At 43.5% G+C, this 144179-nt stretch overlaps 3 protein-coding genes across 3 annotated transcripts; 1 reads left to right on the top strand and 2 right to left on the bottom strand.

Moving 5' to 3' along the window:
• Positions 1–17432: 17432 nt before the first annotated feature.
• On the bottom strand, positions 17433–43239 carry LOC132406195 (extracellular calcium-sensing receptor-like). Its single transcript, XM_059991519.1, has 6 exons — positions 42952–43239; positions 31182–31473; positions 26405–27241; positions 25517–25744; positions 18805–18928; positions 17433–18706 (listed from the first exon to the last, which is right to left on the bottom strand). The coding sequence occupies exons 1-6, from the start codon at positions 43164–43166 to the stop codon at positions 17799–17801; spliced, it is 2604 nt and encodes an 867-aa protein (XP_059847502.1). The 5' UTR covers positions 43167–43239; the 3' UTR covers positions 17433–17798.
• Positions 43240–57599: 14360 nt separating this feature from the next.
• Positions 57600–82937, top strand: LOC132402883 (probable cationic amino acid transporter). The gene is made up of 4 exons (XM_059985940.1): positions 57600–57632; positions 76040–76248; positions 77997–78874; positions 82624–82937. The coding sequence occupies exons 1-4, from the start codon at positions 57600–57602 to the stop codon at positions 82935–82937; spliced, it is 1434 nt and encodes a 477-aa protein (XP_059841923.1).
• Positions 82938–104758: 21821 nt separating this feature from the next.
• LOC132406228 (claudin-11-like) lies at positions 104759–128655 on the bottom strand. The gene is made up of 3 exons (XM_059991579.1): positions 128255–128655; positions 110708–110872; positions 104759–106278 (listed from the first exon to the last, which is right to left on the bottom strand). The coding sequence occupies exons 1-3, from the start codon at positions 128478–128480 to the stop codon at positions 106034–106036; spliced, it is 636 nt and encodes a 211-aa protein (XP_059847562.1). The 5' UTR covers positions 128481–128655; the 3' UTR covers positions 104759–106033.
• Between the last annotated feature and the right edge of the window lie 15524 nt (positions 128656–144179).

Here is a 144179-nt window from a genome sequence, read left to right as displayed (position 1 = left end):
CCACTGCAGGTTAGATAAGATTTCCCGAACCTGGGCACCAGGCAGGCTGTTGCCTTGGAGACGCGCTCTTTAACTTGTTCTTTTTTTTTGTAATTTTTTTTTAATTGAAGTTCATCATCAAACAAACATTTCCATAAGATGTATTTCAGACATTGTACATATATATCATATATATCACAAATCTCCACAAAGTATTTATCTGAGGTATACGCTTATAGAAGAGTGGAAAGAAAAAAAACAAGCAAAAGGAAAAAAAATGTACAAATCGGGAGTGATCTTTTTTTTCACAACATATTCATTGATTCAGCATTGGAGACACTCTATCCTTGCAACAGAGAACTCTGTCTATTCACCTGACTGTACCATCCCCAATTACTACAACATTTCTCTTCCCCCACCTCTTGAAAGGCTCCATGAACTATGGTGCCACAGTGCTCATCCTTCCTATAGCCCCCATTCTCATTCACACAGGGAGCAAAGATTGCAGATCTGTTTGTCAAGTTCAAAGGCTCTTCCAGCACTGTCTCTTGGATCCCACTACCCGCCTCACTCACAGTCACACCCTCTTGTCCTTGACCACAGACTGAATTTGAGGCAGCCAAGCTAATAGGTGTGACTACTTTCTGCAACAGAGAATCCAGGTAACTCCCCCCCTCCCTGATGTGCCACAGTGTTTGAAGCTCAAATTCCAGGTCATCAACTTTGAGCCTGAGTTCCTTGAGCCACCAACAGTTGCTGCAGATGTGGTCGGCAGGAACCACAATGGAGCCCACCAGCTCCCACTGCACATCACCTGATCCTGCATCATCCACACTTTATTTAGTTAACTGCTACTTACTTCTCCCTCCTTGCCAAAACCTCGTTCCCACTCCTACACTGCTCCACTCACACAGTGGCCACCCCGCTTTGACCCTGCTTTACTTTTATTTGTTCCTGATAATGAATTGCGAAATGATTGGTCTGCTGCTAATGCACTGAATCCCACACAATGCTCCTTTTAAAAACTCCTTTCCTTGACATATGCAAAGCTCTCTCTCTCCTTGAATCAATTGGTCTGCTGCTAATGTGCTGAGCCCTGCAAAATGCTCCTTTTTAAAACTCTTCTCCCCGATGTGTGCAAAGCTCTCTCTCTGTTTGATTTGATTGGTCCGCTGCTAATAGCTTTGGATACTTTTTGGATAATGCTCCAATGTCTTTGAATAATTTCATATAGTTGGAGGCTTGTTCGCCTAGCTTTGGGCACTCTTTAACTTGTTCTTTTTTTTGTAATTTTTTTAAATTGAAGTTCATCATCAAACAAACATTTCCATAAGATGTATTTCAGACATTGTACATATATATCATATAATCATATATACCACAAATCTCCACAAAGTATTTATCTGAGGTATACGCTTATAGAAGAGTGGAAAGAAAAAAAACAAGCAAAAGGAAAAAAAAATGTACGTCGGGAGTGATCTTTTTTTTTCCACAACATATTCATTGATTTGTGAGAATAAAATCAGGCCTATGAGGCATTATGTAGTTAAACCATTTTTCCCAGTATGAATCAAATTGTTTCAGCTTATGATTAACAGATCCTGTTATCTTATCTATTTTGTAAATGTCCATTGTAATTTCCATCCATGTATTTAAAGTTGGGCTCTCCTGTGATAACCATTTCCTAGTAAGAGTCTTTTTACCAGCCACCAACAGTATATTCATTAAATATTTATCTCTTTTCAACCATTCTTGAAGTATATATCCAAAATATATGGTCTTACTCTCTAAGGGTATCTCACATTTAAAGATGTCTTGTAGGGTATTGTGTATCCCCCTCCAATAGTTTTTGATAACAGGGCAGTCCCAAAAAATATGATAATGATTTGCATTTTGATTTCCACAATTTCTCCAGCAAACAGGGAGGTTACTATCATAATGGGATTTCTGAGAGGGTGTAATAAAATATCTTATCAAGTTTTTCCATCCAAACTCCCTCCATTTCTGTTAACTGCTACACTTCCATTGATATCTCCATATTATTGTCCATTCTTCCTCAGATATAATTATCCCTCCTTCCTTCTCCCATTTTGTTTTAATGTATGAAGTCGAATGTGTTTTAGGATTTGACAACCCCTTATCCATGCTTGAAATGATTCTGCTACCATTATCTGAATTATATGTTTTTCTAAAGAGCTCTATCAAGCATGTACTTGCCTTGGTTATATTTTTAAGCATCTTAACATATTGTCACATCTGTAAGTTCCGATAAAAATCTTGTTTTACTAATAAGTGTTTCTCTTTAAGCATTTCAAAACTGAACAGTGTTCCATCTTTCATTATGTTGCAAAGAACTGTTATTCCTTTAGTTGTCCAGTCCTTAAATGTAGCATCCAATTTATTTGGTGTAAAATCAGAGTCATATGCACACCATTTAAGAATTGCAATATCTCCCTCTAGATTATATTCTTTTATAGTAGTTTTCCATATTTTAAGAGTCAATTTCACCCATGGGTTATCAATAGTATTTATGTACCTTTGCAGATTGTTATCAGCCAAAATTGCTTGTATGGGGATGGGAAGTACCCTCTCCTCAATGTTTTTCCATTGAGTGTCATATGATGGGTTGCACAAAATATCACAGCTCTCAACTGTGCTGCAAAATAATAATATCTAAGAGAAGGTAGGCCCCATCCCCCCTTTTCCTTTGCTAATTGCAAAGTTTCTAGATGAACTCTAGGCCTTTTACCCTGCCAAGTATACCTTGATAACATCTTGTTCCATTCATTGAATTGATTTTGATTAATCTCTATTGGTAGGGTCTGAAAGAGATATAACAGTCTGGGCAGTATATTCATTTTAATAGACTCAGTCCTCGAACTGAGACTGAAAAAAGGAATCAGGTTCCATTTTGCCATATCTTCCTTAATTTCTTTTATATAAAGGCTGATAATTACATTCTGATAATTTTGCCAAATCTTTTGGCATAATGATGCCCAAATATTTGAAAGACTCTGTGTCCCATGCCCAGGGATATCTACTTTCAATTTCTCTTGGTGGGCTATAGTAATATGAAAGTAATTGGGTTTTATCTATGTTGATCTTGTATCCTGATAATTGACCATATGGTTCAAAGGATTGCATCAATTTAGGTAAAGAGTATGTTGGTTACCCTAGATAGATCAAAATGTCATCTGTATAACAAGCCAATTTATGCTCTGTCCCTTTAAAAGTAATTCCCCTGATATCTTCATTTTGTCTGATGTATTGAGCTAATGGTTCCAGATATAACGCGAAGAGCAGTGGTGACCATGCACAACCCTGTCCCATGCCCCTTTCTAGGGTAAGACAATTTGATAAATATCTATTGATTTTAATCCTAGCAGTAGGGTTGTCATATAGTGTCTTTATAGTTTTAATAATTGTGTTTTGGAAACCAAATCTATGTAAAACTCTGTACAGAAAATTCCAATTAACTGAATCAAATGCTTTTTCAGCGTCCACGTTTATCACTATTGCTTCGATTTTACTTTTTTATATATGATCCATAATGTGAAGTGTCCTTCTTATATTGTCTTGTGTCTGGCATTGTCGTATAAAACCTGTCTGATCGTTACGTATCAGTATGGGTAGAAACCCCTCTAATCATTTGGCCATGATGGAGGTAAATAATCTATAATCTACATTAAGAATGGATATTGGTCTAAATGACCCGCATTCCATTTTATCCTTGCTTTCTTTCGGTATAGCTGAGATTATCGCTTCCTTCCAACTGGGTGGCATTTGTGCCTTTTTTAGAGCCCAGTTCAGTGTGGGGAGTAAAACAGGAATTAACTCATTTTTAAATTCTTTTTACCACTCTGCTGCATACCCAAATGATCCTGGTGACTTGCTTAATTTAAGCCTACTAATTGCAGCTTTTAATTCAACTTCAGTTATGTCAGCAGTCATCATTCTATTTTGTTCTTCACTTAAAGTGGGTAACTCCAGAGAATTCAAGAAGGTGTTAATTTGGGTTATGCTTCCCCCTGGAACTTTGGAATATAGAGTTTGTAAAACACTTCAAAAGCTTCTTGAATTTCACTTAGCTTATTTTTTTAATCATTTTCGTTCTTGGGTCCCTAATTCTATGAATTGAATTTTCTGCTATCTTTACTTTCAGTTTCCAAGCCAGTATTTTCATAGATTTTGATCCACTTTCTTCATGTTTCTGTTTCAGAAACATTAATTTTTTCCTGATTTCTTGTGTAGCCAAACTATGAATTTCATTCCTAGTTCTTTTAATTTCCCCTAATGTACCCTGTGCCAAATTCAATTTGTGTTTTTTTCTCTAGTTCCTTCAGCCTATTTTGTAATTCCTCTGTTTTATTCTTTTTTTTTCTTATATGAATTATCGCTATAATTTTCCCTCTTAAAACAGCCTTCAGAGTATCCCATATAATGGGAGAAGAAACCTCTCCATTATCATTAAATTCTAAGTAGAGACCAATTTCTTTTTTAATTTGTTCCTTAAAGTACAGATCATTGAGTAGACTTGAATTTAGTTTCCAAATAGTATTCTTTGGTTGTAGGTCAAAACCAACAGATAAATATATAGGTGCATGGTCACTTACATCTATTGTCCCAATTCCACAGGTGTTTATTTTGTCTTTGTCTTTTCCAAATGTTATGAAATAGTCTATTCTTGTATATACAGAATGGGGAGCAGAATAATGAGTGTAAACCCTTCTGTCGGGGAAAAGGTCCCTCCATATATTAATTAAACCAACATCCTCAAAAAGTGTATTAACTTTCTTATGTAAAGATTTTGTTTCATAGGTTTTTCTGTTGGAAGAGTCTAAGTTTGGTTGTAATTGTAAATTTAAGTCTCCCCCACATATCAGGAGACCTTTTGTTTCCATTACCATAATATCAGTAATTTTTTGAAAGAAACCAATATCACTTCCCAGGGATGCATATGTATTCAATAGAGTAACTGAACTTCTGTCTATATTCCCCCTTACCAGAATATATCTGCCCTCTTTATCTCCCATTTCGAATACTTTTTCAAAATTTAGCTTACTTGAGATAAGAATAGCAACTCCTCTCCTATGTCCTGATTTATATGAGGAGAAAAACAAATTAGTGAAACTATTCTCTTTAGTTTTCCATGCTCATTATCACTTAAATGAGTTTCCTGTAATTATACTACATGGGCTTGTTCTTTTCTCATTTTGGATAAAATTCTATTATGCTCGATTGGATTTAATAGCCCATTAATATTAAAAGAAATGAATTTTACTTTGCCCTTAGCCATCTGTATTTATCTGTCAATGTATCATTGAAATTAGCAGAATAAAACTTAATCGATTCACTCCCTGAACAAATAAGAACCAAGAAACGCAAATAATAACAAGGATAGCAATGAACATGTGATTCAAAGGTTGAGGTTTCTAGTAGATGACCCTGCATTGAGCGAGAGGAAATGACTAGCTATGGGGGATAACCCCTCCTACTTGTGAGTTCAGGGCCCCCACTGCAGTATTCATAAAAGTCAGTGAACAAATCCATTACACAGAAAAGATTTCTCTGTGTACTTCTCCTATATATATATATACACACACCCAGCCACATACATATATACATACATACACATATATTACAAACGTGTACATACATGCACACACACACAAACACACACACACACACACACACACACACACACACACACACACACACACACACACACACACACACACACACACACAGAAACACATATATATATATATTCTCATTTTGTTAGGGAAAAGGAGTAAGTGAGCGAATAAACAATAACAACTAAGTAAATTAAAATCCACATTATAATAAGTATTTCTCGAGATGGGTATATCACCGTCTACTTTCGCTTCCGTTTAGCTTCTCGACATTCTTAAAGTTAGCCAAACCTTATGGCTCTTCTGGAGGGGGTGAGAATTGTCTTTGGAAAACTCCCGGTCTCTTTCTGATATACTTCTCTTGGCCTCCTCCCGTTTCCTGCCTTCTCAATTCTCGCACTATTTCCCAAGCAGAGTGGGATAATTCCTCTGCCAGGCTTTCCCTCGGTTTGATCACACTGACGGGCAACCCTCTGGCCTTCATGTCTGTAGTCGCCTCTTCCACTGTCTGGTACAACAGCATCCCGTCTTCATAAAACACTCAGAGTTTAGCAGGATACTGAGTTTGAAATCTAATTTTTTTTGCTTTATTACTGGCTTTACTTCAGAGTATTCTTTACGTTTCTGTAGGACCGCGGGGGGGGGGGGGGGGGTAATCTTGGACAAAATATATTAATTTATTGCCTAAAAACACCATGTTCTTACCCCAGGCCCTTCATAGAATCTCCGCCTTGGTACTGTACCGAAGGAATTTAATTATTACTGAGCGTGGCTTATCCTGGGTAGGTTTTGGGACGAGCGCGCGATGCGTTCTCTCGATTTTCAGCTCCATAGTCGAGGGAAGCTCCAGCGTGTCCTGCAGCAACTTTCTGATAAACTCCTTCATAGCCAAGCTCTCCGCTCCTTCCAGGTCAAGCAGTTTACCTTCTTGGTGATTTAATATTTTTATTGTCTTACTCAGTATTCGCTCAACGTTTTGAACGCGATCTTCCACCTTCTCAATTCGAGTCTCTGCCACCGCTATTTTTTTGATTGACATTGGCGAGCTCTGACTTAATATCATGTAGCTGCTGCTTTATATCTTGCTGGAACTCCCGTATCTCTTTCAGAATTTCGATTATATTTGCCGCTTCGCCTGAACGAGGCCCAGTGTCCATCTCACTAGCACGCGGTCGGGTAGGAGAGCTGCTCGCTGCACTCCTCTCGGCCGCAGGCTCTGCAGTGTCACTTTTTAAATTTCCATTCTGGCTCTTCTTTTCAGTTCAAATATTTTTCGAAAAATACTATATTTGATGGGTTAACAGGGCTTAATATGCATTTTTCCAGAGGAGCTCGTGACTTAAGCTGCCATTCTCGACGATGATGTCACCGGAAACCCACCTTTAACTTGTTCTCTTGTTTGACTTTCTAGGTTTATTGTTTTGTCTGAGTTTGGGGGTTAGTTAGCAGGGCACAAATTCTTTCATGCCCTGAGATGTATTTAAAGGGACAATGCTACACCTTCAATGCATAGTCAATTTTTGATACATGGCTTCCTCTTGTGTCAAGATGAGGCAACCCTCAGGGTCGAGGAGAAACACCTTATATTATATCTGGGTACCCTCTAACCTGATGGCATGAATATTCCCTCCTCCTTCCCTTGCTCCTGTGGTCCACTCTCCTCTCCTATCAGGTTCTTTCTTCTCCAGCATTTGACGTTTTCTACCCACCTGACTTCACCTATCAACTTCGAGCTAGCCTCCTTTCCTTCCCCTCACCTTTTTATTCTCACCCTTCTTACTCAGCCCTGATAAAGAGTCCCGGCCGGAAACATTGACTGTTAATTCATTTCTACAGATGCTGCCTGACCTGCTGAGTTTCTCCAGCAGTGTATGTGTTTTTTTTGTTTTAGACAAATTTGTTTTGTCTAGTAGCAGAAAACTTTAAGACAAAGTGACTAAGATGCTAAGAAGATTATTGCTTTTCTCTCAGCCATTTTATACCCATAGTTAAGAAAAAATTCCATTCAAATTCATAGATAAGAGTTAAACAATAAGGAAGCAATTAATCAATGAGAAAACACTTCTTGAATAAATGCAGAAAGAAGCTTCCAGAGCTTTCTAGAACTATACCTTGTACCAGAGGCATATTAAACTGTTATATGCAAATGAGGTGCTTAACATACTAGCAGATAATTATTTGTTAAACTGCAAAAAAGAAAATAACAATTCAGCAGTCTAATCTAAGAATTAAACAGTCAGTACCAAGACATAATATCCCAAACCAAGACATAAGTGAAATCTTTGAGTGATGTGTTCTTTGACGCAGTGCCTATGCTAGGCAGAAGCTTCTCACACATGAATTATGTTTTAAGGTGTATGAACACCTATTTTGACTGACAGAAAAATCAGAATCAGGCTTATTATCACTGGCATGTGTTGTAAAAAACAGCAGCAGCAGTTCAATGAAATCCATAATATAGAAGGAAAATAAATAAATGAATAAATCAAATACAGTATATGTATATTGAATAGATTAAAATCATGCAAAATAGAAATAATATATATTAAAAAATGAAGTAGTGTTCATGGGTACAATGTCCTTTTAGGAATCTGCTGGCAGAGGGGAATTAGCTGTATGCTAAAAGAGAGAGAGAGAGAGAGAGAGAGAGAGAGAGAGAGAGAGAGAGAGAGAGAGAGAGAGAGAGAGAGATTTCAAGGTACTTGGAGGCAAATGATAAAATAAGCCGAAGTCTACATGGTTTCCATAAGAAAAATCCCACCAGACAAATCTTTTTGAAATAACAAGCAGACTCTGCAAAGGAGAATCAGCTGAGAAGTAGACTGGTGAAAGAGACCGAAGGCCATGGAAGAAAGAAAAATGGTGGGGGGGGGGGTGGGTTGGTGGAGGAGCACCAGAGGGAGGCGATGGGCAGGTAAAGAGATAACATGAGAGAGGGCAGGGGGATGGGAAATGGTGAAGTGGGGGGGGGGGAGTGGAGGCATTACTGAAAAATTGAGTAATCAATGATCATGCCATCAGGTTGGAGGCTACCCAGACAGAAATTAAGGTGCTGTTCCTCCAACCTGAGTGTGGCCTCATCCTGACAGTGGAAGAGGCCACGGATGGAGATATCGGAAAGGGAATGGGAAGTGGAATTAAACTGGGTGGCCACTGGGAGATTCCACGTTCTGGCAGACGGAGCATAGATGCTCATCAAAGTGGTCACCCAACCTATGTCGGGTCTCACCAACGTACAAGAAGCCAGAGCGGGAGCAGTGAAAACAGTAGAGGACCCCAACAGGCTCAGAGGAGAAGTGTTGTCTCACCTCTAAGGACTGTTTGGGGCCTTGAATGGAGGTGAGGGAGCAGGTATAGGAGCAGGTGCTGCAATTCTTTTGCTTGCAAGGGTAAGTGCCAGGAGGGAGATTAGTGGGGAGGGTCGAATAGACAAGGAAGTCGCGTAGGGAGTGATCCCTGCAGAAAGCAGAAAGTCTGGGGAGTGGTGGTGGGGAGGGAAAGATGTGTTTGTGGTGGGGAGGGAAAGATGTGTTTGTGGTGGGGAGGGAAAGGTATGATTGGTGGTGGGATCCAGTTGGAGGTGGCAGAAGTTTCAGAGAATTTTGTGCCGGATGTGGAGGCTGGTGGGGTGGTAGGTGAGGACAAGAGTAACCCTGTCCCTGGTAGCATGGCAGGAGGATGGAGTAAGGGCACATGTGCATGAGATGGAAGAGACACAGTTGAGGGCAGCATAATTTTCCCACCATCAATGCTGCCCTCAACTGTGTATGGGGATGTTATATTCTGTTTGGGTAGCGTCCAACCTGTTGGCATGAACATCGATTTCTCAAACTTTCTGTAATGCCTCCACCCCCTTCACCATTTTCCACCCCCTTGTCTCTCTTTCATGTAATTTCCTTCCTGCCCATTCGCCTCCCTCTGGTGCTCCCCCCCTCCCTCCTTTCATTCTTTCTATATAGTCTTATGTCTCTTTCACAAACCAACTTCCTGGCTCTTTGTTTCATCCCTCCCCCTCCAAGTTTCACTTATCACCTGGCGTTTCTCTCTCCCCTCCCTCCACCTTTCAAATCTACTCTTCAGCATTTTTTCTCCTGTCCTGCCATAGATGCTGCCTGGTCTGCTGAGTTCCTCCAGCATTTTGTGTGTGTGTTTAGATTTCCAGCATCTGTGGATTTTCTCCTGTTTTAGACTTTTCTGGTTGCTGTCAGTGACTAGTAGATTTCAACAGGGGTCTATGTTTGGGCCACTTCTTTTTACACTTTATGTCAGTGATTTGGATGCTGGAATTTATGGTTTTGTAGCAAAGTTTGCAGAAGATCTGAAGATAGGTGGAGAGGCAATGTGGTGTACCTTCCAGAGTATCGGGGATCAAAAGTGTATAAAGTTGCCATTACTAGGGAGAAAGTGCTCTGTAACCTGAAAGGGCTGAAGGTGGATAAGTCACCTGGACCAGATGCCATACACCCCTCTGTCTGAAAGAGGTGTGTGAAGAGATGGTGGAAGCATTGGTAATGATCTTTTAAGAACAACTGGATCCTGGAATGGTTTGAGAAGACTGGAATTACAAGTGTCACTCTAGTCTTCAAAAAATGGAGAGAGGCAGCAGAGAGGAAAGTATAGGTCAGTTAATGGTTGGAGTTGATTGTTAAGGATGTGATTTCGGGGTACTTCGAGAAACATGACAAAATAGGCCATGGTCAGCATGAATTTATCAAGGGAAAATCTTGTGTGACATATCTGTTGGAATTCTTTGAAGAAATAACAAACGATACAGACAATGGAGAATTGGTTGTTGTTATGTACTTGAATTTTTGGAAGGCCTTTGATAAGGTGCCATAGATGAGGCTGCTTAACAAGTTATGAGCCCATGGTAATGCAGGAAATATACTAGCATGTATGTAGCAGTGGCTGACTGGCAGGAAGCAAAGAGTGGGAATAAAGAGAGACTTTTCTGGTTAGCTTCCAGTAACTAGCAGTGTTCAGCAGGGGTCTGTATTGGGATTGCTTCTTTTTACATTATATGTCAATGGTTTGGATGATAGAATTGATGGCATTGTTGGAAAGCTTGAGGATAATATGAAGATAGGTGGAGGGAAAGGTAGTTTCAATAAATACAGAGGCTGCTGTTGACCAGAAGAAGCTACAGTCTACAATTTGTGGACTTGATGAATCAAGTACAGGGGAAGGAGACAAGCCAATTGATTTTGTTTTCCCGCATTTTGAGGACTCTGAGCTCATTATTGTTCTGGGCAATCAGAGCAATTGAATGTGGACACAAGGAACTTCAGTAATGACCAACTAAACCTGAGACCATTCTCAGACAAGTAACTATTTGTTATGTAAGTTACATTGACTCCGAACTGATTCTTGATCTGGGATAATATAGTCAGAGCAATTGAATGAGAACAAAGAAGAAGCAATCTGTAACCTCATTAGACTCTGTTCAGAGACTCTGTTAGAGTTGAAAGACAGAAATAAACCAAGATTGGCTGGGCAAAACCATGAAACAATGTTAGTTGTAGCCCTGTAAAAGAAACAGTAAGAGTGTTTTCCACGTGACCTTGAGTCATCGGGATGGAGATCCACCAGTTCAATTGAACAGGAACACGGTAAGAGTCAGGAGTTCGAAATACATAGGGGTGATAACTCTCGTGTAATCAGAGACCAACCATCGCAGGTAAGGAGGACACCATGGCACACGGAGATTGAAACCACAAGGAATGTTTGTCCAGAGTACATTTTCTCTTCATTGACAAACAATGTGAAAAATAGCAGTCAAAATAGCAGTCCCAATACTGATCCCTAAGGAACACTACTCATCACTGACAGCCAACTAGAAAAGCTCCTCTTTATTCTTACTCGCTGCCCCGTGCCGGTCAGCAATTTCTCTATTCATGCTAGTCTCTTTCCTTGTTTTATCTTGTTAAACCTCACGTGTGGCACCTTATCTGGTTTTCTCATAGGAAAAATAGATACTACGGTCACTGGATAACGATGAGTTACTGGAATGCCCCGCCTGAGGGTAACCTGTCTGTCTGAGGTGGTCCCAACAATCACTGTCATTCTGTTTACCTGTACAGATGATCTCTGCAGTTCAGGTCTCACCAGTACCCCAGCAGATAAGCGTGACTCCTCTTCATGGTCTTCAGGAGCATCCACCGGGAGGGATGCTTGACATCAAGAATTCTGGGAAATTTGGGGTTTCCCATCACTCTAACTACTTTCCTTGGCTGTAGCACAATGGATTTGGACAGGATGTAACACGCAGTTCCAGGTTTGTGCTCATCATCCCCTAGGATGGGCTTGCACTTTCTCAAAAACAGCCCTGAACACCGGCTGAATGGGCAAGGTTTTCAGAAAGCTCTCTCCAATTCTCTCCTTGCAGGCCCATACTAGCCTTCTCACAATAGTCTTTGATTGGAATATGGTGCAGATACAATAGAACTGTTCCCATGCAAACCCAGCGAGGAGCTAGTCTAGACGAGGGGTAACGTCTAGCGGAGTGGTCATCATCAGAGTGGTCTGAGTCAGAATGGTAAGGCTTTGGCACAACAGGAGAGCTTAGGCGAGAACAGGTGGTGGCAAGGTAACTAGGTAAATTCATCCCTACTTTCTTATTTTTTCTTCTTAATTAACTCGAGATAATAAGGGATATGTTTACAGGGGCAGTGTTCTATTCTGGGTGTCAGATGAGGGATTTCTGAGAGACTGCCAGCCTCTCTCATGGCCACATCTGCACCAGGTGCATCGAGATGCAGCTCCTTGGAACTGGAGCAGCAGCTTGATGACCTTCGGCTTGTTAGGGCAAATGAAGAAGTGAAAGATAGAAACTATAGAAAGGTAGTCACACTAAGGGTACAGGAGACAGATGAACGGGAGACTGTCAAAAGAAGGAAGGGAGAATGTTAGATAGTGGAGAGCATCTCTGTGGCTGAAGCAGTCAGCAATAAGTACTCCATTGTGTGTACTGTTGGGGGGAGAGGATGACCTAACTGGGGGAAGCAACAGTGGCCGTTCCAATGGCACTGTGGCTCAGAACGGTAGGGAACGGAACAGGATGGCAGCAGTAATTGGGGACAGATATGTGAATCTGTCCTGAATGTCTTGAAAAGGGAGGGTGAGCAGCCAGAAGTCGTGGTACAAATTGATGGCAACAACATAGCTAGAAAAAAGGGAGGGGATCTTGAAACAAAGAACACAGGGAGTTAGGAAAGAAGCTGAGAAGCAGGACCTAAAGAGTAGCAATCACATGACTACTGCCTGTGCCACATGACAGTGAGGTTAGGAATAAAATGGGTGGCAGATAAATGCATGGCTGAAGAATTGGAGCAAGGGGTAGGGATTCAGATCTCTGGATAATTGGGACCTCTTCTGTGGCAGGTGGGCCCTGTACAAAAGGGATTTGAATCCAATGGGGACCAATATTCTTGCAAGCACGTTTACTAGAGCTGTGGGGAGTGATTTAAATTAATGTGGCAGGGAGAATGTGAACCAGTATAATACAACTGAGGATGAGCCAATAGGATTTCATGGATGATGGTTGTAACATGAATGTAAGGAAGGACAAACCAATGATTTAATACAAATAGAGCAAAGAGTGAGATTGTACCACAGAGACAAAATTCAAAAGTGCGAAGAATGCAGGACTGAAGGTATTGTATTTAAATGCACACAGCATTCAGAATAAGCTGGACGAACTCATGGTGCAATTACAGATAGGTCAGTATGACGTTATAGTCGTCACTGTGTCTTGGTCTAGTTGGGTGTTAACATCAAAGGATATATTTTATATCGAAAGGACAGGCGAGAAGGCACAGGTACTGGTGTGGTTCTGTTGAGAAGAGATGGATTTATATCTTTAAAAAGAGGTGGCATAGGGTCAGAGAATGTTGAATCTTTGTGTGTGAAGTGAAGAAACCACAAAGGTAAAAATATTATGGCAATCATCTATAAGCCTCCAAGCCGTAGCCAAGATGTAGGGTTGAGATTGCAAAGAGAGCTGGAAAGGCATGTGATAGTGGTAATGACACAATTGTAATAGGACACTTCAATATACAATTGGATTGGGAAAATGAGGTTGGTGTCGGTTCACAAGAGAGGAAATTTGTTGAATGCCTATGCGAAGACTTTTTTGCGCTGCTTGTGCTCGAGCATACTGACAGACAGACAGACAGACAGACATACTTTATTGATCCCGAGGGAAATTGGGTTTCGTTACAGTCGCGCCAACCAAGAACAGTGTAGAAATATAGCAATATAAAACCACAAATAATTAAATAATAATAAGTTAATCATGCCAAGTGGAAATAAGTCCAGGACCAGACTATTGGCTCAGAGTGTCAGACACTCCAAGGGAGGAGTTGTAAAGTTTGATGGCCACAAGTAGGAATGACTTCCTATGATGCTCAGTGTTGCATCTCGGTGGAATGAGTCTCTGGCTGAATGTACTCCTGTGCCTAACCAGTACATTATGGAGTGGATGGGAGACATTGTCCAAGATGGCATGCAACTTGGACAGCATCCTTTTTTAAGACACCACCGTCAGAGAGTCCAGTTCCACCCCCACAACATTACTGACCTTACAGGTGAGTTTGTTGATTCTGTTGATGTCTGCTACCCTCAGCCTGCTGCCCTAGCACACAACAGCAAACGTGATAGCACTGGCCACCACAGCCTCATAGAACATCCTCAGCGTCGTCCGGCAGATGTTAAAGGATCTCAGTCTCCTCAGGAAATCGAGACGGCTCTGACGCTTCTTGTAGACAGCCTCAGTGTTCTTTGACCAGTCCAGTTTATTGTTAATTCGTATCCCCAGGTATTTGTAGTCCTCCACCATGTCCACACTGACCCCTTGGATGGAAACAGGGGTCACCGGTGCCGTAGCCCTCCTCAGGTCCACCACCAGCTCCTTAGTATTTTTCACATTAAGCTGCAGATGATTCTGCTCGCACCATGTGACAAAGTTTCCCACCGTAGCCCTGTCCTCAGCCTCATCTCCCTTGCTGATGCATCCAACTATGGCAGAGTCATCAGAAAACTTCTGAAGCTGGCAAGACTCTGTGCAGTAGTTGAAGTCCAAGGTGTAGATGGTGAAGAGAAAGGGAGACAGGACAGTCCCCTGTGGAGCCCCTGTGTAATGCTGTGGAGCATTAATGACAATGCCTTCAACAGTTTCAATGTACTGAAGGATCTTGGGGTCCAAGTTTATTGTTGGCTGAAAGTGGCTGCACAGGTTGACAAGGTGGAAAGACAGAGTATGACATGCTTGTCTTTTTTAGTCAAGGAACTGAGTTCAAGTATTAGTAAGTAATTTTGCTTCTTTATAAAACTCTAGTTAGAGCTGATCTTGTAATCTTTGAATTTTCAATCTGGATTGTTGAATTCAGTTCTGGTCGTCCCATTTGGCAGAAGATGTAAAGGCTTTGGAGAGTGTAAAATGATGCTTACCAGGGCGTTGCCTGAATTTAAGGGCATGTGCATATGGAAACACTGGACAAAGTTGGATTGTTTTCTCTATAGTAATGTAGACTGAGAGCTAAGGTGATTCAGGTAGATACATTTATGAGAGGCATAATATAGTCAGCTAGTATCACTTTCACAGGTTGAAATGTCCAATAGCAGAGGAATATTTAAGGTGAGAAAGGGAAAGTTTAATGGAGATATGTTAGGCAGGCTGTGTATTACACAGCCAGTTTTGGGGGCTTGGAATGAACTGCCTGGGAAATTAATAGCAGCAACTACAGAACTGTTAGAAAGTCTGTTAGAACGGCACAAGAAATTGCCAGAAATAGAAGGGCATGCATAAAGTGAAATGTGGCATTTGCATCAAATCAGATCAGCGTGGACGGTGTCGTCCAGACCACAAGTGATTCCATGCTTTTGATGCCAATATTGCTAAAAACTCATTTAACCTTAACCCGTACGTTTGTGGAATGTGGGAGAAAACCAGAAAGCCACGCGGTTATGGAGAGAATGTGCAAACTCCTTATAGACAGTGGCAGGAATTGAACCCTAGTCGGTGATTGCAGGTAGTGTATAGTGAAAGTACGCTACCATGTGTATGTAGAAGGGTTTAGTTTAGTTTGATATTTGATTACTAATTTAGTTAATCTGGCACAACATTGTGGGCCTAATGGTCTGCTACAGTGTTGTACAGTTGTACGTTCTAACACGGGCGCAACGCACGTCTGATCAGTTGTAAGTATCGTGATTGAAATAATAAACACACAACACAATAAAGGTGTAGATATGTTATTAAAGATTATGTAGACATTCCCTTTCATTAAGATGTGTTTAAGCAAGAGAGGGCACAGAAAAGGTTTACAAAGATGTTGCTTGCATTGCAGGGAGAGGATAGAATGATAGGGTCATAAAGTGATAGAACACTACCATACCAAATGAGGCCCTTCGGTCCATCAGACTGGTTCCATCGAACTGATCGCGAGACATAGTCCTGCATATCACTACTATCCAGCTACCTATCCAAACTTCTCTTAATCAAGATCGCATGCAGCAGTTGTGCTGGCAGCTCATTCCACACATTCACAATCCTCTGAGTGAAGTAGTTTCCACTCATGTTCCTGTCAAACCTCTCAGCTTTCACCCTAAAGCCATGACCTCTGGTTGTAGTGTAAAAAAGCCTGTTTGCACTAACCCTATCTAAACACCCCATAATTTGGTATCTTTCCAGCAAATCTCTTCTCAGTCTTCTATATTCCTTGGAAAACAGCCCTGGCCTATTTACTTCCTTATAACTCAGGTTTTCCTTAACCAGGGTATCTTAGTAAATTTTCTCCACACTCTTTCAACCTTGTTTACATCTCTCTCTCTCTCTCTCTCTCTCTCTCTCTCTCTCTCTCTCTCTCTCTCTCTCTTCCTCTCCCTCTCCTCCTCTCTCTGTGTCTCTCTTTAGAGGTGCAGCCTTCCGGCGTTGCTCAGCAACCCACCAATTTTACCCCAGCTTAATCACGGGACAATTTACAACAGCCAATTAAAACAATGATCAGTACGTCTGTGGACTGAAGGAGGAAACTACCTTCCAGAGGAAACCCACATGCACATGGGTAGGAACGCACTAACTTCCTAATCGAGGATACCAGAATTAAACTATGAACTCTGACACCCTGAGCTGTAATATCGTCACGTTTGCTGCTACACTGCTATGGTATCCCGAAGAGGAACCTGGACATGTTTTTGAATGAACAAGGCAGAGAGAGATATTGAACTAATGCTGGTAAAGTGAGATTACTATAGATAGGCATGATGGTCAGCATGGACACGGTGGGCTGAATGGCTTGCTTTTACATTGTTTAATTTTAATTTCAGAGTCATGATCTACGGAGAGACATGTACAATGGTTGCCCTATAAGACAGAACAGTACAGAACAGGAACAGCTCCTCTGGCCCACATTGTTGTGGCAAGTCAATTCACATACTAATCAAATGGCTACTAACCTCTCCTGCCTACACAGTGTCACATCCTTCCATTTCCCTCACATTCATGTGTCCATCTAAACATCTCTTAAAGTCTCTGACATTTCTGCGTCTACCTCCAGCACAGGCAGCGCATTCCAGTCTCCCACCACTTTCTGTTTGAAACAAAATTTAACTCTGAACTCTGATTCTCCAAGCTGTAATAGTGTCTCGCTTACTGCTATGCTACTGTGGCACCTTAAGAGGCAACTGGACATTTCTGCCTTTATCACCTACACAGGTAGGTCATTCCAGGCACTCACCACTCTCCGTGTAAAGGAAATTGTCCCACAGATCAGCTTTGATATTAGCCGCTCAACTTAAATGCATTTCTTCTGGCATAGACATTTCAACCACTGGAAAAATACATTGCCCGTCTAATTTATTGATGCCTCTCATAAATATATAAACCCTCAGATCTTCCCTCATCTTCCGTTGCTCCAGAGAAAACAGCAGAAGTTTCGCCAACCACTCGCTACAGCACATGCCCTCTAATCCAGGCAGCATCCTGGTAAACCCCTTCGGCACTCTCTCCAAAGCCTCCACATCTTTCCCATCATGAAGTGATCAGAACTGTGTGCAACACTTCAGATGCGGCCGAAGTAAAGTTTTAGAAAGCGGCATATAACACCCTAAATTTAAAATGAAAGCTTTAAAACACATGAAGGATAAAAAGGGCAAAACACTTTTTGTGTTCTGTCGATGTATATTATTCTATAATCTCTCTGCTCTACCCATCAATTGTTTCTTCGTGTTCTCTTCCGGTTTGACTAAAATAATGTAACATTTCGGAACAAAGATGCAGCTTAACAATCCTAAGCTTGATGCTAAAATTGCAAAGATTTCCACAGCGACCGTGTACTTCCCGGGAGTGCTTACATACGCTGGAATGAATGTTATCCACACTGCAAAAAAGATGAGCATACTGAACGTTATAAACTTAGCCTCGTTAAACTTGTCCGGTAATGCTCTGCCCAAGAAGGCTAAGATCAAACATACGCACGCCAGTAGCCCGATGTAGCCGAAGACGCAGAAGAAAGCAACAGTGGAACCCACAGCACATTCGAGAATAATCTTTGAACTTTGGTATTTGGTGTTTTTGGACGGGAATGGAGGTGAAGTTAGTAGCCAGATCACACACACAATAACTTGAATCAATGTGGAGAGAAGGACGATGGATCTCTGCTGTGTAGGCCCGAACCATTTCATCACATTGCTAGACGGCAAGGTGGATTTGAAGGCCATCAGGACGACCAAGGTTTTGCTGAGAATGCAGGAAATGCACAGCACGAAGCTAATCCCGAAGGCAGTGTGACGCACTGCGCACGACCACGGTGACGGCTGCCCAATAAACGCAACGGAACACAGGAAGCAGAGAATTAACGAGACCAACAGAAGGAAACTGAGTTCCGAATTGTTGGCCCTAACAATGGGCGTGTTTATGAAATATAGGAACACAGCCGCGACAGCTCCCGTGATGCAAGCCCCAAACAGGGACATGGCCGCGAGTATTACTCCCATGCTGTCGCGAAAAGAGAGGAACTCGATCTGTTTGGCAACACAACGGTCTCTTCGATCATTCGACCAGTAATCCACAGGACACTTGATACATTCTGTGGAACCTGAGGATGGAAAATACAATGTGATCAGTTACAGTGGGAGGGTGTTACCCGATCATTCTTGGCATACAATCGGCCCTAATTCGATCAGTGCACTTTACCTGTCTGATTGCTAATCTCTCCGTCAGAACACGGTAAGCAATCGAAGCAGCAGACGGGCTGACCTTGTCGAGCTCCCTTTCTTGTACCTTTAGCGCACGGTTCACTGCAGACAGATACTGGAACCTGTGGAGACAGAACATCGTACACTAAGCGACACACTTATTGCGCAATCGCAGGACATGTCACTTTTTTGTGAGTTTAACTTCCCAGGATTGAAGATTATCTTTATCCGGTAGATGTGCGGTAATAGGATACTGGTCAGCGTCAAGCTTTGGAGCGCAGGTGACCCGGGTTGTGTTCCCGCCGGTGTCTGTAAGGAGTTTGTTTATCCCGTGTCTGGGTGGCTTTCCTCCGGGTGCTCCGGTTTCCTCCCACATTCCAAAGGCATACAGTTTAGCATGTTAATTGGGCAGCTGTGTCTAATTGGGTGCCGCGGACTCGTTAGGCCGAAAGGGCCTGAATGTACCGTATCTCGAAATACAAAAAAACATTTTCGTCATATGTATTCATCTGTATGAGGAATTTGCTGTGGTGCGTTGGCACAATAGGCAACAGCATTGTACTTGATCTGTACTTGAGTCTGTACTTGATATGGTATTGAGAAATTAACCTGGTCACGTGTCAGATCTGTCGGTGTGAGGGCACTTTGGAAGTCGTGATCACAACTCCGTCTCCTTTACCATCGCGCTGGAGAGAGATGGGGGCAGACAATTTTGGAAATCATTTTATTGGGCTCGGGGGAAATATGATGCTGTTAGGTAGGGACTTGAGAACATAAATTGGGAGCAGATGTTCTCAGGTAAATGAACGGCAGAAATGTGGCAAATGTTCAAGGAAAATTTGCATGGCGTTCTGCATTGATATATTCCATTGAGGCAGGGAAAAGATGGTAGGGTAAAAGAACCATGCTGTACAAAGGATGTAGAGAATCAAGTTAAGACGAAAAGAGAAGCTTACAAAAGGATAGAGAAACTAGGTACTGACAGAAATCCAGAAATTTACAGGGTTGCCAACAAGGAGTATAGCAATGAAATTAGGAGAGCTAGAAGGGGCCATAAGAATAGGACCAACCAGGTGCAATAGTGGAAAAATGTGCATGGAGACGGAGGAGGTCGAAACGTTGTCAATACCTCTTCCCATAGATGCTGTCTGGCCTGCTGAGTTCTGCCAGCATTTTGTCTTTTTACTTATACTCAATACTTTGATTTATAAAGGCCAATGTACCAAAAGCTCTCTTTACGACCCTATCTACCTGTGGCGCCACTTTTAGGGAATTATATATCTGTGTTCCCAGATCCCTCTGTTCTACTGCACTCCTCAGTGTCCTACCATTTACCTTGTATGTTCTACCTTGGTTTGACCTTCCGAAGTGCAATACCTCGCACTTGTCTGCATTAAACTCCATCTGCCATTTTTCAGCCCATTCCTCTAACTGGTCCAAATCCCTCTGCAAGCTTTGAAAACCTTCCTCACTGTCCACTACAATTCCAGTCTTTGTATCATCAGCAAATTTGCTGATCCAATTTGCCACATTATCATCCAGATCATTGATATAGATGACAAATAACAATGGACCCAGCACTGATCCCTGTGGCACACCACTAGTCACAGGCCTCCACTCAGAGTAGCAATCCTCCACTACCACTCTCTGGCTTCTGCCATTGAGCCAATGACTAATCCAATTTACGACCTCTCCATGTATACCTAGCGACTGAATCTTCCTAACTAACCTCCCACGCGGGACCTTGTCAAAGGCTTTACTGAAGTCCATATAGACAACATCCACTGCCTTCCCTTCATCCACTTTCCTGGTAACTTCCTTGAAAACTCTAATAGATTGGTTAAACATGACCTACCACGCACAAAGCCATGCTGACTTTTTCTAATCCTCCACTACCACTCTCCGGCTCCTCCCATTGAGCCAATGTCTAATTCAATTTACTACCTCACCATGTATACCTAGCGATTGCATTTTCTTAACTAATCTCTCAATGCCGGATTTGCGTTTCAGATTTTAGGATTTCTCCCTGTTTAGAAAGTATTCCGCACATTTATTTCTATGTTCTGTGTTCTAACAAAAACATTGAATGCTTATAAGAAAAAAGTTTTGTGAAAAATATACCTTTAAAAGTACCGGTATGTAATAAATGTACACAAATGCATAAATATCATCATGCATTTAAAATGTAAACATATTATAAAACGTGGTTTGAATTGTGTCCAGTGCATGCAATAATGGTGAAACTGACAGATGGGAGATGAAGGGCTAGCGAGATTATTCAGATCAGATTAATTGCATATGGGAATAAACTCATAAGTTGATGAAAGTTTTTTTGTTAATAGCCTCATCACTCTTTCCAGCAGAAACTGTAGAAGAGTTTGCTAAGTGCGTAATCTCCACGATGAATCTTTCTTGCCCGCTTGTCGTGGGAACGTACACTTCCTGTATCTGCCTCAGTTACTTCCTCTGGCAGTTCGTTCCACATATTGACCTCCCACTGGATAAGAAAAACAAGCTCCTCAGTTCCCTGTTCAATCCTTTCCCTCGCACATTAAACCTCTGCTCTTTAGACATTACCGTCTGGTTTTGTGCAGCATCCTCCCATAAAATAGTACTTCGACAATAAACTGTCAGCTCCACAGAAAAGAGCATAGACTGCAGTCTGTAATCAAAGGTTAAAATTTCACGGATGAGAGCTGAGATCGGGGGGGGGGGGGTGATGGTCTGAGGAGGTGGAGGGTGTCTAGGGAAGATATGGTGGACGAGGATGGAGATTTCGTAGATACAGGAGTTGACGGTGGGGCCTGAGAGTCGTGAGGGGAAAGTAGCAACTGGGGTTCCCGCGGCAGCGCCTGAAGTCTATGTCTGGATGTGCTGTCTGTGAAATTCCAGGTTGGAATCAAAGTTAGATGTTGCGCAGTTATCCATTTGCAGGTGTCCAGGTCTGTTGGAACCTGCTTATCGTCGGTTGAATTGCGGTTCTGAATCTGTTCAGGGTCATTGGAACTGGCTTTGACGATGTTCAGAGCCGTCGGGGCCGAGGAGAGATTCGGAGAGATTCGTAATCTGGGGACATCCAGGGTGTCGAGGTCCAAGCGTGAGGCAGCAGGGATTGCAGCCCAGGGGCGTAGATGGCCGTCGGCTCTGAAGACGACGTGTTCTGACGTCTGCAGACAAGCGATCTTCTGACCCTTGCTGGACGCGAGGAAGGCGAAGAACCAGTGACTAAAAGCTCGGCTCCGGCGGAGGACAAAGTATTGGAGAGATCCATTGCTTTCAGTCGCCGGTTGTTCGCCTTCCTGGCGTCCAGCAAGGAGGAGAGAGAACCCTGGATCTGCGGGAGCGACTCGGAAAGGACCACTAGATTTCTCTGCATGATGGAAAGAGCGGTGGGTGCATGGAATGCACTGCCTGCAACGGTGGTGAACGTAGATGCAAAAGGGGCGGTTTAGAGACTCTTTGATAAGTACATGGAGCTTAGAAAAATAGAGGGTTATGCGGCAGGATAATTCTAGGCAGTTTGTAGAGTAGGTAACATGGTCGGCACAACATTGTGGACCGAAGGGCCTGTACTGTGCTGTAGATTTCTATGTTCTGTGTTCTGGAATCTGGAGGAAGCATCAGTGGGGGAAGCAGTCAATTGAATGTGAGTACCTGGGGTCCTCAGAGGCTCCAAATCGACAAGTTTGAAAACTGATCTGCAAGCCATATGGTACAACTTGGCGGTGGAGACAAATCCCAGGAAGGTTGCATGGCTGTGGTAACGGGTCTAGATGAGACCATGGTCGAAGAGGCGGAGGGCAGCAGAGATCACAGAGGGGGAACAGTGAGAGTTTAATTGAACTTCAGTCTAACGTAAGATTTATACTTCTTCAGGGTATGCATCTCTCGTAGAGAGTTCGTAGTACGAGTAATATCACAAACTCGAGGAAATCTGAAGATGCTGGAAATCAAAAAAGCAACACACACCGTGCTGGAGGAAATTAGCAGGCCACTGGGCATCCATGGTCAGTGAGCAGACGACGTTTTGGATCGAGAGCGCACTCCAACACTGGAAAGGAAGGGAGAAGTCGGGTTAAGAAGGTTGGGCAGCGGGGAGGAAGAAGTACCTGGTGACAGGTGATAGGTAAAACTGGGAGAGAGGAGTGGGTGAAGTACAGAGCTGGGAAATTGATTGGTGAAAGAGATCAATTGCTGAAGAAGGGGGAGTCTGATAGGAGAAGATGGAAGATCTGGGAAGAAAGGAAAGGTAGAGGAGCACAAGATGGGGTGATGGGCAGGTAAGGAAATAAGTTCAGAGAGGGAAAGAGGAATGGAGAATGGTGAAGGTGAGGAGGGCTGGCAGTGCAGCAAGTTCGAGAAATCGACGTTCATTAGGTGGGCTGTTTACCCAGACGGAATGTAAAGTGAATAAATTTTTCTCGGGCTTCCAGCTGGGTACGACGTTTCAATTATAGCCGACGTTTCAATACGAAGCATTGCTTCCTCACCAGCCTTTTTCCGAATATAAGGTGATGCTCCTCCAACCTGCGTGACCTCATCCTGACCGCAGAAGAGGCCATGGACTGACATGTCGGAATGGGAAGTAGAGATAAAATGGGCGGCCCCCGGGAGAAACTACTTTTCTTTCGGACGGAGCGAAGGCGCTCGGCGAAGTGGACACTAACTCTGCTCAGGTTTCAATGATGTACAGGAGGCCACGCCGGGAGCATCAAATACAATAGATGACCCCGAACAGTCTCAGAGGTGAAGTGTCGCCTCAGCTGGAACGACTGTCCGAGGCCCTGAAATAGTCAGAAAGGAGATGTAGAGACAGGTATGGCGCTTGTTCCGCTTGCAAGGATAAGTACCAGGAGGGAGATCAGTGGAGAGGCACCAAGCAGATAAGGACGTCGCGTCGGGAGCGATCCTCACAGGAAGAGGAAAGGATGGAGGGGGGAGTGGTGGTCGAGCGAAAGATGTGGGATCCCGTTGGAGATGGTGGAGAATTACATGTTGGATGCGCAGGGTACTGGCCTGCTAGGTGAGGACAAAAGGAACCTTATCCTTGTGTGGCGGCGAGAGGATGGGGTGCAGACAGATGTGCGCGAAATGCGATACGGGTGTGGGCGGAATTGATTGCAGAGGATGAGAAGCCCCTTTCTTTGAAGGAGGACATTTCGGTTGTTCTAGAAGAAAAAGCCTCATCCTGAGAGCAGATGCGGCAAAGACGGAGGAACTGAGATGGCATTTTTACAAGTGAACGTCGGGAAGAGGTATAGACTAAGTCATCTGTGAGAGTCAGTGGGTACGAGTATCAATTATATTAGAATTAAAAATATATCAGCAGATAGAGTGTCTCCAGAGATAAAAACATAAGTACGTAAGAAATAGGTGCAGAAGAAGGCCATTTGGCTCATCGAGCCTTCCCCGCCATTTAATAAGATCAGTGCTGATCTGCCTGTAAACTCAGCTCCATCTACCTGCTTTCCCCATAACCGTTAATTCCCTTTCTAAGTAAAAACCTATCAAACCGTATCTTAAATATATTTAGTGAGGAAGCCTCAACTGCTTCCCTGGGCAAAGAATTCCACAGATTCACCACTCTCTGAGAAAAACAGTTTCTCCTCATCTCCGTCCTAAATCTTCTCCCCTGAATCTTGAGGCAATGTCCCCTCATTCTAGTCTCACCTACCAATGGAAACAACTTTCCTACTTCTATCTTATCTATCCCTTTCAATATTTTGATGGAGGCAGAGAGATCAAGAAAGAGGAAGGAGATGTCGGTAATGAATTAAGTAAGTTTGAGGGCAGAGTGGAAGTTAGAGGCAATTTTGATGAAATCGACGAGCCCAGCATAATGCAGGAAGCAGCACCAATGCAGTCGTCGATGCAGCGTAGGAAGAGGTGGGGAGCGACGCTGGTGTAGGCTTGGAACATGGACTGTTCCACGTAGCCGATACAAAGCAGGCAAAGCTGGGACCAGTACCGGAGCCCATGGCTACACGGTTAGTCTGGAAGTCAGGGAGCTTAAACAACTTTCTGAAGCGTGTGAACTGTCACGGATGTATGTAGGAAGCGAGTATAGTCGCCACGGTCGCCACGGACAAGATGTGCCGAAGGTCCCGTTTCAGTGCGGCAGAGATTTATAGTTTGCATCACGTATTTTGCTTTGCAACTTATGCCCAGAAAGCAGATTATGACCGTAGTTTGATTTGGATTGTAGTGAGGAAGTTTCTGTCGAAGCTCTGGTACGTTGCTGCAGAACAACCTCATCTGTGTGCCCCGCGGCTGCAGTGACGTCTATAATTATGTATTCTGGCAGGTGTGCTGAGTGAGCGGATTGTTTCGTCTTACATAAACCTCAACTTGAGAAAAGGATTAAAAATTCCAACCCACACCAAAATAATGCGGGGAGCATTGTATTGTACACTTAATATTTAAGGAACAGCTTCTTTCCGTCCACCGTCAGGTTTCTGAATGGACAAGGAACTGGTGAGCATTACCTCATTATTTTTCCCTCTGTTTTTGCACTACTTTTTGAATTATATACATATCTTATATTAATATTTTATCATCATACATAGCAATGAACATTAACTCAGTATGTTTTGATCTTTTGTCTTACACTGCGTATTATATATACCGATCTCAGTAAACAAAATAGCTTTATAAAAGCAACAGAACAATCATTTTAACTTATGTCCATGATAAAAACTTGAGTTCCTTACATTGTGTCCAGATCCGTGCCAAACGATTTCACTTTCCTCTAAGATAAATTCGTTCCCCGCAGGCAGGGCAGCATCGTAATATCCAACTTTAACCAACTCCAGTGAACCGTCCACTCGTCCTTGCCAGTTTATCACGTCATAGGAAGCAATGGGATCTCCATTCTCATCAAAGCTTATTTGTTCTCCGAACTGATTGGTGAAGCGGACCTCCCGAAGATAGTGCAACAGCTGCAGATACAATAACATTCACTAAATTAAGCCTTTTACTCAACGAATAATGCTTAATATCTAAAATAATTATATTAAACCAGGTTCCTTTAGACTGGAGTTTAAAACAATGCACTCATCTGTACTTGACAGACAGCAATGAATATTACATTCATTTTTCACTTGTACAGTGCATCGAAACATCGAAACATACAATGAAATACGTAGTTTGCGTCAAGGGCCAACACAGACCGAGAACGTGCTGGGGAAAACTTCAAGTGCCGCCTGGCTTCCGAAGACAACATAACATGCCACTACTTACTAACGCTTACCCACCAGTAAGGCTTTTTGGAAAGTGGGAGGAAAATGGAGCACCCGGAGGAAACCCACGTGATCCGGGGAGCATAGACAAACTCGTTACAGGCAGCGGTGGGATTTAAATCCGCGGTACTGGAGCTGTAAAGCTTTAGGCTAACTATTGTGGTTCTGTGCCGCCCCGTACCGAATAGAATTGATTCTTAATCCCTGATCCTTGAATTGAACCCCAATAGATTTTACAGCGGGCAATGTAAAGCATTCCTTCACCTCCACGCTGAACCGCTACTGTACCGCTCCATATATTTTCTTGACTATTATGGAAACTACTTTTAGCCAGACGGGAATATTCTGCTAGTTGCTCACCTGCCAGGGTAAAATGTTTGATTTTTGGCCACAGGTTTTGTTCACAAAGGGTCCGTTTCCGTCTGTACACGATTGTAAATTATGAAGAGCGTGCGCCACAGCGTACACAGCTTTATACACGTTGTAGGAGATTCTCAACTGCGAAACGTCAGCATATGTATTTTCCACCGTCTCTAGACTCTCTGAACCGTTGCACAGTTTGTTTGAAGAGAACGACGCGTTTCCGTACAGAATCTGATTTGACAATTTTGGACTGCAGCCAAAAACATCCCGCCACAGTTCATCCACAAATGGGTGGTTTGGTGCCGAGGACGGATGGAGTTTGACCAGAAACTGTCTCAGACCAGGAATTTCCTCTTTCCTGATCGCAAACCCGATCGCTCCAAAAAATATTTCACGGGTTTCCCCTGACCATAGATGGGCCGATGTTATCCAGCCCTCGCTCGCTATGAGCTGAATGTCAGTAATGTTCTGTAGACGCATTTCCTTCACCAAAGACATCGTGTCGCTTTCAAAAGTGAAAACTAATACCACTTTGGCAGAGGACTTTTGCATCGTCGCTGTCACTTGCATCAGTTTAGACCTGCTACTTGCAGGAGAGATAAATTCAATAAAAGCGATGCATGTCTCAAACTTAGAAACTTCTTGAATAAACGATAATATCGCGAATCGACCATATTCACTGTCTTCAGCGACAATCCCGATCCAAAGCCACTGGAAGCGCTGTACAAGTCTGACCAAGGCTTTGATTTGAAAGGCATCACTAGAAGCAGTTCTGAAGAACGTTGGAAACTCTCTCTTGTCACTTAGGCAGGTACAGGAAGAAGAATAGCTGATCTGGAAGAGAAAACACATGTTACTCAACACATTTAGAACAGTTCACAAACATCTGAGAGTCATTGATCCGACTTCGGGGTAAAACAACTTGGTTGTGCACAATTTTCCATTAGTCTGTCAGAGAAAATTCGGCTAGAAGCAAAGCCTGAAAAAGAGCTATATATTTAAATATTAAAATCATTTTGTTGAAATATTAGCTTTAAAGATATTAGCTTTATTTCTCACATGTACATCGAAACATACAGAGAAATGCTTCGTTTTCTGTCAAATCAACTTCACGGGGTTGCACTGGGGGCCGCCGTAAGCGTCGCCGCGCTTAGGGTGCCAACATTTCATGCTCACTTCTCACTAACCACAACCGACAGGCCATTGGGCTGAGGGAGCAAATCGGAGCACCTGAAGAAAACATTCGTTTGGAGTCAAACATTTAAGAGAAAGCAGCAGATTAAACCAAGACCAGTCCTGATGTCGGGTCTTGGTTCGAACTATTGAATGTGTATTCCCCTCCATAGATGCTGCCGAACTCGTCAAGTCACTGCAGCATTAGCTGTGCGTTCCGGTGTGTGAGAATCTGTTGCGTTTAATATATTAAGGCAACATCTTTAACATTGCAGAACATCTCCAATCTTTTCAGAGATTAAACTGCACCTTGCGGAACTGAAAACTAAAATATCCCATTTCTCCACATAATTATATATTAATTATAATATATAATTCTTATATATTATATAATAATTATACACTACATTCTTATATTTGAATGCGTGCAGTATACGGAAAAGATAGATGGACTTGCAGCACAGTTAGAGACTGGTACGTATGACATTGAGGGCATCACTGAATCGTGGCTGAAAGAAAATTATATCTAGCAGTTTAACGGCCAAGGATCCAGTTTTTAGGCGGGGGAGGGTGTATGGCTCTGCAGACAAAATAACCAGAAATGAAATCACTAGAAATAGATGACAGAGGTGTTGAATCATCGTGGGTAGAGCCAAAAAATTGCAAATGTAGCCCTGATGGGAGTTATATGCAGGGATGGGTTCTACAAGTTACAGCAGGAGACAGAAAATGAAAGTCCTAAGGGCAATGTTACAACTGTCATGCGGGGATTTAAATATACAGGTATATTGTGAAAATTGAGTTGATGCTGGAGCACAAAAGGAGGATCCATAATTGATTATGGAATAGTTTTGGAAAAACGGAAAATTTCAAACGTCACTCCCTTCAAGAAAGGAGAGAGGCAGGAGAAAGGAAATTGTAGGTCAGTTAGTCTGACCTCAGTGGTTGCGAAGGTGTTGGAGTCGATTTATAAGGATGTGGTTTTGGGGTATTTGGGGACAATCTTGACAAATCTTTTCAAAAAATAAAAAGCAGGACAGACTAAGGAGAATCTGCGGAACCTGTGTACATGGATTTTCATAAGCAAAGAGTGAAAATAAAGGGTGTCTTTCCTGGTGAATAGAGGGATTCCACAGAGATCTGTTATGGGACCGTTTCTTATTACGCTATATGTCAATGATAATGATGTCGGATTGGATGGTTCTGTGGAAATATTTACAGACAATACGAAGATAGGTGGAACGGCAGGTAGTTTTGGGGAAGTAGATTGGCCACAGAAGGACTTAGACGTATCAGGAGAATGGGCAAAGAATTAGCAGATGGAATACTGTGTCGGAAGTACATGGTCATGCACTTTGGTAGAAGAAGTAAAACCATAGAAAAGTGTCTATATGGAGAGTAAATTCAAAAATAGATCCATAGAACCATAGAAGACTAGAGCACAGTACAGGCCCTTCAGCCCTCCATGTTGTGCCGATCCATATAATCCTTAAAAAAAGTACTGAGCCCTCACTACCCCATAACCCTCCATTTTTCTTTAATCCTCATCCATGTCCCTGTCAAAGAGGCTCTTAAATACCCCTAATGTTATAGCCTCCACCACCATCCCTGGCAAGTCATTCCAGGCACTCACAACCCTTTCTGTAAAAAACCTGGAGTGCTTTATGGTCCGATACTGGCCAATTGCCATACCACACTGAGATGCAGTTGGTGAGTATGCTCTCAATGGTACAGTGGTAAAAGTCCGTCAGTATTCTGGGACAGAGGTGAGCTTTCTTGATGCTCCGCAGGAAATAAAGGCGCTGTTGCGCCGTTTTAATCAGGATGGAGGAGTTCAAGGACCAGGTGAGATCCTCGGAAATATGGGCACCAAGGAATTTGTAGCTTGATCTGCACTACAGCTCCGTTAATGTAGATGGGGACATGGATGTGGCTCCTAGCATGCCTGAAGTCCACAAAGATCTCTTCGGTCTTCTGAGTGTTAAGGGCCGAGTTGCTGCACCACGCAGCCAGGTGCTGGACATCGTCCCTGGAGGCCGTCTCGTCATCGCCTCTGGCCAGGCGAACCACCGTGGTGTCGTCTGCGAACTTGATTGGAGTTAGAACCATGTACAGGAACGCAGTTATAGGTGAAAGAGGAGTACAGAAGAGGGCTCAGCACACAGCCTTGAGGCACTTCGGTGTTCAGGATGAGAGTGGAGGAGAAGTTTTCTAAATTAACAGATTGGGGTCTGTTAGTCAGAAAGTCTAAGGATCGGTATGTAAAAGCATGTTTGTAATGTTGAGGCTTTATAAGGCAGTTGTGAGGCCTCTCTTGGAATATTGTGAACCGCTTCGGGCCCGTTATCTAAAAGCGAGGTGCTGATATTGCATAATGTTCAAAGAAGCTTCAGGAAAATGGTTCTGGGATTGTAAGACTTGAAATCTGAAGAGTGTTTGATGGGTATGAGCGTGCCCGCGTTAGAATTATACAGAATGAGGGGTAACCTCGTTGAAACCTAACGAATGCTGAAGAGCCCAGATAGAGTGGATTTGGAGAGGATGTTTTCTATGGTGATAGAGTCTAGAGTAGCCTCAGAGTAGACGGGCTTTTTCAGAACGGAAACGAGGAAACGAGTTTTAGCCAGAGAGTGGTGAATCTGTGGAATTCGTTGCCACAAGTGGCGGTGGAGGCCAAGACACTAGGTCTAATTAAGGCAGAGGCTGATAGATAATAGAATACTCTGGGCATGAAGAGATATCCGGCCAAGACAGGAGACTGGGACTGAGAGGGTAAATGAATCAGTTAGGATGAAGTGGCGGAGATGACTCGATTGAACAAATGGCTTAATGTTGTTCAACTATCTAATGGTCTTGCGGACCCCTTCCACTTGGACAAGATAGGTTTAAGCGGAGGCACTAAAAGGAAAGACTGAGAAGGAAACGTCTGGTTTTAAGACAGATCTCTGCAATGTGAAAGTTTTTGTGTGGTTAAAATGAGTTTTACTTTTGACCGGTCACCAAGAACGAATAGATACCGCAGAGTTCCTGTGGAACTGCAGGCGATACCACGGCAGCGCTGGGGTTGAGTGGTGGCTGTTGAGGAATGAAATAAGGCAAATCACACATCCAAAATGTTAGAAGTTGTTAAACCCACAAGCAATGACAGTAAATGTGTACAGTTATGATAGGTTAAGACATCCGTCTGCGTGTCAGGACATTATCAGCTGCGTAGCGAATGACATGAAATGCAGATAAAATTAGCAAGTGGTTCGCTGGAAAGTGAATCCGCGAACGTTTCGGATTCAAGTACTTTTTTAAGATAACTCGAAAGATAATGCAGTTACGGCTAGTGTAGAGATCTGTAGGCTACAACGGGACATTGACATGATCCAGAGCTGGATCTGGAAGTGGCAGGAGGAGTTCAACCTAGAATTTTTCTAACAATGCAAGTTGCAGTTTGCCCTTAGTGGGAGGAAAATAACCCTCGACAGTAAAGTGTCACCAAATTATTCTACGTGCTTCAAAGCAGACAACGCAGATTAATCTTGTCACTAAGCTCCGCCTACTCATACTTCGCGAGAGAGCATTCAACAGTCTACAATAAATTAAGGAATCCTACCAGGCCGACATTGAACGGCGCCAACAGGCGGGAAGCAACAATTGATTCCGAAGACGCGGCATCGCCCACAACAATAGCCACTGCTGGGAGTGCTGAGCAAGTGTAGCTGGATTCAGGTTCATCGTCCTGGTTCAGTAACTGCAGGACTCCTTTGAGCGATTCGGAATGTGCATGGCAGCTATCAAAGATCCTATAGCCGAGAGTTATATTGGGAAGCAGCTCTGGATTCCTGTTTATCTCGTCAATTGCGAAGATCATCGTCTGCGCCCAACGGAGCTCCCCTTGCCGGAATCTAGTAAATATAGTAAGAGATATGACAGCATTTTGGAGAGACATGCAAAATATTAGTCAGTCCACACTGTCAGAGCACTATATGCAATTCTGCTCTTCTCGTTACTGGAAGGTCACGGTTGTAATATACAGAATGGAGAAGAGATTCAGTGGATTACAGTCTGGAATAGAGCGCCATAGTTAAAAGGGGAGATTGGATGGTCTGCGTTTATTCTTAGTGGAATGGAGGAGGATGAAGAGTGACCTTGCGGATGTCTGCAAAATTCTGAGCATCTCTCCTCAGATCATCAGTATTTTCCCAAGGCAGGGGAGGCTAAATCTAGACGGAACAATTTGAGCCAAGAGGGGAGAAATGTTAAAGGAGATTGGAGTGTCAAGAATTTTAAGTGGAGTGTAGTAAGGCCCTGGACTGCAGTGCTGTACTCTCCTGTAGTTCAATGATTCTATGAAATGAAGTTTGAAGTGAACGTGAGATGAAGAGTGCAGGGAACACAGTTTGTTTGCATTTGCACATTGGTTATTTATCCGGTTTATTATCTGCAGGATTTCATTAATGTGTCTTTTTATTTACTGTGAATGCCCGTTTGGAAGCGAATAAAAGTGTTGTATATAGTGGCATATATGTAATATGTATTTCGGGCAGGTGGAACTCATTAGCCTCGGAAGGCAGTCCATCTAGGAGAGGGAAACTCTGATATCAAACCTCCGCCGCCTTGTGGCCATACCCACTCATGGGAAAGGCTTCGGGAGTAAATCCTGAGGACAAATCCGCAGCTGGAGACCCTAACGCAGTCCCGACGCTGCCTTCACCCTCGCTCTGGCAACTCCTGCGACGACACTGGTGCAAAGCTGTACCGGCCCTTGCCTTCTCTTGGACCACATCGGTGGCGTGGAGAGGGGAGACTTGCTGCTTGGGCAACTGCCGGTCTTCCATACAACCCTGCCCAGGCCTGCACCCTGGAGAGACTGAAGCAAGATATTCCAAGCGAAGTTCCAGAAGAAGAATTCCTGACATTCCTCGTGAGACCAACCAATGCCATCCATATAGTGGCATAAATGTATTTTGACAATAAACTTACTTTGAACTTTGATTATGAATAAGGCAATAGAATGCTTCAATGGATACTTACTAGGACGCAGCACTGCAGTTTAATAACCCCTTAAAAGAGAGAAAACACGTGTTAAACCCGAAATCCTTATTTGTAGAAGTTCTAACCTATTCATTCTTTCCAGAAAGGTGAAGTCCTCCAGAGCCCATAACATCTTTCTAAATTTTCTTCATTCTCTTTCAAACTTATTTGCAACATTCCTCAAGGTAGGTTACAAAAATTGCACAAAATTTTCTAAATCTGGCCTGAACAATATTTTATACAATTTCAACATACCATACTATCTCTTGTACTCAATACTTTTATCTGTGAAAGACTATACACCAGCTTTCGTTACTACACTATCAACCTGTGACGCTCTTGTCAATGAATTATGGACCTGTATTCCGAGATATTTTTGATCTACCACAGAGCCATTACATTCTCTGTGTAAGACGATCCTGGTTGGTCCTACCGAAGTACAATACATCAATTCATATTCATCTACACTAAATTCTGTCTGCCATTTTCAGCCCCTTTTCCTAACTGGTTCAAATCCCGCTTTAATCCATGAGCCACCCACCCCCCCCCCCCCCCCCCCCCCACACACACACACACACACGCGCGCGCACACACACACACACACACACACACACACACACACACACACACACACACACACACACACACACACACACACACACACACAATGCTCGGAAAACTTAGCAGGCGAGGCAGTATCAATAGAAAAGTGTAAACAATCGACGTTTCTGCAAAGACCCTATATCAGGATTCTCAGTCAGGACTTTTCACTCTTTGTGTCTTGCTTGGATTTCCAGAATCTGCATATTTTCTCGTGTTTCCCTTGCAAGCCGTGATAATCTTCTTCACTGCTCAGTACATCGCAGATCTTGTCGTGGAGTTGTGTCGCAACAACGACCTTGCATGCGACGTCAGTAAGTCGAAAGAGCTGATTGTGAACTTCAGGAAGGGTCAAACGAAGGAACAAACGAAGGATCTTTACAGAGGGATCAGAAGTAGAGAGGATGAGCAGTTTCAAGTTCCTGGGTGTCAAGATCTCTGAGGACCTATCCTGAGGCCAACATGTCGATGCCATTTTAAAGAAGACAAGAAGGCGACTATAATTCATTAGGAGTTTGAAAAGATTTGGTATGTCAACGATACACTCAAAAACATCTATAGCTGTACCGTGGTGTGCATTCTGACAGGCTACATCACTATCTGGTATGGGGGAAGGGATGCTACTGCACTGAACCGGAAGAAGTTGCAGAGGGTTGTAAATTTAGTCCGCTGCACATTGGGTATCGCCTACAAAGTACCCAGGGCATCTTTACGGAACAGTGATAGTAAGTCAGCGACCTTTATCAAGAACCTCCATCACCTCGGGCATGCTGTTTTTTCTCTGTTACAATCAGGTAGGAGGTACACACTCAGCGATTCAAAAACAGCTTCTTCCCCTCCGCCATCCGATTCCTAAATGGACATTGAACCCGTGAACATGACCTCACTTTTATATATATTATTTCTGCTTTTTTGCACAATTATTAACCGATTCAACATACGTACACTGCAATTAATCTATCTATCTATTTATTTATTTTTCTCTTTTTTTATTATCAACGAATATTCAGGATAGAGTGAAAACTCTGGAATATAAAGCGAGAATATTGTCAGATCATTCTCCTTTAACAATGACAATGATGATGGATAAGGAAGAATCGACTTATAGATGGAGATTTAATTCAATATTATTAAAAGGTCAAGATTTTTGTGATTTTATGAAAAACAGATTCAATTATTTTGCATACAAACTTTTATTCAGTTGATGATAAATTTGTATTATGGGAAGCGATAAAACATATTTGAGATGTCAGATAATAAGTTATACTTCTAAAATTAAGACGGAACATATGGTAGAACTAAACCAACTGGAAAAAGAGATTACAAAATTAGAAAAAGAATCTCAAAGGCATATGACAGAAGGAAAACGAAGACAACGTCAATAAGAAGCTACAATATAATACGCTTCAGAAGACATATCGAACAGAAAAAGCAATTATGCGAACTAAGCAGAGTTAGGTGAGAGATCACTCAAGATTCTTGCCTGGCAGTTGAAAACAGAACAGGCTTCTAAATCGATAAATGCAATTAGAACAAGTGCAAATAAAATTACTTATAAACCTTCAGAAATTAACGAAACCTTTAAATGTTTTTAGTCTGAATTATATCAATCGGAATCACAAAATGATGTTAATGAGATAGAAAGATTTTAATCACAAATAATTCTCCCAAAATTGAGTTTGGAAGAACAGAAGGGATTAGATATGCCTTTTACATTAAAAGAGGTTGAAGAAGCTTTAGGATCACCTCAGAGTAATAAATCTCCAGGAGAGGATGGTTTTCCACCTGAATTTTACAAAATGTTTAAAGATTTACTAATTCCTCCATTTATGGAGTTAATACGTCAAGCGGAAAGAACACATGTACGTCCAGAATCTTTTTTGACAGCGATTTTAATAGTGTTGCCAAAAAAAGGATAGAGCTCCTTTAAAACCAGCATCATATAGGCCTATTTTTTTGTTGAATACGGATTATAAAATAATAGCAAAAATTTTATCTAGTAGATTATCTAAATATTTTCCAAAATTAATACAAATGGATCAAACAGGATTTTTAAAAAAATAGACAATCGGTACACAATGTAACTCGGTTACTTAGTATAATTTATTTCGCATAAAATAGGGAGGAAATAGCTTTGGCAGTAGCTTTGGATGCAGAAAAAGAATTTCATCGATTGGAATGAGATTTTGTAAAAAGTATTGGAAAAATATGGGTTAGGAGTACTTTTTATAAACTGGATTAAAACCTTAAGTACTAATCCCAACGCTAAAGTATTGACAAATGGCCAAATTTCAACACCATTGCAGTTAAAAAGGTTAACTACACAAGGCTGTCCATTATCACCTGCTTTATTTGTACTGGCGATAGAACCATTAGCTGAATTAATTAGAACTGATTCAGATATTAAGGGTTTTAGAGTTAATCGGGAGGAATACAAGATTAATTTATTTGCTGATGATGTTTTGATCTATTTATCAAACCCATTGCATTCGTTGCGTAAGTTATCTTCTAGAATGGAAGAATATGGGAAAGTATCAGGGTATCAAATAAACTGAGATAAAAGTGAAATTTTACCCCTTACTAAAGGAGACTATAGTCAATGTCGATTAGCAACTCAATTTAGATGGCCGATAAATGGTATAAAGTATTTAGGTATAAGAGTTGAGAATGATATAAAGAATTTATATAAATTAAATTATTTATCCCTATTGAAAAAATTCAAGAAGATCTTGATAAATGGATGATGTTACCAATAACATCAGTGGGTACGGTTTATGCTGTAAAATGAATATATTTCCTAGATTACAGTATCTATTTCAAACACTGCCAATAAAATTGCCGCAAAAGTTTTTTCAAGAGCTAAATAAATGTGTGAGGAAATTTCTTTGGAAAGGTAAAATGTCAAGAATATCGTTGGAAAGGTTGACATGGAAATTTGACTTAGGAGGGTTCCAACTTCAAAAGTTTAAGAATTATTGCAAAGCAAATCAAATTAAATTTATTGTATCTTCTTTTGAAAAAGAAAAACCGGCATGGATTAGAATAGAGTTAAATAGGATAGGAGGTAAACACATGCGAAGATTTTATATATAAATAGGAACCTAAATGGATACGGGAAAGAAAGAATTTCCTATATTAAAACATTTGATTGATATATGGAATAAAATAAATGTTGCTGATGAAATAAAGAAATCTTTATTAGCAAGGAGACCTCTGATTCAAAATAGACTTATTACTTTTACAATGGATAATCAACTTTTATATAATTGGTACCAAAAAGAGATTAGATGTATAGCAGACTGTTATGAAGGATGTATATTGATGTCATTGGAAAAATTAAAGAATAAATATAAAATATCAAATAACACTTTTTTTTTGTTATTTTCAATTAAGGGCTTACTTAAGAGATAAACTGGGTCAAACAATCTTATTGCCGAAACCTAATGAAATTGAAACTTCAATTCAAAAATGAAAAACTAAAAAAACTTCTTTATGTATAATCTGATTCAAAAACAGACACTTAAACAAGGAATCCATAAATCGACAAAAATGGTAAACGGATTTGAATATTAGTATTGATGAAACAACTTGGTCAAGACTATGTCTTGACAGTATGACAAATACAATAAATGTTCGACTCAGATTAGTACAATATAATTTTTTTACATCAATTATATATTACACCACAAAAACTAAATAGATTAAACCCAAACTTATCTGATCAATGTTTTCGATGTAATCAAGAAATTGGTACTTTCTTACATTCTACTTGGTCTTGTTTCAAAATTCAACCTTTTTGGATAAATTTAAGAGTTTTATTGGAACAAATTATTGGAACACAACTTCAACATAATTCAATATTATTTTTATTAGGTGACATTGAAGGGATAAAACTGAAACTTAAATTGAATATATATCAGAAAGAATTTATAAAAATTGCATTGGCAGTAGCCAGAAAGGCTATTGCAGTTACTTGGAAATCGGATTCGTATTTAAGTATGGATCATTGGAATAATGAAATATTTAGCTGTATTCCACTTGAAAAAAATGCTTATAATTTAAGGAGTAAAGTAGATACATTTTTGAGTATTTGCTGCTCTTATTTACAAAAGATAGGATTGTATATATAGGTACTCCGATGATAAAGATGTTGGTCCTCTGGGGAAAGAAACAAATACATATATTAAATTTGTTTTGAATCCCATGGAGCATGTGGAGACCTTCCGATATCCAGGCAGTTTTTCTTTCTTTTTTCTTTCCTTTTTTTCTGTTGTTTTTAGGTAGGGCTATGTACTTATGAAAGGTTAAAGGGAGGGGGAGGATAAATATTATTATAGATATTATTCTACGTAATTAAATAGAAAATTGAATAAAAAATTAAAAAAAGTTTACTGATAACGACATTTTTATCCAGATCGTTAAGGTTAGGGCTATGGTAAGGGTAAGACAACAAAAAACAACAGACCTTATACCGATCGCTGCGCCACTACACTAGTGACGGACCTCCATTTAGAGTTGCAACCAGCTACTTCAACTGTCCAAATCCTCCCACAAAGATAATGTCGATTTCAGTTTACTACCTCAAATTGAATGCCGCGTGACTAAATCTTGACCAACCTCACAGGTGGTGCCTTGTTAATGCCCTGTAAAAGTCCATGTGTAGACTATCCACTGCTTTGCCTTCATCAACCCTCCTGGTAACTTCCTTGAAAAACTGCACGATTGGTTACACATTAGCTACCGCACACGAAGTTATGCTGATAATCCTTAATCTGTTCAAGTCTATCCAAGTACTTATATATCCGGTCCCTTAGAATACCTTCCAATAACCAGCTTATAGTTTCCTGCTTTATGTTTAGAGCTTTTCTGAAACAACAGAACACCATTGGCTATCCTGAAAACCACCATCATCCCACTAATGAAGATGTAAATATCATTGCTTGTGCGCTGGAACTTCTGCACGTTTCTCTTTCAGGGTCCGAGAGAACACACTGTCAAGCCCTGGTGATTCATCCATCTTAGATTGCCTAAAGAAAGCAAACACATACGGCTTTGTTCCCGAGTTCTGATCACCCGACTTACGAACGACTCGTACTTCCGAATGGCCTGCCATAAAGCCTATTTTATTAAAAATTCGCCGGCTCGAAGAAGGAGAACGCCGTCCGCCATTTTAAGTCAGATCACGTTGCCGTTAACACTGTGTTGAGCAGTGTAACTTTGAATTTGGTTTAAATTTTTCTTAGCAAGATTCACCCTGATTCCATTTTTCCATTCAGCACTGCCCCCACTTGTCCCATTTAACCGGTCTCAGTGCGAGTGGACGTTAGCACCCGGGGGAAGCTCAGGACCTGCCGAACGCGGCTGCTGCTGAATCAGCAGTGTTTCTGTTCCGTGGATAGAAAGCAATCACAATTGAAAATAAAGTGGAAATCGTAAAGCGATCAGAAAGAGGTGAAATGCCATCGGTCATTGGAAAAGCGTTAGGCTATAGTCGGTCAACGATCGGAACAATTTTAAAGAATAAGGTGAGAATAATGGAGGATGTGAAAGGCCCTGCCCCGATGAAAGCTACAATTATTATAAAGCAATGCAGTGGTTTAATTAATGAAATATATATGTTTCTTAAGTGTTTTATACGCATAGAAAGGTGAAATATATACGATATACTGACAATTGTATGACTAACTGAGGCTAAATAATACTGGATGTACCTATTCGGACTTACATACAAATCCAACAAAGACTGACTTAGGAACTGAACTCGCTCGTAACCCGGGGACTGCCTACATTGAAGTTGCCTTACTTCTATAGACATTGTGACCATATCCTTAGTAAATACAGACACAAAAATATATATTTAATATCCCTCAGCGTCTCTTTTGATTCCATGCGTAGATTGCATTCTGATCTTCAAGAGGAACAACTTTATCGCTTGCAACCCTTTTCTTGTTAGCACACCTCAGAACCCCCTAGGATTATCCTTCAATTGCCTGTTAAGGCAACATCATGACTTCTTTTAGCCCTCCTGATTTCTTTCTTAAGTGTTATCTTGCATCTCTATACTCCATAAGCACCTCATATATTCCTATCCATCTATACGTGCTATGTACCTGCTTTTTGCTCTTAACCAGAACCTCGATATCTATTAAAATCTAGGTTGTCTTTTATTTTGATAGGCACATACAAGGTCTGTACTGTCAAAATTTCATTTATGAGGACCCCACTTACCAGGTACACTTTTGACAGCGAACAGCCTGCCCGAATCGACGCTTTCCAGATCCTTTCTGATATCATAAAAATTGACCTTTCTCCAATTTAGAATCTGACCTCGGGACGCAAGCTTATTTTTTTGCATATTGACTTTGAAAATAATGGCACCGTGATCACGAGATGGAAAGTGCTCACCAGCACAATCTTCTGTCACCATAAGTCCATACAACATAGAAGCAGAAATAGGCAAATCAGACCATCGAGTCTGCTCTGTCACTCTATCATGGCTGATCCCGGATCGCACTTAACTCCATACTTCTGCCTTCTCTCCGCAATTTTTGATTCCCTGACCGATCAGAAAACTATGAATTTCTGCCTTAATTGTACCCACGGACCTGGCGTCCACCCGGTGTCTGTGGCAGAGCATTTCACAGATCCACCTTCCCTGGCGAAAAGAAAATCTTTTTAACTCTGTTCCACAATGTCGCCCTCGAATTTAAGGCTGTGCCCTCTAGTTCTGGACGACTCCATCAGAGGAAGTATCCTCTCCACTTCGACCCTATCTAGTCATTTGAACATTCAATAGTCCTCAATGAGATTCACTCGCCCCCACACCCCGCCCCGTGTTCTTCTAAATTTCAGAGTACAGGCCCAAAGCTACTAAACGCTCCTCATATGCCAATCCCCCCATTCTGGAATTATCCATAAGAAACTCTTTCGGACTCTCTCCAATGATAACACATTATTTCTCAAATAAGGGGCTCCAAACTGATTACAATACTGCAGGTGCGGCCTGACTACAGTCTTATGAATGCTCGGTATTATCTTCATGTCTTTATATTCTATCCCCCTTGAAATAAATGCCAATGTGGCATTTGCTGTTACCACAGCCTCAACATGTAAATTACAGTCTCCGAAGTCCCTCTGCACCTCTGGTGTTTGAAGCTTCTCTCCATTTAGATAATAGTCCGCACGATTGTTCCTTTTAACAAAATGCATTATCATACATTTCCCAACACTGTATTCCATCTGCCACTTTTATGCCCATTCTTCCAATTTGTCTGAGGCCTGCTGCAATCATATTGCTTCCACAGCACTCCCTATCTTCCCCCACCCATCTTCATATCATCCGCAATCATTGTCTCAAAACCATCCATGGCATTATCCAAATTATTGACAGCAATGTGAAAATTTACTGTCCCAATTTTGACCTTAAGGAACAGCACTAGTCACTGGCAGCCAGCTAGTAGAGGGTTCCTTTATTCCCACTCGCTGCCTTCTGCCTTTCAGCCATTCCTTTATCTACACCAGTATCTTTCCTGGAACGCCAGAGGTTTTTTTTTTATCTTGTTAAGCAACGTCATGTGTGGCGCCTTATCCAATGTCTTCTGAAAATCCAAATAAATAAAATCTACTGCCTTTCCTTTGGCCACCCTGCTTGTTACTTTCCCGAAGAGTTCTAACAGACTTGTGAGGTAAGATTTCCCTTCACAGAAACCATGCTGACATGGACATATTTTATCATTGGTCGTTAAGTACCCCGAAACCTCGTCCTTAATAATATACTCCAGCAATTTCCTAACCACTGAGTTTGGGCTATCTGGCCTATAATTTTATCTCTCTTGTCTTCTTAAAATGTGGAGCGGCTTATGTAATTTTTCAGTCTTCCGGGACCCTGCCATAATCAAGCATTTTTGAAAGATCATGACCAAAACATCTGGTAGCTCTTCAACAACTTTTCTCAAAACTCTGTCATACAATCCATCTGAACCATGTGACTTTCCCCACCTTCAGATCTTTCAGATTACCTCGCAATTTTTTCTTTGTAATAGCAATTACGCTCACTTTTGCTCCCTGATACTCACAGACGATTGGCACACAGTTCGTGTCTTCCACAGTGCAGACTGATGTAAATAGCCCATTAGGTACATCTACCATTTCTTTATTCCCACCCCACTCCCATTACTACCTAAATATCAGCCCTCACTTCCCTTTTAGTCTTTATATAACTGAAGATATTAGTATCCCCCTTTATATTATTGGCTAGTTTGCCCTCATGTTTCGTCTTTTCCCTCCCTAGAGCTTTTGTAGATGCAGTTTGTTGGATTTTGAAGGATTCCCAATCATCCAACTTCCCACTCAATTTTGCTACGTTTCCCTAACTTCCCTTGTCAGCCATGGATGACTACCCGTTCCATTTGAGAACTTCATTTCCTGGGGATCATATCTATCCTGCGTCCTGTGAAATATTCCAAGAAGCCATCATCCCCGCTAGTATCATCGTCCAATCCACCTGGGCAAGCTCGTCTCTCTTACCTCTGCACTTCCCTTTATTCAATTGCGGTACTGGTACATGTGACTTCTGCTTCCCCCTCTCAAATTACAGTATAAATTTAATTATATTATGATCACTTGCCCTTTCTAGTTCCCCAATAGCAGATCAAGTATCACATACTCTCTCGTTGGGTATTCCATGTGCTGATTAAGAAAACTTCTTGAACACATCTGAAAAATTCTAGCCCATATAGTCCTTTTATAGCATGTGATTCCCAGCTAATATGTGCAAAGTTAACTCACGGCCGTGTCAGTGAGAACATATTGGGGAGCTCGACTTGTGAGGCGTTATGGTTGGAACTGAGTAGTAACAGCCTATGCTTCTTGCAACAGTCAGCACTCTCCCTACAAATGTGCTCATTTAAATCCATCGGATTGCTGCATAGTCTGTATCCCATTAACGTGGTGATATCATTATCTATTACAGGTACTCCTTTCCAACTACAACGCCCCACTAGGCGATTTCTCCAGTCTGTCCTGACTGAGCACTGCTGTGATATTGTCCTTGACTAGGAACCCCTCCCTTCATCTCTCCCGCTGTGTGGCTTCTAAAACAACGGAGTCTCGTTGAGCTTCCAGTCCCAACCCTCCTTCAGTCAAGTCTCACAAATGACTACAGTATCATAACTCCGGTTTCTACGATGCCACTGATAAGATTTGTAACATGTTGCAGCATTTGACATTCATTTATTTAGAGTTGTATTTTTTTGTTATCTATCTATCTATCTATCTATCTATCTATCTATCTATCTATCTATCTATCTATCTATCTATTTATCTATCTATCTATCATTACTTACTTTATTTAGTGGTACGTCGCGGGGCGGTACCGTTCAGAAAACCAGCGATTTCAATCTAGCTAATAAAATTTACAATTTACAATAACCAATTAACCTACTAACTGGTGATCTTATTAAAGTTGGAGGAAACCAAAACAGCCCGCACGCATCCCAGGGAAGAAGTACTCAGACCTTTCAGACGGAGACGGGGGTGAGCTCCGAACTCCGAAGCCCCGAGCTGTAATAACCACTCGCTAAGTGCTAAACTATTGTATTCAGCTGTTAATCCCGCTCTCGCTAGGTGCTGCTTCAAATGACGATACATTTTCATGGCAACTTCAGAATTATTTGAGAAAGAATATTGCAGCATACCAGTGAATCAAATCGTGAGGGGAGGAGTTTAATATAACTGACCAATTTACTTACTGAAGGCAACGGACCGGTTGAGGTTGAAATCGGAATGTATTATACACTGGAGCCGTTCTAAAATGTATGGGGAATAAACCTCCCAGCATGACATCGCCGAGTTGAGAAACGCCGCGACTGAACTTTCCTCGCAGTTTGCACATTGGTCCTGTGGCAGAATCGGCTTTTTTGATTGAGAAGAGAAATAATAGTCTCCAAATCGAAAGAAACTGCATTGCAACGGTAATGAACAACTTTTCGAAACACACTCACAATATTATACAGATCCTCTGAAGAGTACCTGTTTATATACCCATTGGTAAACAAGGATTGCAGATGTGATTGAATTCTAGCTGCCGGATAAAATCATCCAACCAGAATAACTGGAGGAAATTTTTGTTTTCTTGATAAACAGGTGTGGAGTGAGACGTAAATCAGAGAGGTTTGTGCATGCCGGAGGCAACGTGTCCACGGATTTTTAGATTTTAATGAAATTTTCTATGATTAATATGAAAGTTGTTACCTCAGCGAATAAGGAATTTTGGAGAACTCTCTATAGGTGCCCTTTACACAAAACATTCAATGCTAAAACCAAAGGGAATGACGTTTGAGAATTCATCCATCTGACGCTATTGTCATTATTGTCTTCAAGCTATAAGAAGTTGTCAGTTGTCAAAGAGCATTCTGCAGAGTCGTCAGGCAATAATGACAATTAAAATGCAGTTAATATTACCAAACGCGGGACGGACGCACATTACCTGAGTGAAGTCTTTTCCATTAATGTTCCCTTCAAAAATATTTAGCCTTTCACCTTGAACCCGTGTCATCTACTTGTTGTCTCAGCCAACGTCTGTGGAAACAGCTTGCTCATATTTACTCCATATTCTACTCATAATTCTGTATTCCTCTGTCAAAATATCTCCTCATGCTAGTGTCCAAATTTCACTACTCAGTTAAGGCTAAAAGACTATAAGACATAGCACGAACTAGAATCAAAATCAGAATCAAGTTTATTAGCACCGCATGTGATGTGAAATTTGTTAACCTAGCAGCAGCAGTTCTAGGCAATATATAATCTAGCAGAGAGAAAAAAAATAAAACATACTATTAAATAAACAAGTAAATCAATTACGTATATTGACTAGATGACTAAAAGGTACAAAAACAGAAATACAGTATATTGAAAAATGTGAGGTAGTATTCAAAGGTTCAAATTATATTCAGGAATCGGAGGGCAGAGGAGAAGAAGCTGTTCCTGAATAGCTGAGTGTGTGTCTTCAGGCTCTTGTATCTCTTAACAGTGAGAACAGGGCATTCCCTGGGTGCTGGAGGACTTTAATAACGAACACTGCCTTTCTGAGACACTGATCTCTAAAGCTGTCCTCGGTACATTGTAGGCTGATGTTCAAGATGGAGCTGACGAGATATACAGTCTTCTGCAGCTTCTGTCGGCTCTGTGTAGTATCCCCTCCATACCAGCCAGTGATGTAGCCTGTCAGAATGCTCTCCACGGTACAACTACAGAAGTTTTCGAGTGTATTTGTTGACATGTCAAATCGCTTCAAACTCCTGATAAAGTATAGCCGCTTTCTTGCTTTTTTTATGACTACATCAATATGTTGGGACCAGTGTTCCTAATGCAATCTCCTGTTAGGAAACTAGGTAGAACAAGTGACGAAAGTGTGTGTAGGGGAACACTGGTTCCAGTGATCATAAGACCATTTGTTACAACTTGATCATGGATAAAGATAGATTTGGTCCTCGGGTTGAAGTTCTAAACTGGAAAAAGGCAAAATTTGAAGAAATGAGAAAGGATCTAAAAAGTGTGCTTTGGGACAGGTTGTCCTCTGGCAAGGATGTAATTGGTAAGTGGGAGGACTTCAAAGGATAAATTTTGAGAGTGCAGTGTTTGTATGTTCCTGTCAGGGTTAAAGGCAAAATGAATAATAATAAGGAACCTTGGTTCTCGAGGGATATTGAAACTCTGATAAAGAAGAAAAGAGAGATGTATAACATGTCTCGGCAACAGGGAGGAAATACGATGCTTGAGGAGTATAAAAAAAGTAAGAAAATACTTAAGAAAGAAATCAGGAGAGCTAAAAGGAGACATGAAGTTGCTTTGGCAGTCAGGGTGAAGGATAATCCTAAGAGCTTCTACAGGTATGTTAAGAGCAAAAGGATAATATGGGATAAAATTGGTCCTCTTGAAAATCAGAGTTGTCGGCTATGTATGGAACCAAAAGAAATGGGAGAGATATTAAATGATTTTTTTTTCATCTGTATTTAGTAAGGAAACTGGGATGGAGTCTATGAAATCAAGGCAAACAAGTAGGGAGGTCATGGAACTTATACAGATTAAAGAGGAGGAGGTGCTTGCTGTCTTGATGCAAATCAGAGTAGATAAATTCCAGGACCTGACAGAGTATTCCATCGGACCTTGAAGGAGACTAGAAATTACAGGGGTCCTAGCAGATATATTTAAAATGTCGATATCCAAGAGTTGTGTGCTGGAGGATTGTAAGATAGCTCATGTTGTTCCGTTGCTTAAAAAAAGGCTCTCAAAGTAAGCTGGGAAATTATAGGCCCGTAGATTTGACATTAGTAGTAGGTAACTGAGCTTGAGGCTCAGTTGGAAATTTCAAGTACGATGTTGTGGGAATAACAGAGACATGGCTTCAAGCGGACAGGGCCAGGGAAATGAATATTCAAGGATATACGTCTTATCGAAAGGATAGACTGACGGGCAGAGGGAGTGGGGTGGCTCTGTCGGTGAGGAATGATATTCAGTCCCTTGCGAGGGGGGACGTAGAATCAGGGGATGTAGAGTCAGTATCGAAAGAACGGAGAAATTCTAAGGGTAGAAAGACCCTAATGGGAGTTATCTACAGGCCGCCAAACAGTAGTCTGGATGTAGGGTGTAAGTTGAATGAAGAGTTAAAATTGGCATGTCGCAAAAGTAATGATATAGTTGTCATGGGGGATTTCAACATGCAGGTAGACTGGGAGAATCAGGATGGTACTGGACCCCAAAAAAGGGAGTTTGTGGAGTGCATCCGAGATGGATTCTTAGAACAGCTTGTACTGGAGCCTACCAGGGGGAAGTCAATTCTAGATTTAGTGTTGAGCAATGAACCGGATTTGATCAGGGACCTCGAGGTAAAGGAGCCATTAGGAGGTAGTGACCATAATATGATATGTTTCAACCTACAATTTGAGAAGGAGAAGGGAAAATCGGATGTGTCAGTATTACAGTTGAACAAAGGGAACTATGGAGCTATGAGGGAGGATCTGGCCGAAGTTCAATGGAACAATACCCTAGCTGGGAAGACAGTGGAACAACAATGGCAGGTATTTCTGGGAATAATGCAGAAGGTGCAGGATCAGTTCATTCCAAAGAGGAAGAAAGTTCCTAAGGGAAGTAAGGGGCGGCCGTGGCTGACGAGGGAAGTAAAAGACAGTATAAAAGTAAAAGGGAAGAAGTATAACATAGAAAAGATGAGCCGGAAGCCGGAGGATTGGGAAGCTTTTAAAGAGCAACAGAAGATAACAAAAAAGGCAATACGCAGAGAAAAAATGAAGTACAAAGGTAAACTAGCCAAGAATATAAAGGATGATAGTAAAAGCTTCTTTAGGTATGTGAAAAGCAAAAACTAAATAGTTAAGACCAAAATTGGGCCATTGAAAACAGAAACGGGTGAATTTATTATGGGGAACAAGGAAATGGCAGACGAGTTGAACAGGTACTTTGGATCTGTCTTCACTAGGACAACATAAACAATCTCCCAGATGTAATAGTGGCTAATGGAACTAGGGTAAAGGATGAACTGAAGGAAATTTATATTAGGCAAGAAACGGTTTTGGATAGACTGTTGAGTCTGGAGACTGATATGTCCCCGGGACCTGATGGTCTGCATCCCAGGGTACTTAAGGAGGTGGCTCTAGAAATCGTGGACGCATTAGTAATCATTTTCCAATGTTCTATAGATTCAGGATCAGTTCCTGCGTATTAGAGGGTGGCTAATGTTGTCCCACTTTTCAAGAAAGAAGGAAGAGGGAAAACAGGGAATTATAGACCGGTTACCCCGACGTCAGTGGTGGGAAAGATGCTGGAGTCAATTATAAAAGGTGAAATTACGACACATTTGGATAGCAGTAGAAGGATCAGTCTGAGTCAGTATGGATGTACGAAGGGAAAATCATGCCTGACTAATCTGGAGTTTATTGAGGATGTAACAATGAAAATGGTCAAGGGAGAACCAGTGGATGCAGTGTACCTGGACTTCCAGAAAGCTTTTGATGAAGTCCCACATAGTGGGCAAAATTAGAGCACATGGTATTGGGAGCAGAGTACTGACATGGATTGAAAATTGACTGGATGATAGGAAACAAAGTGTAGCGATTAACGGGTCCTTTTCGGAATGGCAGGCTGTGACTAGTGGAGTACCGCAAGGTTTGGTGCTGGGACCGCAGCTGTTTACAATATAAATTAATAATTTAGATGAAGGGATTAAAAGTAACAATAGCAAATTTGCCGATGACACAAAGCCGGGTGGCAGTGTGAAATGTCAGGAGGATGTTATGAGAATGCAGGGTGACTTGGACAGGCTAGGTGAGTGGGCAAATGTATGGCAACTGCAGTTTAATGTGGAGAAATATGAGTTTATCCACTTTGGTGGCATGAACAGGAAGGCAGATTACTATCTAAATGGAGTCAAGTTAGAAAAAGGGGAAGTACAACGAGATCCAGGTGTTCTTGTACATCAGTCAATGAAAGGAAACATGCACGTACAGCAGGCAGTGAAGAAAGCTATTGGCATGCTGGCCTTTATAACAAGAGGAGTTGAGTATAGGAGTAAAGAGGGCCTTCTGCAGCTATACAGGGCCCTGTTGAGACCACACCTGGAGTATTGTTTTGCAGTTTTGGTCTCCAAATTTGAGGAAGGACATTCTTGCTATTAAGGGAGTGCAGCGTAGGTTCACAACGTTAATTCCTGGAATGGCAGAACTGTCATATGTTGAAAGATTGGAGTGACTAGGATTGCATGCACTGGAATTTAGAAGGATGAGAGGGGATCTGATTGAAACATATAAGATTATTAAGGGATTGGAACGTTGGAGGCAGGAAGCATGTTCCCGCTAATGGGTGAGTCCAGAACTAGAGGCCACAGTTTAAGAATAAGGGGTAGGCCATTTAGAACAGAGATGCAGAAAAACTTTTTCACCCAGAGAGTGGTGGATATATGGAATGCTCTGCCTCAGAAGGAAGTGGAGGCCAAGTCTCTGGATGCTTTCAAGAGAGCGTTAGGTAGAGCTCTTATAGATGGCGGGTCAAGGGATAGGGGGAGAGGGCAGGAACGGGGTACTGATTGTGTATGATCAGCCATGATCACAGTGAATGGCTGTGCTGGCTAGAAGAGCCAAATGGCCTACTCCTGCACCTACTGTCTATTGTCTATTGTAAATTAGATAGGATCTGCAAGTATTTGGATAGACAGGGACATATTATGCAGAGTCAACATGGCTTTCTGCGTGGTAGGTCATTTTTAACCAATCTATTTGAGTTTTTCCGAGGAAAATACCAGGAAACTGGATGAAGCAAAGGCAGTGGATGTTCCCTATATGGACTTCAGTAAGTCCGTTGACTAGGTCCCGCATAGGAGGTTAGTTAGGAAGATTCATTCGCCAGGTATACATGGTGAGGTATTAAACTGGATTACGCAATGGCTCAATGGGAGAAGCCAAAGGCTGCTACTGGAGGATTGCTTCTCTGAGTGGAGGCCTGTGACAAGTGGTGTGTCACAGGGATCAGTGCTGGGTCCATTGTCATTTGTCATCTATATCAAGGATCTGGATGATAATACGGTAAATTGGATCATCAAATTTACAGACGATAAATAGATTGGAGGTGTAGCGGACAGTGAGGAAGGTTTTCAATGCTTTCAGGGGGATTTGGACGAGCTGGCAAAATGGGCTGACAAATGGCAGATGGAGTTTAGTGCAGACGTGTGTGAGGTATTGCACTTTGGAAGGACAAACCAAGGTAGAACATACAAGGTAAATGGTAGGACACTAAGGAGCACAGTAGAAAAGAGGGATCTGGGAATACAGATACATAATTCCTTAAAAGTGGCATCACCGGTCTATAGGGTCGCAAAGAGAGCTTTTGGCTCATTGGCCTTTATAAATCAAATTAGTGAGCTTAAGAGTTAGAATGTAATGGTGAGGTTGTGTAAGGCATTGGTGAGGCCGAAGTTGGAGTATTGTGTGCCGTTTGGTCACATAATTACAGGAAGGATATTAATAAGATTGAAAGAATGCAGGGAACGTTTACAAGGATGTTGCCGGGACTTGAGAAACTGAGTTACAAAGGTTGAATAGGTTAGGACTTTATTCCCTGGTGCGTAGAAAAATGAGGGGAGATTTGACAGACAGACAGACACACTTTATTGATCCCGAGGGAAATTGGGTTTCGTTACAGCCGCACCAACCACGAATAGTGAAGAAATATAGCAATATATAACCATAAATAATTAAATAATAATAAGTTAATCATGCCAAGTGGAAATAAGGCCAGGACCAGCTGATTGGCTCAGGGAGTCTGACACTCCGAGGGAGGAGTTGTAAAGTGTGATGGCCATAGGTAGGAATTATCTTCCTATGACGCTCAGTGTTACATCTCGGTGGAATGAGTCTCTGGCTGAATGCACTCCTGTGCCTAACCAGTATATTATGGAGTGGATGGGAGTCATTGCCCAAGATGGCATGCAACTTGGACAGCATCCTCTTTTAAGACACCACCGTCAGAGAGTCCAGTTCCACCCCCACAACATCACTGGCCTTATGAATGAGTTTGTTGATTCTGTTGGTGTCCGCTGCCCTCAGCCTGTTACCCCAGCACACAGCATCAAACATGATAGAGGTGTATAAAATTATGATGGGTATAGATAGAATGAAATCAAGCAGGCTTTTTCCACTGAGAATAGGGGAGAAAAAGTAAACAAAGGACATGAGTTAAGGGTGAAAGGGAAAAGTTCAAAGGGAACATTAGGGGTAGCTTCTTCACACGGAGAGTTGTGGAATGAGCTGCCAGTTGAAGATGTGAATGCAGGCTCACTTCTAATATTTAAGAAAAACTCGGACAGGTACATGGATGAGAAGGGTATGGAGGGATATAGTCTAGTTGCAGATCAGTGGGACTGGGCAGAAAATGGTTCGGCACAGAGAAGAAGGGCGAAAAAGCCTGTTTTTGTGATGTAATGTTCTATGGCTCTATCGTTAGATCCTCAGAAAGTTCTGACACCCAGAAACTTGAAGCTGATCACTCTGTCCACTTTTGATCCCTCTGTGAGGATTTTTTATGTGTTCTTTCGTCTTACCCTTCCTGAAGTCCACAATCAGCTCTTTCGTCTTACTGACATTGAGTGCCCTGTTGTTGCTGCGGCAGCATTCCACTAGTGGGTTCCATTCAACCCATCAAGTCTTCTTTGGTTTTCCGTTATGGCTGAGCCTTGATCCCATTCAACCACTTACGCCTGCCTTCTTGCCATATTTTGATGCCATAACCGATTGGGAAACGATCAACCTCCGCCTTAAATATACCCACGTTCTCGTCCTCCACCACTGTTTGCGGCAGAACATTCCAAGCAATCATCAGTCTCTGGCTAAAAAAAAAAATCCTCCTTACCTTTGTTCTACAGAGGCCGTGCCCTCTAGTGTAAGTATAAGCACTGTCACAGTCCATTGCGGATGAAGGTTGCTGAAATCGTCTGCGACTTGCAGACTTGGAGACGAGAACGGCCAGGTCCTGCAGCACGAGATTGCTCTGGTCGACGCACCTGACACCGCTTGAACTTGCCATCTACGGAACGTCATGATGCAATCCAGTGAGTTCACTCGTCAGCCGTCTCCCGTAAGCCAGGCGTACGACAAATATTGGTTATTCTGCAACGCAGGGTCTGGTGGTTCACCATGTTCGTAGAGGTATGTCATTGCTTCGCTGTCCCGCACTCAATATGCCGCATTGAATTCCTCCCCCCACAGGACTCCCGAGCCTCCGTAGACCCTACTGGTCCCTCACCTGCCGATGCCCATATTACCGTAGATATCAACACGTTTGCCTCGTACCGGAGGCCACGTGATCATGACAGTAATGGACAGGCTCAGCAAGCGGCCGACTTCATTGCACTCGGGAAGCTTCCTTCAGCCGCTGAGACAGCGCAGCACTTAGCCACCAGCTTTTCCTAGGAACATTGTGTTGACATGGGTCCCACAATTTTTCGCTCGCTTCAGGCGAGTCCTTGAGATCGCTCCTTCACACTTCAGTGTGCTTGTCCTTCGGCTATCATCCACAGACACAGTCATTTAGAAAGAGCCAATCGGCAAGTGAAAAAAATGGCTGTGTGCTTCACCGCCTCTAACCGTGCCATATAGAACCATGGAACCATAGAACATTACAACACAGAAAAAGGCCTTTTGGCCCTTTGTGGCTGTGCCGAACCATTTTTTTCTGCCTATTCTATCTGACCTGCACCTGGGCCATATCCTTCCAAACCCCTCACATCCATATACGTGTCCATATTTCTCTTAAATATCAAAAGTGAGCCCGCATTCACCACTTAATCTGGCAGCTCATTCCACACTCTCACCACTCTCTGCGTGAAGAAGCCCCCCTAATGTTTCCTTTAAATTTTCCCCCTTCACCTTTAACCCATGATCTCTGTTTCTTTTTTTCTCCCCTAGCCTCAGTGGAAAAAAGCCTGCTTGCATTCACTCTATCTATACCCATCATAATTTTATACACCTCTATCAAATCACCCCTCATTCTCCTACGCTCCAGGGAATAAAGTCCTAACCTATTCAACCTTTCTCTGTAGCTCAGTTTCTCAAGTCCTGGCAACATCCTTGTAAACCGTCTCTGCACTCTTTCAACCTTATTAATATCCGTCCTGTAATTAGGTGACCAAAACTGCACACAATACTCCAAATTCGGTCTCACCAATGTCTTATACAAGCTCATCGTTACATTCGAAATCTTATACTCAATACTTTGATTTATGAAGGCCAATGTGCCAAAAGCTTTCTTTACAACCCTATCTACTTGTGACGCCACTTTTAGGGAATTATGTATCTGTACTCCCAGATCCCTCTGTTCTAATGCAATCCTCAGTGTCCTACCATTTACCTTGTATGTTCTACCTCGGTTTAACCTTCCGAAGTGCAATACCTCACACTTGTCCGCATTAAACTCCATCTGCATATTTTTCAGCCCATTCCTCCAACTGGTACAAATTCGTCTTCAAGCTTTGAAAACTTTGAAAACCTCCAACCTCCCGCAAATTTGCTGATCCAGTTTGCCACTTTATTATCTAGATCATTGATATAGATGACAAATAACAATGGACCCAGCTCAGATCCCTGTGGCACACCACTAGTCACAGGCCTCCACTCTGAGTAGCAATCCTCCACTCCCACTCTCTGGCTTCTTCCATTGAGCCAATGTCTAATCCAATTGACTACCTCTCCATGTATACCTAGCGACTGAATCTTCCTAACTAATTTCCCTTGCGGAACCTTGTCAAAGGCCTTACTGAAGTCCATGTATACAACATCTACTGCCTTCCCTTCATCCACTTTCCTGGTAACTTCCGCGAAAATCTCTAATAGATTGGTTAAACATGACCTACCACGCACAAAGCCATGCTGAATTTTTCTAATATGTCCCTATCGATACAAATACTAGCAGATCCCATCTCTTAGTATTGCTTCCAATAATTTACCTACCACCGACGTCAAAGTACCGTCCTATAATTTCCCGGCTTACTTTTTGAGGCTTTTTTAAACAACGGAACTACACGAGCTATCTTCCAATCCTCCGGCACCTGATCCGTGGATATCGACATTTCAAATATTTCTGCCAGGGCCTCTGCAATTTCAATACCAGTGTCCTTCAACGTCTGAGGGAATACTGTGTCATGTCCTGGGGAGTTATCTACTATGATGTGCCTCAAGACAGCAAGCATCTCCTCCACTTTAATCTGTATAAGTCCCATGCGCGCCCTACTTGTTTGCCTTGTTTCCATAGACTCCATTCCAGTTTCCATAGTAAATACAGATGCAAAAAGCCATTTAATATCTCTTCCATTTCTTTGGTTCCATACATAGCCGACCACTCTGATCTTCAAGAGGACCAATATTATCCCTTACTATCCTTTTGCTCTTAACATACCTGTAGAACACATTAAAGACCACATTAAGGCAACAACTTTGCAAGTGTAGTCCAACCAGGATTTTATGGAGCAGCAATATTTCCTTTCCGCTGCCTTGTTGTCACTTTGTATAACTTACTGTTCAATATTGGGATTTATAATGCTGGAATCAGCTTGTAGTTCATTAGTTTTTTTGTGCCGTGCCAAATAGCATAGACGAACGGGGTCTTTCCATGATTATTATTGTTCTAGGCAAATTTTTCCACAGAGGCGGTTTGCCATTGCCTTTTTCTGGGCAGTGCCTTTACAAGACGGGTGAACCCAGCCATTATCAATACTCTTCAGAGATTGTCTGCCTGGCATCCATGGTCACATGACCAGAACTTGTGATACCAGCTGCTTATACAACCATCCACCACCTGGTCCCATGGCTTCATGTGACCCTGATCGGGGGCTTAACAGGTGCAATGCCTTGCCCAAGGGTGACCTTAAGGCTAGTGGAGGGAAGGAGCGCCTTACACCTCCTTTGGTAGAGATGTATCCCCACCCAACACCCAAAGCTTGTAGTTAAGGGGCAAAAATAAACAGTATAACACACACAAAATGCTAAAGGAGCTCAGCAGGTCTGTATTTTCAGTATTTGCAGAATCTTTTGTATTTATGATATGCTGGAAGACTCAACAGGTCAGGCAACATCTGTGGAGGGAAATGGACAATAGACATCTGTAGCTCAAGTTTATAGTTGTTCATATGTACATGTGTATACAGCTAAATGAAACAACACTCTTCCATGATGAAGGTGCAAAACACATTCCATATAAACTCGCACACATCACGCATTAAGTAATATTACCACAAATTAATGAACAAATAATAAGATGCATTTATATCACAGGTTAACAAGTAAACAGTATGACACTACTGGCTCCACATATGTGATGAGACCTGGGTGCTGGCAGAAGGTTCAGTAGTGTCACGGCCTGGGGTAGAATCTGTTACCCATCGTAGCAGTTCTCGCCATTGCTATGGTATCTCCCGCCTGATGGTAGAGCGTCAAAGAGCTTATTGGACGGATGGGAGGGACCACCGACAACGCTTAGGGCCCTACATATACAGTGCTCCTCACAGTCCTCCGTTGGGACTCAGATCAAGCTGACCCAGAGTATCAGCTGCCCTTTGCTTTCACAGGTGCGTGACATTTTGAATTCAATCACCAGATTAATGAAGGCCAACATACCAGGCACTGGATAGAGACCTTTGGGTTGGTGAAGAAGTTTGCAAGCAATGTGCAGTGAAGGCTCTGCCGTTTATCAGATTGGATAGAACTTAAGAGAGTAAGGCAGTCAAAAATAAATCTCTATGGAACCTGAGAGAATCTTCCTTCTCCTGAGATTATTTAAGGGGAAGCTAGAGAAATGATCTATGTAATGGAACTCAGAATTAGAATCAGGTTTAATTTCACTGACACACACTCAGTGGCCACCTTATTAGGTACTCGTTTACAGCTGCTTGCTAATGCAAATATCTAATCAGCCAAACACCTGGCAGCAAATGAATGCATAAAGCGTGCAGACATGGTCCAGAGGTTCAGTTATTCAGACCGAACATCAGAATGGGGAAAAGTGTGATCTAGGGTCTTCTGGCCTTATAAATGATCTTGACTGGGGGAAGATGGGGTGATAAAGGTATCTCAGAAACTGCTGATCTCCTGGGAATTTCACCCACTACATTCTCCAGAGTTTACAAAGAATGGCCCAGGAAACAAAAACATCCAGAGAGCTTCAGACGTGTGGGTGAAAGTGCCTTGTTAATGAGAGAGGTCAGAGGAGAATGGCCAGACTGGTTCAAGCTGACGGGCAGGCCACTGTAATTCTAATAACCACGCATTCAATGGTGTGTGGACCTTGAAGTGGATGGGTTACAGAAGCAGATGACCACAAGCATACAGAAATACACTCAGTGACCTCCTTTATTGGGACCTCCTGAGGGCACTTGATGAAATGTATTGTGGCAGCAATACACAAAGTATCCTATAACTCACAGTAAGGAATATATCTCTTATTGAAATATGTTGTCATTCAGCTCTACTCTAAGAAGGACAATGATTATGTAAATATAATTGATGGATGTGAAGAAACTTTGATTCTCTTCCAGAAGGTTAGAGATTTGTGAAGTTCAGTATTATATATTACATTTACATGACATCTTTGACCAGCGAGCAGTCCGGACATCAGAAGTTTGCAAAGAGGGGACTGCTGAAGCAGAAAAAGGCAGCAGTGGATCGCGGCAGCATAATTGAGCTCTGACCAGCGGCCAATCCGTAGTTGGGATTGATTAGCAAGAGCAAATTAAAGGGAGGCAGGGACAAGCACAGCGGCCTTCACTGCAGCAGGCATCGTCTGAGTGGACAGAATTATAGTGATGATGTTGAGGCATCAGCTCTTCCAGGCTTTAGAGAAAGCAAAGGAAAGAAAAGCTCTCAGTTAAGTTTTTTTTTACCTCCCTTCTTTATACCTGCTCTGTTAGGACAGTAGAGATGTCAGTCAGGATAGCTGAATGCTCCACTTGTGGGATGTGGGAAGGCAGGGAGATATCAAGTGTCCCTGACTACAACTGTGAGAAGTGCATTCACCTGCGGCTTCTAACGATCCCCATTGGGAAGTTGGAGCTGGAACTGGATGAATTCCAGATCATTTGGGAGGCTGAAGGGGTGAAAGATAAGATGTATAGAGAGGTAGTTATACCCGAGGTGCAGGACACAGGAAACTGGGTGACAGTCAGGAAAGGGAAGGGAATTAAAGAGCCAGTGCAGAGCACCCCTGTCACCATTCCTCTCAAAAACAGGGATATCACTTTGATACTGTTGGGGAAGATGGCCTGTCAGAGGAAAGTCACAGTGGTTGTGTCTCTAGCACTGACTCTGGGTCTGTGACTCAGAAGGGAAGTGGGGGAGAAGAGGAACGCTGTGGCGATAGGAGATTCATTAGTTAGGAGAATGGACAGGAGGTTCTGTGAGCAAAAATGAGGTTCTCGAACAGTATATTGCCTTGCGGATGTCAGGGCCTGGGGCATCTCAGATTGAGTCCTCAGCATTCTTATGTGGGAGGATGATCAGCCAGAGATCGTGGTCTAGGTAGGTACCAATGACATGGGTAGGACGAGTGATGAGGTTCTGCATTGGGAGTTCAGGGAGTTAAGTGCAAAGTTAAAGTGCAGGACCTCCAGAGTTGTGATCTCAGGATTGTTACCCATGCCACATGCTAGTAATGCCAGAAATAGGAAGATCTTACAGTTCAGTACATGGCTAAGGAGTTGGTGAAGGAGGGAAGGCATCTGTGGATTAAGATTCTAAATTGGAGAAATGCTAATTTTGATGGCATCAGAATGGGATAGGTTGTTTTCTGGCAAAGGTGTACTTGGAAAGTGGGAGGCCTTCAAAAATGAAATTTTGCGAGTACAAAGCTTGTATGTGGTTGTCAGAAAAAAATGATAAAGATAACAAGTGCTGGGAACCTTGTGTAGAAGTTTGTGTAGGGGAAGACTTTGCATCTGGTGACCACAATGCCATTAGTTTCAAAGTAAATACACAAAAAATTAGAACTAGTCTATGGGTTGAGATTATAGTTGGAGTGAGGCCAACTTTGATGGTATTAGAAATTAAACGGTAAGTGTGGTTTGGGACAGGCTGTTTTCTGGTAAAGGTGTACTTGGTAAATGGCAGGCCTTCAAAAGTAGAATTTTCAGAGTACAAAGCTTGCCTGTTCCTGTCAGAATAAAGGCTAAAGGTAGCAAGTTTAGGGATATTGTTCAAGAGAGATTGAGGCCCTGGTTAAAAGGAAAAAGGAAGTACATAGCAGGTATAGGCAAGTAGTGAGGTGCTTATGGAGTACAAGAAATGCGAGAGAATATTTAATAAAAGAATCAGGAAGGCCAAAGGAAGGCATAAAGTTGCTGTAGCAGACAAGGTGAAGGAGAATCCTCAGGGATTCTACAGACACAGTATGTTAAGGTCAAAAGGATTGCAAAGGACAAAATTAGTCCTCTGGAAGACCAAAATGGGAATCCATATGTGGAGCCAGAGCAGATGGGGGAGATCTTATGTGCAATCTTTGCATCGGTATTTCCTCAGGAGATGGGTACAGAGTCCATAGAAGGGAGGCAAAGCGGCATCAACTTCATGGACCCTCTGCAGACTGCAGTGAAGGAGGTGTTTGCATAAATCCCCAGGGCCTGACAAGGTATTCCCTCGGACCCTACGGGAGGTAAGTGTAGAAATTGCTGGGGCTGTAGCAGAGATCACAGGAGAGCTCCCAGAAGATTGGAGGATAGCCAATGTTCTGCTGTTTAAACAAGGCTCTAATCAGCAACCAGCAAATTATAGGTCGGTGAGTGACATCAGTTGTGGAAATGTTATTGAAAGGTATTCTAAGGGACCAGATGTATAAGTATTTGGATGGACATAGAATGACGAAGGATATCATCAAGGCTTTGTGCATGGTAGGTCATGTGTAGAGAGTTTTATATAGATTTATAGAGATTTTTGAGGAAGTTACCAGGAAAGTAGATGAAGTTAAGACAGTGGATGATGTCTACATGGACTTTAGTAAGGCATTTTACAAGATCTCGCATGGGAAGCTGGTTAAGAAGGTTCAGTCGCTCGGCATTCAGGATGAGGTAGTAAATTGGATTAGACAACAGCTTTGTTGAAGGAATCAGAGAACCGCAGTAAAGGATTGCCTCTCTGACTGGGGGTCTGTGACTAGTGGTGTGCTGCAGGGATCAATACTGGGTCTTTTGTTGTACGTGATGTACCATCAATAACTCTCGGAGACTGGAAGTGAACGATGGGCTTTTATTAACGGCAAAAGGGAGCACGATATCTTGGAGACTGAGGGAGGAGCAGTGCCCCAATCACCTTTATACAGGGGTCTGTGGGAGGAGCCACTGGAGCAGTCAGCAGAGGGGCATGTCCAGACAGGTATATATGGTTTACTACAGTATGTCATCTGTATCAATGATCTGAATGATAATGTGGTTAACTGGATCAGCAAATCTACACCAGCACTGGTGGTATAGAGAACAGTGAGAAGGACTATCATAGCTTGCACCAGCTGTAAAAATAGGCTGAAAAATGGCAGATGGAGCTTAATGCAGACAAATGCAATGTTTGCATTTGGCAGGTCTTATACAGGACACTGAGGAGTGTGGTAGAACAAAGGGATCTGTGGATACAGATATATAATTTGTTGAAAGTGGCATCGCAGGTAGATAGGGTTGTAAAGAAAGCTTTTGGCACATTGGCCTTCAGAAATCAATGTACTGAGTACGGAAGAGGGGATGATATGTTGAAGTTGTATAAGACACTGGTGAGGCCTAATTTGGAGTCTGCTCTGCCATTCCATCAAGGTTGATCCTGGATCCCACTCAACCCCATAACCTGTGATGCCCTGACCGACCAGGAAAGCTATCAACTTCTGCCTTAAATATATACCCATGGACTTGGCCTCCACTGCAGTCTGTGGCAGAACATTCCACAGATTCATTACTTTCTGGCTAAAAAACTTCCTCCTTACCTCTGTTCCAAAAGGTTGGCCCTCAGTTTTGAGGCTGTGCCCTTGAGTTGTGGATACCCCACCTTAGGAAACATCCTCTCCACATCTACCCTATCTAGTCCATTCAACATTCAGTAGGTTTCAATGAGATTCCCCCGCAGTCTTCTAAATTCCAGTGAGTACAGGCCCAAAGCTGCCAAACACTTCTCATAGGTTAACCCATTCATTCCCAGAAGCATCCTCGTGAACCTCCTCAAGAACTCTCTCCAATGACAACACATCCATTCTGAGATCAGGGGCCCAAAACTATTGACTATACTCCAAGTGCAGCCTAACTAATTTCTTATAAATCTTCAGCATTATCTCCTTGTTTTTTATATTCTATTCCCCTTGAAATAGAATGGCAACATTGCATTTGGTTTCTTTACCACAGACTCAACCTGTAAATTAACCTTCTGGGAGTCTTGTACAAGGACTCCCTTTGCACCTCTGATGTTTGAACCTTCTCCCCATTTAGATAATAGTCCACACTGTTGTTCCTGTTAACAAATTGCATTATCATATATTTCCTAACACTGTATTCCATCTGCCAATATTCCATCCTTCCAATTTGTCTAAGTCCTGCTGCAATTGCATTGCTTCTTCAGCACTACCTATCCCTCCACCTATCTTTGTATCATCAACAACTTTGCCTCAAAGCCTTCAATTTCATTATACAAATCAGTGACAAATAATGGGAAAAGTAACGGCCCCAATACTGATCCCTGAAGAACACCACTAGTCACTGGCACCCAAACAGAAAAGGTCCCTATTATTCCCAGTCTCTGCCTCCTGCCTGACAGTCATTCCTCTATCCTGCCAGTACCTTTTCTGTAATGGCCCAGGATTTCAACTTGTTAAGCAGCCTCATGTGTGCCACCTTACCAAATGCCTTCTGAAAATCCAAGTAAATGACATCCACTGCCTCCCCTTTGTCCACCCGGCTTATTACTTCCTCGAAGAATTCTAAAAGATTTGTCAGGCAAGATTTCCCCTTACAAAAACCATGCTGACTTTGACTTATTTTATCAATAGTCTCCAAGAACCTTGAAACCTCATTCTTAATAATAGGCTCCAACACTTTCCCAGCCACTGAGAATTTAATGCAGGCAAGTGTGAAGTTTTCAACTTTGACAGGACCAATCTGGAGGACCTGTATTATAAGGAATGATTGAATAGGTTAGAACTGTATTCTTTAGAATGTAGAATATTGAGAGGAGATTTGATAGAGGTTTATCAAAATTATGAGGGATGTGGGTTGGGTAAAAGGCACACAAGCTTTTTCCACTGAGGTTGGGTGGGACTACAACCAGAAGACTTGGCTTAAGGGTGAAAGGTGAGAAGTTTATAAAATGCATGAGGGAAACTTCTTCACTCAGAGGGTTGTGGAAGTGTGGAATGAGCTGCCAGGACAAGTGATGCAGGCAAACTTAATTTCAACACACTTCTGGGACCAACACAGCATGTCCACAACATATTAACCCTAATCGGTACATCGTTCCGATATGGGGAAACTGGAGCAACTCAGGTTCCAATCACCGAAGGAATAACTTCAGATGGTGGACATCCGTGGATTCCCAGTGATGGATACAGCCCAGTCCATTACAGGGAAAGGTCTCCGCCCCACCCCACCATTTAGCACATTTACAAGGAGTGCTGCCACAAGTATCCATCATCAAGGACCATCATCATTTAGGCCATGCTCTCTTCTCACTGTTACCATCAGAAAGGAGATATAGGAGCCTTGGGTCCCAGATCTTCAGGTTCAGGAACAGTTATACTCTTCAACCTTCAGGCTTGTGAACTGGCGTGGATAACTTCATTCACCTCGACTCTCGATTTCACAAACTTTAGGCTTGTATTGGACTCTGTAACTCATGCTCTCTGTACGATTATTCTGTGCACAGTCTGTCCTCTTCTGCAGATTGGTTGTTTGTCAATCTTTGTCTATGTATAGTTTTTCATAAATTCTGTTGTTTTTCTTGTTTTTCCAGTAAATGCCTGCAAGAAAATGAATGGCAAGTTTTATATGGTGACTTATATGCACTTTGATAATAAATTTAATTTGAACTTTGAACGCTGAGATTCATTTTCTTGCAGGCATTCACAGTAAACACTTAGAAACACAATAGAGTTGACGAAAAACTGCACACAAAGGCGGGCAAAGAACCAGTGCTCAAAAGATGATAGACTGTGAGAATGCAAAAATTAAAAAGTGATAATATTCAATAAATGAGAAATATTGAGAATGAGTTGTTGAGCCCCTGAAAGTGCATACATAGTTTGTGAAATCAGTTCAATGTGGAGGTGAGAAAAGTTATGCACACTTGTTCAGGAACCTGATGGTAGAAAGATAATAACTGTTCCTGAACCTCATGGCATTGGACAAGAGGCTCCTGTACCTCCTTCCTGATGGTTGCAGTGAGGAGAGTGCATGGCCCAGACAGCGTGATCGAATATGTGTTGGCGTAGTTTGAATTAGGCATGAGACAGCTGAGGCATTACTCCTCATTTTGATATATCCTATTCAGTGGGTCTGTACTGTCTCACTGAATTTCATTATGCTTTTTAATTGCTTCATTAGATCACTTGCACTTGGTGCCGCATTGTCTGAAGTTTAAGTGAAAAGCACTCTGGGAACAGCTTCTGCCACTCCATCATCAGATTTCTGAATGCTGCAGCAATTGACCAGATTTAGGAACACTGGCAGATGTTGTGAAATTTGTTGTTTTGAAGAAACAGTGCAGTGCAATACGTAATATTAAAAACTGTAAATTACAGTAAGAATTACCATAAAATTAAATTAAATAAGTAGTGCAAAAAGAGAGAAAAGTGAAGCAGTGTTCCTGGGTTCATAGTCCATTCAGAAACTGACAGTGGAGGGAAAGAGGCTGTTCCTTAAATGTTGAGTGTATGTCTTCAGGCTCCTGTAGCTTCTTCATAATGGTAGCAATGAGAAGAGGACATGGGTGATGGGGTCCTTAATGATGGATGCTGCTATTGCTTTTTAAAGGTTCTGATTCTAATGAAAGATTACTAGACATATAATTAATGTCTAAGTGTAATGTAGTCCCTACATCTTTGAAACCTTAAGATTCTGAATAAAATGTTCACAGCTTTTTAGACTTGAGATGTGGATCTTGCAGATTCTCAGATCCCCGCCACTGCTGTCTATTATGCTATAAATACGTTGGTTGTGGTTTACCTTTAGGTGAGAGAGCTAATAATAGCTAACGTCAGAGTAATAGGTGCAAGCTTTTTCATTCACATCGCACTGTGCTTCCTTCCCAAATGAATTATGTTCCCAGTGACAATTATTCCCAATAGTGCTTCAACACTGCAGCTTAGCAGTTAATGCAACACTCTTACAGCTTGGGATATTGGAGTTCAATTCTGACATCCTCTGTAAGAAAGTTCATATGTTCTTCCTGTGTGTGCATGGTTTTATCTGAGTGCTCTGCTTTCCTCCCACAGAATCAGAATCAGCTTCAATATCACTGGCCTATGTCATGAAATTTGTTGTTTTGTGGCAGCTGTACAGTGCAATAACATAATGAAAAACTATAGATTACAATTAAATTAAGTAAGTAGCACAAAAAGTGAGGGAAAAAATAGTGAGGCAGTGCTCCTGGGTTCATTGATCATTCAGAAATCTGATGACAGAGGTGAAGAAGCTGTTCCTAAAACATTGAGTGCATATCTTCAGGCTCTTGTACCTCCTCCTTGATGGTAGCAATGAGAAGAGAGCATATCCTGGGTGATGGGGTCCTTAATGATCTTCTTTTTGAGCTGTCGCCTTTTGAAGAAATTCTTGATGCAGGGTGGGCTGATGACCACGATGGAGCTGAGTGAATTCACAATTTTCTGCAGCTCTTTCCTCCCACATTCCAGGGATGTACCGGTTAATAGGTTAATTGGTTATTGTATATTGTTCTGTGATTAGGCTCAGGTTAAGCAGGTGATTTGGGCCAGAAAGGCCTGTTCCATGCTTTATCTCCAAAGAAATAAAATAAAAATAGATGTTGTGTTGAAGTTGTAAAAGAGGTTGGGGAGGCCTAATTTGGAGTGTTTTATGCAGTTTTGGTCACCTACCTACAGGAAAGATGTAAATAAGTTTGAAAGAGTACAGAGAAAATTGACAAGGATGTTGCCAGGACTGGAGGACCCGAGTTATAAGAAAAGATTGAATAGGTTAGGATATTATTCCTTGGAACATAGAAGAATGAGGGGAGAATTGATAGAGGTATACAAAATTGTGATGGGTGTAGATAGGGTAAATGCAAGCAGGCTTTTCCACTGGTTGGGTGAGACTACAGTTCAAGGTCATGGATTAAGTGTGAAAGGTCAAAAGTTTAAGAGATCACGAGGGGAAACATCTTCATTCAGAGGGCCATGAGAGTGTGGAATGAGACACTACTACAAGTGATTCATGTGAACTTCACTTCGATGTTTAAGTGAAGTTTGAATAAGTTGAGTAGGGATATGGAGGGCTATGGTCTCAGTGCAGGTCAATGGGAGTAGGCAGTTTAAATGGTGTGGCACAGACTGAATAGATTGAAGAGCTTATTTCTGTGCTGTATTTTTCTATAACTCGATGACTCTAAAGTAAATGCTTGTGTGGTTCTCAAAGTTCGCTTTGAATTTGAAGCCAGGCTCAATTTTTTTTCTAACTTCCCTTCCAAAACTGGCACTTACATATTGTGTTGGCCATTTAGATTAGGCCCCAGCTGTGCCTCACTCTGTCTTTGCCTAAACTCTAATGCTTGGACTCTCTAGGCTCAGCCTCCCCTTTGGGAACTCCATCCTTCCGGAATCAACAGGATGCCAGAAATTCTCTTGGGAAGAGTCCAGGATTTGTGGGAATTCCCATCTTGTATTCTAACTATTAGCCAAGTGACCATGAGCAATCACTGAGGCATCAATGTTCTGCCAAGCATGCTGGCCATTCTCTGTAGGCACCAAAATGTGTGGAGAAACTTGTGGGCAGCCCCCAGCATTCTTGGATGTCTTGGTTGTTACAACAAACGACACATTTTACTATGCACTTCAGTGACCATTTTGTTAGGTACTCCTGTACTCCTGCTCATTAATGCACCTATCTAATCTGCCAACCATGTGGCAGCAACTCAGTGCATAAAAGCATGCTGACTTGGTCAAGAGGTTCAGTTGTTGTTTGGACCAAGCATCAGAATGAAGAAGAAACGTGATCTAAGTGACTTTAATCGTTGAACAATTTTTGATGCCAGATGAAGTGGGTTGAGTACCTCTGAAACTGCTGATCTGGGATTTTCACATACCACAGTCTTCAGAGTTTACAGCGAATCGTACGAAAAACAAAAAAAAACATCCAGTGAGCAGTAGTCCTGTGGACAAAAATGCCTTGATAATGCGAGAGGTTATTTTATTAGGTACAAGAGGTAGTCAGTAAAGAATCCATTGAACCTACGTTCACTGCAGCATTTCAACTCCGTCCCTCCAGAAACAAAAGCTACGTTCAGTCTTTTTGATGGTTCATTATCTCAAGTTGTGCCTTTAGGGCCTATTATCCCTCATCACTTCATTCCTTCCTCCTGTCTGGGCTTTCTGTTTAAGTGTTAAGTCAGGTCCTCTTTCTTGAGGTCACTCTCATCCCTGATGTTCAAGGTCAGCCCATGACTGAAGCTGCCATGATAGGGTGGTATAGAAAACGTGTGGCTTGTTGACCTTCATTAGTCAGGGGATTGAGATTAAGAGCCATGAGGTAATGCTCCGATTAGACCACACATGGAGTATTGTGTTCATTTCCGGTCACCAAATTTTGGGGAAGCTGTGGAAGCTTTAAAGAGGGTGCAAAGAAGACTTACCAGGATTAAAGAGCATGTTTTATGAGAATAGAAGATTGAGCAAGCTCGAGCTATTCTCTTTGCAGTGAGGGAGGGTGAACAGTGGCTTGCTACAGGTGTACAAGATGATACAAGGCACCAATACATAGAGTGGAAGCCAGAGACAGGGCAGAAACGGCTAATACATGGGGTCAATCTTTAAGGTGATTAGGGAAAGCTGAGGAGGGTTTGGTAGAGGTTCGGATTTTACACAGAAAGTGCTGGGTGCATGGAATGCAATGCCAGGTGTGGTAGTAGAGACGGATCTATTAGAAACGTTTAAGAGACTCCTAGATTGGCAGATGGATGATGGAAAAATGGTTGTGTACCAGGGAATTCCCACATGGATGGTCCCAAGCCTAGCTGCAAAAGGAGGAAGGTTGGGCTTGGGGCTAGCAATCCCATCCTGTAAAATCTTACAGCTACAGAAATGGCAACAGAAGCTCCAAAGACCTCATCCCTGGAAGATGAAGGATCTTTGAAGGTAGGCTACACCTGGGGACAACATTTGAATCGGGAGCAAGTTACAGCTTGTGATTCAGCTGGGAGCTCAGAGAATTCGACCGTGTAGGTAGGATTTAAGCCTACCTGGTCAATACCTGTGGAGGAGGGGGAACTGCGCAGGCGCGAGTGACGTCAGCGTCGAGCGCGCGCTTTAAAAGGCAGGACTTCTTTTCAGAGCGGGCAGCGGAGTCCGTGGAAGCAGAGTCCTGGGCTTTGGCTAAGTGGGCTTCGGTAAGCCTGTGTGATTGCTCGCTGAGGGGAAGAAGGTAAGGTCGCTAGGTGCTTTTTAGACTTATTCTATCAATCCAGTTCAGGTATGGGGGAGACAGTCAGAGCAGTGGTGTGCTCCGTATGCAGTATGTGGGAAGTCAGGGTCAACACAGTTGTCCCTGATGACCACACCTGCAAAAGGTGCGTCCAGCTGCAGCTCCTATCAGACCGAGTTAGGGAGTTGGAGCTGGAGCTGGATGAACTATGGATCATTCGGGAGGTGGAGGCAGAGATAGATAGGAGTTATCAGGAGGTAGTCACACCAAAAAACCAAGAAGTAGGCAGATGGGTGACGGTCCAGAGAGGCAGGGGGAGCAGGCAGAGAGAGCAGAGCACCCCTGCGGCCATTCCCATTAACAATAAGTATACTGTACTGGATACTGTTGATGGGGATGACCTACCAGGAATGAGTTGTAGTGGTCCTGCCTCTGGCACAGAGGTTGAACCCTCAACTAGAAAGGGGAGGAGGGAAGAGAAGAGATCGATAGTTTTAGGGGACTCTATAGTTAGGGGGGCAGATAGGAGATTTTGTGGGGCAGATCGGGAGTCTCGGATGGTATGTTGCCTCCCTGGTGCCAGGGTCCGGGACATCTCAGATCGGGTGCAGGCTATTCTTGAGAGTGAGGGCATGAACCCAGATGTAGTGGTCCATGTAGGGACCAATGATGTAGGTAAGGTGAGTGAGGGGGTCCTGCTTAGAGAGTTCAGGGAGTTAGGAGTGAAGCTGAAAGGCAGGACCTCCAGGGTGACAATCTCGGGATTGCTACCTGTGCCACGTGCGAGTGAGGCGAAGAATAGAATGATTATGCACATTAATACGAGGCTGAGAGCATGGTGCAGGAAGGAAGGGTTCAGGTTTTTGGATAATTGGTCTTTGTTCCAGGGACATTGGGATCTGTTTCGAAGGGATGGTCTACATCTGAACCGGAGGGGTACTAACATTCTTGCAGGAGTGTTTGCCAGTGCTGCTCGGGGGGGTTTAAACTAGATGTGCAGGGGGCAGGGATCCAGATCCAGAGGGTTGGTCAGAAGGAGCATGGGGTTAAATGTGTAGAAGGTTTGGGTGATCTTGAGAAGGTCATCAAAATTCAGGGTGCAATTTGCCCGATGGAAGTTCAAGGAGCTGGGTTAGGTACAGTAGACAGTGTTTTAAGCAAAGAGAGGAGGAATGGGCTAAGAATTCTATACTTGAATGCGCGTAGTGTCAGAAATAAGACAGATGAGCTTGAAGCTCAGATGAAAATGGGGAACTACGATATTGTTGGGATAACGGAGACATGGCTGCAAGGGGATCAGGCCTGGGAATTGAGTGTACCAGGGTATACGTGCTATCGTAGAGACAGAAATATGGGAAGAGGGGGTGGGGTGGCCCTGTTGGTGAGGAATGAGATTCAGTCCTTAGCAAGAGGTGACTTGGGAACAGGGGAAGTAGAGTCTGTGTGGATTGAGCTGAGGAACAGTAAGGGTAAAAAGACCCTAATGGGTGTTGTGTACAGTCCCCCAAACAGTAGCGTGGATATTGGGTACAAGTTGATTAGGGAGTTAACATTGGCATGTGTTAAAGGTAATGCAGTCGTTATGGGAGATTTCAACATGCAGGTGGACTGGGAGAATCAGGTAGGTGCTGGACCCCAGGATAGGGAGTTTGTGGAGTGTCTAAGGGATGTATTTTTGGAACAGCTTGTGCTTGAGCCAACCAGGAACGAGGCTATTTTGGACTTGGTGATGTGTAATGAACAGGAATTGATAAGTGATCTTGAAGTAAAGGAGCCATTAGGAAGTAGTGATCATAACATGATAAGTTTTTATCTACAATTTGAGAGGGATAAGGGCAGATCAGAGGTGTCAGTGTTGCAATTAAATAAAGGAGACTACGGAGCCATGAGGGATGAGCTGGTCAAAGTTAAATGGGCGGATGCCCTGGCAGGAAAGACAGTGGATCAGCAGTGGCAGATATTCTTGGGCATAATACAAAAGATGCAAATGCAGTTCATTCCAATGAGAAGGAAGGATTCAAAGAGGGGGAAGGGGCCACAGTGGTTGACAAAGGAAGTCAGAGATTGTATAGCATTAAAGAAAAAGAAGTATGACAAGGCTAAGATGAGTGGGAATACAGATGATTGGGAAAGTTTTAAGGAACAGCAGATCTTAACTAAAAAAGCAATACGGAGAGAAAAAATCAGGTATGAGCTCAGTCTAGCCAGGAATATAGAAGGGGATAGCAAAAGCTTTTTTAGCTATGAGAAGAGAAAGAAGATAGTTAAGAACAATGTTGGCCCCTTGAAGAATGAATTGGGAGAAATTATTATGGGAAACAGGGAAATGGCAACAGAATTTAATGCATACTTTAGATCTGTCTTCACCAGGGAGGACACAAGCAATCTCCCAGATGTATGGATGGGCCAGGGTCATAAGATATCAGAGGAATTGAGACAGATTGACATTAGGAAAGAAACTGTGATGAGTAGACTGGTAGGACTGAAAGCTAATAAATCCCCGGGTCCAGATGGTCTGCATCCGAGGGTTCTAAAAGAGGTGGCTCAGGAAATTGCGGATGCATTGGTAATCATTTTCCAATGTTCCTTAGATTCAGGATCAGTTCCTGAAGATTGGAGAGTGGCTAATGTTATCCCACTTTTCAAGAAGGGAGGGAAGGAGAAAACGGAGAACTATCGCCCTGTTAGCCTAGCGTCAGTCGTGGGGAAGATGCTTGAGTCCATTATTAAGGACGAAATAGTGGCACATCTAGATGGCAGAAATAGGATTAGGCCGAGCCAGCATGGATTTACCAAGGGCAAATCATGCTTGACTAATCTGTTGGAGTTTTTTGAGGGTGTAACAAGAATGTTAGACGAGGGTAAGCCAGTAGATGTTGTGTACCTAGATTTTCAGAAAGCATTCGATAAGGTGCCACATAGGAGATTGGTGAGTAAAATCAAAGCTCATGGCATTGGGGGCAGGGTTTCAACATGGATAGAAAACTGGTTGGCAGATAGAAAGCAAAGGGTAGCAGTGAATGGGTGTTTCTTGGACTGGCTGGAGGTGACTAGTGGGGTACCACAGGGCTCTGTATTGGGACCACAGCTCTTTACGATTTATGTCAATGATTTAGATGAGGGCATTGAAAACTATATCAGCAAATTTGCTGACGATACTAAACTGGGTGGCAGTGTGACATGCGAAGAGGACGTTAGGAGAATACAGGGAGACTTGGATAGGCTGAGTGAGTGGGCAGATACTTGGCAGATGTCATTCAATGTGAATAAATGTGAAGTTATCCACTTTGGAAGTTGGAACAAGAGGGCAGAGTATTGTCTGAATGGTGTCGAGTTAGGTAAGGGAGAAATGCAAAGAGACCTAGGAGTCCTAGTTCACCAGTCAATGAAGGTGAATGAGCAAGTGCAACAGGCAGTGAAGAGGGCAAATGGAATGTTGGCCTTTGTTACAAGGAGAATTGAATACAAGAGCAAGGATGTTCTTTTGCATTTGTACAGGGCCCTGGTGAGACCACACCTGGAATATTGTGTACAGTTTTGGTCTCCAGGTTCAAGGAAGGACATTCTGGCAATTGAGGAAGTGCAGCGTAGATTCACTAGGTTGATTCCTGGGATGGCAGGGCTGTCTTATGCAGAGAGATTGGAGAGATTGGGCTTGTACACGCTGGAATTGAGGAGATTGAGAGGGGATCTGATTGAAACGTTTAAGATAATTAAAGGATTTGATAGGATTGAGGCAGGAAATATGTTCCAGATGTTGGGAGAGTCCAGTACCAGAGGGCATGGATTGAGAATAAGAGGTCAGTTATTTAAAACAGAGTTGAGGAAGAGCTTCTTCTCCCAGAGAGTTGTGGAGGTGTGGAATGCACTGCCTCGGAAGACGGTGGAGGCCAATTCTCTGGATGCTTTCAAGAAGGAGCTGGATAGATATCTGATGGATGGGGGAATCAAGGGATATGGGGACAAGGCAGGGACTGGGTATTGATAATGAATGATCAGCCATGATCTCAGAATGGCGGTGCAGACTCGAGGGGCCGAATGGTCTACTTCTGCACCTATTGTCTATTGTCTATAAAAGACTGATCCAGGACAGCAGACTCTGGCCAACAGCTGTCGAGGTGATGGGCTTAAGAAGAAGAGGATCCAGAAAGGAAAGGTTACATTGATCTTAGAGTAGATTCAAGGGAAGGCACAGCAATGTGGGCTGAAAGGCCTGTATTGTGTTGTAGTGTTCTAGGTTTTTAATCTTCTTTGAATGGAGGGGAAAACTGAGCAATGGTAGAGAGGAGGTTCTTGCTCTCCAGTCAAGAGCCTCCCAGCCTTTTACAGCTGAAAGTTCCATTGCGCTTATTCCCTCAATCACGCTGCACCCTACATCAATCTGTTCCCTGGACTGTTGCCCGGAGACTCTCATACTGGCAGATGGTAAAGAGCGATGTGCAAACAATGATAACAGAAATATCTGCATATAGCCTACAGGGAAACCATTAAACTGACTGCTAGAAGCCCTATAATTGAGTTATTGAGCCATTGAACAATACAGCACAGAAACAGACCCTTTGGCCCATCTGGTCTGTGCTGAACTGTCATTCTGACTACTTGTTCGCTTGGGAGAAGATAAGCTGGATTGCTTTCAACTACTGCAACAGTAGAGGTTAGAGCGATGCTATTATAGCGGGGGGGGGGGGGGGGTGTTTGCGTCTTTTGGATACCTTGGATCTGTCTTCACTAGGGAAGACACAGATAATCTCCCAGATGTAATAGTGGCCAGAGGACCTAGAGTAATGGAGGAACTGAGGGAAATTCACATTAGGCAGAAAATGGTGTGGGGGTAGACTGATGGGACTGAAGGCTAATAAATCCCTAGGGTCTGATGATCTGCATCCCAGGGTACTTAAGGAGGTGGCTCTAGAAATCGTGGATGTATTGGTAATCATTTTCCAATGTTCTATAGATTCAGGATCAGTTCCTGAGGATTGAAGGGTAGCTAATGTTATCCACTTTTTAAGAAAGGAGGGAGAGAGAAAACACGGCTATGGACCAGTTAGCCTGACATCAGTGGTGGGGAAGATGCTGGAGCCAATTACAAAAGATGAAATTGCGGCATATTTGGATAGCAGGAACAGGATCAGTCCAAGTCAACGTGGATTTACAAAGGGGAAATCATGCTTGACTAATCTTCTGGAATTTTTTGAGGATGTAACTATGAAAATGGACAAAGGAGAGCCAGTGGATGTGGTGTACCTGGACTTTCAGAAAGCCTTTGATCAGGTCCCACATAGGAGATTAGTGGGCAAAATTAGAGCACATGGTATTGGGGATAGGTTACTAACATGGATTGAAAATTGGTTGGCAGACAGGAAACAAAGATTAGGGATTAATGGGTCCTTTTCAGAATGGCAGGCAGTGACTAGTGGGGTACCGCAAGGCTCAGTGCTGGGACTGCAGCTATTTGCAATATACATTAATGATTTAGATGAAGGGATTTAAAGTAACATTAGCAAATTTGCAGATGACACAAAGTTGGGTGGCAGTGTGAAATATGAGGAGGATGTTAGGAGAATACAGGGTGACTTGGACAGGTTGGGTGAGTGGGCATATGCATGGCAGATGCAGTTTAATGTGGATAAATGTGAGGTTATCCACTTTGGTGGCAAGAACAGGAAGGCAGATTGCTATCTGAATGGTGTCAAGTTAGGAAAAGGGGAAGTACAACAAGATTTAGGTGCTCTTGTACATCAATCACTGAAAGTAAGCATGCTGGTACAGCAGGCAGTGAAGAAAGCTAATGGCATGTTGGCCTTCATAACAAGGGGAGTTGAGTGTAGGAGCAAAGAGGTCCTTCTGCAGCTGTACAGGGCCCTGGTGAGACCACACCTGGAGTATTGTGTTCAGTTCTGGTCTCCAAATTTGAGGAAGGACAATCTTACTATTGAGGGAGTGCAGCGTAGGTTCACGAGGTTAATTCCCGGGATGGCAGGACTGTCAGATGTTGCAAGATTGGAGTGACTGGGCTTGTATACACTGGAATTTAGAAGGATGAGGGGGATCTGATTGAAACATATAAGATTATTAAGGGATTGGACATGCTAGAGGCAGGAAACATGTTCCTGATGTTGGGGGAGTCCACAACCAGAGGCCACAGTTTACAAATAAGGGGTAGGCCATTTAGAACGGAATTGAGGAAAAACCTTTTCACCCAGAGAGTTGCTGATCCGTGGAATGCTCTGCCTCAGAAGGCAGTGGAGGCCAATTCTCTGGATGCTTTCATGAAAGAGTTAGGTAGAGCTCTTAAAGATAGCAGAGTCAAGGGATATGGGGAGAAGGCAGGAACAGGGTACTGATTGTAGATGATCAGCCATGATCATGTTGAATGGCGGAGCTGGCTCAAAGGGCTGAATGGCCTACTCCTGCACCTATTGTCTATTGTTCTGGAGTTTGGAGTTCAATTCCATTGCTGTTCTGTAAGGAGTTTCTATACATCTACACTGTGGAATGTATGGGTTTTCTCTGGGTCCTCCGGTTTCCAGCTCAGAGTCCAAAGACTTGTAAATTGTCTCATGATTAGGTTAGGGTTAATAAGGTTGTCAGGGTTGTTGGTGTGATGTGGCTCAAAGGGTTGGCCTGTGCTGTGTTGCTAAGTAAATAACTAAGATCCCTGGTCTGAGACTTTGAAAACATTATATATTTTATATGTGATTGCATGTTTATTGCTAAATAATATGTGCCTCGTGCTGAGTATGACTGTTGGTACTATGTTTTGCACCTTGGCCCCAGAGGAACGCTGTTTTGTTTGGCTGTATTCACGTATGGTTGAATGACAAATAAACACCAACTTGAACTTTTTTTATTAAAAGTACAGGGAGAGTAGATGGATGACTGGCTACAGGTTGATGGGACTAGGCAGATAAACATTTCAGCATGGACTAGATGGGATGAAGGGCCTTTTTCTGCATTGTAGTGTTCTGTGACTCAATTTCTCTCCTGTATGCTGATTTGTCACCACCTTTTATTGGGCCTGTGACAGTGGTGCCGTCCATAGACTTAAACATGACATTGGAGCTGTGCTTAGCCACACATACCACTGTAAGTGCAAAGCGAGTAGAGCAGGGGGCTAAGCACACAGTCTTGCGGTGCACCTGTGTAATGGAGATTGTGGAAGCGATGTTGTTGCTAGTCCAAAATGACTGGGGTCTGCAAATGAGGAAATTGAAGGTCCTATTGCACAGGTAGTTCTTGAGGCCAAGGTCTTGAAGCTTTTTGATTAGTTTTGAGGGGATGATGGTATTGAATATTGAGCCATAGTCAATAAAGGGCATCCTGATGTGTGTAGCTTGGCTGTCCAGATATTCTAGGTTTTGTATGAACAGCCAATTAAATGGCATTTGCAGTGGACCTGTTGTGAGGGTTGGCAAGTTGGAGTGGATCCAAGTCGCTTCTCAGGCAGGAGTTGATGTGTTTCATCACCAACCTCTCAAAACTCTTCATCACATTGGATGATATTAGTGTATTGGATGACAGTCATTGAGGCAGGTTACCACATTTTTCTTAGATATGGGTATAATTGAAACCTGCTTGAAACAGGTGCAAAGTGAAAGGTTAAAGATGTTGATGAACACTCCAGCCAGTTTGTCAGCACAGGTCTTTAGTATTAGTCAGGAGCCCCATCTGAGACAATTGCTTTCCATGGGTTCGCTTTCCTGAACGATGCTCTGACATTGGACTCAGAAACTGAAACCATAGGTCCTTGGGGGCTGTGGGAGTTTGTGATGGATCCTCCATGCTTTGATGGTCAAAGTGAGTATAGAAGGCGTTGAGCTGATCTGGGAGCAAAGCTCTGGTGTCACCTATGTCGCTTCGTTACTCTATGTAGGAGGTGATGGTGTTCAAGCCCTGCCCTGGCTATCAAGCATCCTTCATTGCTTCGAGTTTAATCCAGAATTGCCACTTCTCCTGTGAGATGGCTTTCCAGAGTTCATACCTGGACTTCTTACTTGGTTGCCAGACTCCAAAGCCTCTGATCTTGCCCTCAGGAGACTGGTTCATCCAGGACTTCTGGTTGGGGTAGACATTGAATGATTTTATGGAGACACTGTCATACACTACAGGAGGGACAACAGAACTAAGATGACTAAGATGATGCTGGCCTCATGTTCAACTCTTGGACTACATTGATAAGGATAATTCCACACAAGTTTGTAGATAACAGTCAGGTAATAAGAATGCTCTTTTTCAAATAATACAACACCAAGAGAAGCTTCTGGAATAATACTAGTGTAACCAATATAAACACTAGGACGCACATCGAACAACCGTATATACATACTGTGACCACTAGGAAGCAAAGTAACAGTTACCTGTGTGGAAGTAATTATATCAAATACAAGCAGATAATTAATTGTTAAACTGCAAAGAAAAGAACAGTTAAACAGTCTAATAAGAATTAAACAGTCAGATCCAACAGTACTCTGCCAGTCTAACTCTCTGGACATGACATTTCCCCACAATGAGTCACAGAGCCATAACACATAAATGGGCCCTTCAGTACAACCAGTCCATGCTGACTAAAGTTCTAAGCTTGTTCCATTTGCTCATGTTTAGTCCATATCCCTCTTAACCTTTCCTATCCATGCACTTAAACCATCCTTTAAATGCTGCTTATGTACCTGCTTTCATCACTTCCTCTGGACCACCCTCAGTGCGAAAACACCACCCCTCAGGTTCCTGGTAATTCTCTTCCCTCTCACCTTCAACCTGAGCTTTTTTATTATTCAAATTTTTATTGTTTATTCTTATTTTACAAAGCAGCACAGTGTATCATAGAGCAGATACTGTAGAGCATATTTACACAACCATCCCATGACAGGAAATCAAATAAGACTTAGAAACAGAAAAAAAATTCTAATTTAAGTTTAAATAAACATACAACCAAAATTGATCCCATGCATCTTGCACTTTTCTCTCACTGTTAATTCTTCCCAATATGTGTTTGTTAGCATAGCGGTTAGTAGAACACTATTAACACTTGGGGCATCAAAGCTTGGAGTTCAATTCTGGCACAGTCTGAAAGGAGTTTATACTTTCTCCCCATGACCATGTGGGTTTCCTCTGGGTGCTCCAGTTTCCTCCCACTGACTGAAAACATATGGTTAGTAAGTTGATTGGTCATTGCCCTGTGATTAGACTAGGGTTAATTTAGTGAGTTGGGCCAAAATGCCTATTCTGCAGTATATCTCTAAATGAAAATAAATTAAATTAAAAATAAATAAATAAATAAATTCATCCCATCTATGCCCCTTATAATCTTGTACCCTTCTGTAAGATCACCCATGAGTTTCCTACTCTTCAGTGAAGAAGTGCCAACCTCTTCACAACTCAGTCCTCTGTGTTCCGGCCACATTCTCTGCAACCTTCCCAGTCTCATGTCCTTCCTCCTGTAGCCGGATGATCAAACCTTCAGTGGTCTCATCAGTGTCTTGTACAATGCAACCTAACACCCCAACTCTCGTACTGATGAAGGCCAACATGTCTTAATGCCCTTTAGAATGCCACAGTGGTTAGTGCAAAGCTATTATAGTCCTGGGAGTCGGGGTTTGGAGCTCAGTTCAGGTGCTCTCTGTAAGGAGTTTGCATCTCCTCCAGATGAACTGTATAGGTTTTGTCCAGGTGTTCCAACTTCATCCACAGTCCAAAGACATACTGGTTAGTAGGTTAATTGGCCATTAGAAATTATCCTGTGATTAGGCTAGGGTTAAATAGGTGGGTTGCTGGGTGATGTGGCTCAGAGGGGCCTGTTCTGTGTTGTATTTCGAAATAAGTAAATAAATGCTAGAAGCCATCTTCACCACCCTGTCTACACACGAACCATGTAAATACCTAGGCTTCCCTGTACTGCAACACCCCCTCCACCAGGTCTCCACCTGTGGAAGTCCTACCCTCATTTATCTTCCCAGAATGCAACACTATCATAGTTGGGGGGGGGCACAGTAGTGCAGTGGCTAGTGCAATTGCATCGGAACACTCGTGATCATCAATGAGGGTCAATCCCCACCATTGTCCATAAATTTATATGTTCTCCCCATGACCACGTGGGTTTAATTCAGGTGCTCCAGTTTCCTCCTACGGTCAAAAGATGTTTGAGTGGTGGGCATACTATACTGCTGTTGGAGGTTTGGCAATACTTGTGGGAAGCACTCAGCACAACCTCAACCCCAACAATGCATTTTTCACTATATTTTTCAATGTTTCAAGCTTAAATAGTAAATTGATTATCAAAGTATATATTAGTTGCCTTATCCAAACCTGGGAGTATTTTTTTGTGAATATTCACATTGAATACAAAAAACACAATGAAAAACTGCCCCAAAAGGATGGACAATGTGCAAAAGGCAACAAACTGTAAATACAAAAACAAATAATAATAAATAAGTAAACTATAAATATTGAGAACATGAGATGAAGAGTCTTTGAAAATACATTTAGAATTTTTGTAAGCTGCCTGCAACATGTTGCCATGGTTCCCCAATGTCATTTTCTCTATCTTTGTCAATAATGGAAGGAGTTGGAATCAAATCAGAAGCAATGGTTGTGGGGTTCAAAAGACTTTCTAATTCCTTGTGGTCTGAACTGAGTAAACGTACCATTTCATTGACAGTCATCTGGGTGTCTCCTTCCTGCACTAGGTCAGTGTAATCCTGACGCTGATGGTGCCTTATTATGCCATCGACACAGAGTCGCCACTGATGGAGATGTTTGTTCTTCACGGGTTTCATGCAGCCAAGTACATTGTGGCCATCGGATCGGTGGCGGGATTGACCGTCAGTCTGTTGGGTTCACTCTTCCCGATGCCAAGAGTCATCTATGCTATGGCAGATGATGGTCTACTCTTCAGGTTGGTGACTCTCTGGAAGGAATAGAAGACCGTGTTGATAGCGTGAGATAGAGAGGTGTGCAGAAACAGCTGCATAGATTGAGTTGGCCAACTACCTAGGCTATCGAAGAACATAGAACATAAAACAGTACAGCACAGGAAGAGGCCCTTCAGCCCACTATGTTGTACCAACCCAAATAAGTTAGTAATCAAGTGAATTCCTTCTGTCTAGACAATGTCCATAGCTTTCCATTTTCCACACATTCACATACTTATCTACACATCTCTTAAACGCTCCTAATGTATCTGCCTCTACTACCACCCTAGGCAGCACATTCCAAGTACATACCACCGTGTAAAAAAACTTGCCCCTCGCATCTCCTTTGTAATTCCCCCCCCCCCCACCTTAAATGCATTCCCTCTGGCATTAGACATCTCAACCCTGGGAAAAAGATACTGTCTGTCTACTCTATCTCTGTCTGTCATAATCTGATAAACCTCAATCAGTTCTGGCAGAATGCCTCACCAGACCTCACCAACAGTCACCATGACCTTCCCAGCTGACAGTGAGAGGAACCCTCCTACTCAGACCCTTCCTCATGCTCGGACTATCACTCCCATTGCAGGCTGCTCATGGGATAACTGTAGCTGGGACGAGACGCAAGCTATGAGTTTGTGAAGATGGTGTGTAGAAAGATGTTACGGTTTATCCCAAGCAGCTGTGAGACAGAGGACTCTCTGATCGACGGGCTATTCCCAGAGACACATGCCCACACACAGATTTGCATTGAGTGCTTCTGGCAGATCATCAGCGTGGTGAAAGACACTCTTTTGTCTGCCTGAAGCTTGTTTTTCTGCCAGCAAGTCAAGATATCCATGGAGGAATTCTGCCAACCAGCACATTCAAGGTTCTAGGGGTACATACTGAGGGGACACACTAAAGCCAGGTGCACTTACCACAAGGGCATGGTGCGTTCTTCTGCTATTGGAGAGGGAGGGACCAGTTTGGGTAAGGAAGCCGTTCACTTACTGTAGAAGTATACCATTCCACTCCACTGGTTTTAAAGAAAGTAATAATACAGTTCTTAACACATTGAGTAACTCACTGGGTCCCATCAAAAAGAATGATGTTTATATTCTCATCTTTTCCACATTGCCCCATGAGTCCACCCCTCACAACAATCTCACTGCCCTTGGGTATTGCAGCTCCTTGCTCTTAAGATTACCCCACAGGAGTTTCACTGCTATACGACCATAAGACATAGGAGCAGAATTAAGGCATCCAGCCCATCGAGTCTGCTCCACCATTTCATCATGGCTGATTTATTATCGTTCTCAGCCCCATTCTCCTGTAACCTTTGATGGCCTGACTAAATGAGAATCTATGAACCTCTGCTTTAAATATATCCAATGCCTTGGCTTCCACAATTGTCTGTGGCAATGAATTCCACAGGTTCACCACCCTCTGACTAAAGAAATTCCTCCTCAACTCTGTTCTAAAGGAATGTTCCTTTATTCTAAGATTGTACCTTCTAGTCCAAGACACCCCGATGAAAGGAAACGTCTTCTCCACATGAACTCGATCCAGGCCTTTCAATATTCAATAGGTTTCAATTAGATCCCCCTCATCCTTCTAAACTGCAGTGAATACAGGCACAGAGCTACTAAACACTCCTCATCCATTAACCCTTTCATTTATTTGTATATAAAAATTCAACCTTGTTCTGTGTAATTCTAAAAGTTTGCTGTTGTTGGATGTCCCTCTCCAGGTTTTTAGCTCATATCAGTGCCTACACAGAGACGCCAGTCGTGGCCTGCATTGTCTCGGGATTCCTGGCAGGGCTGCTCTCTTTGCTGGTCAGCCTGCGGGACCTCATTGAGATGATGTCCATTGGGACACTGTTGGCCTACACCCTGGTGTCGGTGTGCGTCCTGTTGCTTCGTTACCAGCCCGAGAGTGACATCGACGGCTTCGTTAAGTTCCTGTCAGAGGAGGGCACCAAGAAGAAGGAGGGAGTCCTAGCCGAGTGTGAGAAGGAGGCTGCCTCCCCCATCAGCGAGGGTGAGGACTACACGGGCCTCGACAAGAACACGTGTGGCGCCAAGAACCTGCCATCCTTGGGGGACAACGAGATGCTGATCGGGAAGGCGGACAAGTCCAGCTATGGTGTGAATCACCCCAATTACGGCACCGTGGACATGAGCTCGGGCATTGAGGCAGACACCTCGGAGAACATCTACCTGATAAAGCTGAAGAAGCTGATTGGACCCCGGTACTACACCATGAGGATTCGCCTTGGGCTGCCCGGCAAAATGGACCGCCCCACCTCCATCACCGGCCGCACTGTCACCACTTGCGTGCTACTGCTCTTCATCCTGACATTCGTCTTCTGCTCATTCATCATCTTCGGGGAGGAGTACGTTTACCAGCAGACCTGGTGGGCTCTCCTCCTGGTCATCCTGATGGTCTTGCTTATCTGCTCCCTGGTATTCATCATCCTCCAGCAGCCTGAAAACCCCAAGAAGCTGCCGTACATGGCGCCCTGTGTCCCCTTTGTGCCTGCCTTTGCCATGTTGGTAAATATGTACCTCATGCTGAAGCTCTCCAGCATCACTTGGATCCGCTTTGCCGTTTGGTGCTTTGTAGGTAAGTGCAAAACGAAACGCCTTGCTCGGGTGGTTCTTTCGGTTGAATGGTCTACACTTCTCTTGGTGAGGATACGCTGAGTGAGCTTGGGCTTTTCTCTTTGGAGCAATAAAGGATGAGAGGGGAAAAGATGGAGATGTACAAGGTGATAAGAGTGCCAACGACTTTTTCCCAGGGCAAAAATAGCTAATGTGAGGGGACATAATTGTAAGGAAATTGGAGGAAAGTTTTGTGGGGGGGAGGGGATATCAGAGGTAAGCTTTTTACATGAGCTGCGGTGGGTGCACGAATCCAGAGGTGGTGAATTGGAGACATTGAAGAGACTGTTAGATAGGCACATGGAGATAGGAAAATGGAGGGCTATGTAAGAGGGACAGCCTGGATTGACCTTGGCGTAAGTTAAAACATTGGCACAACATTGTGGACCAAAAGGCCTGTACTGTAAAGGCTGTACCATTCCCAGTTCTGTGCTCTTTGTCTTGCCTGTCCAAGGGGGCTCCAATTACTTTCAAAAGGCAGCATCAACATGCTCATGACTGTCCCGGGCTTACGTCTCTGTAGTGCAGTGAGAAGGCAGACTACTCAACCATGAATGGCATTACACTGAACTGTGTGATTCTATAACAAGCGCAATAATAATAAATTCACTGGGGACTAGTTACAGCAAGCCGTAGAGGTCAAGGAAATATCAATGCCTTCTCAGAACTGCTGACTCAGTCACAAATCCAACAACAATGGGAAAACAGCTAAGGTTGTACCATACAATCTTAGAACATGACAGCACATTACAGACCACTTGGCCCATCTAGTCCATGTTGAACCATTTATCTGCCTAGTCCCAATAACCTGCACCTGGACCACAGCCCACCATTCCCCTCCCATCCATGTACCTATCCAAATTTCTCTTAAATATTCAATCAAACCCATATCCACCACTTCCACTGGCAGCTCGTTCCACACTCAAATCACCCTCTGAGTGAAGATGTTCCCCCTCATTTTCTCCTTAAACATTTCATTTTTCACCCTTAACCCACAGCCTCTAGCTCTAGTCTTACCCAACCTCAGTGGAAAAAGCCTGCTCGCATTTACCCTATCTATATTCCCTATGCTTTTGTGCACCTTGATCAAATCTTCCCTCATTCTCCTATATACCAGGGAATGAAGTTCTAGGCTATTCAACCTTTCTCTGGCTAAAAAAAATCCTCCTTACCTCTGTTCTAAAGGATGGCCCCTCAGATTTAAGGGTGTGCCCCTTAGTTCTCTATACCCCCACCATAGGAATCATCCTCTCCATGTCTATCCTATCTAGTCCTTTCAACATTCGGTTGGTTTCATTGAGATCTCCCATATTCTTCTAAATTCCCATAAGTACAGGCCCAAAGCTACCAAATGCTCCTCATATGTTAATCCCTTCATTCCCAGAATCATCCTCGTGAACCTCCTCTGGACTCTCTCCAATGACAACACATCCTTTCTGATATATGGGCCCAAAACTGTTGACTATCCTCTAAGTGGCCTGACTACAAAGGCTTAACATTATCTCCTTGCTTTTATATTCTATTCCCCTTGAAATAAATGCCAACATTGCATTGCTTTCTTTACCACAGACTCAACCTGTAAAGTAACCTGGGAGCCTTGCACAAGGACTCCTAGGTCTCTCTACATTTTTGATGTTTGAACCTCCTCACCATTGAGATAATAGTCCACACTATTGATCCGCTCACCAAAATACGTTAGCATACATTTCCCAACATTATATTCCATTTACCACTTTTTAGCCCATTCTTCCAATTTGTCTAAGTCCTGCTAGAATCACATTACTTCCTCAGCACTACCTACCCCTCCACCTATCTTTGTATCTTTCACAGACTTTGCCACAAATCCATCAATTCCATGATCCAAATCACTGACAAACAATGTGAAAAGCGGTGGTCCCAATACTGAACCCTGAGGAACACCACTAGTCACCAGCAGCCAACCAGAAAAGGCCCTTTATCCCACTTGCTGCCTCCTGCCCGTCAGCCAATCCTCTATCCATGTCAGTATCTTTCCTGTAGCACCACAGGATTTTATCTTGTTAAGCAGCCTCATGTGAGGCACTGCCTTCAGAAAATTCAAGTAAATGACATTCACTGCCTCCTCTTTATCCATCCTGCTTGTAACTTTCTCAGAGAACTCCAACAAATTTGTCAGGCAAGCTTTCCCTTTATAGAAACCATGCTCTCTTTGACTTATTTTGTCATTACTCTCCTAGTACCCTGAAACCTCATCCTCAAAACTGTAATAGACTCCAACATTTCTCTCCTGCTGAGATTAGGCTGACTGGCCTATAATTTCCCTTCTTTTGCCTTCCTCCCTTTTAAAGAGTGCAGTGACATTTGCAATCTTCCAGTCCTCTGGAATCATACCAGAATCAAATGATTCTTGAAAGATCATGACCAATGCATCTGTTATATCTTCAGCATCATCCCTCAGTATTCTGGGATGTAGTCCATCTGGCCCAGGTGACTTATCCACCTTAAGATCTTTGAGTTTGCTTAGCACGTTTACCTTCGTAATAGCACTGGCACCCATTCCTGCTCCCTGACACTGATGGACCTCTGCCACACTGCTAGCATCTTCCACAGTAAAGATGGATGCAAAGTATCCATTAAGTTCATCTGCCATTCCCTTGTCCCCCATAACTACCTCATCAGCATCATTTTCTAGTGGTCCAATATCAACCCTCACCTACCTTTTACTTTTTATATAACTTAAAAAATGTTAGTATCCTACTTTGTATTATTGGCTAGTTTGCCCTCATAGTTCATCTTTTCCCTTCTTATAGCTTTTTAGTTGCCTTTTGTAGTATTTTAAAAGCTTCCCAATCATCTAACTTTTCACTCACTTTTGAGACATATTACCTTTCCTTGTCTTTTATGCAATCCCTAACTTCCTTTGTCGGCCAAGGTTGCCTATCCCTGCTATATGAGAACTTCTTTCTCTGTGGGACATATTTATCCTGTGTCTTGTAAACTATTCCCAGAAACTTCAGCCATTTCTGCTCTGCCATCATCCCCACCAGTATCCCCCTCCAATCCACCTGGGCAAGCTGCTCTCTCATGCCTCTGTAATTCTCTTTATTCCACTGAGATACTGATGCAAGTAAGTTATGCTTCTCCCTCTCGAACTGCAGTATAAATTCAGTCATATTAGGATCATGGCCTCCTGAGGGTTCCTTTATTATCCCTCTCATACACCATTCTCCTGCCTTCTCACTGTAACCTTAGAAACACTTACTTTGAATATACTCAAAGACTTAGCTTCCACAGCCATCCATGGCAATGAATTCTACAGATTTACCACTGTCTCGCTAAAGAAAATACTACTCACCTCTGTTCTAAAGGGATGATCTGAGGCCTCTGGTCCTAGACTCACCCACTTTAGGAAATACCACTTCCACATGCATTCCATCTCGGCCTTTGAATATTTGATAGGTTTAAGTGAGATCCCCCCCCCCCCCCTCTGTCCTTCAATACTCCAGCAGGTGCAGTCCCAGAGCCATCAAATGTTCTTCATGTGTTAACACTTTCATTTCTGGAATCATTCTCATGAACCTTCTCTGGACTGTCTCCAATGCCATCACGTCGTAAGACAGCCAAACCTGTTCACAATACTCCAAGTGTGGGTATCATACCAGTCTTGTTCCACACGTACGTGGCGGTTACCCAGTCTGCTTTTGGCTGATGGCTGTACTCTCTCTTCCCTAGGCTTTCTCATTTATTTCGGATATGGGATCTGGAACAGCAGCCTGGAGATCGGTGCGCGGCAGGAGGCTCTGAGCCAGAGCACGTATCAGCGCTATGACGTGGACGACAGCTTCCCATACCCCGAGGAGGAGGACAACCAGTGGCAGGAGGCATGGCCCGCAGCCGAGCCGAGGGGCTACCAGTCCCAGCAGGCGATGCCGGACATTGTGGGCAATCACAGGACCTACGGCAGCAAAGCCAAAGGCAAAGGGAAGCATGGCAAGACTTCAGAGGCGCTGATTGCAAATGACGAGCTTGACTATTCCCCTGAATAGGAGGTACTGACCCCTCAGACCCTTGGGCTAGCATCATGGATGTGATCTCTCATCATGCTGTGGTATGGCATTCAAAAAGGCAATATGCGGTTCATTGGAGATTCCTGCCCTTAACTTCACTCTGTTAGCATATTAAAGGGGCCCCATTTTCATGAATAAATACTTGGCACAAACATGCACTGACTAGAAGTGTGGCTGATTGCAATGACTTCTCTATTACAGCACCAGTTACCCTGGTTCAATTCCCTTTGCTGCCTGCAAGGAGTTTGTACTTTCTCCCTGTGACCACTTGGGTTTCCTCCAGATGCTGTGGTTCCCTCCCACTTTCCAAAGCTTATGGGTTAGTGTTTGTGAGTTGTGGACTTGCTAGGTTGGTGCCGGAAGTGTGGTGACAATTGTCGGCTGCCCTGCACAATCTTCAGGCTGTGTTGGTCAATAACACCAGGTGACGTATTTCACAGTATGTTTCGTAGAGATAGGGAAGCCAGCAAGAAGGATGCGGGTTAAACTACAGAACCAGTGATGCGGGTTCAGTTCCTGCAGCTGCCTGTAAGGAGTTTCTTCTTTCTCCCTGTGACACAGGAGTTCCTCCAGATGCTCTGGTTTCCTCCCTCATTTCAAAGGTGTACAGGTCATAGGGCACTGTGGGCCCGTTGGGCCAGAAGAGACTGTAACCGTGCTGTATCTCCAAATAAAAAGAAACAAATGAGATGTTTCCCAATGACCTCCATAGGCCAAGATGCTTTGTGTTTGTGAAAAGCCATGCAGGAATTTACAATACATTTAACAGGTACCCAAAGAATCATTAACTCAAGGTAAATGCTTTTGATCTGACACTTTATAGCAAGGTGTATTATGAATAAAGTGACTAAGGTGACCACATTTACAAAGGAGTTCAGGAGGAACATTGGAGCGCATTGAGGCCCCTCTGTTGGTCAGGGTCCACCACTGATGTTGCATCCCAGCTGTCCACGTGCTACACGAGCCAGGGCAGTGCGTTATGGAGAGCGCGTCTTTGCCCAAGCAGCCCTCCACGCAGTTGATGAATCCAAAGGAATGGCAGAGACCTATACATCGCAGGAGCTGCCAGTCAGTGTGGCACTGCCTTCGGGACTCCAGCTCCACACTTTTCCTTCGGGGTTTAATCCCCAAGCCTTCCCCATGAGTGGGTAGAGCCGCAAGGCAGCAGAGGTTTGAGATCAGAGTTTTCCTTCTACTAGATGAGCTGCCAACCACAACTGAGGAACCCTATCTGCCAGAAGCAACTGGTTTTAAGGTGCTAGTAACCTGCCTTTACCCCTTCTCCTGTCAGTAGAAACTGTTCTGCTGGGTTTAGTATCTAAGCCACACACAAAGGCCAGGAGCTGGACTTGGTTGTCAGAGGCTATTTGAGTCACACACCATTGGGAGCGTTTAATAGGCAGTGGGAGCTTATCCCCACTAATGCCTTTGGCTATGACAACCTTAAGGATCCTGGAGTGCATTAGTCTGAGAGTAACACACACACACACAATGCTGGAGGACCTCAATGGGTTAGGCATCATCAACGAAGAGGAATAAAGAGTTGATGTTTCTGGCCATATATCTTCATCAGTCTTTCATGAGTCCTGAAGAACAGACTCAGCCCAAAATATCAACTCTTTATTTCTCTCCACAGATGCTGCCTGACTTGTTGAATTCCTCCAGTATTTTGGGTGCGTTACTCTGGGTTTCCAGCATCTTCAGAATGTCTTGTGTTTGTGATTAGTCTGTGAGTACTGTGGGAGGTGATGGACATTCTGATCAGAAATGTTTGGGAATTGGATGGTTTAAAGTACATTTATTATCAAAGTGTGCATACTGTATACAATCTAGAGATTTGTCTTTTTGCAGAGAGCCACAATTGAAAGAAACACATTAAACCAATCTAAAAAAAACGCAATACAAAGACCTTCAAATATGTGACAAAAGGAAATTATATAAACAATAAAAAAGTAAACAAATAGCAGACAGCAGAGGGACTGTAGAGTCCCCAAAAGTGAGTCCAGAGCCACGGAACCAGTTCAGTGCCGATGGGGGCAGGCCATCCATTAATAGTTTTTAAAGAGATCAAAAAAATTGATGAATATTGAGGTTCATGGGTTCATTGTCCATCCAGAGATCTGATGGTGGAGGGGAAGAAGCTGTTCCTGAGCCTTCTCCATGATGGTAACAATGAGAAGAGGGCATGTCCTGGGTGATGGGGGTCCTTAATTATAGATGTTGCCTTTTTGAGACATCACTTTTTGAAGATGTCCTCAGTACTGGGGACCTGGCTGGTGCCTATGATGGAGCTGGCTGAGTTTGCAATTTTCTGTAGCTTTTTTTCAGTCCTGTGCAGTGGCCACTCCATTGCAGACAGTGACACATCCAGTTAGAATGCTCTCCATGGTACATCTGGAGTCTTTGAGAACATAGAAAATCTGCTCAAACTCTTAGTGAAATGTAACTGCTGTCATGCCTTCTTTGTTTGCATAATGATAATTTATTTCTGAGACTGAATGATATGCAGCTGGCACGTTTTTAGTTCTCTGGTATCTAAGGAGTATACATGGCCTCTGCATCCTGTGCAACACTTGATTTCCTTTAGAGTGAGGATACAGGGAGTCCAATGATCTCATTTCCTGTGTTTCATATAAATCACTCAGCTGAAGATCCGTGTGTCTATTTTTAAAACATTACTTCTGTGGACATGATTGTTTCCTTACCAGGCCATGAGATAACCAGTCACTGTGTATCTGTAGAGATGTAGAGAGCAGAGGAGGGGAAAGACAAGAGGTGATGGGGGCACTGGAATAAGGGAAAAGAGGGGAACAAGAAGAATGGTTAGAGAGAATATTTTACATCAATCAGAACCATTCTATTTTTTCGCTGAACTACAGAGATATTTGATTGTTTCGAAGATATGTGGCAGATGCAAAAGGACTTGGGAGTCCTTGTGCAGAATTCCCTAAGGATCAACTTGCAGGTTAAGTTGGTGGCAAAGAAGGCAAATTCAATACTAGCATTAATTTTGAGAGGACCAGAATATAAAAGAAAGGATATAATGCTGAGGTTTTCTAAGGCACTGACTGGATTGCACTTGGAGTATTGAGAGCAGTTTTGGGCTCCTTATCTAAGACAGGATGTGCTGGCATTGGAGAGGGTCCAGACTGATCCCAGGAATGAAAGGGTTAATATATGAGTGCTTGATGACTCTGGGCCTGTACAATGACTTTAGAAGAATGATGGAGGATCTCATTGAAACCTATCAAATATTGAAAGGCCTAGACAGAGTGGACATGGAGAGGATTTTTCCTATTGTGTCAGAGTCTAGGACCGGAGAGCAGATACTTCAAATAAAGGGACATCCACTTAGACCAGACATGAGGAGGAATTTCTTTAGCCAGAAGGTAGTGAATCTGTCGAATTCATTGCCACAGATGGTTGTGGAGGCCAAGTCATTGGGTACATTTAAAGAAGAGGTTGATAGGTTTTGATTAGTTAGAGTGTCAAAGGTTATGGGAAGAAGGCAGGAGAATGGGGTTGAGAAGGATAAATGGCCGAATTATGTTCCTATGCCTTATGGTCTGGCGTTCCAAACTTTATTTGAATGGATGTGTATTTACATTTTCTGGGTATTAGCCTGGTTTTCTGGAGTTTGCTGATACTGTTAAAGTATGTAGAAGGCTCTGATAAGGGCACTGTGTTCCTACAATAGGATAGAGACAGACTGAGTGAATGGGTGAAAACCAGACAAATGGAGTTTAGAGCATAAAACCATAGGACATTGGAGCAGAATTAGACCATTTGGCCTATTGATTCAGCTCCTCCATTCCATCATGGCCAATTCATCTTCCCCTCAACCCCATTCTCCTGCTTTCTTCCCATAACCTTTCACGCCCTGGCTAATCAGGAACCTATCAACATTCATCTTAAATGCACCCAACAATCTGCCCTTCACAGCTGGCGGTAGCAAAGAAATTCCTCCTCATCTAATGCAGGGGAGTGCAAGGTGAAGAGCTCCTTGGAAAGTGAAATGTTAGGGACTGAGAGCATTGCGTGATACACTGTTGTTGGAACTGCTCTAATTAATCCCACATGGAGAACAGTGTTTTGATTAAAGGAGCACAGGAGGATAGGATTAGTGTAAATGGATGTTCGACTGAGACGCAGTGGATGAAGGGCCTGTTTCTCCGTGGGTCAAAAGTCTCTTAGACAACAGATCTCTGGCAGTATTGAGGGCAGATGGCTCTGCTGGACGCCTTTACTGAGGAGATACTGCACTTTCAGAAAGAAAGAGACCAACCCTTTTAGTGTCGCTCTCTCAAAGATCCGCACTGTGAATCTTCGGACGTAACTTACGCTTTGGTTTTCTTTTTTAGTGAGGGGGCAGGGCTGAGTTGGCCCTTTGACCCTCCAAACAATTTACTCCTCAGTTTGATTCATGAGCAACATCCTTCTTAAGGATATCTTTTAAGGTCATAGAACATAGCACAGTGTAATGGTCAGCACTATGTCCCCCTCATGCTCCATCTCCTAAATGTAGGCTCAAAGAGAGTAGAGGTGGTTCCAGCCAGGCACCACACTCCTAAAGAGGGTTGGGCCTTAAAAATCGACCAATCAGAACAATGCCAATTCAAATTAACCAATCAGGAACAGACAAGTCAGATCCAGTCAATCAGGATCGAGCATTAAGCCCCACCCATGCCCTGCTCACTCAAGAGGGGAGATAAGGAGGTGTCTCTCAGGGGACTTGTCACTTGACTAACTTGTGCCTGAGGAAGATGGATGTTTATTGTTAAAAAGTTGCAATCAGTATCTGTAAGTATGGGACTGTTAAGGCCAAAGGATAGTATGGAGTAATGGTAATAACCATGTGTAACAACAGTGGTCTGTAGGAAAGCATCTCTGAATCTACAACATGTTGAACCTTGAAGTGGATGGGCTACAGCCGCAGAAGACCATGAATATACACTCAGTGGCCACTTTATTAGGTACAGCGAGTGTCCAATCCACGGGATGTGAGGGGAAGCAAAATGAGAAGTTGTGTGATCCAAAAAAAATGTCTATTCTCATCTTAACAATGTACTTCTAATGTTATTTGGGGGATTAATCTATTATCAGTGCTGGGTCCATTGTTATTTGTCATCTATATCAATGATCTGGATGATAATGTGATAAATTGGATCAGCAAATTTACTGATGGTACAAAGATTAGAGGTGTAGTGGACAGTGAGGAAGGTTTTCAAAGCTTGCAGAAGGATTTGGACCAGCTGGAAAAATGGACTGAAACATGGCAGTTGGAGTTTAATACAGTCAAGTGTGAGGTATTGCACTTTGGAAGGAAAAACCAAGGTAGAGCATATAAGATAAATGGTAGGGCACTGAGGAGTGCAGTAGAACAGAGGGATCTGGGAATACAAAATTCCCTAAAAGTGGCGTCAAAGGTAGATAGGATTGTAAAGAGAGCTTTTGGTATATTGGCTTTTATAGATCAAAGTATTGAGTATAAGAGTTGGAATGTTATGGTGAGGTTGTATAAGACATTGGTGAGACCGAATTTGGAGTATTGTGTGCAGTTTTGGTCAACTAATTACAGGAAGGATATTAATAAGGTTGAAAGCGTGCAAAGAAGGTTTACAAGGATGTTGCTGGGACTTGAGAAACAGAGAATGGTTGAATAGGTTAGGACTTTATTCCCTGGAGCGTAGGAGAATGAGGGGTGATTTGATACAGGTGTATAAAATTATGATGGGTATAGATAGAGTGAATGCAAGCAGGCTTTTTCCACTGAGACTAGGGAAGAAAAACACCAGAGGACATGGGTTAAGGTTGAAGGGGGAAAAGTTTAAAGGGAACATTGGGAGGGCTTCTTCACACAGAGAGTGGTGGGAGTGTGGAATGAGCTGCCAGATGAAGTGGTCAATGTGGGCTCACTTTTAACATTTAAGAAAAACTTGGACAGGTACATGGATGAGGGGTGTATGGAGGGATCTGGTCCAGGTGCAGGTCAGTGGGATGAGGCAGAAAAATGGTTCGGCACAGCCAAGAAAGGCCAAAAGGTCTGTTTCTGTGCTGTAATGTTGTATGATTCTATGGAAATAAAGAACAAATTAATACTGCCAATGCTACTGCAGTATTATAAAACTGTATATTAATTTATAATAGTTATCAACAGAGGAATTCATCCAGTGTTTGTGGCTATGTTTTTTTTAATTGACTGAGCAAAATCAGTGCAGACTCCAACTGCAGGTAGAGGACAGCCTTCAAACAATACTTTCAATGATTGCATCTTCCAAATCTTAATTTTCATTGTGACGTTCAAGATGATTATCGATGCCTTCAAATTCTTCATAGATTATTGAAATAGTGAAATCATTTATTTTTCACTTCCGGCTGTCTCTGGCATCTCCAAGCCAGAATGCTTGAAACCACGATGAGGAAAGCAGTTCTGAATTGTCTTGCTGCTTATTTCTCACCAATTATCAGTAACGAAAATCACTGCTTTTCAAAGACAACACACACAAACTATTTGCTCTGAGCACAGTTTAGTGTCTAAGAACAACATGTTGTGCATGCGACCGACACTAGTTAGAAACTGTTTTACAACAGTCTCCCAGCCCAATTAAGCATCGTAGTACCCCAAATAAGAGAAGGGAATCCCTGATAGTTTCTCAATTTAGTTTTTGTTCTTTAAGAGCTGTTACAAATAAATGGTGGCTGCGATTAGCCGATGGCCAAATTACTGGTAATCTACTGTATTTCATTATTATTGCCTGTGTATTAATGCCCAGTGCTTAAAAGCCTGGAACGGCAGCGATGGTGGGAGCTCTACATCAACTGCTTCCACAGCTATCACCATATGTTCTTGATCTAGTCCAAGGGTCATGTGAAAGAAGCAATGACTGAGGGTTTCTGCTTCAAAGGAATAGGAATAATTTCCATAAAGTAAACCTCAAAAACAAGCATGAATGTGATATTGTTGTACACAAGTGCTGTCACTTCTCAACAGAACATCCAAAAGAGAAACAGAGGCCTTTTCAGAGAAAGTGATGGATGAACATTTACTGCTGGCCCACTGAGTGGTCAGCAAAGGTCAAAGGCTTATTTCTGTTCCTTTCCATTTTAATGTCACATTTCACTCAATATCTCTCATTGCTTCCAACGTGAGCTTACTCATACATCATCCAATCCTGTAAGTTGTCTGGGTTTTCTGGTCTGGGTTGAAGTGTACCCATCTGTTTCTGGTTTACTTTAGTTTCGAGGAATGAATTTGGGTTGATTTTTCTGTATATTTTGAATTTCTGGTGTGGGATTGCTGTATATTTATTACCAGTTATGTACACTGTGAACCTGCATTGGTGTGTCGTGTTCCATTGCTGTACCAAAGCCATGCAGAGAAAAAAAAAGACATTTATTGCAAAAACATCCGATGGAGTGATTCATTTATTGACTTTTCATTATTTTCACATGGAATTGTGTCAGAGAAATACGGAGATTTGCAACTGTAAAGGTCTTGCATTATCTCGTGTCTATGTGTATAAATATATTATAGACATCATATAATATAATATATACTGTACATCTACAACATGTATTGAATACATCTATTCAATATGTTTAATATATTTCATATTTATATATCTGTAACATATATTGCATATTTATATATACATATATATGTTATATGATGCAAATTAATCTTTGCAACAAAAACAGTTCACTTCACTTTGAGTTTATTTCACCATCAGACACAGAATCAGGTTTATTATCACTGATGTACGTCATGAAATTTGTTGCTTTGCAACAAATTAAATAAGTGGTGTAAAAAGAGGGCAAAAATAGTGAGGTTGTGGATGTAGGTTTATTCTCCACTCGGAATTTGGATGGCAGAGGGGAGGAGAGCTGTTCCTGAAACATTCAGTGAGTGTCTTCAGGCACCTCCATCTCCTCCTGAGAGGAGGGTAAAAGGGGTCCTTGATGCTGGATGCCGACTTTTTGAGGAATCGCCTTTTGAAGGTGTCCTCGATACTTGGGAAGCTAGTGCTCATGGCTGAGTTTAAAAGTTTCTGTAACTTTTTCTGAACTTATGTCGTGGCCGCTCCATACCATACGGTGATGTAATCAGTAGAACTTTGAAATCTGTGGAACATAGAGCAGTACAACACAGGAGCAGGCTTTTTGGCCCACAACTAAATTACTAATCGAAAACCAACTGAGCTAATCTCTTCTGCCAATGTCCAAATCCTTCCATTTTCTTCACGTTCATCTGCCATCTAAATGCCTCTTTGAAAATTTCCAATGTATCTGCCTCTACCACCACCCCAAGCAGCACATTCTAGGCACCCACCCCTCTGTGGGGGGGGGGGAACTTGCCCTTCCCATTTCCTTTGAAATTGCCCCATCAGACCTTATATACATGCCCTCTGATATTAGACATTTCAACCCTGGGAAAAAGATACCATATGTTCACTCTGTCTATATCTCTCATAATTTTATAAACTGCTGTCCTCTTCTACCACTTCAGAACAAATAAGCCAAGTTTGTCCAACCTCTCGTTATAGCTCATGTCCTCAAATCCAGGCAGTATCCTGGTAAACCTCTTCACCTCTCCACCTCTCCAAAGCCTTAACATCCTTCTTATAGTGGGATGACCAGAACTGTATGCAATACTCACGATGCGTTCTAACTGGAGTTTTATAAAGCCATTTTATAAAACAAGCAGTCAGCAACCCTTGTTTATTTTTATCCCTTAATCCCCTTACAGCAAAACAACTTTATAGACTCACTATTGAACAGTTCATATGGTCCCAAAGTTCTCTTTTGAGAGGCAGGGTTTCAATTACTGCTGTAGAAGTGTTTCCAAACTGCTCTCCTAGAAAAACTTTGTCTGATTTTTAGAGTCTGTCTCTCAGTGTGAGTATATCCTGCTAGGAAAAATATCCATCCTTTCAGTTCCCAAAAAATACCTGGAAAATTTTGATCAAGTGACATCATTACTTACCAATGGAGGTCCTCCATTTATCATGGAATTGCCAGATGTTGTGTTCTAACTGTCATACACAAGCCAGGTCAGTATGATGAGGAGAGCAAACCATTGCCCCGGTCTCTCCATACAGCTGATGAATGGTAGAGATCGAAGACTGATACAGTTCGGCACCAGCAGTGTCACAGGAGTTGCCAGTCAGCATTACGACTGCCTGAGGGACACCAACTCAGGATATTACCTTGGAGTTTACTCCTGTATCCTTTCCCCATGAGTGGGTATAGCTGCAAGGCAGTGGAGGTTTCAAATCAGAGTTTATCTTCTCGGTGAACTGCCAACCATAGCTGATGAGACCCATCTACCCAGAGTGACTGGTTTTGCCTTTGCCCTTTCTCCTGTCAGCAGAAACTGATCTGCCAGGCTTAATACTTAAGCCAGGTGTGAGAGCCAGGAGCTGGACTCAGATGTTGGAGGCTATTTGAGGTGCACGCCATTGGGAGCACTTAATAGGTAGTAGGAGTTTGTCCCCACTACCATCCCCGGCTATAAAATCCTGAAGGGATCACTTACCCATCAAAGCCCAGCTTACATTTGGTTTATCTGGACTGCAGTCCTTCCAGTAAATCTTTCCAAAGGTGTGGGGCACTAATTTATTCAGACCACCCCAGGTATAATCTAACCAGGGCTCAAACACATCAGATACTGCAGATGCTGGAAGTCCCAATAACACAGACAAAATGCAGGAAGAACTTAATGGGTTAGGCAACATCTATGAAAATGAATAACCAGTTAACGTTTCGGGCCAAAATCCTTCATCCGGAATGAAGGCAAAGGGGGAAGAGGTGGGGGCAGGGGAAGGAGGACAAGCTGGAAGGTGATAGGTTAAAACCAGGTGGGTTAAAGTTAGAAGCTGAGAGATGATAGGTAGAAAAGGTAAAGAACTGAAGAAGGAATCTGATAGGAGAGGAGAGTGGACCATGGGAGAAAGGGAAGAAGGAAGGGTGCAGGGGTAGGTGATAAGTAGGTGAAGAGAAGAGGTAAGTAGCCAAGTGGGAATGAAAGAAGAGGAAAGAGGAAAGAAAAAAAAATGCCAGAAGGAGAAGTTGATGCTCATGTTATCAGAATGGAGGCTACCTAGATCGAATATGAGGTGTTACTCCTCCCACCAAAGACTGGCCTCATCATTGCAGAAGAGGAAGCTGTGGACTGACATGAGCCAGGGCTTTACGTGAAAGAAATACTGGATTTTCCAGTGGACAGTGTCAATTACAATATGGCAGTGTAGGTTATTAAATATTTATTTTTATTACTCTGACAAATCATTTCCAGTTAAGAACATACGAGGTAGGATCCATAGTCAACTGTGTGATTTTATAAGCTTGCTCTGACATTCAAAGTTCAACAACTTTATTATCAAAGAACTTATACCTTATGCAGCCCTGATTCATTTTCTTGCAGGCACTTACAGCAAAATACAGGACTGCAATCGAATTTATGAAAAACTATACATTAGCAAGGACTGGCAAATAACCAGTGTGCAAAAGAAGATGAACCAAACGAATAAGAAAAATTAATACTGAGAATAATTAATTATTAAATAATTAATACTGATAATGCCAGAGGTGTAGAGTCCTGGAAAATGAGTTCATCTTTGGGGTGAGTGAAGTTATCTTAACCAGTACAGGAGCCTGATGGTTGATGGGTAATAACTGTTCCTGAACCTGGTGGCGTGGCTTTGAAAGCTCCCGTACCTCCCGCCTGATGATAGTTGTGCAAAGAGAGTATGGCCTTGATGATGGGGTCCTTGATGATGGACGCTGCTTTCTTGTGCCAGGGCTCCTGTAGGTGGGGAGGGCTTTGCCTCTCATAGACTAGGCTACATCCACCTCTGTCTGTAGACTTTTCCGTTGTTAGGCTTTGGTGTTTCCATTACAGGTCATGACACAATCAGTCCGGATACTCTCCACTGGACATCTATAGATGTTTATAAAAGTTTTAGATAACATGGCTAATCTATGCAAACTTCTAAGGAAGTGGAGGTGCTGTAGAGTGATGGTATTTATGTGCTAGTCCTAGGACAGATCCTCTGATATGATAATGCCAAGGAAATAAAAGTTAATGACCACCTCCACCTCCATTCCCCTCTGATTTCTTCCTCCTGTAGTCAACAATTTTTGGTTTTGCTGACCTTAAGTGTGAGGTTGTTGTTACAGCAACACTCAACCAGATAGACATAACTAGTGTCAGTGTAGATAGTTAAATATCCATTTTTGCTACTTTGTCAATTTTTTTTCAGTCAGGAATGAGTGAAATAGGACCCATAGTCAAAGATGTGATTCTACAAATCTTCTCAGACATTCAACCACAGTACAGGCTGCCACTGGGCCTCCAAGCCCAGCATAGGCTGCCACCAGGTCTCCAAACTTTGGCCCTGGACTCTCAAATGCAGATGTCAATGTCGAGTCCCTGACCCAGACCCTTCGACCTTCAGGCCTCTCAGAATGATCAGCTCAGGAGAGAGAAAGAGATGGGACCACATAGGTGGTTATACATGTCTTTACAGTAAAACTGAAATCCATCTTATGCCGTAAGACCAACAGACAATGGAGCAGAATTAGGCCTTTCGGTCCATCAATCTGCTCTACCATTCGATCATGTTGGATTTATAGTCCCTCTCAATCCTGCCTTCTCCCAGTAACCTTAGACACCCTGACAAATCAATAACATATCAACCTGTTTTAAATATATTAATTGATTTGGCCTCCACATCTTTGGCAATTAATTCCACAGATTCACCTCCCTCTGGCTGAAAAAACTCCTGCTCACCTCTGTTCTAAATGGACAACCTCCTGAGACTGTGTCCTCTGGTCCTAGACTCACCTACCATAGGAGACATCCTCTCCATGTCCACTCTGTATAGTCCTTTCAATCTTCGATAGATTTCAATGAGATCTGCCCTCTTCCTTCTAAACTCCAGTGAGTACAGGCCCAGAGCCAGCAAATGCTCCTCACATGTTAACCCTTTCTTTCCCAGGTTCATTCTCCTGAATCTCGACTGAACTGTCTCCAACTCCAGCAGATCCTTTCTGAGAAAAACGGCCCAAACTGCTCACAATACTTTGCATGGTCTGACAAATGTCTTGTAGACTTCGCCATCACATCTTCGCTTTCATATTCGAGTCCTCTTGAAATGAATGGTGACATTGCAAAGGCTTATCATCAAATCAAAAATCCCTTCCTAATTTCCCACTCACCAGATATGGCCTGGTCACCCACGTTTGTGGAATAGTCAGTGCTGCCTGTTGTCTGCATATGTGTGTGTACAGGAATGGGTCAAGTACATGGAGAGGTATTGGCTGGAGTGGGAATTCCCATACAGGGAGAGGTATTGGCTGGAGTGGGAATTCTCATACAGGGAGGGGTATTGGCTGGGATGGGAATTCTCACACATGCATCGGGGGTGGGGGGGGAGTGAGTTCCTGTGCAATCTGGGTGAGAGGTGTGTGTCAGCTGCATGGAGAGATTACCACTTCCCTCACAGTGACAGCAGGAATAGTTTTGCACCCTGGTTTCTTCACCATTGCAGACCCATGGAGACCCAAAGAATCAGGTTTAATATTAGATTAGATTCGATTTTATTGTCATCGTGCCAAGTACAGATACAAAGCCAATGAAAAGCAATTAGCATCTAACCAGAAGTGCAAAAGAATAGTGTTGTTTACAAAATAACTGCGAATAAAAAGTAAGTGCTACAGCACACAAATATAAAAGTACTGAGACAGTAGAATATGGGTGCAATACTGCTTAGCGCTGTGATGTGAGGTTCAGCAGGGTCACAGCCTCAGGGAAGAAGCTCTTCCTGTGCCTGCTGGTGTGGGAGCGGAGGCTCCTGTAGCTCCTACCGGATGGGAGGAGAGTAAAAAGTCCATGGTTAGGGTGAGATGCATCCTTGATAATGCTTTTCACCCTGCCTAGGTAGTGTTTATGGTAGATGTTCTCAATGGTGGGCAAATGGGTGCTGGTAATCCACTGGACAATTTTCACCACCCACTGGAGTGCTTTGTGGTCGGATACGGGACAATTACCATACCACACTGAGATGCAGTTGGTGAGTATGCTCTCAATGATACAGTGGTAAAAGTCCGTCAGTATCCTGCTCTGCAGGAAATAAAGGCGCTGTTGCGCCTTTTTGATCAGGATGAAGGAGTTCAGGGACCAGGTGAGATCCTTGGAAATATGGACACCAAGGAATTTAAAGTTTGATACATGCTCCAGTGCAGCTTCATTGATGTAGATGAGGACATGAGTGTGGCTCCTAGCATGCCTGAGGTCCACAATGATCTTCTTGGTGTTCTGGGTGTTAAGGGCCAGGTTGTTGTTGGCACACCATGCGGCCAGGTGTTGGACCGTGAGCATATCACAAGCATATGTCATGAAATTTGCTTTGTGGCAACGTTACAGTGCAAGGCATAAAAAGTTCAAAGTAAATTTATTATTCAAGTGTGTATATTTATTTATTGATTTGGAGATCCAGTGCAGAACTGGCCCTTCAGGCCAGTGAGCTGTGCTGCCCAGGAACCCGCTTATTTAACCAAGCCTCATCACAGGACAATAACCTGCTAACTGGCACATTTTCGGTAGAAACCAGAGCACCTGGAGGAAACCACGGTCGGGGAAGAATGCTCAACTTTTTGACAGATGGTGCTGGAATTGAACTCTGAAGTCCAGAAAGCCCCAGGCATCGCGCTAACCACTATTCTACATATACTTCCATATACTACCTTATACTTACTTTGTTACGAATTCGTAATGTACTAGCAGCAAGAGATGAAAATTGAGTTGGGTTTTAATATTAAAGCCACTACATTTATTAGCATCTATTCAAAAATATAGAAGATTAAATAAACTACTTTCTTAGACAGAAGTTAACAGTGTTATGAGTCTATAGCTCCTAAACAGTCAAACTTAGAACCTGTTCTTAACAAATCTTACTTAAGCACGGTCATGAAGAGACAGTTAAGAGAGTCCCAGTCATTCATGAAATAGGAAAGAGGAGAAACTTGTGGACTGACAATGCAGCCACAAGATGATCACAACGAATTCCAAAGATTCCATGGCTAGTGAACGAAGAAACAGTTACCAAAGATCCCAGCCGAGGAATACTGTTCCGAAGTCCACGACGAGCGATTTCACAAAGTGACTGTCATGAAATCCACACCCACGAGTCATATGAATGACAGACACTTCTCCACAATGCACAGTGTGCCACTGATTAACCTAATCCTGTGGGTTTGGGTAACCATTAGACTTTATCCTTCTCGATCGTGAGCTGTTCCCGGATAGCTCGAAGCCTGCGATCTTCACTCTATCTCTCTTTCCTTCGACTCTCAACTCTTTCGACTCCTCTTTTTTGGTCTGCGTTTTGTTTTTTATACCGTCATTATACGTCATCAAGTGACGCTTTCAGAAACAAAACTCTGGATTCCCAGCAAAACGAAACTACAGTCATGTGACATCCACAGGAAATGAAACTAAGAAGTCCCAGTAAAACATGAGACCCATTTTTTTGAAGATATTTACAGGAAAAGGAAGCACGATAGAATTTTATGGAAAAATTATATAAAAACAAAGACCGTCAAGCACTAATGTCAAAAGAAGGCAAACGGAGCAAAGTAAATAGAATACTGAGAACATGAGTTGTAAAGAGACCTTGAAAGAGAATGAGTAGTTTGTAGAATCAGTTCAGGGTAGCGGTGAATGAAGTTATCCACACCAGTTCAGGAGAATTAGTACAAGTTATAAAATAAATAAATAGTGCGAAAGAGAAATAATGAGCTTGTGTTCATGGACTGATCAGAAACCTGAAGGTGGAGGGGAAGAAGCTGTAACTAGATTGTTGAGTGTGGCTCCTGTACGATCACCTGATAGCAGAAATGAGAAGAGGGCTTGTTCCTGATAGAGAGGGTGCCCAATGATGAATGTCAGCCTTTTGAAGATGTTCTCGATGATGAGGAGGGTTGAGTGTGATGGAGCTGACTGAATCTACAAGCCTCTGCAATCTCTTGCAATCCTGTGCATTGGATCTTCCATACCAGGTTATGGTGCAACCAGTCAGAATGCCCTCCACTATGCATCCATAAAATTTGTGAGAGTCTTTGGTGACATACCAAACCTCGTGAAATTCCAAATGAAGAAGTGCTGTTATGCCTTCTTTATCAATGTGTTGGGCCCAAGATAGATGCCACCACCCAGGAACTTGAAGCTGCTTACCCCTATTGAAAACTGCACATGAATTGGATCTAGCTGTTCATGAATGAAAGATAAAAGATAGCAGGTAGATGCAGATAAAAAATAGTGAGGGGCAGTGTATATGGATTCATTGTTGGTTCTGAAATATAATGGCGGAGGGAAGAAGCTGTTCCTGAAACATTGAGTGTGCCTCTTCAGGCTTGTCTACCTCCTCCCTGATGGTATCAATGAGAAGAGGGCACGTCCTGGGCAATGGGGGTCCTTATTGAAGGATGCTGCTTTTCTGCCTTCTGAAGGTGCCCTTGTTGATGTGGAGGCAAATTTTGTGTGTGTGTGTGTGAGAGAGAGAGAGAGAGAGAGAACATACAAATTCCTGGTGGACAGTGCCAGGAATTGAACTCTGAACACTGATCGCTGGCACTGTAAAGTGATCGTGCTAAACACTACACTATCATGCCATTGACTATTTTTCTGACCCTATCTACAAGGTGAAACATTTGAACAGAATTTCAATGATATCTAGAAAAAGAAAAGATTAATGTATGAGCATTTGATGACTTTGGGCTGTACAGTAGGAAGTTTAGAAGAATGAGGGGGATTTCACTGAAACCTATTAAATTTTGAAAGGCCTAGACAGAGTCGATGTGGAGAGGATGTTTACTTTAGTGGGAGACTCAGAATGAAGGGACATCAATTTAGAACAGAGATGAAGAGGAATTTCTTTAGATTGTTTTTCTGACTTAGAGCATAGATGTATCCTCCATACCCCTCCCATCCATGTACCTATTTTAAGTGTTGAAATCGAACCTGCGTCCACCAGTTCCATTGGCAGCTCATTCCACACTCTCTCCACCCTCTGAGTGAAGAAGTTCCCCCTCATGTTCCCCTTAAATATTTCACATTTCACCCTCAACCCATGACCTCATTGTAGTCTCACCCAACCCCAGTGCAAATATCCTGCTTGCATTTACCTTATCTATATCCTTCAACATTTTGTCAACCTCTGTCAAATCTCCTCTCATTCTCCTCCACTCCTGGGAATAAAATAACTACCTATTCAACCTTTCCCTGTAACTTAGGTCCTCAAGCCCCAGTAACATCTTTGTAAATTTTCTCTACATTATTTAAATTCTACTTACATCTTTCCTGTAGCTAAGTCCATGGATGGGAGGGGTAGGAAGATGTACGGACAGGTGCGGATCAATAGGACTAGGCAAAATAACAGCTCATCATGGACTAGATGGGCTGAAAGGCATTTTCTCTGCTATATTGGTCTATGACTCTATGATTCCTATGACTAGGGTGTCTAGAACCAGGGATCGATATCTCTAAGTATAGTTCTGATCATTCAGGCCGTGGGTGAGAAATAAAATTCCTCCCCCACAGGATTCTCTACCCAAGCTGGACACAGTGGCTGAATACACTCAGTGGCCACTTTATTAGGTACACCTGAACACTTGCTCATTATGCCAATATCTAATCAGCCTATCATGTGGCAGCAACTTAATGCATAAAAGCACGCTGACATGGTCAAGAGGCCCAGTTGTTCAGATCAAACATCAGAATGGGGAAGAAATGTGATCTAAGTGACTTTGACTGTGGAATAATTGTTGATACCAGTCGGGGTGTCTCAGAAACTGCTCATATCCTAGGGCTTTCATATACAAAAGTCTCTAGAGTTTATAGAGTATAGTGCAAAAAGCCAAAAAAAAACCTTCAGTGATCTGTGGGCAGACATGTCTTGTTAATGAGAGAGGGCAGAGGAAGGTGACAGTAACTCAAATAGCTACGTGTTACAACAGTGTGTGCAGAACAGCATCTCTGAAATCAATACATCTATCCTTGAAGTGAATGGGCTGCAGCAACAGAAGATCACAAACATCCACTCAAAGCCACTTTTTGAGGTATAGGAAGTTCCTAATAAAGCAGACATCGGCTATATATTGAAGACAGAAATCAATAAACTTCTGAATGCTAAGAAAAATAATGTATATCTGCTCAGAGCAGAAAAGTAAAGATGAGGTTGAAAAACTAGCCATCTAAGAGAATGTTGGAACAGTTAGATAGACTGGATGGCCCACTCCGTTCATTTGTTATATAGCCTGGAGAATATTCAGTTCACTAAATTAGGCTGGTGTCGAAAATTAGAATGAGAAATAATGACCATGGAGGTACTTGATGTTTGCCAAAATTGCAGAATATCACACCCTACAACTGGGGAGCCCTCCACACCACTCAGCACATCTATGCAGAACTTTGTCACAGGAAGGCAGCATCCATCATCACAGACCCACACCATCCAGGATATGCTCTCTCCTTGTTGCTGACATCAGGAAGAAGGCACAGGAGCCTCATGACATGCACCACAAGGTTCAGGAGCAGTTATTACCCCTCAATCATGAGGCCCTCAAACTAGAAGGGAGAACTTCACCGAACTTCACCCACTCCAATGCTACACAGATTCCACAACCTATGGACTCAATTTCAAGGACTCTACAACTCACGTTCTTGTTATTTATTGTTTATATGTTTTTTTTATAGAACATAGAACAGTACAGCACATTACAGGCCCTTCAGCCCACTAGGTTGTGCCGACCTTCAAATGCTGTCTCCCATATAACCCCCCCACCTTAAATTCCTCTATATACCTGTCTAGTAGTCTCTTAAACTTCACTAGTGTATCTACCTCCACCACTGACTCAGGCATTGCATTCCATGCATCAACCATTCTCTGAATGAAAAACTTTCCTCTAATATCCCCCTTGAACTTCCCTCCCCTTACTTTAAAGCCATGTCCTCTTGTAATGAGCAGTGGTGCCCTGGGGAAGAGGCACTGGATGTCTACTCTGTCTATTCCTCTTAATATCTTATATACCTCTATCATTGCTCCTCTCATCCTCCTTCTCTCCAAAGAGTAAAGCCCTAGCTCCCTTAATCTCTGATCATAATCCATACTCTCTAAACCAGGCAGCATCCTGGTAAACCTCCTCTGTACCCTTTCCAATGCTTCCACATCCTTCCTATAGTGAGGCGACCAGAACTGGATACAGTACTCCAAGTGTGGCCTAACTAGAGACAAACAGACATTATTGATTCCGAGGGAAATTGGGTTTCATTACAGCCACACCAAGAATTTTATAGAGTTTTATAGAGCTGCATCATTACATCACGTCTCTTAAACTCTATCCCTCAACTTATGAAAGCTAACACCCCGTAAGCTTTCTTAACTACCCTAAATACCTGTGAGGCAACTTTCAGGGATCTGTGGACATGTACCCCCAGATCTCTCTGCTCCTCCACACTACCAAGTATCCTGCCATTTACTTTATACTCTGCCTTGGAGTTTGTCCTTCCAAAGTCCCACTTCATACTTCTCCGGGTTGAACTCCATCTGCCACTTCTCAGCCCACTTCTGCATCCTATCAATGTCTCTCTGCAATCTTCAACAATCCTCTACACTATCTACAACAGCATCAACCTTTGTGTCATCTGCAAACTTGCCTACCCACCTTTCTACCCCCACATCCAGGTCATTAATAAAAATCATGAAAAGTAGAGGTCCCAGAGCAGATCTTTGTGGGACACCACTAGTCACAACCCTCCAGTCTGAATGTACTCCCTCCACCGGGACCCTCTGCCTTCTGCAGGCAAGCCAATACTGAATCCACCTGGCCAAACTTCCCTGGACCCCATGCCTTCTGACTTTCTGAATAAGCCTTCTGTGTGGAACCTTGTCAAATGTCTTACTAAAGTCGATGTAGATCACATCCGCTGCACTACCCTCATCTATATGCCTGGTCACCTCCTCAAAGAACTCTATCAGGCTTGTTAGGCATGATCTGCCCTTCACAAAGCCATGTTAACTGTCCCTGATCAGTCCATAATTCTCTAAATGCCCTTAGATCCCATCTCTAAGAATCTTTTCCAACAGCTTTCCTACCACTGACGTAAGGCTCACTGGTCTATAATTACCCAGACTATCCCTACTACCTTTTTTGAACAAGGGGACAATATTTGCCTCCCTCCAATCCTCCGGTACCATTATTGTGGACAACGAGGACATAAAGATCCTAGCCAAAGGCTCAGCAATTTCTTCCCTTGCTTTGTGGAGCAGCCTGGGGAATATTACATCAGGCCCTGGGTACTTATCCATCCTAATGTATTTTAACAACTCCGACACCTCCTCTTCCTTAATATTAAGAAGCTCCAGAACATCAACCTCAATCATATTGTCGTCACTGTCATCAAGTTCCCTCTCACTGGTGAATACCGAAGAGAAGTGTTCATTGAGGACCTCGTTCACTTCCACAGCCTCCAGGCACATCTTCCCACTTTTATCTCTAATCGGTCCTACCTTCACTACTGTCATCCTTTTGTTCTTCACATAATTGAAGAATGCCTTGGGGTTTTCTTTTACCCTACTGGCCAAGGCCTTCTCATGCCCCCTTCTTGCTCTTCTCAGCCCCTTCTTAAGCTCCTTTCTTGCTACCCTATATTCCTCAATAGACCCATCTAATCCTTGCTTCCTGAGCCTCACGTATGCTGCCTCCTTCCACCTGACTAGATTTTCCACCTCACTTGTTACCCATGGTTCCTTCACCCTACCATTCTTTATCTTCCTCACCGGGACAAAATTTTCTTCTTTTTGTATTTGCACAGTTTGTTGCCTTTTGCACATCAGTTGTCTGACCATCCTACTGGGTGTGGTCTTTTATTGACCCTATTTGTTTTTTTGTATTTAATATGAATTTCCACAAGAAAATGAATCTCAGGGTGGTGTATGGTTACATAGATGTTCTTTGATAATAAATTTACTTTGAAGTTAATATCCTTTTGTGGAGGAAGTCAACCATCGTTACCCAGTCTGATGATTGGTACTTAACCTCGCTCTACACTGGTCACCTGTTCCAGCTAGTTCTAAGCAATGTGCACACTGACCATGAAAGGTTAACGTTTACAGAGCGAACAAACACCAAAGATCCAGAAACCTGAAGTAGATTTTTAAAATTTATTTTATTTTTATTTAGAGATACAGCCAATGAGTGGCTCCGCGCAGCAACCCACCTATTTACTGTAGCTGTATTAGCATAGCACTAACTGCTAAGCAACCGTGGCGCCTGAATATTGGCTTAATTAACATTGCTCAGTTCATTGCCCGAACCATGAATTTGATTTCCCTTGGGATAAAAGCACTAATTGACTTTGTTTCTTAGTCCTAACATCAAAGGAAATGTTTAATAATCTTTGAAATTGCATGCCGCAGTGGTGGGGGCACAGTTTTCTAGCCTCAGTCTCCTCCTATTCACAGTTTCCTTTGTTCGTCTAGTCTGTTATGACATTCCATCATAATTAAAATCCATTTGCAAAAGAGCTGGCACAAGATTGAGTTACAGGGCATGTGGTTTCCAGGGAGCTGATGCCGAAAGGAGATTATCGGACGATTTGATTTAGCTTGGAAGATGAATGCTGACATTAATGAGGATTGAAAGGAGACATCGCCAAAAAGGTGAACTATGTAGGGAAGCTAGCCAATGATATTTAAGTGTATGTATAAAGTTTATTTCAGATATATAAAGAGTAAAATAGAGATGGGAGTACAGACCGACTGCTGGAAAATGACACTGGACTAATGAGGGACAAAGAAATGATGGACAAGCTTAAGCATTTTGAGTCAGTTTTCACTGTGGAAGAAACTTCAAGAGTGTCACGGGCAGAAGTGAGTGTTGTTGGTTTTATTAAGCATGGGCACTGAGAAGTCTAAAGCTAGATAAGTCACCTGGATCAGATGGTGTACACTCCAGGGTCTGAAAGAGGTGGCTGAAGAGATTGTGGAGGCATTAGTAATGATTTTTTGAGAATCACTAGATTCTGGAATTGTTCCTGAGTGGAAAATTGCAAATATCACACAGTTTTTAAGAAGGGAAGGAGGCAGAAGGAAGGAAATGATAGGCCAGTTAGCTTGACCTCAGTAGTTGGGAAGATGTTGGAGTCTATTATTAAGGAGAGGTTTTGGAGTACTGGAAGGCACATGACAAAGTAAGCCAAAGTTAGTGTGTTTTTCTAAAGGGGAATTATTGCTGACAGATCTTTTGGAATTCTTTGAGGAAATTGCAGAGAGGATAGACAAAGGATAGTCAGTGGATGTTGTTTATTTGGATTTTCATGAGGCCTTTGACAATGTGCCACACATGAGGCTGCATAACAAAATAAAAGCCCATGGTATTACAAAGAAGGTACTAGCCAGGATAGGATATTGGCTGACTGGCAGGAGACAATGAGTGGGGATAAAGGAGGCCTTTATGGTGGGCAGACAGTGACTACTGTGTGCCACAGGGTTTGGTGTTGAGGCACCTTTACATTCCTTTGGAGGAAGGAATTGGTGGCTTTGTGTCCAAGTTTGAGGAACATATGCGGAGGGGAATGCAGTGTGAGTAAGTAAGTTAGTAATGGCAATGCTGCCATTGGTGAAGGTTTAAAAGGAGGTTCATGAGAATATCCAAGGAATGAAAGGGTTAACATCTGAGGACCATTGGATGCCTCTGGGCCTGTATTTGCTGGAGTTTAGAAGAATGTTTGTGGGGGGGGGGGGGAATCTCATTGAAACCTATTGAATATTGAAAGGTATATATAGAGTGGATGTGGAGAGAATGTTTCCTACAGTGGGGGAGTCTGCACCAGGGGGTACAGATAGAATAGATGAGGAGAGGATGTTTCCTAATGTGGAGGACTCTGGGATCTGAGGGCACAGCCTCATTATAGAAGAACAACCCTTTGTAAAAGAGATGAAAATAAATTTCTTGGAACCTAAGGAATTTATTGCCACAACCAGCTATGGAGGCCAAGTCATTGGGTGTATTTAAGGCAGAGGCTGATAGGTTCATGATGAATCAGGGTGTCAGAGGTTACTGGGAGGAGGCTGGAGGATGGGCTTAAGAGGGATGGTGAATCAGTTATGATGGAATGCCAGAATGTACTAGATGGGCCAAATAGCCTATTTCCGCTCCAATGTCATGTCTTATGTTTGAGTCCCTGGCTTACTTTACCCACAGGGCCAGCTTAGATCAGTAAGTAAACTGAAACTATCTTCTGCCTCAATGCCATAACCTGAACTCTTCCCCACCCCTCTCAACATCCACCACCATCCAGGCCATGCTCTCTTTTCACTGCTGCCATTGGGAAGAACGTGCAGGAGCCTCAGGTCCCACACCACCAGGTTCAGGAACAGTTATTACCACTCAACCATCAAGCTCCTGAACCAGAGGGGATAACTTCACTCAGCTTCACTCACCCCAGCACTGAACTGTTCCCACAATTGATGGACTGACTTTTAAGAACTCTAAAACTCATGTTCTGTACTTTTAAGACTTACTTATTATTATTATTCTCTTTATTTCTTTATGTATTTGCATAGTTCGGTGCCTTTTGCACATTGACAGTCCATCTCTGCCGAGTGTGTTTTTTCATTGATTCTGTTGTTTGAATTTCTATTTAGTGTGAATGCCTGCAAGAAAGTGAATCTCAGGGTTGTATATGGTGACATATATGTAACTTGGACACTAAATTTACATAGAACTTTGAAACCCACCCACCCCTTAGCAAATAAAGACTTGCTTCAACTTCTGAAGTTAGATATTTGCATAACAATGAACCAATATTTCTCAGTGACTATTCCTCAATGTACTCTGGCAAAAATCAACAATAAAATCATAAACCAGGGTTGATTTCTCTGTCCAACATGAAGAATGATTTCCATGGCTGTCCTCCATTCTGTCAGAAGATAGTGTGTTTTAAGATTGGTGCTTTGCCACAAGTTAATTGACACGAGATATGTTAGGGCTCTTCTAGTCCACACACTTGTTCCTTAGACGTGCGCACTCTTGGCGTGCGTTGCGTTCATCATGGAGGAGGACCCCTGTGAAGCAAAATAATATCGGTTCTCTGGTGGCTCTGGTGAAGGGCCGGTGCAGCAGGCAATCACCGCTCCTCCAAACAGGCAGAGGCCTGTGCCTATCCAGCCCAGGAAGAGTGAATAGCCAAAGTTGAGCAGGTACTCTGCTTTGTGAACTCCCACTGGAAACCAGATGGTGGCTACTGCTGAACAGATTGCTGGAAGATACAAAAAAGAAAGTCTTGCAATTAACGAGGCCACTGTTACCGTCTTTACCTCAACTTTTAATTTTTTTTAATTTAGAGATACAGCACGGTACATGTCCTTTTGGCCCAATGTGCCCATGTTGGCCACAGTAGCATGGCAGTTGAGTGTGATGCTATTATAGCTGAGGGTGTCAGAATTCGGAGATCAGTCCTGCCGTCGTCTGTAAGGAGATTGTACACCCTCCCCATGGAATGCATGGGTTACCTCTCACAGTCATTGTAAATTGTCCTGTGATTGGGATTGTCAGGGGTTGCTAGGTGGTGCAGCTCCAAGGGCCGGATGGGCCTGATGTGTACCATATCTCTAAATCAGGGGTTCCCATCCTGGGGTCCACAGACCCCCTGGTTAATGGTAAGGGTCCATGGCATAAAAGAATGAGGGGACCCCTGCTCTAAATAAATAAAATTAATGGAGCACTGTCACTGTCTTTAATATAAATTCTTATTTTTTTTAATAATTTGGAGATACAGCATGGCCAATTACACCCATGTGGCCAATTAACCCACCAAACTGTACATCTTTGGAATGTGGAAGGAAACCAGGGCTTTTGGAGGAAACCCACAAGGTCACAGGGAGAAAGTACAAACTCCTCACATACACTATAAAACAAAACGCTACTGTGCAGCCCCAAAGTGAGAGAATCAGAGTCAAAGAGCAAGGCAGCACCGATGTAGGCCATTCAGCCCAACCATTCCATGCCAATCATGATGTCCACTCAGCTGGTCCCAATTTCCTGCCCAGCCCCTCTATCTAACTATCCAAGTGTTTCCTAAATGATACTATTGTACCTGCCTCAACCACTTCCTCTGGCTGCTCATTCCACATACTCTCTGTATGTGAAAATACACCCTCTGTTAAAATGTTACTCCTCAACTTATTAAATCTTTCCCCTCTTACCCTAAACTGAAGCCCTTAGCTTTGGTCCCTACCCTGGGGAAGACTGTAACTGTCCCTATTTCTCATAATGTTAAGCACATCTGTAAGGTTTCTCCTCATTTCCCTACATTAAGGATTAAAAACCTAGCCTGGCCAACCTCCCCTTGTAACTCAGGCCCTCTCATTAACTTCAGGAAGGCAAGAACTGCCAAACAAGCTCCACTAGTTATAAATGGTGAGGTAGTGGAGACGATCTCCAGTTTCAAAATTTTGGTGATGAACATCATCGAGGAGCTCTCTTTGTCCATCAACACAACCTCAATGGTAAGGAAGGCAGTGACTATACTATCTAAAGAGAGCTAATCTGCCCCCAAAATTGCCAGCCATTTTTATCGATGTGCAATTGAGAGCACACTGACATATGGGATGACGTGTGGTACTCCAGCTGCAGTAAGACAGACCACGAGGCACTCCAAAGGGTGAGTAGGATGGCTCAGCACATCACTGGGACTCAACTACAGGACCTGGAGGCAATCTACAACTCCCAATGCCTAGTTTGTGCTCATAACATCATTAAAGACCCATCCTATCCTGGACACCGTCTGTTCAATCTCCTGCCATCTGTTAGGAGATACAGGAACATCTTAGCCAAGACAGTAAGATGAAAAAACAGCTTCTTCCTGAGGGCTGTTGTGCAGCTGAATAATGCCACACCCCACTTGCCATTGGCCTTTGAGTGTTATGGACTGGAGCAGCACTGCAATCTTGTCCACTTGTGCAATAACAATAAAGTTCTATTCTAATCTATTCTCAAGTCCTGGTGACATCCTAATAAATCTGTACTGGACACTTTTCAGTTTACCCACATCTCTCTGGGGACAGACTGTTACTGCCCACCTTACCTCTGCCCCTTTTGATTGTGAATGTTTCTACACTGTGCCCTCCTCACTCTTACTTTAAAAGAATTATCAAAGGAAGACCTAGTTCAGATGTCCCACTGCAATGAAATCCCATCGAACTGAAGTGCCCTCTTTTCCATTCTACTTTCCGTAGAAATACAGGATGCACCATTGACATACACACACACAGACAAAATGCTAGAGGAGCTCAGCAGGTGAGGCAGCTCCTATGGAAATAAATAGTCAAAGCTTCAGGCTGAAACTCTTCACCAGGACCTGATGAAGGATCTTGGCCCAAAATGTCTACTGTTTATTCCTCTTAATGGATACAGCTTGTCTGGCTAGTTCCTCCAGTATCTTGAGTGTGTTATTCTGGATTTCCAGCATCTGCAGAAACTCTTGTGTGGTTAGGAAGTACCGTTGCCAGTCTCAAAGAGTGTCACCATAAACTTATAAGATTTAAAGATTAGCTTCATTTGCCATGTGTACATTGAAACATCATGAAAAGCCTTGTTTGCATCAAATCAAATCACCGAGGATTATGCTGAGAACCCTGAAAATGTTACCAAATTTCCACGCTAACATAGCATGCCAACAACTCACTAACACAGACCGTATTTCTTTGGAGTGTGGGAGAAACCCAAAGGAAACTCACACGATCGCAAGGAGAATGTACAAGCTCTTTGAGGAATTGAACCAGGCTTGCTGGCACGCTAACAGTGTTATACCAGCTGCTACAGCCCTGAATTAGCCACTCCCACCCAGGGTAAAAATATCGGCTGTTCACTAGATCATATACACACTGCCATCAAGCCACCTCTCATCTGCTTTCATTTTGAAGAGAGAAGTCCTCGTTTGCTCAGTGTATGCTCTCTAATCCTGGAAGATTCCTGATATGAACAAATGAATGAATTGACTTTATTTCTTACATTCTTCGCGTACATGAGCAGTAAAATTCTTTAAGTTACGTCTCCATCTAAATGTGCAATGTGCAATCATAGTAATTTATAATAATCCTACAGGTCCTTTTTACACACCTGTCTTTGTAAGTGTCCTGAATCATGGGAAGTTCACAACTACAGATGTGCTGAGTTGTCTGCACCACTCTCTGCAGAGTCCTGCAGTTAAAGGAGGCCCAGTTCCCATACCAGGCAGTGATGCAGCCAGTCAGGATGCTCTCAATTGTGCCCCTGTAGAAAGTTCTTAGGATTTGGGGGCCCATACCAAACTTCTTCAACCGTCTGAGGTGAAAGAGGCGTGAGGTCTTTGTACAGACCACGTGAAGTCCTCGGTGATGTGGATGCCGAGCAACTTGAAGCTGTTTACCTTCTCAATGCCAGATCCATTGATGTCAATAGGGGATGGCCAGTCTCCATTCCTCCTGTAATCCACAACCAGCTCCCTTGTTTTTGCAACATTGAGGGAGAGGCTTTTTTATTGAGACCACTGCGTCAGAGAGATGACTTCTTCCCTGGACGCTACTTTGTTATTGTTTGAGATTAGGCCAATCAATGTAGCGTTGTCTGCAAATATAATTAGCAGATTGGAGCTGTGGGTGGTGATACAGTCATGGGTAAACAGAGAGTAAAGGAAGGGACTCAATGCACAGCTCTGAGGGGCTCCTGTATTAAGAGTCAGAGGGTTGGAGGTGGGGACTCTTACAACCTGCTGGCAATCTGACAGATTGTCCAGGATCCAGCTGAACAAGGCAGGGTCAAGGCCGAGGTCTCTGAGCTTCTTGTTGAGCCTGGATAGAAAAATGGTGTTGAATGCTGAACTGTGGTCCAAGAACAGCATTCTCACATAAGCATCCTTTTTCTCCAGGTGTGTAAGGACGGTATGTAGAGCAGTGGCTATTGTGTTATCTGTTGTGTCAGTAGGTGAATTGTAGGATGTTCAGTTTGGGTGCTGGTGAGCTGCAGATGTAATCCTTGACCAACCTCTCAAAGCATTGGCTTATTATTGAGGTGAGTGTGACAGGACGCCAGTCATTCAGGCATGTTACCTTGGTCCTTTTTGGTACAGGGACAATGGTGGATAATTTGAAGCAGGAGGAGGGAGAGATTTGAAGCACTGGGAGATGGAGAGATTAAAAATGTCAGTAAACACACCTGCCAGTTGTGCTGCACACATCCTAAGTATTCACCCTGGGATGCCGTTTGACCCCGCAGTCTTGCGACTGTCCACTCATTGGAAACATCTGCGTACCTGAGCCTCGGAGATGAGCAGGGTGCAGGTACGAATCTTCCGTGTCCTTCCTCTAATGAGGTGACCTGATCTGAACAGAAAACTCCCACAATGGTCACCCTGGGTTTTACAGAGCTGCAAGAATATCTCGCTGCTCTTGAGCTCAAACCCCAAACATTGAAGGCCAACACACCTTATGCCTTGTTAACAGTCCGACCAAACTGTGAGGCAGCTTTGAGGGAACCATGGAGGTGGACCCCCAGATCCCTCTGCTCCTCCACACTGCTAAGATTCCTGCCCTTAACCCTGTATTCTGCCTTCAAGTTCAGCCGAATAGGGAGTACGATAGGATCTAGCTCATTCAGAGTCCATGGGATTGGAGTTCCCTGTCACGCGGGTCAGACAGTAACTCGCTTACCCAGCAGAATGAGGAGGAAGGCACCCAGCAGGGATCGCTTGTGCTTGGAAGAATGGTTTTCAGCTCCGAGCCGCATGCACGGTGATGCCATCAGCACGAGGAGGACGGCGGGCAGTCCCAGGATGGAGGCAGTGACCATCAGGGCACGGCTGGCCTGCAGGTAGGCTGCACCAGGGAAGAGAAAACAGAATTTTAGCAGGAGATCGCAATTCCCGTAACTCCATACACCTGTGAGAAATGCATCTAGCTGCAGCTTCTAACAACTTGCATTCAGTTGGAGCTGGAACTGTATGAATTCCAGATTATTCGGGAGGCTGACAGCAGTGACAGATAGGACATATAGAGGTGCAGGACACAGGAAACTGGATGACAGTCAGGAAAGGGAAATGGGTTAAAGAGCCAGTGCTGAGTACCCTGTCACCATTCCTCTCAAAAACAGGTACTGTTGGCAGAGGTAATCAGAGAAAAGTTACAGTGTTGGGTCTCTAGCACTGGTTCTGGGTCTGACTCTGGTGGGGGAGTAGAGGCACACTATGGTGATAGGGAATTTGTTAGTTAGGAAGCTCTGTGGATGAGAATGAGATTCCTGGATGGTATGTTGCCTCGCAGGTGCCAGGGTCTGGGATATCTCGGATTGAGTTCTCAGCATTCTTAAGTGGGAGGGTGAACAGCCAGAGGTCATTGTCCATGTAGGTTCCAATGACACAGGTAGGATGAGTGATGAGGTTCCACAAAGGGAGCTCGGGGAGTTGGGTGAAAAGCTACAGGACCTGTGCACGTGCCAAAGCACTTTTTAAAATATAGCCAATGACTCAGCATCCACATCCATCTGTGGTAATGAACTTTACAGATTCACAACTTGCTGAAGTGCTTTGTGCGGTCATATAAAATCCAACATAGGACCCTTTCCAGTTTGCCTAATGCGCAACTTGATTCATTGATGATGCTATAGCCTCTCCATCCTATCCCACCTCAAAAATTATGCTCTGTAGACCAGGATGTTGTTCATTGACTTCAGACAGTTTTTAACACGATCATCCCAGAGATTCTGGTGGTAAACCATCCTCATTGGGACTCAATACCCTCTCTCTAACTGGATCTTGGTCTTCATGATGAAAAGATCCCAGTCAGTCTGAGTTGGCAGCAACGTCTCAAGCTCCATCACGCCGAGCATTAGTGCCCCCGCCCCCCCCTCCCAGGGCTGTGTGCTCAGTCCACTGCTGACTCAGAACTACGCTGATCCAGCACAAACCACGTCATCAAATTTGGTGATAATACAACCGAGGCTGGTGTTATGAAGGATGAACAGCTCTGATGGGCAGAAGGGTGCAGAGTTGCCCATGTCCCCCCCACCCACCTCTGGAGAATCGCAAACCGTTACTGTTGCTATGCTGCTAATCTGAGAGAGAGAGATGTAACAGGAAACATGCTGGAATTGGAACATCTGCTACAGATAAGCGAGAGATAAAGCAGGGGAGCGGGACTTGTTGATTCACCATATTATGACTTCTGAAAGACTTATGGCTTCTGAGAGGGTTGTTTATCTTGTACCATTCTGCTCATTAAAATTCCTTAGTGGACAGCCGGAGTGGGCTGGTTTGATGGACAAAGCCATTCAAAATTGATTGACAACTGAGACCCCGTGAGTAGGGATAAAAGTGAGGTCTGGGGAGACACCCCTCAGACACACCAGGAGACACACTAGTGAGCACTGCTTGAGTGTTGGAACCCACGTGAAGGTGTGGGGCATCAGAGACCGAACAAGGGATTGGTCAGTTTAACTCACGGTGTTATAGCAGGGCCGGTGGGGGCTTGTGTGTGTGTCCACTCATGCCAGAGTGACGAGTCCACCACAGAAGAATGGTCTAGCTGAAGGACAGAGGGGTCATACCTGAATGGCCACAACAGAAAGACGGATCAAGAACGTAAAGGAAGGTTTGCCTGGGTGTAGCTGTAACTGCTCACTCTCCCTCTCTCTCTCTCTCTCTCTCTCTCTCTCCCCCCAATGATTACAACACAACAACCAACACCTACCTCAGCACGTATGAACTGAACTGAACTTTATACTTATAAATGGCAATTCATTATCCCCTAGACATCGATAGAGCTTGTTTTTTATTGATTATTATAATTCCCACATTTTTAGGTTTATTATTACTAACATGTATTATCTATATATTTGCATTATTGATATTGAATTGTGTATTTTACTAATAAACACTTTTGAATATAGTACCAACAGACTCCAATGGATTCTTCTATCTTTGCAGTTACGGGGTACGTAACACTGGCTTCATCAGTAACAATGATGAGCAAGCATACGGAGAGGTGGCAGAGAGTTCTGTCAAATGGTGTGAGAACAGCAACCCAAGTCCCAACGTGGACAAGAGAGATGATTGTGGACTTCAGGAAGGCACAGGTCGACACATGATACCTCTGCCCTGGATAGAGTGAAGAGATCTAAGTTCCTTGGTCTGCAGATAACGGACCCTCAACACCTGCTAACTAGTCAAGAAGGCACAGCAGTGTTTACATTTTCTGAGGTGTGCAAGGTTCTGCACCTTACTCTGTCTATAGGAGCACTGCCTGACTGCATCATTTCGTGGTACGGAAACTGCAAGGTATCAGACTGCAAGACCCTACAGAGGACAGTGAAAATCACCAAGCGGATCACTGGGGTCTTCCTCCCCCCTATTTGTGACATTTACCAGGGGTGTTGCTGACAAAGGGCCCGAAGCATTGCTGGGGATTTACACCACCCATCCATAATCTCTTTGACCCACTACCATCAGGAAGGAGGTACAGGAGCATCAGGACTGGGACTGTCAGTCTGGGTAACAGCCTCTTCCCTCAGGCTGTGAGGCTAATCAATACCCTGCCACCACCGAGGTCTCATCACAGGGACAGTGAGATGTTTACTGTTTACTGTTCTGTTTATTGTTTACCTGTACTGCACTTTACTACATTCATTTTGAATGATATTTTATTATCTTATTATAGTATAATATTTTGTATTACATGCTGTGTGTGATAGAGTCAAAGTCATAGAGAAGTATAGCACAGAAACATGCATATTGGATCATCTAGTCCATGGTGAAACCATTTAGACTGCCTGTTCACAGCGACCTGCACCCGGACCGGAGCTCTCTGTATCCCTCCTATCCATGTACCTATCCAAACCGCTCTTAGGTATTGAAATTGAGCTCGCATGAACACTTGTGCTGGCTCTCACCACCAACTGTGGAGGAATTTCCCCTTAAACCTCTCACTTTTCACCCTTAAGCTATGACCTCATCCAACCTCATCCCATCTTCTGCAGTCAGTTGATTTATGAAGACCAATGTGTAAAAGCTTTCTTTAAACCCTACCTACCTGTGACAGCACCTCCAATGAATTGCAGCATGTACCTGTATTCCCAGGTCCCTTTGTTCTACCACACTCCCCAGTGCCCTACCGTTCACTGTGTAAGACCTACCCTGGTTGGTCCTACCAAAGTACAAAACTTGCATTAAATTCCATCTGCCATTTTCCAGCCCATTTTTCCAGCTGATGCAGATCCCTCTGCAAGGCAAGATAACATTACTCACCGTTCATTACATCCCCAGTCTTGGTGTCATCCACAAATTTGCTGATCCAGTTAACACATGATCTTCCAGATCATTGATACAGGTGATAAACAATAAAAGACCCAGCACTGATCCCTGTGGCACAACACTAGTCACAGGCTTCTAGTCAAAGAGGCAACCATCTAGTACCACTGCCTGGCTTCTTCCACATGGCCAATTTCCTACCTCATCCTGCATGCTGGGTGATTGAACCATGTGGGACCTTTCAAATGCCTTACTCAAACCCACGTAGACAACATCCACTGCCTTGCCTTCATCTACTTTCCTAGCAAATTCCTCAAAAAACTCTATAAGACTGACTGGACATGACCTATCATGCACAAATCCATGACTATCCTTAATCAGTCCATGTCAATCAAATATTTGTATATCCAGACCCTCAGAATACCTTCCAACATCTTTCCTACCACTGATGTCAGAATTGCCAGCCTATAATTTCCTGGTTTCTGTTTAGAGCCTTTTTTAAAACAGTGGAACAACATTGACTATCCTCCAATCCTCTGGCACCTCTCCTGGCCTAAGGACGTTTTAAATATCTCTGCTAGGGCTCCAGCAATTTCTACACTTGCCTCCCATAGAGTCCGAGGATACACCTTGTCAGGCCCTGGGGATTTATCCACCCTGATTTGCATCAGAGTAACAAACACTGCCTCCTCAGTAATCTGTACATGGATATGTTTTGTGGGTGCACCATTGTCCAGAGAAACATAGCCGTCTATTTCCTAAGCTCCATATACCTAACTAACAGTCTCTTAAAAGACCCTATTGTATCTGCCTCTACCACCGTCACTGGCAGAGCATCCCACTCACCCACCAGTCTCTGTGTGAAAAACTTACGCCTGACATCCCCCTTATATTTACTTCCAAACACCTTAAAACTGTGCCCTCTCATGCTGTCCATTTCAGCCCTGGGAAAAGGCCTCTGCCTATCCACATGATCAAAGCCTCTCATCATCTTATACACCTCTATCAGGTCACCTCTCATCCTCCATCACTCCAAGGAGAAAAGGTCAAATTCACTCAACCTATTCTCATAAGGCATGCTCCCCAATCCAGGCAACATCTTTGTAAATCTCCTCTGCCCTCTCTCAAGAGTATCTACATCCTTCCGGTAGTGAGGTGACCAGAACTGAGCACAGTACTCCAAGTGGGGTCTGACCAAGGTCTTATATAGTTGTAATAATTACCTTGTGGCTCTTGAATTCATTCTTAACAATGCTGTCAACCTGCGCAGCAGTTTCGAGTGTCCTACAGACATGGACCCCAAGATCTTGTTGATCCTCCACACTGCCAAGAGTCTTACCGTTAATATTATATTCTGTCTTCAAATTTGAGTTGCTGAAAGGAACCACTTCACACTTATCTGGGTTAAACTCCATTTGCCTCTTCTCACCCAGGTTCTACACCCTATCGATGTCCCATAGTACCTCTGTCAACACTCCAGACTATACACAACACCCCCAAATTTTGTCATCAGCAAACTTACTAACCCACTCTTCCATTTCTTCATCCAGGTAATTTTTAAAAAACACAAAGAGTAGGGGTCCCAGAGCAGATTTCCGCAGAACACCATGGTCACCGTCCTCCATGCAGAATATGAGCCTCTCTTTGCCTTCTGTAGACAAGCCAATTCTGGATCCACAAAGCAGGGTCGCCTTGTATCCCATGCCTCATTACTTTCTGAATGAGCCTCACATGGGAAACCTTATTAAATACCTTACTGAAATCCATATACACTACATCCACAGCTCTACCTTCATCAATGTGTTTTGTTACGTCCTCAAATAATTCAATCAGGTTCATAAGGCATATAAGAGAAAGCAGAACAGCACCTCTACTTCCTCAGGCGTCTGTGGAGATCTGGTGTGTCATTCAAAATCTCCGCAAACTTGGTGGTAAGTGTGCTGACTGGCTGTAATACGGTTGGTATGGAAACTCTAATCCCTTTGAGTGAAAAACCCTATGAAAGGTGGTGGACTCAGCCCGATACATCACAGATATAACCCTCCCAACCATTGAACACATCTACATGAAGCACTGTCATTGAAAAGTTCACTCATCATCAAAGATCCTCACCACCCAAGCCTTGCTCTCTTCTCACTGCTATCATCAGGCAGAGGTTACAATTGTCTCAGGACTCACACCACCAGCTTTCAGAACAGGAACGAAGGAGGATGAGAGGTGACCTGATAGAGGTGTACAAGATGATGAGAGGCATTGATCGTGTGGATAGTCAGAGGCTTTTTCCAAGGGCTGAAATGATTGCTACAAGAGGACACAAGTTTAAGGTGCTGGGGAGTAGGTACAGAGGAGATGTTAGGGGTAAGATTTTTACTCAGAGAGTGGTGAGGGCATGGAATGGGCTGCCGGCAATGGTGGTGGAGGTGGATACGATAGGGTCTTTTAAGAGGCTTTTGAATAGATGCACAGAGCTTAGTAAAATAGAGGGCTATAGGTAAGCCTAGTAATTTCTGAGGTAGGGACATGTTCGGCACAACTTTGTGGGCCGAAGGTCCTGTATTGTTCTGTAGGTTTTCTATGTTTCTATGTTTAACAGTTATGACCACTTGACCATCGGGCCCTTGAACAAAAAGGGATAACTTCATTCATTCTGTTTTTGGTGTTCCATAACCAATGGTTTCACATTAAGGACTCTTTATCTTGTTATTTCATGCTTCATTATTTATTGCTGTTTATTTATAATTGCAATATTTATATGGTTTTCCCCTTTGGTTCAAGAGCCTGATCATTGAGTGGTAGTAACTCTTCCTGAATGTGGTGGTGTGGGTCCTGAGGCTCCTCTACCTTCTTCCTGATGGCAGCATTGAGAAGAGAATATGACCTGGATGCTTGTGAACTCCTTTGTTTTGTGATCGCAAGACCCGGTTTGATACTGGATATGTAGAATACTACAAGTCCGGTTGACTGTTCACCGGTTCATTGATGAGACTGAAGGCTGAGGAGCTGCATGGTGTCAGTTGTAGCGCGGAGCAGGCCTGTTGCAGCCTCTCAGGAGAGGAGGTGTGGTGTGGAGCCCATGCTGGATTCGGGGCCTGTCACTGCTGACCTCTGGAATTCACTTGGTGGAAGACAACTTGGACTGGGTTTGTCTACCGACTGCTCTTGCCAACACTCTCCATGCCCCGTCAACCTACAGACGTGACACTCAGGGATTTGGAGTATATTATATGTTTTGTGTGCGACTCTATGCCGCTATTTTATATGTGTCTGTTGGTGCTGCGTTTCGCACCTCGGCCGCGGTGTAACGCTGTTTCATTTGTCTGTTTTCCTGGACATTCATGTATGGATGATGACAGTTAAAATTGAACTTGACTCAGCAGGCTGCGGGTTGCTCAAGATCGCCACATCTGCAGTCTCCCGTGTCAAAATTGCCGTCAGTCTTCTCTGCACCCACTCATGTTAATCACATTCTCCCTATAGTGTGGATCTCTAGCGCTGTGAGGCAGTAGCCCTTCTCACAGTGACACTGTGCTGCACTTCACACTCAGCCATCGGTCACACACACACACTCAACAACACACTCACACTCAGCAACACACTCACACTCAGCAACACACTCACACACACACACTCAACAACACACTCACACTCAGCCATCGGTCACACACTCACACTCAGCCACCGGTCACACACACACACTCAGCAACACACTCACACTCAGCCATCAGTCACACACACACACTCAGCAACACACTCACACTCAGCCAAACACACACACTCAGCAACACACTCACACTCAGCCATCGGTCACACACACACACTCAGCAACACACTCACACTCAGCCACCGGTCACACACACACACTCAGCAACACACTCACACTCAGCCAAACACACACACTCAGCAACACACTCACACTCAGCCATCGGTCACACACACACACACTCAGCCACACACTCACACTCAGCCATCAGTCACACACACACACTCAACAACACACTCACACTCAGCCAAACACTCACACTCAGCCACACACTCACACTCAGCCATCGGTCACACACACACACTCAGCAACACGCTCACACTCAGCCATCGGTCACACACACACACACACTCAGCCACACACTCACACTCAGCCATCGGTCACACACACACTCAGCAACACACTCACACTCAGCCATTGGTCACACACTCACACTCAGCCATCGGTCACACACACACACTCAGCAACACACTCACACTCAGCCATCGGTCACACACTCACACTCAGCTATCAGCAACACACTCACACTCAGCCATCGGTCACACACTCACACTCAGCCATCAGCAACACACTCACGCTCAGCCATCGGTCACACACACACACTCAGCAACACACTCACACACAGCCATCAGCAACACACTCACACTCAGTCATCGGTCACACACTCACACTCAGCCATCAGTAACACACTCACACTCAGCCATCAGCCACACTCACACTCAGTCATCGGTCACACACTCACACTCACACTCAGCCACACACAATCAGCCTGATTAATGCCTGTCTTAATCTGGATAGCCACGATTACTGAATGAACACAGGGCCAGTCTGATGGTAACACCGTGAATCGAAAAGAGAGAGGGACATAGACAAGAGAGTAGGACACAGTCATGGCAAGGAGGGGAGAGAGGGAGGGAGGGAAGGCCGAGTGAGCTAGACAGGTTGAGGGCAAATGGGGAGAGAGAGAGAGGAAGACTGAGAGGGAGGGGAGGGAGATAGGGAGGGAAAGAGGAGAGAGAGGGGGTAGAAAGACAGGGAGGCATAGGGAGTGAAAGGGAGGGAGAGAGAGGGTATGGGGACTGATGTACGGTGGGATGGAGAAAGAGCGAGTGAGAGGTAAGGGGAGGGGAAGTGATATATAGAGAGGAGAGGACGGGATGGAGAGGGGGATGGGGAGGGAGAGAAACGGATAGAGGGGAGAAGGGAAGGGAGGGATGAAGGGGACGGGAGGGGGATGGTGAGGGAGAGAGAGACGGATGAAGTGAGAGGGGAAGTGAAGGGAGGGAGAGAGAGATGGATAAAGGGAGAGGGTAGGGGAGGGATGAAGAGGACGGGAGGGAAGGGAGAGGGAAAGTGTTCTGGAGTTGGCTGTAACAGTGCGTGAGCGATACAGAGAGGAACAGATGTGACCCACTGCCTGTGACACAGACACCACGGATAATGAAACAATTGCTGGTCTGGAATGCTGATTGGCTGAATGATGTTGACATAAAGGGGTAAAATATTCTTTTGCATGTGTTTCCTGCTGGAGGGGTATAGTTTTGCCTCATATCGGCCACGTAGTGTTATAATATTTAGTTGTTTACTTGCAAGGAAACAAAGCAGCGATGGGAAAAGGGTTCTTTTGTTTCGACGTGCCTAGTACCTTTCAGCTGCTGCGGGTTGTCGGCTTTCCTGTGTTTATACAACGCAGCCCGCAGCTGCTGCCGATGTTTCACGGGTTCAGCAGCTCACAGCTGCGAAAACAGCGACAGTTTCCCCGTGCTCACACGCACAGGGCTCCCATTATCCTGATGCACAGACAGAGGCCCCGCAATTATAAACTGAGAACGGTGGCGAATCGAAAAGGGCTTGGAGCCGCATTGTTGTGTGAAACAATAAACTTCAAGGTTTTGGGTGGGTTCTCCTCTCACCGCTGCCATCAGGACGGAGGTACAGGAGCCTCAGGACCCCCACCACCCAGGCCAGGCTCTCCTCTCACTGCTGCCCTCAGGAAGGAGGTACAGGAGCCTCAGGACCCCCACCACCCAGGCCAGGCTCTCCTCTCACTGCCACCATCAGGAAGGAGGTACAGGAGCCTCAGGACCCCCACCACCCAGGCCAGGCTCTCCTCTCACTGCCGCCATCAGGAGCCTCAGGACCCACACCACCCAGGCCAGGCTCTCCTCTCACTGCCACCATCAGGAAGGAGGTACAGGAGCCTCAGGACCCCCACCACCCAGGCCAGGCTCTCCTCTCACTGCTGCCATCAGGAAGGAGGTACAGGAGCCTCAGGACCCCCACCACCCAGGCCAGGCTCTCCTCTCACTGCTGCCATCAGGAAGGAGGTACAGGAGCTTCAGGACTCCCACCACCCAGGCCAGGCTCTCCTCTCACTGCCGCCATCAGGAAGGAGGTACAGGAGCCTCAGGACCCACACCCCGAAGCTCAAGGACAGTTATTACCCTACAGCCAGCAGGGTCTTGAACTTTGGGGATGATTTCACTCACCAAAACACTGTGCTGATTCCACAGCCTATGGACTCACGCGACACATACTCTCAATATATGCTTGTCTGTCTATATCTATCCATCTATCTCTCTACCAGCTTATCTATCTATGGACAGTACAGTGCAAAAATTTCAGGCACGTGTAAAAATCTGTAAAGTGAAGATTTTTTCCACAAATAATGAAATGAAAAGTTTCTAAATATCAAAGGTTTTACTATAAAGAGCAGTAAACAGTACAACACTAAATCAAATCAATATATAAAACTGCATCAGTTTTATCAGAAAATCAGCTGATCCGTTATAGAAGCATCTTGGAGAGCTTGCAACAGCTCTTAGACTATAGGACATAGGAGCAGAATTAGGCCATTCTGCCCATTCAGTCTGCTCTGCCATTCCATCATGGCTGATCCTGGATTCCACTCAACCTCATACACCTGCCTTAATGCCAAATCCTTTGAAACCCTGACTAATCAGGAAACTATACTTGGCCTCTACAGCAGTCGTGGCAGAGCATTCTACAGAATCACTACTCTGTGGCTCTGTGGCCAAAAAAAAAAGTTCTCCGTCCCTTTCTTCTAAAAGATTGAGGCTATGCCCCCTAGTTCTGGGTACCCCCACCAGAAGAAACATCCTCTCTACATCCACCCTCTCCAGTCCTTTCAACATTCGGTAGGTTTCAATGAGATCCCCTTGCGTTCTTTCAAATCACAGTGAATACAAGCCTAAAGGCCCAAAATGCTCCTCATTTGTTAACCCCTTCATTCCCAGAATCATCTTCATGAACCTCCTCTGGACACCCTACAAATGACAACACATCCTTTCTGAGATATGGGGCCCAAAACCATCGACAAAACTTCAAGTGCAGCCTGACCTTGGGCACCCCTGCCGTATCCAGAGCTTTCAATATGGCAGGAAATGTTAAAGCAGTGGCGGTTGGGAATGGAGAGGAGTGAGTTGGTGGTGGAGGTGTTGATCAGCCTGACTGTTTGGGGGGAAAGTAACTGTTCGGGTCTGGTGGTCCTGGTGTGGGCACTACGTTGCCTCCTCCCTGATGAGAGTGGGACAAACAGTCTGTGAGAAGAGTAATAGTTCATCCAAAATATCCCTTGGCACTCGTCAATATTTATCTTTCACTCAGACAAGTCATCCAGCCTCCTGGCTAGTTGGTGCACAAATTGACTACTTTGTTTACTGTATTTGGAAGTTTGGCACATCCAGAGGTCATTAGGCCATATTCGGAGGCAAGTCATAGTCACAGATTCATAGAGAACTACAGCACAGACACAGGCCATTCAGTCCATTTAGTCTGTGCTAACCGTTATTCTGGCGAGTCCCATCCACACACATATCCAAACTTCTCTTCAATGTTGAAAGCAAATCCACATTCATCACTTGCATTGGCAGCTCGTTCCAGAATCCCACCACCCTTTGAATAAAGAAGTTCCCCCTCATCAGACCATAAGACTTAGGAGCAGAATTAGGCCATTCAGCCCATTGAGTCTGCTCTGTCATTCCATCATGGCTGACTTATTATCCCTCTCAACCCCATTCTCCTGCTTTCTCTCTGTATCATTTGGTGCCCTGACTAGTCTAAAACTTATCAACTTCCACTTTAAATCTACCCAATGACTTCACAATGAATTCCACAGATTCACCACCCTCTGTCTGAAGAAATTCCTCATTGTCTCTGTTCTAAGTGGATGTCCCTCTATTCTGAGGTGGTGCTCTCATGTTTTTCAACTTTTCAACTTTCACCCTTAACCCATGATCTTGAGTTCCAGTCTCACCCAACCTCAACGGAAAAGGCCTATCTATAACCTCATAATTTTGTATATCAAATCTCCCCTCATTGTCCTGGTTCTGCTTGAGATCCTGATGAGAACCTGAGGAGTCCTAATGAAGTAACTCATCCTGAAATGCTGACTGCTTATTCCCCTCCTTTGCTGCTGCCCGACTTTCTGAGTTCTTTGACATTTTATGTGGGTTACTCTGCTTGAGAACCTGTTTGATGTTTGCCTACAACCGGAAGACTATTAGGCAGCAAAAGTTGTATGACCTATTAAATTTATTTACCACTATACATAGCTGGGGGTGGTAGTAGGGACAAGCTCCCACTACCTATTGTATGGTCCCAAAGGCATGAGTCTCAAATAGCCTCTGACAACCAAATCCTGCTCTAGGCCTTCATGCCTGGCTTAGCGACGAAGCCCAGCTGTACTCTTCTACTGACAGGAGAAGTGCAACAGGCAGGTCACTGCCACCTTAAAATCTGTTGATTTGGACAAATGGGGCTCATCAGCCCAGGGTGGCAGCTCTTCTAGGAGAAGGAAAACACTGATATCAAATCTCTGCTTCGTTGTGGCTGTACCCACTCATGGAGTAAACCCCGAGGAAAAATCTGGAGCCGGAGTCCCTAAGACAGTTCTACAATGCGTTCAACGCTAACTCCTGTGATGCTGCTGGTGCCAAGTTGTACTGGTCTGTGCCGTCCATTTGGATTCATCAGCTGTGTGGACGGGGGGAGCCTGCTGAATGGGCAACAACTTGCTCTTCACTAGCTTGCTTATCATGTAGATAGCTAGGACGCAACTTTCATGGTTGACCCCAACCAAAGGAGGTCCTCACCTACCTCCAAGCAGGCTTTTCCCTCTGAGGCTGGGTGAGACTACAACCAAGAGTCATGGGTTATGGGTGCAAGGTGAAAAGTTTAAGAGGAGCACAAGGGGGAATTGCTTCCCTGAGAGGGACATCTGAAATAGCGGATGTGGGTTCATTTTCAACATTTAAGTGAAATTTGGATAGGATGGAAGTAGTTCGATGGTTATAGTCCAGGTGCAGGTCAATGGAAGTAGGCAGATAAATAGTTTAACATGTAGGGGTAAGGAGAGGGAAGAGGGGAGAATGTGATAGAGATGATGTCTATTGATAATCCTTACATTGTCGATTTGCAAAATACTGATCCCTTTGGTCAAATAGAAGGCTCTATCTAAAACAAGGGTTCAGACAGACTCTATCTAAAACAAGACTGTAAATAAAACTTGGGATCCACAGACCCCTTGCTTAATGGCACTGGCTGATGGCATAAAAAGGGTTGGGAACCTTTGGTCTAAAAGAAAGGAATCTGCTAAGCAGAACAGATTCTGCAGATGCTGAAAATCCAGAGTAATACAGACAAAATCTGGGGGAGCTCAGCAGGTCAAGTAGCATCTATGGAAATGAATAAACAGTCAATGTTTCAGGTTGAAAATGAAGGGGAAAGAAGCCAGAATCTTGTAAATATGTTTATTTTCATGTGTATTAAGGTGCAGTGGAAAGCTTGTCTTGCATACTTTTCATGCAGACCAGATCATTACACAGTGCACTGAGGTAGAACACTGCAAAGCAATATCAGAATGTGGCATAAAATGTAAGGTATAAAGTACAGTGCAGGCAAATAATAAGGTGCAAGGGTTATTATGATGCCGATTGTGAGGTCAATAGTCCATCTGATCATACAAGGGGACTGTTGAATCATTCCCTAACGGAAGGATAGAAGATGACTGTGGATGAAGATGAAAGCAGTACATGCATTTAGGTTTTTGTATCTGCTGCCCATTGATCTGGGGGTGGGGGAAGAGAAAATGTTAAAGTGATTTAGATTAAAATGAGTGATCAGAAATCTCAGAGAGTGGTTTCATGTACTCACAGAGCTGGGAAACAGGCTATTCAGCCCACTACATCTATGAAAGCCTGGGTGGGGGGGGGGCAGTGGATCCATCCATTTTAATCTCACCTTCCAGCATCCGGCCCATAACTTTCTGAGCCAAAATGATCCATTACTCAAAACTCACCTTTCACTCATTAGAGATGATCTGGGAAAGGATGAAAGGGGTTCGAGTGTTTAAGGTCTTTGCTATTGGGAAAAGTCAGATATATTCCTGATGAATATATTAGCTCCCAGAAGCAGAAATACAAAAGACAGATCATTATTTTTGCATCATCATCATGGGAGCATTCTAACAGGGGTTGTATGGAGCAGCCACTGTCCGGGTCAGTAGCCTCCTCTGCATCGAGGACATCAAGGCGGCATCTGTCATTAAGGACCCGCCTCACCCGGGTATGCTCTCTCCTCATTGCTGCCATCAGGTAGGAGGTACAGAAGCTTGAAGACACACACTCAATATTTTAGGATAAGCTTCATCCCCTCCATCAACAGACACTACTTTACAATCATTTGGTTACATTTTGCACTACTTATTCAATTACTCAATCTCATGGGTTTGGTAGGACCGGAGTGTGTATTCCGTAGACTTACACAGCCAAGGAAATGGGAGGTGGAGGGGAGACGTTTATTGAACTGTACTGCTGCCTCAAAACAACACATTTCACAACATAAGCCAGTGATATTAAACCTGATTCTGGTTCTGACCATCAAGTGCAAGTTGGTAGGGCGTTTATGAAGGCATAAGACATATTGGTCTTCATTAGTTGGGGGGAGGATTGAGTTAAAGAGCTGCAGGAACCCTGGTCAGATCCCACTTGTAGTACTGTGCTCAGTTCTGGTCACCTCACTACAGGACAAAGGCTAACATGAGAGGGCACAGTTTTAAGGTACTTGGAAGTAGGTACAGAGGAGATGTCAGGGTAAGTTTTAACGCAGAGAGGTGAGTGCGTGGAATGGGCTGCTGGCGACGGTGGTGAAGGCGGATACAGTAGGTTCTTTAAAGAGACTCCTGAAAAGGTACATGGAACTTAGAAAACAGAGATCTATGGTAACCCTAGGTAATTTCTAAAGTAAGTGCATGTGTGGCACAGCATTGTGGGTTGAAGGGCCTGGATTGTGCGTAAGTTTTCTATGTTTCTATGTAATGTTGTAGTTCTATAAAACCCTGATCAGATCACACTTGGAATACTGTGTTTATTTTTGGTCACCTCATTACAGAAGCCTTCGAGAGGGTGCTGTGGTGATATACCAGGATGCTGCCTTGGTTAGAGGCGGTGGAGGTTTGAGATTGAATGAGGATGAGAGGTAACGATTGAGGTGTACAGGATGATGAGACATAAATTGAGTGGACAGCCAGAGACTAACATGAGGAGGAATAATTTTAAGGAGATTGGAGGCAAGTATAGGGGGAGATGTTTGAAGCAGATTTTTTGAAATCACAGAGAGCGGAGAGTGTATGGCAAGTTCTGCCGGGGTGGTGTTAGAGGCAGATACATAGGAACGTTTAAGAGACTCTTAGATAGGCATATGGATGATAGAAAAATGGAGGGTTAGTTTGATCTCAGAGTAGTTTAAAAGGTTGGCTGAAGGGCCTGTTTTGTGTTGTACTGTTCTATTTTCTATCCCTTGGAGGACAAAGGAAACGTTTCAAAGCTGACATCAAAATCAGCCTGAAGAAATTCAAGATCACAGCTACGAACTGGGAAGAGATGGCACTCAATAGGTACAACTGGAGGAAATCTGTTCAAGAGGGAGCTGTGGCACGTGAGAGTAACCTCTGCTGTGCTGCACAAAACACGTAGCAACTGCGAAAAGAGAGACTAAACAACCAAAAGACCCAACCACTAACCACGGGCTCCACTTACACTTGCCCACACGGCACCAGAACATGTGGATCCCAGACCAGCCCCTACAGCCACCACAGACACAGCAATAGACAACCCTTTCGGGAAACATCCCCCTCAACTCAACTGATCACACTATTACTCTTTGGGATACATCCTTTCCTGCACTGGCAGAAACCTCAGATGAAATGAGGCTCCCACTGGTCGGGGTCGACCATGGATGTTGCCTGCTAGGTATCTATATATACACAAGCCAGGACAGTACTATATAGAGAGCGAGCTGTTGCCCATGTAGCTGGCTCCCACTCTCCATGTCGCTGATGAATCCAAAGGAACGGCAGAGACCGATACAGTTTGACATCACAAGCATCACAGGAGTTGCTGATCGGCATTGGACTCAATGCAAGATTTCCTTAGGGACTCCAGCTCTGGAGTTTTCCCTGGGTTTACTCCCAAAGCCTTCCCCATCAGTGAGTATAACCACAAGGCAGCATAGGGCTGAGGTCAGAGTTTTCCTTCTCCTAGATGAGCTGCCAACCATGGCTGATGAGCCCCATCTGCTGAAGCGGCTGGTTTTAAGGTGCCAGTAACTCACTTTTGCCCCTTCTCCTGTCAGTAGAAACGGTTCTGCCAGGCTTAGTACTTAAGCCACACTTGAAAGCCAGGAGTTGGACTTGGTTGTCAAAGGCTCTCTGAGACATATATGATTGAGAGCATTTAATAGATAATGGGAGCTTATCCCCATTACAACCCCCTCCCCCCACTGGCTATGACAACCTAAAGAAATCCTATATACAATGGAATTAAGCAGGAATCCTAGCTCAGCAGATAAGAGAAACAAGGAATTCGGATTTAAGCAGCAACTTTTACAACCTACAGGCGATGAAGTGCATTGTCAGTGTACTGACTACTGGAATGTACAGTAGCCAGTTGTAATCAGTGACCTCCCGCGAATCGGAGTGAGAGAAACAGTCAGTGACCTGACCGTGGGATCAGGATGACACAGGTCATGGGGAGAATTCATCTGCTTTGACTCAGACCGTGGAAATTCCCAGCCTGACAGGCATCAGGAAAACAGAAGCTCCTGTGGTGTGACACTCAGTCAGTGGGGAGGGTTCAGCTGGGTCTGAGCTCAGATCTCGGCAGTGGGACAGGAAGCCACAATCCCCAGCCTCAGCACTGCGAAGGACCCTCACAGAAGCTGCACTCTCAAATTTTAGCAGCATCTTCTTTCCCCCCGTTCCCAAACCCCGCCGCCAAGGTTCTGAACAGTCCACGTACACTACTTCTATCATTATTTATATATTTTAATGTAACTTATGGTATTTTTTTATATATTGCACTGCTCTGCCACTACCAAACAACACATTTCACAGCATATGCCCAGTGGCCGCTTTGTTAGGCACATCCGTACACCTGCTCATTAATGCGAATATTGAATCAGCCAATCATCTGGCAGCAACCCAATGCAGAAAAGCAAGTAGACATGGTCGAGAGGTTCAGTTGTTGTTCAGAACAAAGATCAGAACGGGGAAGAAATGTGATCTAAGTGACTTTGTCTGTGGTATGATTGCTGGTGCCAGATGGGGTGGTTTGAGTATCTCAGAAACTGCTGATCTCCTGGCACTTTCATGCACAACAGTTTCAAGCATTTACATGGAATGGTATAAAAAGCAAAAAGAAAATATCCAGGGAGCAGTGGTTCCATGGGTACAAATGCCTTGTTAATGAGAGAGGTCAGCGGAGAATGACCAGGCTGGTTCAAGCTGACAGTAACTCAAATAACCACACGTTACAACAGTGGTGTGCAGAAGAGCATCTCTGAATGCACAGCACATTGAACCTTGAAGTTGATGGAAGGCACAGCAGAGAAACCACAAGTATACACTTGCTGGCCTCTTCATTAGGTACAGGAAGCAACTAATAAATTGGCTGAGTGTTTGTTCTGAATATTGTTCCTTTGCAGCAGCACCACAGTGCAATACATAGCAAAGTTTCTGTAAGTCACCACAAGAAATATATAAAAAAATAAATAGTGTAAAAAAAAGTTGACTGTCGACGCTTAGTGTTGGATAAAGACAGAATACATATGTAAGTATCTGACTGCTAATGAAAGGAACCGGGAGAGAGGGTTAACAAGGCACTTGGGAGTCAACGTTACCTGGAATTCTGAGGATATCGGATAACGTCTTGCAGTGGTAGGCTTCATCTGATCGATAGCATTCCGTCCACAGTCCCCGTAGTTTAATGCTGTTGAATTGCTGGCAAGCACTTGCTCGCATCGAACAAGCCTGCACCCACTCTTTGGTGCCGGTAGCAATCAGAATGCTAATCCAACCCACTATGCTGAAAATGAAGCCCATGACATGTAGGCACGCAGAACTCATCTCGTCTTCAACCAGTTGACCAGCTTAGTAGTGATAAAGCAACTTGGATTTTCTCTCCTCAGAGCCTCTTTATAAGAAAACAGGAAGCTTCCACAGTTCAATATCTGCTCGTGTATTTCCAGGAAAAAACACTTCTTTCTGCTCACTGCTTCCCTGCCGGAGTAAAGATCTCTCAGTGGTCTGTTCAAAGAAAGTGAGGCTGCATAGAGCAAAAACTCTAAGAAGTTCTGGTCTGAATTTTCAAACAACCAATCAGGGCTACAGGAGGGGCCAGGAGCAACTTTCCCATTCTATTAGTGAAGATTTCAGTAAGTCCAGGCATGTTTTCCTCTTTTAAATTGTTTCCAGTTATATATATAAAAAAGGTTGCTAACTGGAAGTATAGTTCGTGCTTATGTATTTTGCTGTTGCTGGTTTGAACTGTAAGAACGTAACTCTGGCTAAATAACACCTTTCACAACCTGGAAACATTGAACAAGACAAAGAAGCGTAAGACTATAAGACACACGAACAGAATTAAACCATTCGGCCCATCGAGTCGGTTCCTCCATTCCATCATGGCATATTTATTATTCCTCTCAACCCTATTCTCCTGCCGTACTCCTGTAACTTTTGATGTCCAGACTAATCAAGAACATATCAATATCTGCATTTATTACACCCAATGACTGGCCCCGGTAGCTGTTTGTGGCAATGAATTCCACAGATTCACCATCCTCTGGGTAAAGGAATTCCTCTTCATCTCTGTTCTAAAGGGGCATCCCTCTATTCTGAGGCTGTGCCGTCTGGTCCTAGACTCACCCAGTAAAGGAAGCACCCCCTCCACATCCACTTGTGGGCTTTCCCGAGCACAATCCTTACTGATCTGATGATGTAAAACAACATATCTTTCAATGTACACTTGACAACTAAAGCCATTCTTTATGTGGCTAAACATCACGAGCATCTCCTCTGTTTCAGTGTGAGTTACAGACCAGTGCATGATGGCTGCTGTAACTACACCACGGCAGGTACCCTATGGAGCCCCACACACAACGGAGTGATGCCAACAGAACACAGAGCTTAGTGATGTTGGTTTAATGAGAAGTATCTGCCAGGAATACTGCTTTTACTGACAGAGTAACGTCACATCTTTTACATCCTCTCACGAGGGCAAAGTCCACTCTAAGAGGTGAGCATCCATACCATGCAATGTTGGGTCTTATTCTCAACCTGAATCACAATATATTCAATTGGTATCCCATTGCCAAACCTGTAAGCAAAAGCCCGGCTGTGATCCTATTTTTCAAATCTATTGTCCTTAGATGTCAGCTGACTCCATATCAATCCTAACCCAAATGTTAATGATTCCCTGCTGTAAGGGAGACAAGTCTGTGTCCTCCCAGCGTACTGAATAACACCGATATACAGAGACCAGCGTTCCGCTTACCTTTTGCCTGCTGAGGGATCCAAGTGAACTCTTACCATTCCTCTTAAATTACCAACTTCTCTAAAGTGTTCAAGAGCCTTGAGGTAATGTTGCAACACTATAAAACTCTGGTATGACCGAACTCGGAGTATTGCATTCAGTTCTGATCGGCTCATTACAGAAAGAATGCAAAGGCTTTAGAGAGGGTGCAGACGAGATTCACCAGGATGTTTCCTCGATTAGAGAGGGTGCCGAGGAGATTTATCGGGATGCTGCCTGGATTAGAGAGGATGCAGAGGGAGATTCACCAGGATGCTGTCTGGATTAGAGAGGGTGCAGAGGAGATTCACAAGGATGCTGTCTGGATTAGAGAGGGTGCAGAGGAGATTCACCAGGATGCTGTCTGGATTAGAGAGGGTGCAGAGGAGATTCACCAGGATGCTGCCTGGATTAGAGAGGGTGCAGAGGAGCTTCACCAGGATGCTGCCTGGATTAGAGAGGGTGCAGAGGAGATTCACCAGGATGCTGCCTGGATTAGAGAGGGTGCAGAGGAGATTCACCAGGATGCTGTCTGGATTAGAGAGGGTGCAGAGGAAATTCAACAGGGTGCTGCCTGGATTAGAGAGGGTGCAGAGGAGATTCACCAGGATGCTGTCTGGATTAGAGTGGGTGCAGAGGAGATTCACCAGGGTGCTGCCTGGATTAGAGAGGGTGCAGAGGAGATTCACCAGGATGCTGTCTGGATTAGAGAGGGTGCAGAGGAGATTCACCAGGATGCTGTCTGGATTAGAGAGGGTGCAGAGGAGATTCACCAGGATGCTGCCTGGATCAGAGAGGGTGCAGAGGAGATTCACCAGGATGCTGCCTGGGTTAGAGAGGGTGCAGAGGAGATTCACCAGGATGCTGTCTGGATTAGAGAGGGTGCAGAGGAGATTTACCAGGATGCTGTCTGGGCTAGAGAGGGTGTCTTGTGAGGAAGGAGTGAGCAGGCTTGGGCTTTTCTCTTTAGAGATGAAGGGGAATGAGAGATGACTTGATAGAGGCCTACAAAATAATGAAGCATAGACCGAGTGGAGGGCCAGTGACTTTTTTCCATGGTAGAAATGGCTAATACAAGGGGGGTATAATTTTAAAGTGATGGTTGGAAAGTACAGGGGAGATGTCAGAGATAGGATTATTTAGCTGGAGTGGTGAGTGCATGGAAAGTGCTGCTGGGGGTGATGGTACAGGCAGATACATTAGGGATATTTAAGAAACTCAAAGATAGGTACATGAATGCTAGAAAAACAGAGGGTTATGTGGGAGGAAAGGGTTAAGTTGATCTTAGACTAGGCACAGTATCGAGGACTGATAGTGATAGTACTACTTCTTAACTCTATGATGTGCCGTTATGCTCTATGATTTATTCTTTTCGAATTAAGATTTGATAACATATCACATTAAAACTCCCTATAAATTCTGCAGTATTTCACTGTGATCGGACTAATCTCTGCCATGTGCAGAGCATCTCCAAGTGGACAGCTGACAATCTCACAGATGTGAACTATCGTGGGGGCTCTCATATTGTTCCGGGGGCTCCTGAGGGTGGATGTGCGTTGGTGGTCACTTGACTTGTTTCTCTGAGGACTGTCATGGTGCAGAGAGATCCAAGCGAAGCCTGAAGGGTGGAGCTGGCGGTAGGTGATGACGCACCGCCACGGCAGTGAAGGTGGAGGAAGGCTGCAGCAGCCCACGGGCCCAGTCATCCTGCACTCCATGCCACTGGACCCTGACAAGGAGCACATGGTTGCAGCCTGTGCTTAGCGTCCCCACGTTAAAGTCACTCACAGGCATTCTCAATTAAGGGAAAAACCTCGTCGGAGAACTTCATACTCGAGTAATTGCACTCCTCCTTAGCCAAGATGGCAGTCTAGTCCTGAACCTGGTGCTGTGGGTCCTGAGGTTCCCGTTCCTTCTTCCTGATGGCAGCAGCAAGAAGAGAGCACGGCCTGGCTGCAGGGGTCCCTGATGATGGATGCTGCTTTCCCGTGCCCATCGCTCCTTGCAGATGTTCTCAATGGTAGGAAGGGTTTTACCCATGATGCACTGGGCTGTACCCATCACTTTGGTAGGACCTTCCGTCCAAGGGGGAGACTTTATTTGTCAGCTGGCATCCAGTTAATGGACCCAATGGATTCTGAGATTACACTCACTGAAATTCAGAAGAATGAGGGGGATCTGACAGAAGCATTTAAAATTAGCACAGCACTTTACAGCTCCAGCAATCACTGATCAGGGTTCGATTCCCACTGCTGTCTGTAAGGAGCTTGTACCTTCTCCCCATAATGTGTGGCTTTCCTCCGGTTTCTGCCCACGGTCCAAAGATGTACGGGTTAGGGTTAGTGTGCTGTGGGTATGCTATGTTGTGGCTAGAAGCATAGTGGTGTCTGTGGGGTACTCAGCACAAACATCACTGGTTTGATTTGACTTTTGACGGAAACAATTCCTTTCACTGTGTGATAAATAAAGGTAATACAAAATTTTTAAAAACAATGAAAATCATGAAAGGGATTGATATTCGGTTGTTTGCACTGGTGGGTCAGACTAGAACTAGGAGAGTAAATCGATGATCAGAAACTCTTTTACCAGATTGCGGTGAATTTGTGGAGTTCTCTGCCCTGGAAAGCAGTAGGGGCTACTTTATTAAATATACCTAAGGCAGGGTTAGACAGGTTTTTTACATAGAAGGGGAAAAGACAGGTGAGTGAAGCTGAGACCATCGGTAAATCAGCCATCATCATGCTGAACTGTGGCACCGGGTCGACTCCTGATCCCAGGCGTTCCGGGAACGTTGGGCGCCGCGGGGGGTCAGTGCCATCGTTGACAGAGTTGGAAACATTTTAGTTTAACGTCGTTTGTCTAAGTAGTGTAGTAATTGTGTTAGTCACTGGTTTGTATATATTGTAGTACTGAATTTTCAATAGTGATATTTCGTCAAAGAAGTTCTAATGTTCGTTCCACATTGTCATAAAATAATCTCCGAAGGTTTCCGGCGCCCTCTAGTGTTTCATCGCTGCACTTCAACTTAGACTGCACGATGCAAAATGAAGTTTTACCATGAAAGCGCGCGTGTGTGTATGGTGGGTCTGTGGGTGTGTGTGTATGTACACACCGAACACATATACACCACACACACGCATACACATATGCACACGCACATGCATACACACCCACACACCAAACTATCTCATCAGGTTGGAGAGGATGGCCTGGGTATGACAATGACCCAATGACTTGCCAGCTACCACTTCTGATGGTACTGCAGTGCATTGCCTGCACTGCAATGAAGAAGAAGAAGAAGAATAGCCCTTAACTCGGCAGTGGAGTTATCGAGGCACCGTCACGAAGGTGTTTCCGTAGGAAGCTATTCTTGTTTTCACGAGGCCGAGTTGCCAGCTCAACGCTCAACCTGACTTGTATTCGTCCGGAGTCCATCGCTGATATTATTGCACCACCAAGCAGTACTACTGAATGAAGAGACGTCTAACAAATATCCTGACCAGAAGGAGGTCAGGATAAATTCGATATCTAGGCAGAAGAGTAATGCTTCTGATCCAGTATTCTGTCACCAGGAGAGTCCCCCATGGAGATGCAGCATCACGTGAAGAGCCTGCTGGTGATGGATTCAACCAGAAGTCCAAGGAGGAGATTGGTGAGGCCATTGTTCTGGAGCAGCTGCTTCCTCCAGCCACAGAACATGTGACCGAGGGTACCAGCCGGCAAGCGGACTCACTGCAGCCCAACTTGCCTTGCAGTACCTCAATGCCTGCAAGGGGCATCATCACCGCCATCCTTCTGAAAGAACGGAGACTCTGACCCTCCAAGAGATACTCAGGGTCATTCAGTGGAACTGAGAGCCTAAAGCCGAACTTCAGGATGGCCAAACATTTTAACATTACCATTTTAATTGTGATTCCCACTCCCGTTCCAACTTGTTGGTCCATGGCCTCCTCTTGTGTCACAATGAAGCCACCCTCAGGGTGGAGGAACAGCACCTTATTTTCCACCTGGCTAGTATCCAGTCTGTGTAATGAATGTCCATTTCTCCTTCCAGTAAAAACTATTTCCCCTCACACTCTACTCTTCTTCTATTGCCCACTCTGGCCTTTTACCTCTTGCTGAACTGACAACAGCTTGCTCTCCATATCGTACTCTCCTGGCCTGCATGTCATGGAGATAGCCAGGATGCAGCACCCACGGTTGACCTCGAGTGCGGCTGGGGGACGAGACTGTTACCCAGCTAGACAGTTTGGTTTCTGTCTCTAATTATGCCCTTCCTTTAGGGGACGGCGGACACTAACATCAGCAAACCGGAGGGGGCCAACATGAGCAGCTTCTCCACCAAAGCCAACTCTGGTGGATACTCCACGGCATCCCATCTCCCCAAACAGATCCTCTGGACCAGGGTGGAAAGCACTGTAGTATACATAGCACAAATATAGCATACAATACCGTCGGAAAGCAAAAAATAAATATACAAATGAATTATGCATAAACAAAGTAATGTTCATAAATTAAATATTATGGGGTACAGTGCCTATTATCTGGAGACACCTCCAATGTGATGTGGCAGGGAGTTCCGAAGCCTGAGGGAAGACGCTGTTTTCCCATCCTGACTGTACTTGTTCATGCCTCAGGGTCCCCTGCCTGATGGTAGAATGTCAGAGAGGATCCTTGATCATACTAAAGTTTGATTGGATCTTCTGAGCTTTGGACATGAGTTTCCAGCAGTTGGTCCACCTTCTGATTCTGAGGTTGTTTGGATCGATTGTGCTTTCCTGTTGTCTTGTGGCCAAAGTCCTCCATAACCCATCCATCCATTTACTTATGCACACTTCTCTTAAATGTAGCACTCAAACTCGCGTCTACCATTTTCGCTGGCAACTTGTTCCACACTCTCACCACCATCTGAGTGAAGAAATTCCCCCACATGTTTCCCTTAAACATCTCACCTTTCACACTTAACCCATGAACTCTAGTTCTAGTCTCACTCAACTGCAGTGAAAAAAACCTGCTTGCATTAACCCTCTCTATACTCTTCATAATCTTGTATACCTCAATCAAATCTCCCCTCATTCTCCTGCGCTCCAGGGAATGAAGTCCTAACCTATTCAACCTTTTCCGATAACCCAGATCCCCAAGTCCCTGTACGTTCTGGGTTGATTGAATCTCCTGATCTTTGAATATCAAGGTGACCAGCAGTGGGAAATTGTGTGATGGACAGTGGGTTGATTGTGCTTTCCTGCTCTCTAGTGGTCATAGTATGTAATTACCTGTGAACTTGCTGCTAATCACCTGATTCTAAGTTCCACATTACATAAGATTGGTTTTAGATTGTTGAAAGTTTTGCTTTATTTCTCACATGTGCACCCAGTGACTATTTTATTAGGGACATCTGCACAGCTGCTCATGAATGCAAATATAAGACCATTCTGCCCATCGGTTCTGCTCTGCCATTCCATCATGGATGATTCATGGCATCTTCAGCCACAAAACTTTGGTTGCCATTCCTCTGCCAAGTTAGTTTAAACCCTCCCCACCAGCTCTAACAAACCTGCTCGCAAGGATACTGGTTCTTCCTTGAGCTCAGGTACAATGCGTCCCTTTTGTGCAGATCAAAACTTCCCCAGAAGAGATCACAATGACTCAGAAACCTGAAACTTTGCTCCCTGCACCAATTCTTCAGCCATGCATCATCCTATTTTTACCCTCACTGGTGTGTGGCACAGGCAGCAATCAAGAAATTACTAACCTGGAGGTCCTGTTTCTCAGCTTTCTACCGAGCTCCCTAAATTCTCTCTTCAGCACCTCCTCCCATTTCCTACTTATGTTGTTGGTAGCAATAAGTACCAAGGCTGCTCACTCTCCTCCTTTAGTATGCCAAGCAGCTGATCCAAGACATCCCTGACCCTGGCACCTGGGAGTCAACATCCTATCTGGATCGTTCACGCCCACAGATGCATTCTGCTCATGGCTTTGTGTGCCTCAGTAAGATTTCCTCTCATTCTCATCTGATGCATGGAATAAAGTCATAGCACAGGCATGGCACCCCTTGATTCTTTAGAGCCTGGCTGTAATCAAAAAGATCCCTAAAGCTTATTTTACTGTCAAGTGAAGCTGATTATTTTACTGGCCAATGTTGTGTTACAACCTGAGAGCAGTGAGATGTTTTCACAGGAGACACCTCACGCTGGCTTGGTGCCAGCTCGACGGCTGTGACAACATGTGATATTGGGCAGTCTGCTTTGGAACTTTGGTGGACCTGCTGAGGGTGTTATTATCGGGGTGGAGAATGATGGGGTCAGTTGGGGGAGGATTCCTCTGATTATATTGTTTCTTCTGTCCTTCGATTGTGAACATTTGATATTCAGTGATAGTCACAGAAAATACTCTAATGGTCTACTTCTGCACCTATTGTCTATTGTTTAGTGCCCTGGCAATATTTATAACCATATAACAATCACAGCACAGAAACAGGCCATCTTGGCCCTTCTAGTCCGTGCCGAACGCTTACTCTCACCTAGTCCCACTGACCTGCACTCAGCCCATAACCCTCCATTCCTTTCCTGTCCATATACCTATCCAATTTTTTTTTTAATGACAATATCGAACCTGCCTCTACCACATCTACTGGAAGCTCATTCCACACAGCTATCACTCTCTGAGTAAAGAAGTTCCCCCTCGAGTTACCCCTAAACTTTTGTCCCCTAACTCTCAACTCACGGCCTCTTGTTTGACTCTCCCCTACTCTCAATGGAAAAAGCCTATCCACGTCAACTCTATCTATCACCCTCATAATTTTAAATACCTCTATCAAGTCCCCCCTCAACCTTCTATGCTCCAAAGAATGAAGACCTAACTCGTTCAACCTTTCTCTGTAAATACTTCTTTACAATAAACATTTTATTTAGTATATTATTGAAATAAAGTAATTTATTTATTTACAGATACAGTAGGGAACAGACCCTTACAGCCCTTTGAGTTGCACTGTCCAGTGACCCCTGTTTTTACCCCAGCCTAATTACAGGACAACTTACAATGACCAACTTACCACTAACTGATATGGCTTTGGACTGTGGGAGGAGACGGGAGCGCCCGGAGGAAGCCCATGGAGACCATGTACAAACTCCTTATACGGTGTCAGAATTGAACTCCCAACTGAAGTACTTTTGCAGATGACTTCAACACCAAGTTAAAGGGATCCAGCCAAACGGTTGATGTTATGTTTGACAAAAGCCTTTGAAAACAAGTTGTAAGTATTTGAATGTGATGCCACAAATGACACTTCGAAAATTTATTTTCAGTGGAGCTCCATCATGGGTACCAGTCTCTGCAGTATCCCGAACATCTTCAAAGAGCGATGCCTCAGAAAGGAGACGTCTATCATTAAGGGCCCCCACCACACAGGGAGTGCTCTAGTCTTACTTTTGCTATCAGGAAGCATTTTACAGAATTCTGAATGCACACACTTAATGAATCAGGAACAGCTTCTTTCCCTATTCCATCCAATTTCTGAATGGACATTGAAACAATGAACACTTCCTTAATATTTCTGTAAAATTTCCTTTTTTGTACCTCTTATTTAATTCAACTATTTAATACACACTGTAATTCACAGTTTTGTTTTTCTCTCTATTGAAACGGCCTGGTTTCCTTGGCTGCACAAGTTTAGGGAAGATAATCTCTGGCCCCACCAAACTTGTGACATTAAAGTGTGGTCGCACCCCAAACCCCCTGTTTGTGTGGATGCTGTGTAATTCATTACCCAACTGCAAATGAGTGCCATGAAATAACAGACAGTGCACCATGCACGATTAAAAGATTTAGCTTGATAATCCTTAATTTGACTAAAGAGTCAGTAACGAAACAAACAAACAAGAAAAGGGCCCATTTTAACAAAACATTCTGATGTGCACAAGTTGGAGCTCACAGTTTCCCCAAATCACTGATCCTCAATTGATCTCACCCTGGGCCTCATCGAATCACGGTCCCGCTCCGGGTCGAATCCTGCGACCTCTTCTCTCCGGCATCTTCCTTCTTCCTCTCTCCTCGAACAAAAGCCCCAAGCCCAGCCTTAGTGTCCCTCACCAAAGAAACCTCCCCTTCAATTCAACCATCCTAACTGGATGTCAGACGTCCTATCTCTTATCTTCAACAGTAACCCAAACATAAGCTGAAAACAAGCAGCTCGCACAGAACTGTAAAAATATGAACCAGGGCATTACACTATTATCACACATTGCGTTGTACTGCTGCTGCAAAGTTAACACATGGCATGGCGTATTCATTCCAAGAAGAGCAGGGTGAGATGCCTCAGTGACTATCATTCTATAGTGCTTACATCTCCGGTGATTAAATGGTTGAGTTGGTTGTGGCTGGAATCAACACCTATCACAGCAAGGACTTGGACTCACTGCAATTTGCCCATAACCACGAGAGACCTACAGCAGGTGCAACTTCAATGGCTCTCCACATGGCCTTGGACCTCTGGACAATGCAAATTCTTATCAGGATGCTGTTATCAACTATAGCTCAGCACTTAACACCATTATCCCTACAGTTCTGACCAAAAATCTACAGCACCTGGGCCTCTGTACCTCCCTCTGTATTGCATCCTCGACTTCCACAATCTGTCTGGATTGGTGACCTCGCTGACAATCAACACTGACACACGACAGGGATGCATGCTGGGCCCACTGCTCTCCTCTCTCTATACCCATAACTGTGTGGTTAGGCATAGGTCAAATACCATCTATAAATTTGCTGATGGTACAGCCATTACTGGCAGAATTCTAGGTGGGCAAACAGGAGCGAGATTTCCATCTAGTTATGTGCTGTCACAGCAACAGCCTCACACTCAACATCAGTAAGACCAAAGGACGCAGGAAGGATAAGACGAGGGAACACAAACCAATTCTCACAGAGGGATCAGAGATGGAGAGAGGGAAAAATTTCAAGTCCCTGGGTGTCAAGATCTCCGAGAACCTAACCTGGTCCCAACATATCGATGCAGCTATATAGTTGTCAGAGTTGCTATATTCATCAGGAATTTGGGATTTGATCCGTCAACAAAAACACTGAGAAAGTGGAGAGCATTCTGACAGGCTGCATCACTGTCTGGTATGGGGGTGGGTGCTGCTGCACATCACTGCAGAAAGCTGCAGAAACTGTAAGATCAGTCCGCTCCAATGCAGTACAAGCTTCTGTAATATCCGAGACACCTTCAATGAGCAGTGCCTTAGGAAGGTGGCATCCATCGCTAAGGACCCCATCATCCAGAATGTGCCCTCTTCTCATTGTTACCATCGGGAAGGAGGCACAGAGGCCTGAAGGTGCACACAGAGAGATTCAGGAACAGCTTCTTCCCCTCTGACATCTGATTTCTAAATAGAACACCACCTCACTACTTCCTTTTTGCACTCCTTGTTTTAACTTAACCATTTTACAGACGTATGTTCAGTTTTTTCCACTATATTGATTTATTTACCATGTATTTATCAATGAACAAATTTCACAACATACGCCAGTGCTGTTGAACCTGGTTCTGATTTTCCAAACCTAAAAAGAACACATTACAGATACTGAAATTTCTGAAAAGACAGACATTCAGGGCCTTGCTGTACAATTTTAGAGCGCCATTGGTACAAGAGATGGACCATATTCCGTACGATTAACTAAATTCAGGCCATTTGAAAAGAACTATAAATTTCATTAACGTTTGCTTTCCATGATTGCTCGCCATGACTTAGCAGGTGTTAAATTTACATAAGAAGATAAGAAATAGGAGCGGGGTAGTCCGCTTGACCTGTCAAGCCTGCTCCACCATTCAGTAAAATCATGGCCATAGACTAATCTCCACCTACCTGCCTATTCCCCATAACCCTTAATTCACCTACTATGTAAAAATCCATCCAACCTTGTCTTAAATATACTTACTGAGATAGCCTTCATTGGGCAGAGAATTCCACAGATTCACCACTCTCTGGGAAAAGCAGTTCCTCCACATCTCCGCCCTAAATCTACTCCCTGAATCTTGAGGCTATGTCTCCTCCATCTAGTCTCACCTCCCAGTGGAAGCAACTTCCCTGCTTCTATCTTATCTATCACTTTCATAATTTTATATGCTTCTATAAGATCTCCTCTCATCCTTCTGAATTCCAGAGAGCATAGTCCCAGGCGACTCAATCTCTCCTCAGTCTAACTCCCTCATCTCTGGAATCAACCTGGTGAACCTCCTCTGCATCACCTCCAAAGCCAGTATATACTTCTTAAAGTAACAAGACCAGAACTGCATGCAGTACTCTAGGTGCAGCCTTACCAGTACTCTATACAGTTGCAGCACAACCTCCCTGCTCCTAAATTCAATCCCTCTAGCAATGAAGGCCAACATTCCATTTGCCTTCTTGACAGCCTGCTGCACCTGCAAATCAACTTTTTGTGATTCATGCACAAGCACTCCCAAGTCCCTCTGCACAGCAGCATGCTGCAATTTTTTACCATTTAAATAATAATCTGCTCTTTAATTTTTCTTTCCAAAGTGAATGACCTCATATACATCAACATTATACTCCATCTGCCAGACTCAACTGCCTACTTATTTAACCTATCTACATCTCTCTGCAGACATTCTGTTTCTTCAGCACAATTTGCTTTTCCATTAAATTTAGTATCATCAGCTAACTTAGATACACCACACTTGGTCCCCTCCTCCAGATTGTTAATGTATATCCTGAACAGTTGCGGGTCCAGCACCGACCCCTGTGGCACACCGCTCATCACTGATTGCCAACCAGAGCAACACCCATGTATCCCAGCTCTCTACTTTCTATTAGTTAACCAATCCTCTATCCATTCTAGTACATCAGCTCAACTCTATGCATCCTTATTTTATGGATAAGTCTTTCATGTGGCACCTTATTAAATGCCTTCTGGAAATCCAAGTAAATAATGTCCATCTGTTCCCCTCTATCCACTGCACTCCTTATATCATCAAGGAACTCCAGTAAGTTTGTTAAACAGGACCTGCCTTTGCTGAATCCATGCTGCATCTGCCTGATGTATCTATTTCTTTTCAGATGTCTCGCTATTTCTTCTTTCATGATAGTTTCAAGCATTTTCCCAAGTACAGATGTTAAACTAACTGGCCTATGGTTAACTGCCTTTTGCCTACCTCCTTTTTTTGATCAGTGATGTGACATTCACCATCTTCCAATCTTCCGGGACCTGCCCAAAGTCCAGAGAATTTTGGTAAGTTATCACCAAAGCCTCTACTATAACTTCTGTCATCTCTTTCAGTACCCTGGGATGCATTCCATCTGGACCAGGGGACTTGTCTATCTTCAAGCCCACAAGTTTGCTCAGCAACACCTCTTTAGTGATAGCAATTGTATCGACGCCCTCAACTCCCATTGCATCCATAACACCCCTCTTTGGCATGTTAGGTATATCCTCCACCATGAAGATGGAGGAAAAATAGCCATTCAAACCCTCAGACATTTCCTCATTACCCAATATCAATTCACCCTTCTTGTCCTCCAAGGGAACTACATTCACTTTAGCCATCATTTTTCATTTTATATACCTATAAAAACTTTTACTATCTGTTTTTGTACTTTGTGCTGGTTTATTTTCATAATCTAGCTTCCCTTTCTTTATTGCTCATTTAGTGGTTCTTTGTTGCTTTTTAAAGTTTTCCCAGTTTTCCAGTTTCCCACTACTCTTGGAGACTTTGTATGCATGAGCTTCTAGTTTGATGCCTTCTTTTATTTCCTAAGTTATCTAAAGCTGGCTCTCCCCAGCCTTACTGTCCTTGCTTAGAGCTGGAATATACTTTAGTAGAGCACTGTGAAAAATTGCATTGAAAATCTTCCACTGTTCCTCAACTGTCCCACCATATAGCCCGTGTTCCAGGTCTACACTAGCCAGATCCTCCCTCATCCCATTGTCGTCTCCATTATTTAGGCATAATACACTGGTTTTAGTTCGAAATATTGCACACTCTATCTGTATGAGAAATTCAATCATACTGTGATCACTCTTTCCAAGAGGATCTCTAACTCCAAGATCACCAATTTTTCCAGTTTCATTGCACAGGACCAGATCAAAGACAGCACATTCCCTTGTATGTTCAGTAACATGCTGTTCAAGAGGCAGTGCCATGGATCATGGATACATTCTATGAACCTCTCAAGACTGCTTCAACCAACTTGATTCACCCAATCTATGTGCAAGTTAAAGTCCCCCATGTTAACTGCTGTTCCATTCTTACCTGCCTCAGGTATTTCTCTGTTTATTGCCTGTTCCACTGTAATGTTATTATTCAGTGGCTGATAGACAACTCCCACCAGTGATTGTTTCCCCTTTACTATTCCTAAACTCTACCCAGATGGATTCAACATCTGGTCCTTAGATCTTATATCATCCCTCACTATCACCCTGATTTCATCCTTAATTAAGAGCACTACCCCACCTCCCTTACCTTCCTACCTACCCTTCCGTATTCCCTGATATTGCTGGATATTTAATTACCAATCCTCTCCACCATGCAACCACATTTTTGTTATGCCCACTAAATCATGCCCCTTTGTACTGATTTGTGCCGCAAGTTCATTGCCCTTATTTTGAATACTATGGGTATCAAAGTAAAGTGTTCCTGCATTCATTGTGCTTTTAAAATCTTGTAATTTTTTTACTCTTTTGCACTTGACTTTTCTTCACTCCATTCTTACTTTTCTTTTTTATCTTTTGCTTTTTCTTTATCCACACTTTTCTTTCTTACTTTATCCATACTTCTCCAATCTACTGAACCCACCCCACCACTATTTAGTTTAAAGCCCCATCCATAGCCTCAGTTATGCAATTTTGCTAGGATCCAGGCCCCATCACAGTTCAGGTGGAGCCTATCCCATTAGAATAGCTCCCCCCTTCCTCAATACTGGTTCCAATTTCCCATGAATTCAAATCCATTTTTCCCACACCAATCCTTGAGCTTACTACCTTACATTTCAGAGATTACTACCGTTTTGGTTCTGCTTTTCAATTTAGTCCCTAGCTGCTCAAATTCCCTCAGCAGAACTTCTTCCCCTGTTCTGCCTATATTGTTGGTACCCACATCCCCATCCCACAACAACTGGATCTTTCCCCTCCCACTGCAAAGCCCACTGCAGGTTAGATAAGATTTCCCGAACCTGGGCACCAGGCAGGCTGTTGCCTTGGAGACGCGCTCTTTAACTTGTTCTTTTTTTTTGTAATTTTTTTTTAATTGAAGTTCATCATCAAACAAACATTTCCATAAGATGTATTTCAGACATTGTACATATATATCATATATATCACAAATCTCCACAAAGTATTTATCTGAGGTATACGCTTATAGAAGAGTGGAAAGAAAAAAAACAAGCAAAAGGAAAAAAAATGTACAAATCGGGAGTGATCTTTTTTTTCACAACATATTCATTGATTCAGCATTGGAGACACTCTATCCTTGCAACAGAGAACTCTGTCTATTCACCTGACTGTACCATCCCCAATTACTACAACATTTCTCTTCCCCCACCTCTTGAAAGGCTCCATGAACTATGGTGCCACAGTGCTCATCCTTCCTATAGCCCCCATTCTCATTCACACAGGGAGCAAAGATTGCAGATCTGTTTGTCAAGTTCAAAGGCTCTTCCAGCACTGTCTCTTGGATCCCACTACCCGCCTCACTCACAGTCACACCCTCTTGTCCTTGACCACAGACTGAATTTGAGGCAGCCAAGCTAATAGGTGTGACTACTTTCTGCAACAGAGAATCCAGGTAACTCCCCCCCTCCCTGATGTGCCACAGTGTTTGAAGCTCAAATTCCAGGTCATCAACTTTGAGCCTGAGTTCCTTGAGCCACCAACAGTTGCTGCAGATGTGGTCGGCAGGAACCACAATGGAGCCCACCAGCTCCCACTGCACATCACCTGATCCTGCATCATCCACACTTTATTTAGTTAACTGCTACTTACTTCTCCCTCCTTGCCAAAACCTCGTTCCCACTCCTACACTGCTCCACTCACACAGTGGCCACCCCGCTTTGACCCTGCTTTACTTTTATTTGTTCCTGATAATGAATTGCGAAATGATTGGTCTGCTGCTAATGCACTGAATCCCACACAATGCTCCTTTTAAAAACTCCTTTCCTTGACATATGCAAAGCTCTCTCTCTCCTTGAATCAATTGGTCTGCTGCTAATGTGCTGAGCCCTGCAAAATGCTCCTTTTTA

Source organism: Hypanus sabinus, chromosome 2, assembly GCF_030144855.1.
Source record: "Hypanus sabinus isolate sHypSab1 chromosome 2, sHypSab1.hap1, whole genome shotgun sequence".
NCBI lineage: Eukaryota > Metazoa > Chordata > Chondrichthyes > Myliobatiformes > Dasyatidae > Hypanus > Hypanus sabinus.
The sequence above is the reverse complement of the archived record's forward strand: the minus strand, read 5'-3'. Positions and strand labels throughout refer to the sequence as shown.

Coding starts and splice junctions, on each gene's coding strand:
- LOC132406228 (XM_059991579.1), bottom strand. CDS start 128,480: ATGAGTTCTGCGTGCCTACATGTCATGGGCTTCATTTTCAGCATAGTG. Junction 110,873..128,254: donor CGATATCCTCAGAATTCCAG/GTAACGTTGACT, acceptor TCCCTGGTGCAG/CCTACCTGCAGGCCAGCCGT. Junction 106,279..110,707: donor CTTCCTCCTCATTCTGCTGG/GTAAGCGAGTTA, acceptor TGTATCTTCCAG/CAATCTGTTCAGCAGTAGCC.
- LOC132406195 (XM_059991519.1), bottom strand. CDS start 43,166: ATGCAGTTTCTTTCGATTTGGAGACTATTATTTCTCTTCTCAATCAAA. Junction 25,745..26,404: donor CAAACATTTTACCCTGGCAG/GTGAGCAACTAG, acceptor TTGTATCTGCAG/CTGTTGCACTATCTTCGGGA. Junction 18,707..18,804: donor AGAGATTAGCAATCAGACAG/GTAAAGTGCACT, acceptor TTCCATCCTCAG/GTTCCACAGAATGTATCAAG.
- LOC132402883 (XM_059985940.1), top strand. CDS start 57,600: ATGACGAAGGATATCATCAAGGCTTTGTGCATG. Junction 57,633..76,039: donor TCATCAAGGCTTTGTGCATG/GTAGGTCATGTG, acceptor TTCCTGCACTAG/GTCAGTGTAATCCTGACGCT. Junction 78,875..82,623: donor TGCCGTTTGGTGCTTTGTAG/GTAAGTGCAAAA, acceptor TCTCTTCCCTAG/GCTTTCTCATTTATTTCGGA.